This window comes from Maniola hyperantus, chromosome 23 (assembly GCF_902806685.2).
Source record: "Maniola hyperantus chromosome 23, iAphHyp1.2, whole genome shotgun sequence".
Classification (NCBI taxonomy): Eukaryota; Metazoa; Arthropoda; class Insecta; order Lepidoptera; family Nymphalidae; genus Maniola; species Maniola hyperantus.
Genome location: NC_048558.1, coordinates 352,610 through 491,593, shown reverse-complemented (window position 1 = coordinate 491,593; position 138,984 = coordinate 352,610). Strand labels below are relative to the sequence as shown.

At 39.1% G+C, this 138,984-nt stretch overlaps 3 protein-coding genes across 8 annotated transcripts; 2 read left to right on the top strand and 1 right to left on the bottom strand.

The window, feature by feature from the left end:
* Positions 1-17,782: 17,782 nt before the first annotated feature.
* LOC117993086 (protein boule-like) lies at positions 17,783-115,059 on the bottom strand. Its single transcript, XM_034980812.2, has 5 exons — positions 115,053-115,059; positions 49,388-49,762; positions 34,212-34,274; positions 32,759-32,912; positions 17,783-31,587 (listed from the first exon to the last, which is right to left on the bottom strand). The coding sequence occupies exons 2-5, from the start codon at positions 49,754-49,756 to the stop codon at positions 31,439-31,441; spliced, it is 735 nt and encodes a 244-aa protein (XP_034836703.1). The 5' UTR covers positions 49,757-49,762; positions 115,053-115,059; the 3' UTR covers positions 17,783-31,438.
* LOC117993085 (dual serine/threonine and tyrosine protein kinase-like) lies at positions 51,719-100,079 on the top strand. Of its 6 annotated transcripts, none has more exons than XR_011238113.1 (23): positions 51,719-51,935; positions 65,580-65,705; positions 66,874-67,034; positions 67,638-67,754; positions 68,571-68,978; positions 71,038-71,231; positions 71,821-71,921; positions 73,073-73,299; positions 74,323-74,439; positions 75,196-75,310; positions 78,711-78,985; positions 80,783-80,954; positions 81,200-81,287; positions 82,182-82,349; positions 86,817-86,946; positions 88,063-88,181; positions 88,564-88,655; positions 89,613-89,745; positions 90,846-91,027; positions 96,075-96,300; positions 96,532-96,617; positions 96,755-98,265; positions 98,558-100,079. XR_011238113.1 is itself a non-coding variant. In XM_069506697.1 (23 exons), the coding sequence occupies exons 2-23, from the start codon at positions 65,597-65,599 to the stop codon at positions 97,003-97,005; spliced, it is 3,471 nt and encodes a 1,156-aa protein (XP_069362798.1). In that variant the 5' UTR covers positions 51,719-51,935; positions 65,580-65,596; the 3' UTR covers positions 97,006-100,079. The 6 variants fall into 6 exon arrangements, 5 of the variants coding, with proteins under 5 accessions (XP_069362798.1, XP_034836702.1, XP_069362799.1 ...); XM_069506697.1 differs by adding an exon at positions 84,042-84,116 and having other exon boundaries at positions 86,892-86,946; positions 96,755-100,079; XM_034980811.2 differs by having other exon boundaries at positions 96,755-100,079.
* Positions 115,060-120,350: 5,291 nt separating the features above from the next.
* On the top strand, positions 120,351-128,383 carry LOC117993184 (trypsin-7-like). Its single transcript, XM_034980933.2, has 6 exons — positions 120,351-120,437; positions 122,075-122,226; positions 123,820-123,947; positions 125,631-125,886; positions 126,641-126,790; positions 127,716-128,383. Exons 1-6 carry the CDS (start codon positions 120,377-120,379, stop codon positions 127,866-127,868), a joined length of 900 nt encoding a protein of 299 aa, XP_034836824.1. The 5' UTR covers positions 120,351-120,376; the 3' UTR covers positions 127,869-128,383.
* Positions 128,384-138,984: the final 10,601 nt, after the last annotated feature.

Genomic DNA, 138,984 nt, shown 5'->3' with positions numbered 1-138,984 from the left:
GCTAGCTGTAACCTAACTTTAACTACCTGTCTTGCAACTGGACCTAAGTGCTAGTTGCTAAGCAGTTAAAGTAACAATAAACTAAGCTAATTCAGCTCGCATGGTCTGGTACCATAATATTTTTTATAGTCGTATTCCTCATTGCTGAGGGTTGTGATCCCATTCCGTTAACCCTTTAATGGTAGGAATTCTCTTGGGACAATAGTGCGGTGGGTGCTCAGACCCTTTCGTATACAATTCGAATAAGAGAACGAGTTTTGACCGCCCTGGTGCAGTGGTCTTATTAGTGGGAGGTACCGGGTTTGATTCCTGGCAGGGGTTTATAATTTCTAAATTTCTGGTCTAGTCTGGTGGGAGTCAAAGCCGTGCCATCAAGCGATTTAGTGTTCCGATACGATGCCTTGTAGAAATCAATGGGGCATGGGTTTAATAAAAACTGTCATACCCCTTCCAGGTTAGCCCGCTCCCATCTTACACTGCATCATCACTTACTACCAGGTAAGATTGCAGTCAAGGGCTAACTTGTATCTGAATAAATAAATAAATATTTTGACTCTTATGTTAATTTATACAGTTATTATCAGATGTTAGTGATAATAACCGGGACCGACGGTTTGACCTGCTCTCCGAGGCACGGAGGAAGCAAAAAGGCTAAATTTGGACCTTCAAAGTCGGTCACCCTTCCAGTTACCGACTTGGGTCAACATTGCTTAACAATCGCAATCGATTGATATGCGTTGTCACAACTAGATCACACGTATCTGTAATGTAGATAAAAGAAATTAATTATTATAGGTTAAAATAATATGTATTCTTTCCTTTACGACGTAGAGATAGAATGTAGAGTCTACGTTCTATTACTACGAGCTCGTAGTGCGTCTACGTTGTAGCAATTTGCTACATCTTCACTACAGCTGTAGGCACAGTAGTCAGTATAACATATTTCTTTATATATCAGGAATGTGATAGAATAACAATAATTAGAATGTTAAAACACTTTAGTGTTACAGTAAAATGAACCTTAAACGCGTTGTATTAAACTCAAGTTCGTCCAGACATCTTCAGCCAGCGCTCCGAGCGGAAACCTTGGGAAGTTAAAATAAATAATATGCGATACATAATTTTCAACTTTATATCAAGAAAAATTAGGTCCATTTTACACTGCAGTTATTGAGTTTCAACGCTCGAATTCTATGAACGTTGTTTAGGTATAACATTTCATACTAGACTACACTGGAGGATGATTTGGTTAATTTTTGCGTAAAGAATCAGCCAGGCTGTTCAACACGGAGATATTTTTTGCTACTGTGTTTCATACTATTTAGAGAATATAAAATGGCCTCTAAATAGCTTTATAATTTGCCTTTTACTTTCTCTACGTTGCATTGCTACGTGCTCGTAGCACGTCTACGATGTAGCCTTTTGCTACGTCTTTAGTATACTGCTTGAGCTTTATTGCTTGACAAAAAGTTTCTATGCAATACTATAAAGGAGAAAAGCTTAGGAGAATAGCCTATTAGTTAAGATGTCAACCTCCTATTTGTGGGGTCCAGGTTCGTTCCCGACCGCTAACTTTTCAGAGTAAAATGTGTTTAAAGCAATTACATATTACTTGCTTTAACGGTGAAGGTAAATATAGTGAGGAAACCTGCATCCCTGAAATTTCTCCATAATATTATTCTCAGAAGGTGTGTGAAATGGCCTGAATCTTTTCCATTCTGAGAAGAGATCCGTGCTCATTAGTGGATCGGCGATGGGTCAGATAGGCCACTTAGTTAGCTTTAAATAAAAATAAATTGACCAATTTATCTCAAAATTATATCCAAAACTGTAGAGTATAGAAATAACTGGAAACGCCCAAATATTACGATTGTTCATATTATTAATAAAAAAAATATTGCAGTACACAAATATTAATTTCTTCTGCATTTCTGGTACAAATATTTTATCAGATTTAATCTTACATTCATAGATTCAAAAAAAAAATAGATGGAATCCTTGCAAAAAATATGAAGCCAGAATCTTAACGTTTCAACAGAACCTTTAAAATAATAGAACTTCTTGAAATTTACCTTATTATACCGTTCAGATTTTTATGTATGTTCTCGTGCGGTTTCAATGTTATTATTTTTTTCATATATAGTCTAGCGCTTGGCTGCAATCAGACCTGGTGGCAAGTGATGATGGTGATGGTCTACGATGGAGCGTGCTTACCTAGAAGATGGCTATACACTCTTTACTTGAAGGTACCCATATTATAATTGGAGGGAAAAACTGATGCTGGAAGGGTGTTTCAAATCTTAGCGGTTCGATGTTTCTAGTGATGCGATGAATGGTCAGTTTTTTTTTTTTTTTTAAATAGATATAGCGAGCAAACGAGCAGGCGGGTCACCTGATGTTAAGTGATTACCGCCGCCCATGAACATTTGCAGCACCAGAGGAGCCGCCGATGCGTTGCCGGCCTTTTAGGAATTTGTTGGTCCGCCCCTTGAATAACCCCATGTTATAATCTAGTGGGAACACCGCCGATGGGAGTTGGTTCCACAGTTTGCACGTGCGTGGAAAGAAGGATCTGGCGCAGCGGACGGTCGAAGTGCACCAGACACCCAGATGGTGAGGGTGAAATTCCTTACGGTGGCGCGCGGTGCGGTTATAGAAAAAATAGGGTGGAATGAGGTCAATAAGCTCTTCAGAGCACTCCCCATTATACAGGCGATAGAACACGCATAGAGAGCTAACGTCTCTGCGGTGCTCCAGGCTTTCCAACGAGCCGGTTAGTTTGGGATCGTCCACAAGTCGAACAGCCCGCCTTTGGATCCGATCAAATGGAAGGAGTTGGTACTGGGGTGCTCCAGCCCAAAGGTGGGAGCAGTACTCCATGTGAGGGCGGACTTGCGCCTTATAGAGTAGGAGCCTATGCTCGGGCGCGAAGTACCGCTTTGCTCTGTTGAGCACCCCAAGCTTTTTGGAGGCTAATTTGGCCTTGCTTTCCAAATGATCGCGGAATTGAACCTCGCTCGAAATGTGGAGAATGTGTGTTTTCTGACCAGCTTCTTTTGATCTGCTCCATTTTTTGTTGGCTGTCTATCTTTTTTCTTTAGTCTCTATCTCGGTTCAATCGGGTTGAACGCGAAATTGAACTTTATTCAATTGTGATAGAGTTCTAACTACATAGAAACGTTGGTATAAAATAATAACTCATTCGAAGGGAGAGTCGTTACGTTATAGTATTTTGTGCATCCACTGTATTGGTGACCCGACACGTACAGTCGTGTACAAAAATGTTGCGTTTTTAATATAAAACTAGCTTCTGCCTGGTCGTCTTCTTCGTCGCGTGGTCTACACAAATTTCAAACCCGTTTTTACCCCCTTAGGAGTTGACTTTTCAAAAATCCTATCTTTAGGATCTCTTTTTCCTATTGGATTTAGGTGACGCAGTGCTATAAAATTTATAATCTATAAATAATTTAAGCTTCCTTGCTTGTACTGCATGTAAAGTAGGGGGAGTGTGGGCTATGCATAGCGCATGCAACACGTCGTACCATACATATTTCTTTGGTTAATAAGTTATAGCAATTGGAAGAATAGCACTCTCGACTAAAAAATAAAATATCAATGATAAGATTTAAAAAAATATCAGCTCTACCAGACTTTCACTCATTAACATCCAAAGTAAGGTAATAAAAAGGCTGCCTTTCCACTGAAGTAGAGCTAAGTCGAGTGGAGTGTGTACTTGTGTTTTTGACCAATCAGATTATTGAGAGACTAGCTTATGCTCGCGACTTCGTCCGCGTGGACTACACTTTCAAACTCCTATTTCACCCCCTTCGGGTTTGAATTTTCAAAAATCCTTTCTTAGCGGATGCCACGTCATAATAGCTATCTGCATGCCAAATTTCAGCCCGATCCGTCCAGTAGTTTGAGCTTGCGTTGATAGATCAGTCAGTCAGTCAGTCAGTCAGTCAGTCAGTTAGTCAGCCACCTTTTCCTTTTATATATTTAGGAGGAAGGTGATGTGATAAGATTATCACGTCCTAAGAATAACTTCATTGGCCCATTGAACATTATATTTTCTGGACGCAAGCTGAGAGTTTTGCCGTTGATTGTACTATAGTTGTAGCGTTATCCAAGCAGAGTTCCGGAGACATGCGCTTTAAGAGCGGCAAATATCTTGTTCTACATAACGTCAGTATGTCAGTCTGTGTGTTTGCCCCAATTGTAGTACAAAGCTTTTTTTCTAAATGTTTACGGAGGGTTTGTTTATTACATTAAACACGCCACCCTCATGGATGCATACTTAATAAAATTATAATCTAAGATTTGAATATGCATACTAATATTAAAAATTCGAAAGTGTGTCTGTCTGTCTGTCTGCTAGCCTTTTACGGCCCATACGTTCAATCGATTTTTGACACGAAATTTGGTACACATATAGCTTGCATCCTGGGGAAGGATATAAGGCTACTCTTTATTATCCTGGAAATCAAAGAGTCACGGGACTTTTAAAAACCTAAATCCACGGCTGAATCATCGTCTACTGTGTGCGATAACAGGCAAATGCTTGCTTACCGATTTAGTTTATTACCAAGAAAGAGTTTTAATAAAGTTCTAACTGAATCTTAATAATTCTATCGCATTTATAACACGATAATGTGGTGGGTACTTGGGTAGTGATTTTATGAGAATGAAACTAATAAAATGAAGCTATCTGGAACACGTGCGACTCACATTTTCTTATTGTTCGAAGGTCAGATTGCAATCTGTCTGTCTGCATAAAACTGGAAACCTGTCAAACTATTCCAGGAAATAAAATTAGTGTTGCCAGAAAAAATATGACCAAGTGAAATGAATCAGATTTTTTTAGAAAAATATGTGAGAAACTAGCTCATTCTCGCGGTTTCGTCCGCGTGGACCACACACATTTCAAACCCCTGTTTTATCTTTAGAATTTGAATTTTCAAAAATCCTTTCTTAGCGGATGTCAACGTCATGATAGCTATCTGCATGCCAAATTTCAGCCCCATCCGTCCAGTAGTTTGAGATGTGCGTTGGTAGATCAGTCAGTCAGTCAGTCAGTCACCTTTTCCTTTTATATATTTAGATTATGATTAGGATCATGGGATCATGTTATAACTATACGAATGCGTCGACTGCAATCATAATAAAAAGTTTTAAAAAAGTAACCTTTAAAGCAAACCTCGTAATAAATTGCGTAACAGTCATCTATAACTCGGTAATACTTTACTGTTCAAGTTAACTGTGCCATGGCAATAAAAATGGCGGATTAGAGTTAACTAGCTATGTTTATTGAAGCGCCATTTACAAAAAATGCATTTACTTCTTGGAAGCGAGTCAAATTACGTTATAAGAAGTATAATAAGAAGAATATAAGGACTTGAATAAATAGAACTTGAACAAATACACGCAAGCGTTCAGGAAGCTTCGAGACGTCTTCTTGTCCAAAACTCCTCAGTGCTTGAAGACCAAAGTCTTCGAACAGTGCGTGTTGCCAGTGATGACATATGGATCCGAGACATGGTCGCTAACTATGGGCCTCATAAGAAAGCTCAGAGTCACTCAGCGGGTATAGGAGAGGGCTATGTGCGGAGTTTCTCTACGTGACCAAATCAGAAATGAGATCCGTAGGAGAACTAGAGTAACCGACATAGCTCAACGGGTTGCGAAGCTGCAGTGGCAATGGGCAGGGCACATAGTTCGTAAAACCGATAGACGTTGGGGTCCCAAGGTGCTGGAATGGCGACCTCGTACCGGAAGACGCAGCGTTGGAAGACCCCCCACTTGGATGTTGGACGGACGGCATCAGACGAGTCGCAGGGAGCCGCTGGATTCAGGTGGCGCAAGATTGTGGCGTGTGGAATCCCTACAAGAGACCTATTTCCAGCAGTGGACGTCTATCGGTTAATGATGATGATTCTAAAACTGATTTATTTTTGTTTTTACGCCTAAAAGTTTTTGATTTGCAAAATGTAAAAATAATACCATTCCCCCTTACCTCCGAAGTTTACCAATCGAAAAATCTGAAATAATTTATAATCATCATCATCATGATCAACACATCGCCGCCGGCTCTCTACAGAGTACAGCATAGATTTTTGATATTAACAATAAACCTCTACAAACAAAGTTAGCCTTGCGGTTTGTTAACTTAAGTGATTCCTACCGTTTTAATTCTTCTGTAGTAGGTACGGAACCCTCGGTGCACGAGTCTGACTCGCACTTGGCTGGTTTTTTAATAACATAGTGACCGAATTGCTTACTATTCGCACGAATATTACTAAGCGTGTGATTTAATTTCAATAAAGTTATGGCTCACGCCAACTTTGCGTCAAACCTTTGACCAAGAAATTTTAAATCATCAGTACTCTTATTATAAATGCGAAAGTGTGTTTGTTTGTTGGTTTGTCCTTCAATCACGTCGCAACGGTGCAACGGATTGACGTGATTTTTTGCATGGGTATAGATGCACACCTGGAGTGAGACATAGGCTACTTTTTATCCCGGAAAATCAAAGAGTTCCCAGAGGATTTTTAAAATCTAACTACTCGCGGACGAAGTCGCGGGCATCAGCTAGTCTGTGTATAAATCCCACTTTTTATTATTCAAAACAGGGCTGTCAAAACGTCATCTGGCCGCGAGTTGACCTTGAATCAGCCAAGAAACCGGGTGAATTATATCGTAGCCTCAAATTAAGTGAGATTCCTTCAACTACCCGCGCCGTCGGGTCTCGGAAAACTCTATTCTATAACGTCCTATCTTCAAATCAGGGTTAGGAAAGTTTAGGCTTTGTTGGTTTGGTTTTGAGGTTGGTTTTGCAATGACGGGGTGGTCGTCTGAGGGGTGTGTGGCGGACTCGGTCGGAACGTCCTCTAAGAAAATGGAGACAATACGATTATAGTAGGGTAGTGTGGGGGAAAATTCTAGATTTGGTTTTTTGGATTTAAAAAGTTCAGTTAGCCTACTGATGTATTTAATACCTATGTCTACAAATCTCCTGCTTGTAAACACGACAGATTAATTATTTTAATTTTAAGTTTATTTTAAAATTTTCTAATTTATTTATTTTATTTAAAGTAACTATTTATTCGAATACAAGTTAGCCCTTGACTACAATCTCACCTGTTGGTAAGTGACGATGCAGTCTAAGATGGAAGGCTTTTATGTTAAGTTAAGACTCCATTGATTCGGAAAGCAGCTTCTATCGAGGCGAACCGGCAAGAAACGTACACTAACTTCGCAAATAAAAACAAAACGTTTTTAATAATCATCATCATCATCAACCGATAGACGTCCACTGCTGGACATAGATCTCTTGTACGGCCTTCCACACGTCACGATCTTGCGCCGCCAAGATCCAGCGGCTCCCTGCGACTCGTTTGATGTCGTCTGTCCAACGAGTGTGAGGGTCTTCCAACGCTGCGCTTCCGGTGCGAGGTCGCCATAATATTTAAAGTAATACTTTTAAAGATTAATTAATAACTACCTACCTCTAATTTTTTTTAATGTTTTTTTTATATTTTATTTTGTCCTTTTTTTTAATTTTTCCATTATCAATAACATTATCATTTTTTTAAAGTAATTATTCATCTCAATTTTTATTTTTTTTTGCATTTATATATAAGGATTTTTTTTTTTTTTTTTTTTTTTTTTCAGATACAAGATAGCCCTTGACTGCAATCTCACCTGGTGGTAAATGATGATGCAGTCTAAGATAATAGCGGGCTAACCTGGAAGGGATATGGCAGTTTTTAATTAAACCCATACCCCTTTGGTTTCTACACGGTACTTATTAGGTATATCTAACTAATTTATTGTTCAGAGGTCATCCCAAACGCGGCCATTTTATTTAGTAATACACTCTATTAATATTAAATTCTGAATAGCTATATCTAGCAATTATAGTCTACATAATTTCACTAACTAAAAAATTTAAATAAAAACTCGATTTTCAATTTTAAAAATCCATGATGATTTTTAATGTTAAAGCAAATTTATCGAAACATTTTGCATATACCAAAAGCCTTCCCGAATATTATAATGTATAATACAATAATTTAGACGATCATCGTATTACTCACTTACTCCTTTGCTTTTTTAATTTTGCATCCCTCTCTGACCAGTCTGCGCCGCTATCGCGAGCTTTTTAGAGTTCCGTAGAGTACTTGGAAAACGATTATTTAATAGTATTATAAAATAATATTGGTTATCATCTGAAAACAAGTACAAAGTTTTAATCACCAAATACAAAAAACACCCAACTATAAAAAAATATATATTACTACTATATAAAAAGAAATCGTTGAAACATTTTTTAATATTTTGAAAATTGCGTGCTCATTGATGTTTTTTTTTCTGTGGATAATTTCAGATAGGTTTATGTGCAACATTTTAGACTATTTTTATAAAAATATTAAGTTAAATTTTAAAACTTTTAGACATTAGCATTAACATAATATATAAACAAACAACACATACAACACACACATACCACTAAAACATAGGTGCCTAGTTAAATAAAAATAACTTTTAAATTCATAAGAAGGATGTGGACTAAAATCACAGCATAAAATTTTTCTCAAGTTTTTTCGGCATATCAGCTTCCTAAGTCAATGATAAATTCACTGTCAATGAACTGATCGTTACAAATTGAAAAAGCTAAAAAAAAATTGTTCGCTTGTTTCAGCCCATACATTAAAGCGCATAAAATCCACCATATTGATTTTTAAAGCATTTTATGCACCCAGTAACACTCGCGCCATGAAGACGAATCTAATGACGTAGGTACCATTTATCAAAATTTGTTGAGCCGTTGAGTAGTTACGAGCAGACGAGGAACGGACATAATACATACTCCTTTCAAACTCCTTTCGAGCTTCATCGCATTCGGCTAAAAATAAGTTTTACTTTGGGTTAGAATGTACGGAACACAAGTATCACAATTTCAACTCAGATTTTTTCATGATTTTTTTTATTTTTCACATTTGCGCTACACTACTGATTGATAGAGGGGCAGTGGAGGGGGGGGAGTAGTACAGTGGATTCCGCTAGATGTCGCTAGTGGTTATTTAAAAGAAAAGCCGGACTTAGGGCGAAACACACTTAACTTTTTAGGGCGGTTCCACAGAGAGTGGTTAAACAGGAATTTTATAGGTTTGTAAAATGAAATGACCGTTTTAAATGAAATATGTGTGACGTGGAGATAATATATTTTGTGAAGTATAATTAGGGTTGTCGACTGTCCCGGGGTTTCTTGGAGACCATTGACCGAAACTACTACTACTATAGAGTATGGGCTATAGGCACAGAACATATTATTATAATAGTTCATATAGGTACAACTATATTTATATACTTTTTATGATTGTGTTTTACCCTCACTTCAAAGAAATTTTTAAATAACGAACCGTGGCTCAACGGTCACAGTATCGGGCGCAATCCCAGGAGACGCAGGTTCAAATCCTGCCGGTCGGTTAAATTTTCGATATATAGGTAAAACCTTGTTATATACTAGTATAGGCTGTGGTAACCTTGTATCGGAGATTCTAGTTGTTTAAGCACCTAATATTTTGGAGGGAGTAAGAAAGGGGGGGGGGGGGAGGAAGGTCCAGGATTCGAACCCAGGCAACTAACTTCTCAGAGTTATGTGCGTTTTACGCAATTAAATATCACTTATTGTATTGTACAAAACGGGGACATACCACGATTAATTGAGCGATTTTTATTGCCGATATTTCGACTCAGTTGCATTCATGCAACCATCACCATTCATGGTTCACCTATCAGATTACTTTCAAACACCAGAATTTCAGTCGTGACGATAGCTTTGAGGCACCATGCTGCTTGAGGTCTTGACTTTACTGCTCAAGTATTAGAGGCGCCGGAATAACCTAACTAGGTCTAACTGGTAATGTGTGGCACAGCTTTAAATAATAAACGTTTTTCTTTCTTTTCTCTCTTTATTTCTATACACATTTCGGATGTTTAAAGAATCAATCATTTTGGCCTCAAAAACTACAAATTTGTTTTTCTATTTTTTAATATTATGAAAATTAAAGATAGTCTTTACGAGAGCCAAAACACGATTGGTACAATTGGCTCGATACAAAAAAATCGCGAATTTTCCCCAAAATACGCATTTTTTACACGACCATTAGGAGAAAAACCAGTTTTATTCGATTGTTATAAAACCAATTTCAATAAAATTTCAACATAGAATTTTAAAACACCCTTAGGCATGCAGGTTTTCTCATGTTGGGTGATTGGTTGGTGTCTCAAAATGGTTAACGGAACGCTCACTGAGTTTTTGATTTTGTCATATTTTGTTGTCAGACGCTGCACTTCAGCTCTGCCCGTGTGTCTTGTGCCTAACTAATAAGCTGACATTAATTGAAAATAATAATGTTGACAGTTTACATTGCTGCTTGCTTCATAGTCTAAGAGACGACTGTAATGTTATGTGAAGAGAAGGTACTATTAATATCTTTTGGATTTGAAAACAATTATGCAAGAAACTCCTTTCTCTCATTATTACAAAATATCATTAGCGCGTGACCAGTTAATTAAACCTGATGCTGCCCGCATGAAGCATGGCGACATTATTAAGCTATGGAAATATGGATTGTTGGTTAATGATGAAGCAGTGATAATGATGAACTAATTAAAAATTCTGTGACAAATCAACATTATTGTCTCTTGGTGATCTTTAATCAAATTACTACAAATGATATACTGAATTCGTCGATATAATGTTACATCGGTACAACGTAAGTTTTAGTTAGTATACGTAAAAGCCAAAAAACGTGTCGAATATTTTTACATAAAGAATAAATATACAAAATTTCAAAACTATTTTATGAACACTTATGAAGTTATATTTATTGTATTGAGTTTTTGTCCCGCAAAAACATGGTCACCTCATTCCATCGTGCGTGCTCCCACTCGTGCGGCTTGAATCAGCTGGTGCATGCGGTCATTCAACTAGGTGTTCAAACTTGCAGCATTTTAAAGTATGTTTTGGTCAAAATATAACTCGTAGTAAAAATGATTGCAATCCATTCTGTTACTGATTCTGAACAAACTGCTTTCAGTTTTTGCGTATACTAAAACTATCGTTGTATAGGTAGGCCTCTGTATGTGAAATAGACTTCAGCTCTGTGTTATAATAGGGTCTTGGACTATTATAGTGATAAAATTAATAGATTTTTTGTATAGTGGTATTTTATGGGGCTAGAATTCATTATTACAGAGAATAATTTTATTAAAGTCGTTTTTATTTATTTTTAACATGAACATCACGCTGTACGGAAGGTCAATAATGATGTCACTATCCGTAAACATTTTTTTATTCATTTTTTTAACATAAAAAGCGTAATTTCTACGGGAAAATATTTTTGTTTAAAAAAAATGTCGTTTACGCCATGTGACGTCATTTATTGCTTTCCGTACAGCGAGACGTTAATAATTAATTATTTTAAAAATGAATAAAAAACAATGATTTTTTAAAATTATTCTCTTTAATAATGAATACTAGCCTCATAAACTATCTCTACAAAAAAAATCACGTCATCATATTACTTCAGTCCAAATACCATATTCAGCCCGCTACAACTTAGAAATTTTACCTAGGAAATGTATCTGTTGTCTCTTGGAGTATGATGCATCGCCTGCACATGACGCATTAGCGAGCGGCCAGTTAATTAACCCCGATGCTGCCCGCATCGCATAAAGCATGGCGACATTATTACTACAATAAACTAGTGCTTGTGCACTTTATTATTTTTGCCCAGTTATTGTGACATTTATACGGATATTCTTTTTTTTTTAATGTTAGCCTTATGCTATGTTAATAGCAGTGATAGTTAAGACGTCGGCTACCTATTCGGGTGTCTGCGATTTTATCAGTCGTACTCAGAGTCACTAATCGTTACTTAAGATTGAGATAAAACGAGACAGATTTATGTGAGAGATATAGCTCTGCCTCGTTTTAACTAAACTTAAGTAACGATCAAGCGACTCTGAGTACGGCTGTATTTATGGCAGGCAGATCTAAATTTTAGGAGTTATGTGCGTTTTAAGCAATATGGTCTTTGACTGTAGTAATAAAATGACGTTATTTTTTGCATAGCGATAGTTTATGGGGCTAGAATTAATCATTAAAAATACATTTTTTTTAAATAATTAATTATTAACATCACGCTGTACGACGTCACATGGCGACAAATACTTTTAAATTTTTTAACATTAAATAATTATTTATCTCAGAATTGCCTTCAAGTGTAAGTAAAACACTAATAAAATGAAATAAAATTACAAAAAAATAGAAACCGACTTGGCATAGCATATTATAATTTTTAATACATGGGGTATTAAAAATTTAAATATGCTATCCCTGTTAAAAATCTGCTGTTTATTGTTGTGTGGTTTCATCACACTGATTGCGAGCAACTTCCTCTTATCCGTTGAGGAGTTCCTTTATCTATCTTCGAAGATGCTCATCAGATCAAATTTATATGGGACCACTCCGGAAGTACACCTTTCAAACAAAAAAAGAATTTTCCAAATCGGTACAGACATCTTCGAGTAATCGGCGAACATACATTAAAAAAAACAAAGATTCCGACGAATTGAGAACCTCCTCCTTTTTTGAAATCGGTTAATTATAAAATAGGTAAATGTATTCAATTATGAAATACCATGTATTTTACGTAATCACCATAACATGCAAACATGCATGCACTGCATAATTTGATGCCACTTTAACATAGGTGTGAACAAAAGTTTAAACACGCACACTTTACTGTTTAGTTTAAAATTGCAATTAAATTGGTGTAGTGCGTCATGCGTCAACATTCGTCTGCAGATTCTAATCTAATTGTTAAAAAACCCGGCCAAGTGCGAGTCGGAGTCGTGGTTCCATACCATCCGTATTGATTAATCTTTCTAAATATATAAAAGGAAAAGGTGACTGACTGACTGACTGACTGATCTATCAACGTACAGCTCAAACTACTGGACGGATCGGGCTGAAATTTGGCATGCAGATAGCTATTATGACGTAGGCATCCGCTAAGAAAGGATGTTTGAAAATATGGGAACTCTGTAGCTTGCCCGAGCGACTGCCAATGTAGGCAGGCCATACCCGTTACTATGGTCTAGTTTTCCTTAGCTGAGATAAAGGGAGATAAATTAATGAGCAGCAGCGGGGTCTTCTCCGTTTGACCTAGGCTAAGACGGGGCTACGGGCCTCGAGGCATGGCCTCCTTGCCCGGGTGAGGCGCGGGGAAGAACGCCTGGCATGGCCTCCTTGCCCGGGTGAGGCGCGGGGAAGAACGCCTGGCATGGCCTCCTTGCCCGGGTGAGGCGCGGGGAAGAACGCCAGGCATGGCCTCCTTGCCCGGGTGAGGCGCGGGGAAGAACGCCTGGCATGGCCTCCTTGCCCGGGTGAGGCGCGGGGAAGAACGCCAGGCATGGCCTCTTTGCCCGGGTGAGGCGCGGGGAAGAACGCCAGGCATGGCCTCCTTGCCCGGGTGAGGCGCGGGGAAGAACGCCTGGCATGGCCTCCTTGCCCGGGTGAGGCGCGGGGAAGAACGCCAGGCATGGCCTCCTTGCCCGGGTGAGGCGCGGGGAAGAACGCCTGGCATGGCCTCCTTGCCCGGGTGAGGCGCGGGGAAGAACGCCTGGCATGGCCTCCTTGCCCGGGTGAGGCGCGGGGAAGAACGCCAGGCATGGCCTCCTTGCCCGGGTGAGGCGCGGGGAAGAACGCCTGGCATGGCCTCCTTGCCCGGGTGAGGCGCGGGGAAGAACGCCAGGCATGGCCTCCTTGCCCGGGTGAGGCGCGGGGAAGTACGCCTGGCATGGTCTCCTTGCCCGGGTGAGGCGCGGGGAAGAACGCCAGGCATGGCCTCCTTGCCCGGGTGAGGCGCGGGGAAGAACGCCAGGCATGGCCTCCTTGCCCGGGTGAGGCGCGGGGAAGAACGCCAGGCATGGCCTCCTTGCCCGGGTGAGGCGCGGGGACGAACGCCTGGCATGGCCTCCTTGCCCGGGTGAGGCGCGGGGAAGAACGCCAGGCATGGCCTCCTTGCCCGGGTGAGGCGCGGGGAAGAACGCCAGGCATGGCCTCCTTGCCCGGGTGAGGCGCGGGGAAGAACGCCTGGCATGGCCTCCTTGCACGGGTGAGGCGCGGGGAAGAACGCCAGGCATGGCCTCCTTGCCCGGGTGAGGCGCGGGGAAGAACGCCAGGCATGGCCTCCTTGCCCGGGTGAGGCGCGGGGAAGAACGCCAGGCATGGCCTCCTTGCCCGGGTGAGGCGCGGGGAAGAACGCCTGGCATGGCCTCCTTGCACGGGTGAGGCGCGGGGAAGAACGCCAGGCATGGCCTCCTTGCCCGGATGAGGCGCGGGGAAGAACGCCAGGCATGGCCTCCTTGCCCGGGTGAGGCGCGGGGAAGAACGCCAGGCATGGCCTCCTTGCCCGGGTGAGGCGCGGGGAAGAACGCCAGGCATGGCCTCCTTGCCCGGGTGAGGCGCGGGGAAGAACGCCTGGCATGGCCTCCTTGCCCGGGTGAGGCGCGGGGAAGAACGCCTGGCATGGCCTCCTTGCCCGGGTGAGGCGCGGGGAAGAACGCCTGGCATGGCCTCCTTGCCCGGGTGAGGCGCGGGGAAGAACGCCAGGCATGGCCTCCTTGCCCGGGTGAGGCGCGGGGAAGAACGCCTGGCATGGCCTCCTTGCCCGGGTGAGGCGCGGGGAAGAACGCCAGGCATGGCCTCCTTGCCCGAGTGAGGCGCGGGGAAGAACGCCAGGCATGGCCTCCTTGCCCGGGTGAGGCGCGGGGAAGAACGCCAGGCATGGCCTCCTTGCCCGGGTGAGGCGCGGGGAAGAACGCCAGGCATGGCCTCCTTGCCCGGGTGAGGCGCGGGAAAGAACGCTTCCCCGGTAACGTCCTGTAAGCCGTTGTCGGCTAAGCCTGCCTTCTTGGCTTAAGGCCTCGATGTCTCGGTTGTGTGTTGGGTCCAGTACCCGTAGTACAAGATTTTACGTCTCACCAAACGAAACCAAATTCGAGAGTCGAAATACTTCCGCGTTACAGTAAACTAGATCTTAAATGCCTTGTTTTAAAGCTCAAGTTTGTCTATGTTCTATCTAAACATTGCGAAATTAAAATCAGTGGCATTGAATATTTGACTTCAATTCAAGGCTGTTTAGGTCCATTTTACTGTAACGCGGAAGTATTTCGACTCTCGAATTTGGTTTCGTTTGGTGAGACGTAAAATCTTGTACTACGGGTACAGGCCGCCCGTACTGTAGGCTGTGGGCTCGTTGTGCACATGGGTATTGTCAAAGCCGGTAAAGCTTGCGTCGTCCTCGTCGTCGTCATCTTCGTCAGCACGTTGCGCTGGTGTGGGTGACCGCAGAAGCTCGCGAGGTAGAGGACGCCCGTTTGGTGGTCTGGGTTGAAGCGGTGCTATTAATTATCAATGAGGAGGTTTCCAAGGAACGTTCGAGAAAATTTTCATAGATGGCGCTGAATACTACAACCACTAAAGATGAAAAATAATACCTATATCTATATGATCTATGCTTTAATGTTTAGGTCGTGTCAATCAATGACGTAGATGAAGAGTAAGAACTAGCGTGCACTGCAATTTTCCTTACGTTTCTTCCCCACAAAATCTGTGAACTATAATAGAAGTAACTAATTAATTTTTCATCCGATTTAAATTTAAAAATCATAGATCATATAGATATAACTAAGTATTATTTTTCATCTTTAACGGTGATAGTTTTCAGCGCCATATTATATAAAAAAAAATTCGAACGTTACCTGGAAACGTCCTCATTGCGTTTTTTTAAGTACCGTACGGTCTACTTTGCTTAAAAAATTATTTTCAGGACCAAGTCCAGTTTGGGTGGAATTTTATTTTATCAGCGTCCCATCTTAAACTCATTTTTGACTTTGGGCCAGAAATGTTCATATTTTATTGTTTTGAGATTAGGTAAGACTCTACTTAATACTCTATCCTTGGAAAGAAGTTTGTATAGTGCCCTCTATATTACGTATCCCATACAAATGATACTTCCAATCCAACCCATCTGCCTTTTTGCGTTCACTGCTGGACACAGGCTTTTCCAAGAGCGCGCCACCAAACAGGGTCCTCCGCCTTCCTCATACATCCGCTCCCCACCACCTTCTTCAGGTCGTCGGTCCAGCGAGCTGGAGGTCGTCCCACACTACGCTTACCGGTACGCGGTCTCCACTCCAGAACACGTCTGCCCCATCGGCCGTCGGTTCTGCGACAGACATGACCTGCCCATTGCCACTTCAGCTTGCTAATCCTTTGAGCTATGTCGGTCGCTTTTGTTCTTCTGCGAATTTCCTATATATATATATATATATATATATATATATATATATATATTTTTTTTTTTTAAAGAATATTAGCCATGTTAAATGACTAATATTCCCCTTTCCTCTCCAACTAAGCGTCAGGCTTGTGCTAGGAGTAGGTACGACAATAGTGCAACGGGCGGGGTTTGAACCGTCGACCTTTCGGTTTTCAGTCCACTCCTTTACCAGTTGAGCTATTGAGGCTTCTTTATATAGTAAATATAATATTGCTTTTTTTTTTTTTTTTTTTTTTTTTTTTAATACAATAAAACTTAAAGCTAGCCTTATCTAATTACTATATAAATCATGACCGCGTGGAATGGTGCCAAGAATACTGGCTGCATTTCCGCGCTGGACAGCCAGGCTGATCCGCTGCGCAAAAAATGAGCCAGCCCTTCTGTCACCAGTTGAGGCTATTAATCGCGGTGAAATGTCTCGTAAAAAGTTTTTAGCACTAAGACTCCATGGCCCCAGGGTCTCCACGGCAAACGGCACAAAAATGTAACTCTCTATAAGAGAGGCATACTTGCGCCGCTTGCCGTTTTCAGCTGTTTCTGCTGCGGCTCCCGGTCTTGATGCTGTCTTCCTGATATGACACGGGGCCAATGTGTCAACGCAAGTTGCGTAAATATTGCTTTATTTTTTTTATTTTTTTTTATATAGATATAGCGAGCAAGCGAGCAGGCGGGTCACCTGATGTTAAGTGATTACCGCCGCCCATGAACATTTGCAGCACCAGAGGAGCCGCCGATGCGTTGCCGGCCTTTTAGGAATTTGTTGGTCCGCCCCTTGAATAACCCCAAATTATTAAATTTACTTATCTGTACCCTTATTGTAAATGCGAAAGTGTGTTTGTTTGTTGTTGTTGGTTAATTGGTTTTTTGGTTTGTTGGTTTGTCCTTCAACCACGTCGCAACGGAGCAACGGATTGACGTGATTTTTTTGCATGAGTATAGTCAAAGACCTGGAGAGTGACATAGGCTACTTTTTATCCCGGAGAACTAGAGGATTCCTACGGGATTGTTAAAAACCTAAATCCACGCGGCCGAAGTCACGGACGTCAGCTAGTTTACTAATAATAACTGGTAAAACCACCCCCAACTCCCCGACCTCCCCCTACCAGGATTAACATTACAAGGGATACGTAACAGACATACTAATTTGTTTTCGCGGATAGGGTAATAACATCGGTATTTCAGTGCCTCAATAAAGGCACCTAAATTCGACACTTTTCAGGATTTTTCACTAAAGAGATAATATTCAAATTTGTTACCTGTCCTAAAAGTGTAAAATTTGAATTGTTCCCTATTTACTGGAGCCATTGATTTGTAAGGTAGGTAGGTGTTGAGACCAAATTATGGGATTTAAATAAAAAACAATATACAATTACATTTTAATTAATGTATTATATACTAGACGTCTTATTTATTAAATTTATTCGTTATTGCTTCAATAATTATTGTACTTATTTCTATCATTAGGTGAGAGTTGAAATGTTTGTAAGACTGTATACTTACCGGAATTAGTATAGGTAATATAGACAAAAATATCTCTAGGAAAAATAAAAAATGTAACTCTCTCTATAATCTTTTCAAAAAGGATAAATATTTCAAACACTTATTTCGAAAAACACTATTTTTTTGATATTTTTCTTAGTTGTTTCAAAAAGCATTTAAGATTTTTGAAAACACAAGACATTTGCAAAAGCTTTAAAAATAGTAATGACGAAAAACTGATACAAGTAGGTATATTTTGTTATTTCTATCCATGACAAAAATTGTACAAAATTCATAGAAAAAAAATAAAAAAAAAGTACAATAGTCATAATTTACGTTGTTTAACAATTTAATGAAATAAATTGTTAAATAACGATTAAAACATCACATAAAGTTGCGAGAAATTTTGTTGCGTTTTACCTACTTTAATATTTCGTTCGTTATATTTATGATTTTTAAATAATTAATCATTTTAAGACGTAGTTTGGATTCAATCTTTGAACGTAGACTAATGAATATGTCTTAGTTGAAATTAATCAATGCGTTATCCGCTTTTACATTTGTAAATAGTTTTAATCGTTGATAGCCATTTGTAATACAATTTGTTGTTCAAAAGTGAATTTATGTACGATACCGAATCTTACATACGTTATACGTGTATATATACTAGATACCTAGTTTGATAAATATTTCTTATACGCTTAAGATTGGGATATTGATACAAGACTTCAAACCTATCAGAACCATCTCCTTTTTGCATCGAAGTTCGTGAAATTCTTTATACAATTTTATTTTATTTTACTAATTTCTTCTACTTTGGTAATTTTGATTAACTGAGACCGAATTACCGGTTTTTTTTAGTGTTACTAAAGTACCGTTATGTTAACGTTAAAAAGTGACGATAAAATGATAACCATACATCCTTTAACGATATCTAGAGACCATTATTAATACGGTAAAAGTAACAATACTCATACCGGTAATAATTATATACCTATCTCTATCTAATAATACCATGTACAAAATAGCATCTTCGCTCGGTACACTACCATTAAATAACGATAAAAATAAATTTAATAATGTTTAATGTTACCGGTATACCGTTATTATTAACGTTACCTTTTTTACACTACCTTTTGTACGTTACATACAGACAGTTTTGATAGTGTTAACGTTAAAATTTCGTTACGTTAACCATTCCTGTTAGAAAGTATCCCTATCCCTTCCAAGTGCAATTCAATGCTAAAATAGAAAGCCGTTGATTGATTGATAACTATCTCATTTAATGTCAATTAAAAATTTTGCTTAGTCTAAAAGGTTTGTAGTCTTTATCAAACATCCTGTATATATTCATACCAACTACCCTATAATATCGTGCAACATGTCACCCCTTAACACCTTTAAAATCTCCCTTTCCTACTTACACTTAAAGAGAAAGTAGTTTATTACACAAAAGTCAACAAGTTGAATATCATAGAAGTTATTATAGCCTTGTCCATATAGGAAGTCCTTTTTGACACATTTGTCAAGCTAAATATAGGTACCTGAGGTACCCAAAGAATTTGCAAGTACTACTAGAGGTACCTAACAGTTCTAGTCATTTTACACGATTGCCCAAAAAGGAATGGAATGTTTTCAGGATTTATGTAGATATGTATGTGAGTTATTAAATCTCAAATCAGATTCAGATGTTTGGGGTATCGTTAGAATCCTTATATCATCTCAAGAGATACGGGCTATACATTTTTTGAAAAAATGCAATATGGCGACTGCGTGGCGCCATTTTCAATTGTGATAAAATTTACTTTTTACTTCGTTTTTTACAGGGAAAACGTGTTTTTTTTAAATTTTATTACTTGGTAGCAGCTGTGAAGTAATCTGAAGGCGCTGGTGCTATTCAGAAGGACAGATACGGAAAATATTATATTTTTGGCCCTAAATATGTAATTGCGACGCAACTTCTCAGAAACCTTAGTAAAAAAGGATTTTTCCTACCTGGAAAAGGCTATACCTATATTAGCATTTAATATAACTATTACTCCGATAACAATATCACATATATATAACTAGACAATAATTATTATTTTAAATAGTACAATAACAATCAACAATCACCTACGTACATTCGATGATACGACAGCTTATTAATAATTATTAAGTTATTGTATTTATATTAATAATGTGCGCAATGAATATGTTTAAGGTAATACTGGAGAATACGTAAAGTCATTTCACGGCTACAAGGCCCTATTATTAGGCCCACGATCTTAGGAATTTTAGAGCTACCCATTATTTCCAAACGAAGTCTTAGTACTTACTTAAAAACCTAATCTTTCGACCAAGAAGATGGATATTTTATAGATAGATTAGCTTATAAAAGGACCCCTTCAGCATAAAAAGGACCCTGACCTCTACCATTGTAACATTCATCATTATCATTCATTCTCATGCCTGCCAAGGGCAGACGCTACTCTTCTCCAAATTAAACACAAAACATTTGCCGTATCCCGGATAGTGTGGCCAGTTAATTTACCAAAATATGTTGAAGTATAGAGAATGAGAGCGATAGAGGAGCCATTCATATACCATTGCTGTTAGCTTTATATAGGTTTACTTGCTGGTGTGGGCGTTTAAATTAAATGTTTTGTAATACTGCTACCAATTTTAGAGGTGCAATGAATGAAGTAAGTTACTTTTTCCTTAAAAGGATTTGGTATAATATATATCATACATATCTATCATAGCCACCCTTCTCTTACCTTTTCAATATAGGTTTCTAGATTTAGATAGAGTTTACTTTGTAGCTTTGAAATAAATTTTCATATCTATAATTCTATACCTACTGTATCATAACGAAGCACAATCATTATAATATTGTAAACTATGTCTCTTTTGGTCTCTATTATAGCTATTTCATTTCTACAGGATATGAGGGACAGATATATAAATATATTTAATGATAGAGCGAGAAAGATTAATAATAAATTATGTTCACACAAGGTATGCTTTGTTGTGGTATCTTTCTTTTAAAAAGCTTAGCCTTGGTCTGTATCTTCGTATCTTCGACGTGGTCTGGTAATTGTATGATTTTTTAAATTAAAATGATCTGTGTTATTCGATTTTTGAATTATGTTTCTCAATTACACGGGAAGTTTCAACACTAACGCAACTACTTAACTGCTTGCCCAAACATTTCTGGTTACATCACTATTATAGTAAGTTAACGGTGGTCTCTCCGTCACTCGCTCCAAACGCGCGTAGGTTGGCATCCATTTTAATATAACCAATAAATCAAACTCGAAGTAAATAGTCTTGGATTGTAGTAATAAAATGATGTGTTTTTTTTGTATAGCGGTAGTTTATGGGGCTAGAATTCATTATTAATGAGAATAATTTTAAGAAAATCATGATTTTTATTTATTTTTAAAATAATTCATTTTTAACGTCACATTGTACCAATAGCGATTAATGACGTCACAGGGCGTAAATGACAAATATTAAAAAAAATTAAAGTAAAAAATAATTTCTCGTAGAAATCACTCTATTTTTATGTTGAAAAATTGAGAATATTTTATCGTTTATGGATCGTGACGTCATTATTCACCTTCAGTACAGCGCGTGCAGCGTGACGTTCATGTTTAAAATAAAGAAAAATCATGTTTTTTTTAAATATTCTCTTTCATAATGAATTATTCAAATAAGATAACTCCTCTCAATGTGTTAAACCGTACTTCATTTTTGATAAAATGCACCGTGTATATAGTACGATTAAGTACCAGCAAAAGTTGAGTTGCATCCGAGTCAAAATAGAATTTTTCAAGCATAAAAATGACTAATATTTCAGAACTTGTGCTTAGTTGTGGTCAATAGGTTTAGTTGCCTGTTTGTAAAAATGGGCTAACATACAGTTAGGCCACTTTTACGCTAATCTGCTAATTGGTAAACTACAATAAGACAATTATTATTATTATTATTATTATGTTATCTATATAATTTCACACACAGACAAAATATATTCTTGGAATATATTTTCTTATTAGTTCTGTTGCTTTGATAGAATCTAAAACACATAGTTTGGACTAATAGGAGATAGTTTTTACGTATATGATAATATAACTTCAAAGTTAGTGAAGTTGATATTCGTACACATTTAAATGATTAAGATTTTTTTTGGATTTTTGATAGCGAGAAAAGTGAAATTGCTGACGTCAGCAAAATTATTTTATATTTATTTAATTTGTTTATTTTTTGTCAATATGAACCTTTTATTTGAGATTAGGAGGTGGCATTAGTTAGTTTTTAACCAGAATGTTAAATAATTCTTTATCATATATATTTAGATAACAACAGTATGTCGTATCTTAAATATTCGTACACCTATCATCACATTTTGATTTTGATTTAAGTAATCACCCAAATCAGTTTACTTTTTAATAACCACCTTTTGATGGTATTGATTAACATCGATAATCATTGCACTAAACTGAAAAGTATTAGCTGACTAAAACGTCATATTATTTCAAAGTTTCTGTTCAAATATGAAATACAAGCTTAATTTTCATAGGTATGTATTCAATTCTAGCAATATTTATTTTAACACATGATTTTAAAAAATAAAACTAAAAAATTATCTGTGAAGTGATTTATTTTATTAATTCCTGATAACTTATCTAAAAATAAAAGACCTTAATGAAAACAAAATAGATGGTGGTGCTAATTTGCTTACATACCATAAATAAACTATAGGTCCAAAATGAGTTTTATCCTTTTCCACAGCAAATATTGTGTAAGAGATAACACTACTTACAAACCTATCGATTTAGTCTAGAAATCAAAATGTTGCAAATTTTCCTAATCACTAAGCTTGTACACCATATTTTGAAAGATTTAAAGCAGCTAGATTCTGATCCACAATAAGCATTAACACTTGATCTGGCCTTCCAACCAGAAGTATAAGAGCATTAAGAGTTTCTTAAAAGTAGTCAACATTTAGGAGTAAAAGGGGATAAACATCTACAACAACAGAATAACTCGCGATACAAATACAATCTCTAAAAGGATAAAGACAATGGTTTCGGAATATAAATTTGTAAAGTTATCAAAAACGTCACTAACTTACTGGAAAAAAGATCAACTAACAAGCCCTTAAAAGTTTAGACGTCTTTTTTGAGAATGCACACACACATTCAGAATTAGTTAATAGTTATGGTGATTTTAAAACTACAGTTAATATTACATGGTACTCGTATAATCGGGTTATGGCAGTTTTTGATAATAATTAAGAAGTTAGTGATATTATTTAACTATGACACTTGAAAATTCGTAGCAAGAGAAAGAAAGTTAAAATGCAATTTTGTGTTTCAAAAATGAAAAACTTAGAAATTAACTCCCAAATACAAAAAAAAAGTATTAAAAGACAGCTCAGATATTTAATTGTTTGGTCGTCAAATACCTACTGAGGTTAAAAGTTTAGACTTTAACCAAGACCTCTCGATACAGCTAAAGATTGACTAGTTAAACCTAGGAGCGTCAAAGCCTTGACTGTTGAATATTTTAAGTGTTGAGTAACATTTTAATCTGCTGAAAGCAAATTAATTCAAGAATTAAAGTGCTCATTGCCCCACAATCTAAGGATTTTCACTAACTTGACGATATTGTCTTAGTCCCTGTACATTATGTTTTTAGATTTCGACGGATTTTCTGACGTCGTATCTAAGAACCTTTAGAAGAATCAATGTTCTTTGAAGAAAAGGACGGCTACTATCCAATCTAATTCTTTTAGTTCTCTTAACATGTCTATTTAATGTTACTTTCTACATTATCATACCTTTTGTCTTTTACTTTTAAGATTTTGTTTCTCTTTTTATGTGCAATGACTGTTTTTCTACTTTAAGTAAAAAATTTAACTGTTGCAATTATTATGGCTGAACGTATAATTTTATCATTATTTGTATAAAAAATCAAACAGAAGTTTTAAATTGTACTGAATGATTTAAAAAATCCTTATATTGTTGAAATTAAATCAATTTTTCAGATTTTAAATGATTTTACTTGCATAGTAACCAGTATCGTTAGAATAATATTTTATATCTTTACATAGTAACTAAAGTATAGCGTTGTAAAGGCATCAATTAACATTACTGTAAAAGTTAAGTGCATACTGTTTGAAATCAAAATTATATTATTCGCTAAGCACATTACATTTTCAAAATATATCATTTATATTTATTCCTTAATTTTATTTTCTAAGTTCGTTAAACGTAATATTGTCTAAATTACGTCGCTTAATACTCACAAAATATCTCTAGCCTGATACAAGTTACGAAAAATACGAGTAGCTATAGCGTAGTGATTTTTATTTTGTCCGATATGTCAGGCAGTAAAGTCTCTAGGCCACCGAATATTGATAAAGTAAATTTTGCCATAAATGCTTTTTACAGTATATTTTATAAAATCTTTAGATTCAATTATTAATCTATTGAAATAAAAGATAAAAAGTTCAAAAGGAAGAATATACATAGTTTCTTCAAGGGATAGAAGATACAGGGAACCCAAACCCCAGCCGCACAATAATTTTCCTCACTTCAAAATCTTGGGCAATCAAGCCAGTTGTGGCATTAAAAATAAAAAAATAAAAATGTTTTTGCTATCAAAGCAGTTAAACTTACATTGCTTTCAGAAAAGATATTAGAATTACTTTTAGATACTTTAGTTAATTCATGTAAACCTAATTTATTACGAGATGATGCCCACGGCTTTATCAGCGTGGACTTAAGTTTTTTTGTTTGGTTTTCAGACAGCTATCCTTTCGCATTTATAATATTATATGGATATTTCCATATGGATATGGATTTCAGATTTGAAAATTTTCTTAGTTTCTATAATTTAATATTTATAATATTTATGGCAATCAAATCAAATCACAAATTAAGCAGTGAGGCAGTACTTAAAAAAATCTTAGGATAATTCTAAACCTAGAGCCTAAATAAGTGTTACTTGCGCTACTAAAAGCAACTTAAATTATTTCCTCATTTTAGTGGCTTAAAAGACGTATACCCCTGAGGTATTTTATAGTTTCCATAATATATTAAAGTATCTCGTATAACTTAACTAAGTTTTTATCCGACGCAAGAGGAACATAAATTTAGCTTAATTTTAAAGTAATTAGGAATTTCGAAAAAATCGTTTGAGCAAATAAGCATAATACGCATACTTATCTTAGATTACTGTCTATACGCTAATTTAAGTCCAAGTTAAAAAATTGACAGCGTTTTCAGTTACATTACAAGTTATTTTACTTATAGCAATCGTTTGATGTCAAAAATGATTTATCATATTTCTTTTATAAAGGATGCAGTTAAGATGGTATTAATTTTCATATCACTATTTTGTGTTTCCACAAAATATTTAACAATCTTGCAGTTTTATGATATAAAATATCAATAAAATAACATTAATAAATGTAGAAAGTGAATCTAATCAGCATAAATATGTAAATATTTTGACAAAATGGAAATAAAAACGATTGCTACTAATACAATAACTTCAAGCTTACACATTGAGAATAGTATTTGAAAATGTACACATCGATTATTGTTTCGAATCACACTAAAGTTCTATACTTTGCGACACCAATACAGATACATCGGAGGATAATAATATAATACGTATATTTAAAATTGGTTTTAGAATAAAAAGTTATTCTATAATAATTCTTAAAAAGACATTCATAATAATATAATTTATATATTTAGTATTTTCTAATGTATTGATTTTATTATCCATTTATAATCTCTCGAAGATGAAGTAGGTATACTGAGAATTTGATAAAATTTTTATTATTTTAATACTACTTTGTTACGATTTTTTATTTATTTAACTACTTTTATTTATTAATGAAATAAGGAAATATATTTTTAGTCTTTTATAGTTTAGAGCTTTATATAGATACACATTTAGCAGGCTTAGACTTTGATAGCACACGGAAGAGTTACATTAATATTTATTATAATAATTATACTATATTAAGGATAATAATATTATTATAATATCTTATGCAAAAACTGATATAAAATATACTGCTATAATTATGCCCTAAGTTAATGATTTCTAAATAAGTTACGAATTTGAAATTAGTGCCTTTGCATACGATAACATGTTTGCACTTACTAGTATCAACGGTGGGCTCTGAATGAGATTTTATAATTCACCCAACGTTCATATAAAGATCGAAACACCACTTATATGTCAGAGTAAAATGACCCTAATTGTCCTTTATTTAAAGTGAAAAATTCAGTAACACCAATTTTAATTTCACAATGTTATCATTTGGAGCGCTGGCTGTAGACATATGAATTAACTTGAACTTTGAAATTAGGTAATTAAGTCCTATTTTATTTAACACTGAAGTGTTTTGACGCTCAGTCTTTCAACGTATGTGTGATGTAACGTCTTATATTATGCACACAGTGCTGCTTAGTAATTTAACTAGTAAGATTATTATGCGCAAAATTAAAGATGCAACAGTGCCCGCGTCTACTACAATTTGAACGTGTGCAAAGGCTCTAAACAAAAATATTTTGAGAATCTCGAACGGAGCAACCTATGTAATCGCGTTGCTTATTGGTCCTATTTTATTGTTATGATGACATTTTCAATTGTGCAGTACTTTTAATAAATTTAATTTTTAATAAGTTTAAAATAAATCTATTATTATACTCTCTAATCTAGAAGAGAAATGAGTTAACAATCACGCCATATCACATTCTTGACAACAAGTATTTAAATATTTTCATTGCATTAAAATTTTCTCTACGTTAAATTCTTCTACAAAATCAAAAAGGTGTTCTGTCAAATCATTGGGTTTATACAACTATGCTAGATATATACGCCTTATTTACACAGCGCGAGACTATGTGGTTATGTTATGGGAATTACAATAAAGCTTCAAAGTCAAAATTACAATCATCACATTTGATGGGAAGTGATGATTTGCTCTAAGATGGGGCGACTTGGTTTATAATTGATAGGATCTCAGAAGAGCATTCGAAAGCCTAGCAATGCATAATATATAAGGAATGATGACGCAAAGAATTTCAGGTGTGTAAAAGGAATGTCGACGATACAAGGATTGAAACTCACCCTGTATTTGCGATACGGTGGTAAAAAGATAAAGGGGGCAAGATTGAAAAGCTCCTGAGCACACTCTCTAAAACACATCCTTTAAAACACCGATAAGTCAGCAACAGTGATCAAGACTCTGATCACTGTCATGGCGAATCATGACGTTTCGCCAAAAATGGTGAATCTTCATGATTCTATGAGTCTCTTAGCTCGACGTGTTCTAATTGTGACCTGTCAGGTCATTTTTACAAACTGTGTAAACAAGGCAATAGATATATTTGGTGCAGTTAATGGCATTTGCGTCTTATAAATTATGTTTTCCCGAGGTGATGATTCTATTTACTAAAACTCTCTTCCAAGACAACAGTTTATAACGATTACGAATACTTTAATTTTGAAACAATTTTCTCACATTCTCCACTACCTGCAAATAACTGAAATTCAATCCGTGAATTAAATTTTGAGATCAATAATTAATGTAAACGCAACCATTCCGAATGGCTGACTCTCCTCTAGGTACTATTAGCTAAAAGATTTTTAATAAAAGAGACAGCAAATTTCAGTTCTGCCTGTAAATAAGGTCTGTGAATGTGTGAGAAATTTTCAAATTCCAAGTATTTTATCACATCTTGGACCCCAGATAACATTAAATTGTCAATAGCAATCGTAACTAAATGGTTAAAAAATAGTTTTATCTCCTCTGGTTCTAGATCTTAGGGCAACAAAGCAACCTTACACTATGGGTGAACAAAAATCCTTTTCAAGGATAACAAGCGATATTAACAAATGTCTTTTATTGAGGTAATATTCAATAATATTATCGTCTAAATAACTAGCAACTTATCCATCTTGTGCTACAATTCGTTGGGCGTTTATAGCACACTCACTTTTAACTTTACCATTAATTTTATACATGACTAATTTATGAATATCATGACGTGTTAAATTTACTTCTTAAAATACAATCTTTGCGAATAAATTATTATTTTTTATTAGAATTAGTTAATATATACCAATAAGATTTTATTTAAGAAACTAAGTTTTCTATTTGGATGAAAATGTGCGAATTGGCAGACTTCACACACCTTTGAGAACATAATGAAGAACTCTCAGTTTTCACACGATGTTTTTTTCACCGTTGTAGCAAGAGATATTGCTGAAAACGCACGTAATTCCGAAAAATTAGAGGTGCGTACTGGGGACTTCCGAGTAGGAGGCCATTTTCTTTTCAAATGGTGAAACAGTGAATTCAATAAAATTATTGAAAAATATAACACGTTCTGATAAATCAGATAAAATAATAATAGCACGTAAACCCACATTTATATTTTTTCTTACAAGCAGAGTTCTTGAAGCTAATTATTGTATAATATTAAATTTATTATAATTATCTAAGATATAGGTACAACCAGATATAGACAAAATTGTCAAAAACACACCCAAATAGACGAGAGTCTAATATCTTGAACACTTCTTTGCATCACTTTTTTAACTTCCACTCGCTTCTTCAATCGCTGGCATTCCCAAAGACATGAAATCTAAAGGCTCATTTACATTTAGAGAGTTACTCGCCTGTGACGTGAACTCGTGTATTTCAACCGGTTCATATTATTACAGTAGAACTCAAGTCAAGCTTGACATGAGTTCTACTTCAGATACCTGGTTCAATGCGTATTGCTGCTAGAACAATGTAAAGAGTAGGTATGATGTAGTGGATCTAGTCCGGTAATAAAAGTTTTAATACAACTAAACTGAAATTATCTAACGGCTTAAGTTAAAAATCAATCTATCTGTAATCGATCTATAAGTTACTTAGCGATGTTGTTAATTATCAAGGAGACAAAACCCTACAGTTTTGACAAATAAATTACCTATTGACAGATTAATTGTTATATATAATATGTAATAACTATAGATAGGATTGATTATTAACTTTGGCCGTTAATAACAAAACTAATACCATTTTACTGACAGTTTACTTTCCATTATGATTGCAATTTAACTCTCTATGTTTTTTATAATTTTTAAAGTGTTTTACCTACACTTCAAGGAAATTTCTAAATAATTTTAAATACATATCAAAATTTGCAATTTTTGATATGTGTTTAAATTATTTAGAAGTTTAGCACTGGAAAGAACTTACTGGATCCAGCAACTAAAATAATGTGAACTGTCTACTCATTCGATTGTAAAAACGAAGCGAGAAACTGTCCTAATGTAAGTGAAGCATTGCGATAATAGTTTTTTTTTACAGAAACTTGATTGAGCACAATAAAAATTGGAAGACACGAGCAAAAGGAATGGTTTCGCAGAAAAATCTAAAAAATATATCTAAAAAGCAGCTTAAAGTTGCAATTATACAAATCTTATCAAATATCAAAGAAAAAATCTGACAGGTGTTTTACAAATTAATTTAAGTAAATAATTTTAAATACACATCAAAAATTGCGAACCGGCAGGAATCGAACCCGCGTCTCCTGGGATCGCGCCCGACGCTCTAACCATTAAGCTACAGCCCGCTTACTGCCAGTGACGAAATTTGTAATGTGTATGCTCACTCAGTACTGAAGCGACTGTTTCTGCCATCTAGTAGTTAATTTAAGTACTTCTTACTTTATGTAATTACAACTTATTTTTGATGAAACAACTTATATTTGATTTTGATGAAAGTGAAACCAAATTGTTCACTGAATTTTATTATTAATAACATTTAATAGTAACAATAATTTTATATCGTTGCTTAAGGAAATCTTAAATTAATATACACTTAAGATTAACAACTTAAATTAGAAATCACGTACGATAGTGACTAAACTAAAGATCTTAATCTAACTAAAGTAGAACTATAATGTTTTGAGGAGCTGGCAGGTAAAACGGTGTAATTATACTTCTCATACAGTTCAAGTTAGTTAAGGTAACTGGCAGGCGTCAAATGTTCCTACGTTTGACGGTAGGTAGCCTATGAAACGCCTATTTTTCTTTGATTGCACGTCACCCATAGCCTAATATTTGACATATCGTCGATTCAAATTCCCTCACTCAAGTTCTCTGCTTCTGATCAAAATACTTTTTCTTTAATCTTGGCGTTTTGGCCCACTGAATACAAATCGGCGGGCTGACTACGTAAAACGTTGCAGTAGCGACAGCAACGCGACAGCAGTAGCAATGCGACAGTTCATAGATTGTCCGATAGACGGTGAACTAGAGCTCGTTTGCTGTCTCTCTTCTTCTTATTTTACTTTGTGGCTATTGCTGTCTCTAGCCGCTGTAACGTGTGACGTTTGACAGCAATGATCGCGAGATTTACGCTTGTCGCAATCCTGTCGCGAGATTCGTAATCACCCCGCCGAACTCAGTTCCAAGCAAAACGGCCGAAAACTACTAAAATGGAGTCCCAATTCATGCTTTCGATCACTGAATGAAACTTGAACTCATTTTTAAACAGAACAACTTAAATTTGTGTTAAAATTGAGTCCACAGTTTGCGATTTCGATCAAAACAGTAGGTAGGTATAATTACATTAAAGTTTCAACAGCATTCAGTTTTTTGCTTCTCCTGTATAATTTTAATTCGTGTAGTTACACCGTTTTCTTAGTCAACTCCTCTTTTTATTTAAGGCTAGATTTACATGGAGCCAGTTATTCTGATTTTTCCGTACGCTGTACGCCCCGCAGAATATGCCCAACTAAGTGTTACCTCATCTTGCTACCTTGTCTCATCCCCACGGCAATATCTTAATCATCAGCATGAGGTTTGAAATATTGTCAACTTGATAGCCTTTGATTTAAATTCATGCATTCACACATTCAGACTTTCATTTCATAAAGTATCCGCTCAGAACACTAGCTGAGGCTTCTTGGATGAACTTGAGATTAAAAACAAGGTAGTTAAGGTCCATTTTATTGTGACGATAAAGTGTTTTGACAATCAAATTATATATCACGTTATGAAGTGAGTCCAGCCTGTGTGTGTAGTATGAGATTTTTTCAATTTCGAATTCAACGTTGATAGAATTAATTGAGATCAAAACACAATAACGTCAGAGTAAAATATACCTCAACTTCCTAGATTTATAGGTAGTGGAAAACTCTGTACCATCGGTTTTAGTTTCGTAACGATTCCGCTTGTAGCAATGGCTGCTATATGGACAAACTTGAGCTTTAATATACAAGGTGGTTAAATTCCATTTCACATGAAAGCTGACGTGTTTTACGCTAGAATTCTATCAACGTTAGCGAGATATAAAATCTTATATACTAAACGTACTGATAGAACACGATTTTTGTTTGAAATAACCGTTAAATTTATAAAACCGTTACTGTTCTGAGCGGCCGTGGGACCGTGGGAACAAGCCTTCACGCTTGACAACGGGCACTTACAGCTTACTGTCTCCATGTAAATCTGCCTGAAAGTAAGAGCTAATAAATGAAGGCAGGGTGTAGCGGCGGAGCTGGCACTCGGGGCTGCTTGTCGAGCGGCGCGCAGCATGCCGGCTCGCAGCATGCCGTGCTGTAGGGGGCTGGCAGCAGCGCGTACTGGGTGGGGGGAGCGTAGATAGCTGGAGTCGCTGGAAGGAGAATGGATCACAATAAATAAATAAAGATTTATTTAGCTCACAAAGGTTAGAAACAATAAAATCTAAATCCCCTCTTACGGGTGGTAAAATAGGGGATGAAAGTTTGTAAGTGAAAATTTCAATTATTGCTAACTTGATATTTGGAAGGTAGGCTCTTTTTTTAAGGGGTGCTAAAAAAAGATTTTGCGAAAATACACTCCTAAGGGGATGAAATGGGGGTTGAAAGGTTATATGAAAATCCTATGTTTTTGAAGTTAGAGATATGAAAATTGGCATTTAAATATTCTGGGTTCCGTGCCTTAAAGTGAGAACGAGTTGGTAGGTTAGTGAGGCCTTTTGCAGCGGGAAAATTTCTGATCTCATGAGAAACTAGAAATTTTACGCGGACGAAGTCGCGGGCAACTGCTAGTATGCATATAAAAGGAAAAGGTGACTGACTGATCTATCAACGCACAGCTCAAACTGCTGGACGGATCGGGCTGAAACATGCGGATGTGCGGGACGTCCTCCCGCCTCATACCCCGAACGCCATCTCGACCTGTCGCGTACTATAGTTATTCATTAGCACATAGCAAACGGTAAAAAAATGTACCACAATAGTGGCAATACAATGAAATGTACTGCTCTGTCTTAACTCTTAACAAACACAATGTTCCAAACTCGAGGACGATGTGGCCCAGTTGCGGACAGTTGCGGACAGTTGCGGATAGTTGCGGACAGTTGCGGACAGTTGCGGACAGTTGTAGACAAGTAAGTGGTACGAGCCAATGAAACTTTGAAACCCGCCGATGACAATGCGAACTAAGTACACCATTATTAACAAAAATAATGTAGTCTGCAAAAAAGAAACAACCTGGGAACAGAACACCCTACAGGCAAAGCCGAGCCGCCAAGCGATTTAGCGTTCCGGTACGATGCCGATGATGTACGAACCAAAAGGGGCATGGGTTCAGTCAAAACTGCCATACCCCTTCCAGGTTAGCCCGCTTCCATCGTAGACTGCATCATCACTTACCGGTGTAAGTGTGAGATTGCAGTCAAGGGCTAACATGGATCTGAATTAAAAAAACAGCGGTGTGTGGAAGTCTCTACAAGAGTCCCAATGTCCAGCAGTGGACGTCTATCAGTTGATAATGATAATAATGATACTCATGGTGCTCACTGTCAAACGGTAGAGGGTAGACAGCGTAAGGTGGTGGTGGTATCTCGCAGGGCGCACACGTCATCGGCGGCGCGAGGGGCGGGCAGATGAGCTGATAGCACAGCGGAGCCTGCAGAGGAGCTGCCTCCGAAGATAGCACTGGGATTTGGCTTATCTGGAAAAATATTAAAAACGATTAAAATAAAAGTTTAAAATCATATGTCCATGAGCTATAATTGGAAAAAAAAGGAGGGCTATCAAAGCTCGAGTGAGACTCGCGCACTGAGCGTTCCGTACTACAATCGTATTTATCGACATTTTGCACGATAAAACTATTGTGCCTAAAAATAAATAAAAATCTGTTTTACAATGTACAAGTTAAGTTCTTTCATACGACGCTACTTGGTATAGTAATGTTATTATTATAATATATAGCAATATTTTGTTCAGGAACACATTTTAATTTTTTCTTGTTATGTAACCACAAATTCACGGTTTTTAGATTTTTCCCCTCATGTCGGCTATGAGACCTACCTTCCTGCCAAATTTCACGACTCTAGGTCAACGAGAAGTAGGTACCCTGTAGGTTTCTTGACAGACAGACAGACAACGAAGTGATCCTAAAAGGGTTCCATTTTTCCTTTTGAGGTACGGAACCCTAAAAACGAACTAAACGTAACACGACCTGTGTTTTTAATTAAGTATTTTTTTAATTTCAATTTTGAACACTGCATTCTATATCTTACAAAGCTTATTATCAAACTAGTTTATGCTCGCAACTTCGACCGCGTGGACTACAAAAATTTCAAATACATAGGTACCTATTTCACCCCCTTAGGGGTTGAATTTTCTAAAATCCTTTCTTAGCGGATGTCTACGTCATAATAGCTATCTGCATGCCAAATTTCAGCCCAATCCATCTAGTAGGTTGAGCTGTGCGTTGATAGATCAGTCAGTCAGTCAATCAGCCAGTCACCTTTTCCTTTTATATACTTAGACTAAGTAGATTATTATTATTATTATTTATTTATTTATTATTTAATTAGAACGGCCATAAAGCCAATTACACTAATTAAACTACGAGTACAAACTAACATAAACATACATACAAAAATTGTTAAAATTATAAATTTTAAAAAGCAAAATTATAAATTTTCACAAAAGTGCAAAATCTGACCCATGAGGTCAGTCCATTTGTCAGCAAATATGTCACAGCGAGGGGACTCCTTCAGCAGCGCGTTGAGCGCAGCCAAAGTGCGCGGTATGGGTGACCACTGACTGGAGCGCGCTACCGTGCGACTAAACGAGCTTACGAAAAATTTGGTTCGGTGGCGGAGATAGCTGTAATTAGAGGGTGCATAAACGCAGCAGAGCTTGTTGTGTAGTTCAGAGCAGTCGATCACACCCCTAAGAATCTTGCAAATTGTACCAATTTGGTCGCAGTCTCTTCTGGACCATAGTATACTTAGCTTACCTGCTTCCTCACTGCTTGTGCCACGCGAAGACGACCCAGAGGTGAAAACATTACTCCTCCACTCTGTAACAAAAAAAACTATCATTAATTTTTGCCCATCTTTAGACATCATCATCATCATGATCAACCCATCGCCGGCGCACTACAGAGCACGGGTCTCACCGATTCGACCTGTTTCAGCGGATTTTAGCGAATTAAGCCTTTGGTTCATTGTATATCATGGACCTCCGCAAAGTAACGCCTGCTTCTATACAACAGCAGAAAGATAGGTTACAAGCATCTTAAGTCGTGTGTACGCTGAGCATGTGTACAGTTCGCTCCACTCCACTCCACTCCACACAACAAAGCCCGAAAGCCGAGAGAGTGGCTCTCGGCCTCCTTTGTGCCTTTTCACGCCTTTGAGGACGGCCATTGTTTCACTAATCTTTACTATTCTTACACTTTCTCGCTATTTGGTACGGCGCGTTTTGAACAACGATCTCTGTTTTGGGATTCCGTATCCAAAGAACGGGACCCTATTACTAAGGGTGAGATCTATATAGAGCGTAATCTAACCTAACTTAGACTTAAGACAGAGTTAAAACGAGACGGAGCTATATCTCTCACATAAATCTGTCTCGTTTTAACTGAATCTTAAGTCTGAGCAAAGCCAAAGTGCGCTCTATAGATCTCAGCCTAAGCCTCTGTCCATCCGTCTGTCTGTCAGCGGGCTGTATCTCATGAACATTAATAATTGATAGGTAGAGAGTCCTTCACAGAGTGTGTATTTCTATTGTAGCTATAACAACAAATTATAATAAAAATCCAAGGTTGGTACAGAGGTAGCTTGCAACCCGGGGAAGGACATAGGCTACTTTTTATCCCGGAAAATTTAAGAGTTCCCACAGGAATTTTAAAACCTAAATCCACGCGTACGAAGTCGCGGGCATCAGCTAGTTTGTAATATTATGCACTAGATGGTGCCCGCGACTTCGTCCGCGTGGATTTAGGTCTTTAGAAATCCCGTGGGAACTCTTTGATTTTTCGGGATAAAAAGTAGCCTATGTCGTTCCCCGGGATGCAAGCTATATCTGTACCAAATTTCGTCAAAATCGGTTGAAAGGCTAGCAGATAGACAGACAGACAGCTAGACATACTTTCGCATATTTTATAATATTAGATAGACTAGCTTATGCCCGCGACTTCGTCCGCGTGGACTACACCAATTTCAAACCCCTATTTCACCCCCTTAGGGTTGAATTTTAAAAAAACCTTTCTTAGTGGATGCCTACGTCATAATAGTTATCTGCATGCCAAACAGCCCGATCCGTCAATTAGTTTGAGCTGTGCATTGATAGATCAGTCAGTCAGTCAGGCAGTCAGACCTTTTCCTTTTATATGATTATCTAATTTACAAAATAGCGCTGATAACTTCGCACATAAGATAACTCCGAAAAGTTAGATGTGTCCAGAATCGAACCCATAGGAGGCAGACGTCTTAACCACTAGGCTATCACGGCTTTCACACTAAAACTACCAAATATCACTACAAAAGAGCACATCAAAGCAATAACACTAAAAGACCGGACACAAAGAAGTTTAATCGAATCAATTTATTTAGTTGTATGTATACCATCACCAAAATCAGTGCGTTAAGGGTGATTTTGGCGTGCTGGGAAAACCACTTAATGTTATTGTATTGTACACACGAAAGCTTTCAAGTGGAAGCGATTGTGAGTCTTATTATTACGGCTCGTTACAATATAACGAACGCACTTCTAGAGGAGGGAGGTATCATACTTAAATATTATAAAGGCAAAAGTGTGTGTATATGTGTGTATGTTTTATATTCTTTCACGCAAAAACTGCTGAGCTGATTTGAATGAAATTCGAAATGGAGATAGATTATACCTTGGATTAATATATAGGCTACTTTTTATCCCGGAAAATCAAAGAGTTCCTACGGGATTTTGAAAAACCTAAATCCACGCGGACGAAGTCGCGGACGTCAGCTAGTATTTTTATTCAATTCAATTCAATTATCTTTATTGCGAATTTGGGTTAGTTTACTGATCTATAAAGGTATTAATAGTGTACGTCCAAATTCTACGGCATGCAATGATATATTATAAAACCACTATAATATTTTTTTTTTCATGTAGGATCATGTAGGATTACTAAATAATATATGAAAGTCAAGCGATAGAAAGAGCTTACTAAATTTTAGGCCACAGAGGCATGCGAGCTGAATTGCATATTGTTGTGTTGTTATAAGAGTCGCTATTTATATAACAGTCTTTACGGAATCATCATCATTAAACCATCTCACTTCTGAGAACGGGTCTCCTCTCAGAATGAGAAGGGCTTAGGTCACAATCCGCCACGCTGGCCAAGTGCGGATTGGCAGCCTTTACATACCTTTGTACTCTCAGGCATGTAAGTTTTCTCACGATGTTTTCCTTCACCGTTAAAGCAAGTGATAGGTAATCAATTGCTTAAATTCATACCTAATATTCAAAAAATTAGAGGTGGGTACCCGGGATTGAACCCCCGACCGAATAAAATGCGGTAAACGCACATAACTCCGAAAAGTTAGAAGTGCATGCCCGGGATCGAACACCCGACCTCCCGGAAGCGGACGTCTTAACCACTATGCTACCTTTGCACCGATAGGTATAGGCAGTGGCGTGCAGCTGATAGAGGCATAAACGCACTGCTTACCCTTTATTGTAATAAATCAATGCTTATTTGTAATTAAAACCTGCCGGAAAATAAGTTCATGCCTAAATGCATACCCTGGCTTGAAATCCTGTGCACGCCACTGGGTATAGGTACCTAAATAAAATATTATGCTTCCTACCTATACTTTTTCAACTTATTCAACATTTTATATTTCATATCGAACAAAATAATAAACTTTTTAAGCACTTGATAAAAGTTTAAAGAGCCTTGGGTAACGATGTCCCCTCGCTACAAATAAGGGGAAGGGATCAGGGATCAGGGCCCTTGGAAACGGAAAAATTCAGGGGATCACTTTTATGTGGAGGGGGTACATTTAGGGATCACTTTTGTGTAAAGCACTCTTATTTGTACGTTGCTGATAATGCTCTGAATTGTTTACTTGATAACCAAAGCTTTTAGGTATTATTTAGAGCCTCAACAGCTCAACCGGTAAAGGAGTGGACTGAAAACCGAAAGGTCGACGGTTCAAACCCCGCCCGTTGCACTTATGTCGTACCTACTCCTAGCACAAGCTTGACGCTTAGTTGGAGAGGAAAGGGGAATATTAGTCATTTAACGAAAAAAAAAGAACTGTCTATGGAGGGTTTTCGCATGTTTACCTACTGTAAGTTACATTGCCTGTGCTCAGTATTTTATGTAAAAAAAAGATAATCGCTTTGGAATATTCAAATTATGTGAAGAAAAAGAAGAAATATTTTTTTATTTTTTTCGCGTTTTTTTTTTGTTATATCATATCAGTAATCATCAGTACTATCACCTGTCTTCGTTTTTGCTACCGTTCTGGTTACAACCTGTATAACCAGGCCGAAATCATGGGAAAAGGCTACTCAATGAATGCATTCCCGGTATTCCAAACCCCCAAATAGCCTTAACCTATCTATCCTAACCTGGCTATCATTATTTTGCTATAACCTAGATATAATATTTTCTAGTCTCTCAGTGCAGCAATCTCGAGTTCTCTGAAACATAATCTCAACTTGTCAAACAACTCGTCTCTTGTGACACTTAAGGAATGTAGGAAACTTTGTCGAGATCTTAATGGAAAATCTGTATGTATTTCTGCGGGTAAATCGCGCTAGTAGGCTACAAATTATATCACACGGCTGATGTCGTGGGAAAAAGCTAGTCTATTGATGCAAGAGGGCATGATCGGAGTCGCCAGACCCTACATAAATAAATAAACAACTAACCAGATTCTTGCATGGTTATAGTCAAAGACCTGAAGGGTTAGATAGGTTACTCTTTATCCCGGAAAATCAAATAGCAGCTCCCATGACGTTTTGAAAAAACTAAATCCACGTGCAAGTTGCAAGTATTAGATAGCATGGTATAAATTATATAAAACGGCCGAAATCGTGGTAAAAAGCTAGTCAATGCGTACCTAAGATCCCAGACCTTCCGAATAGAAGTCTTAGTCTTAACACTAGGATATCATTATTATTTATGTTACTTTAACCTAGATACAATATTTTTCTTGTCTCTCAGTGCAGCAGTCTCGGGTTCTTTGAAACATAATCTCAACTTGTCAAACAACTCGTCTCTTGTGACACTTAAGGAATATAGGAAACTTTGCCGAGATCTTAATGGAAAATCTGTATGTATTTTCTATAACGTAACGTAACGTAACCTAATTTCCACTTCTAAAAAAGTGGTTATAGCCTAATGGTTAAGACGTCCGCCTCCTTTTCAGGAGGTCAGAGGTTCGATTCCGGGCCTTAACATTTCGGGTTATGTGCGTTTTAATCTAAACGTGTAAAAGGAAAAGGGGGCTGACTCAGTCAGTCAGTCAGTCAGTTAGTCAGTCAGTCAGTCAGTCAGTCAGTTAGTCACCTTTTCGTTTTATATATTTAGAAGAAAGATTAAGCTTGTAGTTCTTTTTATGAAATTTAAAAAAGTTTCATTTTGTCCCCAAAGGTTTTACGCAAGTAATATTAAAATCAGCACAAAATAATACCTACACTCGGCATTCGCGAAAGGTCGAAGGTCAAAGGTGACTCTTAATCAAAGTCTTTGAGCTCTCTAGCGCGGATTTCTTTGGGACTAATTCCCATTGTTATTAAATACAATAAAAAGTTTTTTGCAGCTTAATTTAATCAGCGATATGAGAATCTCAAAAAACTGCTATAGGTATTTATATAAATTTTTAGGGTAAGTTTTTTTTCTATGTTTTATTTTTATCGCTAGTCGTATGGGCGCTAACTATGGGCCTCATAAGAAAGCTCAGAGTCACTCAGCGGGCGATGGAGAGAGCTATGTGCGGAGTTTCTCGTAGCTTTAGTTTTAAGTTCGCGTAAAAATTATCCCACTATTATCATTTTACAAATGCAACAACCGACTATCAAAGACTGTAATTTGTTACCTATTTTGAATAAACCATTTCATTTGATTTGATAAATAAGAATAATTAAATCAAGCGGCGCAAGACCATGGCATGTGGAGGTCTCTACAGGAGACCTATGTCCAGCTGTGGACGTCTAAATTAATGACGACGAAACTATCAAAATAATAAATCAGAGACAACACTTCGGTCGAGATTCCCGCAAACACGACAACATTGTAATTAGATTTCGGCCGGAATTAATACTTGTGGTTGTACAGGAATGATAAACTACAACAACAACAACTATAAACTATTTTCTATATGAGAATATAGAAAACTAGCTGATGCCCGCGACGTTGCCCGCGTGGAATTATATTTTTTGAAAATCCCGTGGGAACTCTTTGATATTCCGGGATAAAAAGTAGCCTATCTCACTCTCCAGGTTTCTATCTATACCCATTCCAAAAGTTACGTCAATCCGTAGCACCGGTGCGACGTGATTGAGGGACTACACAACAAACCAACAAACAAACACACTTTCGCATTTATATTAAGGGTACTTTACTGATATATTATGAGAATAATAGTTTACTAGATGAAGTTAGAATATAACTTTGTTATGGACTAAGAGCCAGCGCGTGCCAGATCTTCGTTTTTTTTATAAAAGCTCCCTGCGTATTGTTATCTGCGATCAGTGACAGGTGACTATGAAGTTTGGATCATGGTTTCTTTGGAAGATAACAAGTAATAAAAGTGTAAATAAAGTCTAATCTTCTTTAAATATATAAAAGGATTGACTGATTGTCTGATCTATCAACGCACAGCTGAAACTACTGGATCGGGCTGAAATTTGGCATGCAGATAGCTATTATGACGTAGGCATTCGCTAAGAAAGGATTTTTGAAAATTAAACCCCTAAGAGGGTGAAATAGGGGTTTGAGATGTGTGTAGTCCACGTGGACGAAGTCGCGAGCATAAGCTAGTTTTTATATAGATTAGAAGATTAAAATGTGGAAATGATTAAAAGGGCTATAATGGTACTTCGTATTTAGTGCAGCGCTCTCGTGTCGTAACGCCTACGCCATTTTACTGAAGCCTGAATAACGACGACAACTGGCCGGCTTTTAAACGGTATTTTATATTGTAAAGGTCAATTATTTAACAACTAGATGATGTCCGCTACTTCATCTGTGTGGAGTTAGGTTTTTAAAAATCCCATTTTGATTTTCCGGGATAAAAAGTAGCATATAAACGGAATGCAAGCGTCATCCGCGACAGGTAGTCGAGATAGCATTCGTGGTATGAGGCGCGCGACGCCTTGCGCCCGCACGGCACCCTCGCTCGCCCGCATCGGGTTAGCGCGGAGGGTGTGCGGGTGTGCGGGGCGTACCCTCCCCGATTGCCATCTCAACCTGTCGCGTACTATAACTCAGTACATACCAAATAGAGGATGTTTGCAACCTCATCCACATGAAATTAGGTTTTTCAAAAGTCCCGTGGAAACTTTTTGATTTCCTGGGATAAAAAGTATTCTATGTCCGTCACCGGTATGTAAGCTAAAAATATCTCTGTACTGTGTCAAAATCAGTTAAACAGATGGGCCGTGAAAAGCCACCAAACAAACAGACAGACACACTTGCGCATTTATAAATATTAGTATGGATTGTTATAAGAAAACGTTTAGGTAAATCTTCGTTTGTAAAAGCTTTACACATATTTTGTCTAAAATAAAAGATTATTTATTTATATTTTAACCCGGGACTTTATGCTAAGATCTCACAGGTCTCGCCACTGCGCCAGTGAGGTCACCCGGTAGTTGAAAGGTTTTTTTTTTTTTATTATTTTTTATTCAGATACAAGTTTGCCCTTGACTGCAATGTTAACAAGAGGTCGAAACTCAAATGCTAAAGCTCCAACAATGCAACATTCCTTTCCGTATAAAACATTATAGAGAGAGAGCCAGCGCGTGCCAACCCTTCGTTATTTTATAAAAGCTGAAAGTTTCTCTGCGTATTGTCCCCAACACAGGGAGAAACGTTTGTTTGGATGTTTGCTTGGATCATGGTGGCTTTGGGAGATAACAGGTAATAAAGGTGTAAAAAAACTTACGTCAAAGTATAAAATCAATTTTTTTTATATTTTCTTCGAAATAGTATTAGATATCACGACATGCATTCAGCATTGCCAAACACTTAGTGTCGTAACTCGTAGACGCCCTTAAAGTTAAGTTTAAGGCCGTCTGGCAGAAGGTTGCCAGAATACTAAGTGTCTGGCAATGCATGACGTGATTTTTAATACTATCCCGAGGATAATATAAACAAACACATAACCCTCCTTTGGGCTTCGCCGTAGTCGGGTAAAAATTAAATTATACTTTGACGTAAGGTTTTAGGACACCTTTATTACCTGCTATCTCCCAAAATCACCATGATCCAAACTTCACAGCCGCTGATCGTTCCTCCCAGTGTTGGGGACAATATGCAGATAAACTTTCAGCTTTTATAAAACAACGAAGGTCTGACACGCGCTAGCTCTTAGTCCATTACGTACATTTTCATCGCATGCAGAGACAAAGGAATTTCGTTATGGAAAAAATGCTTTTAAAATTAAATTTTTCGTATTGCTACAATGTAGAAATGATATTGTAGAGACATTGTTAATGCTCCTACATTGTTCAGAAGTTCACTGGTTTCAAAATTGGTCGCGCACTAAAGGTCTTTCAATACTTTTTCAATATCTTTCTTTTAATTACTAGCTAAGCCACCTCAGCGGAATTTTTGAAAATCGTTTCGTGGCGGTCTACTGAAAAAATATACCTACAGGGTGTAACCAGAACGCTAGCTTACTAACTTTTACAAAATCTAGGATTTTGTCTTAGTATTTTTTTGGCGCTTTTTTGTGGTATAATATCAGTAATCATCAGTACTATGACCTGTCTTCATTTTTGCCAGCGTTCAGGTTACACCCTGTATAAAAGAATGCTTAAATCATATCCCTAAAATGGACTTTTGCAAAACTTAATAAATCCAAGGCGATGAAGTCGCGGGTATTATCTACATAGTAGGTACTTACATAACATTAAAACATAGTACTTGCTAATGCCCGACTATTTCCGCGTAGATTTAGTTTTTTAAAAATTGATTTTCAGGATAAAAGTAGTCACACAAAGGACAAATCAACAAGCAAACACACTTTCGCATTTATAATTTAATATTAAACCAGATTGTTTTTATTAAAAATCCCGTGTTTTTATTAAAAATAATTGAAAAAATAAAGTGCTGCATTGTACAAATTAAAGTACCTTTTCATATAAAGGTACCCTTCCAAAGTTTAAGGCTTTGGAAGGGTAGGGTTTTCGAAAGTGAAATAAACGCTCATAATAATTTTCCAGCTGGAAGAACCCCTAAATGAAAACACCGCTATCGCGTAGGGAATGCCTTTGTACTCGGCATGCGCATGACTCCTTTGCGCGAAGCCATCATACGAAACGTTCATTATTCTCTTCCATATTGTATTGTAGCTAATTTCTTTCTTTGTTTGAGACAAATTCACCATTTAACTTTTCATCCCCATGATTAACTCATCACCGACTCTCTAACGAGCACGAGTCTCCTCTCAGAGTAACAAGGGTTTACGCTATAGTTCACCACGCTGGCCAAGTGCGGATTGGCGGATTTCACGCACCTTTGAGGACATTATTACATTACTAGTTGATGCCCGCAGCTTCACCCGCGTGAATTTTGGTTTTTAACAATCCTGTGGGAACTCTTTGGTTTTCCGAGATGAAAAGTCTATGTCAGTCTCCAGATCTTTGATTATACCCATGCAAAAAATCAGGTCAATCCGTTGCTCCATTGCGATGTGATTGAAGGACAAACCAACAAGCCAATAAACCAACAAACAAATACACTTTCGCATTTATAATAAGGGTACTGACTACCTTCTCTCAGGCATGCAAGTATCCTCACGATATTTCACATCGTCAAAACAAGTGATATTTAATTGCCTTCGAAAGTGAACAAAACGTTCATAGTAACTTTACTGCTAGTCGGCTCGCAAATGAAAACTCCGCTATCCCGTAAATAATGTCTTTGTGTCGCGGCATGCATATGACTTCTTTGTATCAAATCATCATGGAAACCTTAATTACTCTCTTTTGTATCGTGTGGATCTAAATTATTTCTTTATTTGAGGTACCTACTTAGATGCATATACCGAACTTTCAAACGGATTTTTCAAAGCTTTACGTGCTCAGTAGTGAGCCGGCGATGGGTTGATCATGGTAATGAAAAGCTTAGAAAAAGCAGCTTAAAAATCCTAAAAGGTAAAAATATGATAGAGGATTCTTAAAATATAAAGTAAGAAAAATAGTAAGATCCCCACAATACACAAAAGAAAATAATCGAGGTTCCCAATTCTCATGATGGTTTGGCGCAAAGGAGTCATACGCATGCCAGCACAAAGGCATTACCTACGCGATAGCGGCGTTTCATTTGCGGGCTCTTCCAGCTGGAAAATTGTAATGAGCGTTTATTTCACTTTCGAATTAAGGCTTTGAAAGGATACCTTTATATGAGTACTTTTATTGTAATTTTGTGAATAAAAATATAATTTGCTTTAACGGTGAAAACATCGCGAGGAATCCTGCATGCCTGAGAGTTTTCAACCCCTAAACGGGTAAAATAGGGGTTTGAAATTTGTGTAGTCCATGCGGACGAAGTCACGGACACAAGCTAGTCTAATATAAGAAAGACATGTAAAGTTATATTTGGCAGGTCTCGCCATTCGTATTTGAGTTCTGCCCGTGATCCCAAATGTGCTCGAGTATCAAACTTCCCGCGCAACTTTGGCACTCCCTGTTAAGTGTTAGCTAAGTTAGGGGACACTTCAGTGATCATTTATTTTTAGGGTTTTGTTAATACCTCGGTGCAATAGACTGAAGAGGTCGATAAATCTGCTAAATATATAAAAGGGAAAGGTAACTGATCCATATCAACACATCAGCTGAAAACGGCAAGCGGCGCAAGTATGTGCCTCTCTTATCGAGAGTTACATTTTTGTTCCGTTTGCCGTGGAAACCCTGGGACCATGGTGCAAAAAAAAATTTACCAGACATTTCACCGCGATTAATAGCCTCATCTGGTGACAGAAGGGCTGGCTCATTTTTTGCGCAACGGATCAGCCTGGCTGTCCAGCGCGGAAATGCAGCCACTATTCTTGGCACCATTCCACGCGGGCATGATTTGTATAGTAATTAGATTAGGCTAGCTTTATGTGTTATTTTATTACTAGATGATGCCCGCGGCTTCGTTCGCGTGGATTTAGCTTTTTAAAAATTCTGTGGGAACTCTTCAATTTTCCGGGATAAAAAATCTATGTTCCTCCCCGGGATGTAAGCTATCTCTGTACCAAATTTCGTCAAAATCGGTTGAACGGTTGAGCCGTGAAAAGCTAGCAGACAGACAGACAGACACACTTTCGCATTTATAATATTAGTATGGATTGAACGCAAACGAAATCGCAAGAATAAACAGCTAAGTATTTAGTCCAAATAATATAGGTAAATAGTCTCAGGCGGGGGGGTGGACAGGAGGGGCACCTAAATATAGGATGACTTGCACTCGCAGGAAAGTAAGGCACAATCAATAAAGTCTGCTTTGACAGCCAGCCAACACCAATTTCGGCAAATCGGTCAACTGTTCTTCAAATAAAAGTAAGTACCTATTGCTTATTTTGTACCCAACTACGAGGCGGTAGGTAAGGTATAATATTTTTTTATAAATAAGATAACGTTCTAAAAATACGTTTAATAAATGCTTATCTCATATTATTATTGTGTTAATTTTTTCGCAAATGGTACGAAAAGTAGAGTATTTACCTCGGTGATAAAGCTGTCTTAGTCTTGGGTGAACTTAAATCCCTCGCTACGCTCGGGAGTAAACCTCGAGTCCTTCGTTACGCTCGCGATTTAAATCGTCACCCGCGACAGAAGACACTGCTTTATCCCCTTGGTTAATAATCTACTATATCAACACGCTTGCTCATAAAGTGGATCTAATTGCACCGCAATTAGGCACATAATGACACCTATAATCAAACTGTGACTTTTCATTCCTATTATTCACAAGTGAGCTATAGGATAGGTAAGAGTTTTTTATTTTATTTTATTGTTTGAGTTCTTCTTTCTTCTTTGGGGCTATACAGGTCCTTACTATCCCTGAATCACTGCGACCGTCTCCGATCTATTGTGTTTTATTGTTTGAGTTGCTTTATTCTTAAAAAAGTTTATCTGTAATAAAAAAACTTGAAATTCCCCATTTTGTGCGTGGCTAAAACGCTATCCGCGAAAAGCCAAAGAAACAAACCTTATTCTTTTAGTCTATGGCCCGCCATTATAAGATGCGCGCGCGTAGGAGAACTGACTGACTATGTATTATACCACTATACTTTTTTATAGGTATAGATGTATAATACATAGTGCAAGCGTATTGTTTAAGTTCCTGATCCAAAAAGGAATAGTACGAAAATAAATTCGTGAATTCCGTTTAAAATGAGTGTAACAAACATTTTTTATGCACTTTTGTATACATTTTTGGTTGAACGATACCGGCAGGGAAGCCTTGCAATCCGTATATGGGACAAAAAGTTGATTTTCACGTGAAATACGTTTTCACAGATGAAAAGCGACTGATATTGCAGTGACGTTTTATTTTACCGGGGTTTTTTTATCAACTTCACAAAAAGGAGATTATTTATAATTTCGAAACCCATGTTTTTTTGGCTAATTTTCTTTCACAATATACTTAGAAAACTGGCCAAGTGACAGTTCGACTCACGCACGAAAGGTTCCGTACAATTGTACAAGATCATACTTTTTATTTTATTTTTAATTTTTTATGGCTGCCATTTTGAAACTTTTATTATTTGTTGTTATAGCGGCAATAGAAACACTCTGCCTTTTACAATTCAAGGCATATAGTCCACTAACAGACAGACGTACGGACGCATCAGCCAAGAGCGAGTCAGACTCGCACACCGAGGGTTCCGTACTCGGATATTTTTTCGACATTGTGCACTACAAATCAAAAACTATATACCTTGGTTATAATGTACCTATAGGTACGTGTATTTCTGCCACGTACCTCCTGTAAGTGCTTAGGTAATAAAGTGACTGAAAATATTATTCAAGAAACGAAATTTCAGTCTCTTTTCTTTAAAAAACTTGAATGACGCTAGTTACGAGCATTGAAGGAAATTCAAAACGCTGAAACGTCTGTGAAAAAGACGTTTTCTGGGACGTGAAGTGCACCTACCTCCGCCCGCCCGCCCGCCCGAAGAGAGACACTCCAGTTATTTTGAACGTTTTTCATTTAAACGCTAAAATATATAAAACCCACTCAGCAGGGTCTTTTTAAATATTTTAAGGGTGATTCGAAATATACCTAGGTGCTTGTTATTTTATTCTATGACCACTAAGCTATCACAGCTTCTACTATAGGTATTTATTTTTATTTTATTTATTTATTTTATATCTAATTAGAACGGCAGTGCCACTTACACTAACTAGATGATTAATAATAAATTTAAATACAAATAAAGGTACAAGAAAAAAGACATAAAATACAAAACGATAAAAGATCAAATCAAGGTATAAATGGGTAGGTTAGGTTAATGCTTATCGAACGCGTATATCACACTGACTACTGATACACTAGGTAGGTATATTAACATTAGCATGTCGGTGATGCGGCCTTGAAGTTTTTAGCCATCCCGAAATCGCCCAATCTAAATATATAAAAGGAAAAGGTGACTGACTGACTGAATGACTGACTGACTGACTGACTGACTGACTGACTGATCTATCAACGCACAGCTCAAACTACTGGACGGATCGGGCTGAAATTTGGCATGCAGATAGCTTTTATGACGTAGGCATCCGCTAAGAAAGGATTTTTGAAAATTCGACCCCTATGGGGGTGAAATAGGGGTTTGAAATTTGTGTAGTCCACGCGGACGAAGTCGCGAGCATAAGCTAGTTCGCAATAAAGAAGATTCCACTTCAAAAATAAAATATACCTTTATACATTTCAGTGGGTAAGAGTGTGTTGGTGACACGTGATCCCCGTATCAGGTACTGACAAGTGACATAGATTGGAACCTGAAAGGGGTATGGCAGTTTTTATTAATTGCTTGGCGGCACGGCTTTGCCGGCAAGGTGGTAACTAGCCATCGCCGACGCCTACCTCCAGACCTGACCAACCCACCACCTCCCATGGCCCCACCAACCTCGCGGTTATATGGGCCGAAACGCGGGAGGGCGCCCGTTCGGTACTTGCTCGGTGGCTCTTTCCCGGGGCGCCTTCTTGACTCCCTACAAATTCTTTCTTTCCTGTCCTTGTCCCTAATTGGTCTTTCTCCCCTTTCTGGGGCAGACGTACACAACACGCAGATCCCCGCGTGCCCCGCGGTCCGGATCCTTCCTCAAACACCCCCCAGACCAGACCAGTGGAAATTTAGAAATCGTAAAATTTTAAATTTTCCCTGGCAGGAATCGAACCTGGGACCTCCCACTGATAAGACCACAGCGCTCACCGCTGCGCCAGGGAGGTCGTCAACAGTTCCATGACTATGAAATACAAACAACCTGTCTCAAAATAGAAGTTATCACTGATAACAAAAATAGATTAGATAGATAGTTACAACAAGATATAAAACAAATTATTGAGACCAAGCAAAAACATCTCTCGGAATTTAGAGTTCAATGTCATTTTTAAAGTATCGGAGTCAAAATTAACTTTTTTCATTAAAAAACTTCTGGCTCCACGGAACACCAGCGCTGTGTCTGTGTTCCCTCCACAGGCGCAGCAAAATATTATGCTGAGTGGAGTCCATTTTGGTACCACACACCACGCATCTTATTTTGAGTGATTATTTTATTAATTTTATTTTTTACTAGCTGCCCGGGCGAACTTCGTACCGCCTAACAGTCGATTCTTTTTCAGGGTTTTTTAAAAAAAATCTCTCCTTAAGAACCATCCCCGTACTTGAAGTATTATTATGAAAAATAGGAATATTATGAAAAAAGAATTAGCTCAATCGGTTCAGCTGTTCTCGAGATTTGCGATCAGCAACACATTCAGCGATTCAGTTTTTGTATTTATACCTATTGAGAGATGTGTACTTTCTATGAAATCAAATATACACTTTTTCTTTCTTCCTTCTTTCTTTCTAAAAACTGGTAAAGTGCGAGTCCGACTCGCACACAAAGGTCACTTCTATACCATCGTAGGTACAAGAAAATAATAATTTTCAAACGAATCGCAACTGCTACTGCTGCTAGGCGGCGCAAGACCTTGGCGTATGGAACTATCTACATAAGATACCTAGGTCTAGCGGTAGACGTCTATGGTTGACGATGATGATGATACTTAACCAAACCAAGGGAAATGACGAGCCATATTGGATAATTTTATGCTAAACTAGCATAAAATTATCATTCTATTACTTAATTACGATTTCTAATACTATTCCTATATTACCTGTTATCTCCCAAAGCCACCATGATTCAAACAAACATCCAAACGTTCCTCCCGGTGTTGGGGACAATAGGTACGCAGAGAAACTTTTAGCGTTTATAAAATAAGGAAAGTCTGGCGCGCGCTGGCTCTTAGGCCATAATACCTGTACCCTATATTAGCCAAATCTAAGTATTAAATATTCGACTTAACTAATCGAATATTTAATACTTAGATTTGAACTGATTCAATATATCATCAGACCCCGACCATTTCTCATGAGCCCAACAAGTGCACATAATACCAGCTTAGCTTAGAAATTGATGATGATTGAGGATTGATTAATTTCTTCGATGCCACAAACAAAAATTTATTGCCTACCTACATTATTAACATAAATAATAATCCACGATTCTTGCGACAAAGGGTTAAAATACTCGCATGTATTATGTACCTAGGTATAATCAAGACAAAGGAACTATGATCTGATAATTTTGTCGGTACACTGGCATAGTACGCATAATAACTTATAGTATGGCGAACTGATTAAAAATATACGCACGGTTTAGTACCAGGTACCTACTACCGAACAGAATTTTTATAAGGAGAATGTTACTAACCTGTTTGACTATCAGCCTCGCGACACGAGGGCTGGCAAAAGTGACGAATCCATAGCATTTGGAGACCCCTGCTCTGTCGTAGATCACTCTGGCAGCTGTGACTGTTGCAAACCCTGAGAAAAACTTCCATAGGTCCTCATCCGTAGTGGTCAGAGAGAAACCTCCAACGAAAATCCTATTATGAATGACCGTTCCGAATTTCGGGGCATCTGATGGTGGGAGGGTGTCATCCGTGTCCTCTTCTGGGGAGTTGAGGAGCGCTTTCAGCTTTTCATGAGGATCGGCAGTTTTTCTATTGTTCGCCGTGTTTTCTTCAACCATGTGAGCGCAGCTGGCCGACTCGCTCCGTATGTAACGCTTCACCTCCATGTTTAACTTTAACCAACAGTTTAACAAACTTTAACTTATAACATGTTCCCTTGTTTACTACACTAAAAAAATAACTAGTGTCAACTAAACGGGCACTAATCCTTCGCGGAACACCAGCGTGCACTGTCTCAGAAACCGTATCGATTTGCCGTCGTAGTTGTAACTAGGTTTCCGTGCGTTGCGCGGTCCGTCGTGGGTCCGTCTCTTTTTGAATATGAGTGATATTTTTCAGTTCATTGTTCTAAAGACTCGCGATTTATTACTAGGTACAAAGAGATAAGGTTGTGGACGCTGATTTCTACTGATACGCACTAAAAATAGTGTTTGAGCTATTGTAGAACGCTATTTTTAATGGGCGAGGTAACTAGGTCATCTATCTCGCGCTCGGGTTCTTATCTCGGCGCGGTGATGTTTGTTTTGTTCATTGCAGATGGCGGTAGGCATCGAAAATAAAATTGATTAGGTTATAATCACTACCCATACCAATTTAAATATATTGTAAAAGGAATAGGTGACTGACTGACTGGCTGACTAACTGATCTATCAACGCACAGCTCATACTACTAGACGGATCGGACTGAAATTTAGCACGCAGATACCTAGCTATCATGACGTAGGCATCCGCTAAGAATGAAAATTCAACCCATAAGGGGGTGAAATATGGGTTTGAAATTTGTGTAGTCCATGCGGTTGAAGTCGCGAGCATAAACTAGTCTATTATAAATGCGAAAGTGTGTTTGTTTATTGGTTTATTGGTTTGTTGGTCTGTCCTTCAATCACGTCGCAACTCGCAACGAAGCTACGGATCAACGTGATTTTTGCATGGGTATAGATGAAGACCTGGAGAGTGATATAGGCTACTTTTTCCCGGAAAATCAAAGAGTTTCCACGGGATTTTTTAAAACCTAAATCCACGCGGACGAAGTCGCGGGCATCGGCTAGTGTTCTCCTTTCCCCTCCAACTAAGCGGAAAGCTTGTGCCAGGAGTTATAGGTACCAAAGTGACAACGAGTGGGGTTTGAAGCGCCGACCTTTCGGAATTCAGTCCGCTCCACAACCGTTGAGCTGTTGAGGCTCAATAAAATGATGATAATAATGATTTATTCGTGTAAACGTCACTATAAGTATAGTCCGCGACAGTTTGAGATGGCAATCGGAGTATGAGGCGGGGAGACGCGTCACCCGCACCGGGCTAGCGCGGTGGCTGTGCGGGTGTTCGGAGCGTTTCCTCCCGATTGCCATCTCGACCTGTCACGTGCTATAGGTATTATTACAGTAGGTTTTAGAATTTGATGGTCCCTTCTACCATTTAAATACTAAGTATACTTACTACAACTTAGCTTAAAAGTTGCTGTTCCTCTATAGGTGCAACGTTAGTTTTAGTTAACGCAAAAACCGTAACATGACATGATTCCTGGAAAACATTACACTCCTTTTTTTAGGCAGTCTTGTAAAAAGCTGAACCTTCAAAGTCAGTCATCCATCCAGTTACCTACTGAATTGAGTCAACGTTGCTAATTGACAATCGTAATCGATTGATATTATGAATCCTAATAATATTATATTAATGTGAAAGTGTGGATGTTTGGATGTTTGTTACTCAATCACGCAAAAACGGCTGAACGGATTTAGATGGAATTTGGAATGGAGATTAACATATTTTTCTCCCGGAAAATCAAAGGATTCCCGCGAGATTTTGAAAAATGTAACTAAATCCACGCAGACAAAGTCGCGGGCATCAGCTAGTAAATAAATAAATAATTATTTATTTGCAAGAACATTGGTCCAAAAAAAGACAAAGATCGCTCGATCGATCATTGGAACCAAGAATTCTATTTAAATCGGGAAACTTAAGACCATTGCTGGCAACTTTTTAGTAAACGTCAACGTGACTGTTTGCTTAACTTCAAACTTCAAAAGACAAAGACTTTGACAGATAGTACACAACACTAATGACACAAATTGCAAGGTGGTTCATTGTATTGGTCAATTTGTTTTGCATTTGTTAAAAATAAAATAATTTACCATATAAATATCATTTTAAAGTTTGTGAAGACCTAGGTATCATAATTCTGCGAAGGTTCAGTTTATAAGTGCAACATTCCGAATTACTAGATTGTTGAAAAAAGTGAAAAGATCTGTACTTAGGAGACGGATGCAATTTAAGACCTAAATTCAAGTGAGTACATAGTATTATTTGTATAGTTTTATAGTATTACAGCGTGGAGTTAGCTCGCTATGTAACTGTAATGGATTTCACTCGTGAAATCCCCGTTTTCGTGGCAAACAGAGCGTGTCCTTGTTTCATAATTTTTTTTTGTTTACCTACCTCCTACGTTACAGAAATGTGCACACTTTTATTTTAACAGATTTATTTTGCTTCATTTTCGTGTATTTGCTTCGATTCTTGTGATGGGTTTAACAATTAATGATACTAAACCAATTCTTATGGTTAGTTTAGGTAATTATGAGTTTATTTCCTTGTACCTGCCAAGTCAATCAACCATCCAGTTATTTGTTTGGGTCAACATTACTTACCCAGTGCAATTAACTGATATTGCTGTTGTATAGCTAAGCCACATATCAAATCAAATGGATTATTCAAAATAAGCGATAAATTACACTTTTTGACAGTCGGTTGTTGCATTTATAAGATGATGTAGGTAGTGGTGATAATTTTTACGCGAACTTAAAAACTAAAGCTACGAGAGTTCCAAACGCGCCCAGGTCTATGAAGAGCCCACAATAAACTCAGCAAATCATGGTATCACAATCAATTGTAAAGTAGCTATCAAAATATTCAATAATTTAACTATTATTAGCTGTTCAAATTATCTACATATTTGTGTAATTTTATTATTTAGTAAGTATACCTATTATAAATTTTATTGCATATTAAAGCACATTACTAGTCACCTAATTAAATTTTGCATTTACAAAATAGAAACTAATGTACTTCGACCTTTAGAAGGAGATAGCAGATTTATAGCGCATTGTCTCTGTTGTTGAGACAGACAAAACATCATATAGTTATGAGTGACAGAGACAACACTCTCCAAAATGTCATTTTAAAGGCTGATGTACCTTACTTTCTGTCACCTACTGTACATATCAAACCACAATACTAATCAACTAATTAAATTTTGCATTTACAAAGTAGTTTTAATTAGTTATCACCTTACATTTAACTTAATTAGAGGTGATTAACTTAATCTTGTTAGTAAAAGTGTCAAGTGACTAAGTGACAAAAAAAGCAGGCCAAGTGCGAGTCAGGCTTGCGCACCGAGGGTTCCGTAGTACAGTCATATTTTTTCAACATTTTGCACGATAAATCAAAACCTATGATTTGTACAAATAAATAAAAATCTGTTTTAGAATCCACAGGTGAAGCCCTTTCATATGATACCCCACTTGATATAGTTATCTTACTTTGATAATTGAAACTACTAATTATTAGTTCATGACCACAATTTTTTTTTGTGTGATGTAACCACAAATTCACGGTTTCAGATTTTTCCCCTAATGTCTGCTATAAGACCTACCTATCTGCCAAATTTCATGATTCTAGGTCAACAGGAAGTACCCTGTAGGTTTCTTGACAGACAGACGGACAGACAGACAGACAACAAAGTGATCCTATAAGGGTTCCGTTTTTGATTTTGAGGTACGGAATCGAAATCGAAATCACGTAGGTTGCTCCCTTGCGACGTAATTAAAGGACAAACTAATAAACTAACAAACAAACACTATTGCATTTATAATATGGGTACTGATTCTTATTCTTATTTGTCTATGAGCCTCTCAAAAGCAGGTGAGAAAGAGCGATCTAATTATAACTTACAAAATACCAAATAATTATTTATTATAATGTCCCAAATTATGAGAGCATGTATTCGAGAAGGAGCAATCCTAGATTTACGGGATATGATATGAAGCTACAATATCAATTGCCATCGTCAAATCCATTAAAACACTTTCTGACCAACAGAGTTGTTCACAAATGGAATAAATTGCCTAAGGATGTGGTTATGTCAAGTTCTGTTAACCAGTTCAAGAACAGATTGGACAAACATTTGGAAAACTCGAAGCACTTCTGATATAGACGCATCAGCGAAAGCGGCTTAGTCTATTAAAAATAATTATTATTACAATAACTATAGGTAGGCCCCTGTGCAAAGCCAGAGCGGGTCAATTAGTATAATTTATAGATATTTCTGTGAATAATAAGACCTTTTACTCACAGAATCGAGTAGGTATATTATATTGTCATTTCTTTTTCTTTATTAACATAACTTGATACAATGTTTTTCTAAATATAGCAATGAGTCTTATCACTATGTGGACACAAGAGTGCACAGGATATAAAATCTTTGTTAAGTAGGTACTATAGTTGATGCCCGCGACTTCGTACGCGTGAATTTAGGTTTTAAAAATCCCGTGGAAACTCGTTGATTTTCCGGGATAAAAAGTAGCCTATGTCACTCTCCAAGTCTTAAACTATACCCATGCAAAAATCACGTCGATCCGTTGCTCCGTTGCGACGTGATTGAAGGACAAATCAACCAACAAACACACTGACATAAATAATAGGGATAGTGATTCATATTAAATTGAATCACTTGGTATAATATATCCTACTTACTACTCTTTTTTGAGGTTCCGTACATTGAAAGGAAAAAAGGAACCCTTATAGGATCACTTTGTTGTCCGTCTGTCTGTCGTGTTTGTCAAGAAAACCTATTGGGTATTTCCTGTTGACCTAGAATCATGAAATTTGGCAGGTAGGTAGTTCTAGTAGTAGTAGTATTAAGGAATAAATCCAAAAACCGTGAATTTGTGGTTATATCACAAAAAAAAAATGTGTTCATGAACAAATAATTAGCAATTCCTACTTTCAAAGTAAGATAATTATACCAAGTGGGGTATCATATGAAAGGGCTTTACGTGTGCATCCTAAAACAGATTTTTATTTATTTTTATGCACATTAGTTTTTGATTTATCGTGCAAAATGTGAAAAAAATACCTGAGTACGGAACTCTCGGTGCGCGAGTCTGACTCGCACTGGCCGGTTTTATTCCAGGAACTCAAAGAGTTTCCACGGGATTTTGGAAAACCTGAATCCACGCGAAGCGGATTCTTTGTTTTATTCACTGCGAAACTAAAAATCTACCCAGACAAAGTCGCGGGATGAATCTAGTCTGAAAAAGTTGAAAACTAAAATATTATCTAAATACTAAAACATTTGCAGCACCAGAAGAACCGCCGATGCGTTGCCGGCCTTTTAGGAATTTGTTGGTGCTCCTTGAATAACCCCAAAATGTGGATACAAACATACATACATACACTAGACTGCTAAAATCATAGCCCTCCTTTTTGGCTTTGTAGTCGGCTAATTAAAAAGTATCTCCCCTTTACTTTCGCCTTAGAAAGTATTGATGCGGCGATAGAGCAAGGATAGTAAACAAGGCCATAAATATAAACAATATCTGCCTTTTACTGTCCTGGGGTTATCGGTTATCACTGGCAAACCTTGTCGTAGCTCGCTACTGGCCTTTAGGGTGCTCGCCCACTAGCCTCGAGGTCGTATTCTCATCAACTGAAGATGTCTTTATAGTTTCTCAAGCAACAACCTTTATGTGCTATGCATTAGACGTGTCAATATGAATAAAAATTTTGTGGGACTGGTGACTTGTTCTAGCCATTTCATGATTAAGGTTGCATTAATAGGCACAGAAATTGCTTGTAAACCCCAATTGAACGCCTTAAAAGATGACATATACTAGAATTGGACGAGAGATGAACATACTCGATAATAGGTATACAACACAAAAGGGAAGGATATTTACTTTAGTTCTAATAAGTTTAATTTATGATTTGGTAAAATGGTGATAATAAAAAGAATACCCGGCTGAGTTTGTTGTGGGCTCATCTCAGACTTGGGCGCGTTTGGAACCCTCGTAGCTTTAGTTTTAAGTTTGCGAAATAATTATTTATCACCACAATGGCACCGATTCTAAGCACAACCTAATTTTAGAGTATTCGCACCCTCTTCTTACTATTGTAATATGAAAAGGACAGAAGCAGTTTGACATTTCTAAATTTAATTTTTAGATAGTAAAACCCGTGATTTTAGCACGCACTCGCCAACCTACTGTTTAAATTTGTATTGTACACTAAAATTTAGAGTCTTTAAATGTGAAAGTCATGTTCCGTTCCTTTTTTAGCATTAGTAAAAAGAAAAGGATGCAGATACTCTAAATTTAGTTTAGAGAGAGACTAGAGAATCGGGGCCTATATCTTACAAATCCAACAACTGACAATCGAAAGGAGTATTTTGAATAAATCATTTGACTTTGACTTTACTGGAATGCCCTCTAAAGTCTAAACTTATAAACTTTAAGATTCTTGATATAGTAAACCAATTATTCCGATACAAAATTGTTCAATTTGCCAGCCAAGTGCGAGTCAGGCTCGCGCAACAAGGGTTCCGTACTACAGTCGTGTGATGTTGCCGTTGGAGGTTCCGTAGAGTGGATAGATGTGTAAATCAAACACGTGTGAGTTGTTCTATGTCCCGTTTATTACTGCTACTCAATACTAATACATAACCCCACTACATCACCGGGGTGGTTTTGAAAAAAAAATGTTTTAATACATTTTTTTTTTTTTTTTGATAATATAAAAATTATTTAATATAAACTTGTTTGATTTCCTTATTACCTAATACATAGAAATAAGCTGTTCGAAACATTCACAATCTTATAGGTAAGTTACAATTTAAAATATAATGTACTTAATAGGTACAATACGATGGTACATACATGTCATCGTAATGAAATATAAAACCATTAGGCACTTATGATACAATGTTAGGTAGTTACCTACCAGACTACAATAATAATATACTAATAATAACAAGCGTAGGTACCTCGCGTATTCATAAGTAAAGAAACATGAGCTAAACACTAATACTAGGTGACATATGGTTTTGTCCTATTTTTATGGACAGTCTCGACATTTTTACCGTTTTGCACTGTAACATTAGGTCCATCTTCACTTAACACTGTATAGGGTCCATCGTATAGCTTATCCAGTTTTTTACCTGTTTCATTTTTGATCAAGATTAAATCATCTTTCTGATACTGAATGGGATTACACTTTTTGTCCCATACATGTTTCCTTTTTAATTTGCTTAAAACTAAATTTTTATGCGCTTCCTTAGATGCTAACTGTAGCCTATACTTAAGCTCAAGTGCATAATTATCTTGGCTGTATAGTGGCTCTACTACATTACTTCTTAAATTACTAGGTAAACTACAACTATTGCCAAATACGAGTTCGTACGGTGTATACTTAGTCTGTGTATGGACAGTAGTATTGAATGAGAAACACCAGAACTGAAGCCACTGACTCCAAGTTTCTGGATGTCCGTCACATAATGTTCGCAAATATGCAGCGAGATGCTTATGGGTGTTTTCTAAGGAGCCTATCGACTCATGGTGATAAGCTGTAGAATTTATCTTTTCAATTTGAAGTAGCTTACATACCTCTTTCATCGTTTCTGACTGAAATTCGCCGCCTTTGTCACTCGCGACAATTTTGGGTAGCCCGTAACGTAACACGAAGTTATTAACAAAGGCTCTTGCCACACTTACTGTATCTTTACGCTGCAAAGGGTACGCCTCGACGTATTTACTTAGCTCGCATTGTAAACTTAAAATATAAACATTACCATCTATATCTTTATCTAAAGGACCTATGATATCTAAATATACTTTTTCGAAAGCTTTCGACGCTGTCGTCGTCACGACCATCGGCTCTACTATATTTCTAGAATACTTATTAGTTTGGCATTTGCCGCACTTACTTACGTATCTCCGTACATCGGATTCTAGCCCTGGCCAGAAGTACTTACCTTTGATGTTGCTGATCATGCGTTGTACACCCGCATGGCCACTCGTAGGTAGTAAGTGATAATCATGTAGTATGCATATCTTTTCTTCCTCATTATGGACTCGTTTTACTCCTTTTAATATATTTATCTGCGGTCCGGTCCATTTTTCTCTACTTTTTATCTCATTTATTAACTGTTTTATGAACTCTACATTTCTTTCATCTCTAATTATACATAAATTTTTAATATTCAATTCACTACAAAATATGCTCAATAAATTCGCAAATTCGACTCGCGTAAAATGCGACATATAATTGAGGTTTATGTAGATAGACTGAGTTGACTCCTCATATGCTAAACATTCTCTTTCATATGATAATTTCCTCTTACTCAATTTACTTCCTAACATAAATTTCAATTCTACGTAATCACTCGGTTTCCTTAGTATCTCTGCGACTCTTGGTTGGCCAGACCTTGATTCGACAGGTATACAAGGATCCCTCATGTCTACCTTCCTATTCAACTCCTCTTTATCTAATCTAGCTTTCTGAGCTCTTGTCATTACTAAGCTAACTTTACTATTCAATGATTTTAATTCTTCCGAACTTATGGTCACCCTACTCAGAGCGTCTGCGACGTTATCACTGCCTTTTACATACTCAATTTTAAAGTCGTACTCCTCTAACTGCAATCTGAATTTTAAAAGTCTTGTTGACGGATCTTTCATGCCAAATAAATAAATTAGAGGTTTATGGTCGGTTTTAATGATAAATTGCTTACCGTATAGGTATGGTCTAAAATGTTTTATACTCCAAACTATCGCCAAAAGCTCTTTTTGAATAATTGGATAGTTTAATTCCGCTTTATTTAGAGGTCTACTAGCGTAGGCTACGGGTTTTAAATCTTTATTACACAAAACTGAACCGATAGCTATGCCTGACGCGTCAGTTTGAAGAACGAAAGTGTTATTATCAGAAAAATCTGGGTATTGCAAAATGGGGGGTGTAATTAATTTATTTTTCAATATTTCGAAACTATTTTGACATTCTTGTGACCATGAAAATATTGCATTTTTCCGGCATAATTTATTTAATGGTAAGGTGATTTCAGAAAAATGTGGAATGAATTTTCTATAATAATAGGCTACTTGACAATTTTTTTTTGTTGGTCTTAAATGGTTAATATTTGTCCTATTATATCAAAAAAATTAACACTATATTTTTTTGCGCCCTAAAAACCGTAAAACTTTAATTTAAAAAAATAAATGTAACCCTGTGGTTATACTGTTGTTTACAAATGCATGACGTCAGAGCACAGATAATCTATCGGCCAAATATGGCCGACAGTGTTTTCACCTGTCTAAGAAAAATATTTTTTTAAATTAAAGTTTTACGGTTTTTAGGGCGCAAAAAAATATAGTGTTAATTTTTTTGATATAATAGGACAAATATTAACCATTTAAGACCAACTTAAAAAAATTGTCAAGTAGCCTATTGCAAAACGCTACAAATCGTCTAACCTCGTCTGAATTTGTAGGTATCGGGTAGTGTTGTAGCACTCTTACTTTTTCTGGATCGGGTAGAACACCCTCAGCTGACACCACGTGACCTAAATATAGTAACTGTGTTTTCATAAATTCGCACTTAAGTGGGTTAAGCTTAAGGTTCATTTTTCTGAGCCGTTCAAATATACTTATTAAATTTTTATTGTGAGTTTCCCTGTTTCTCCCAAATACTATTAGATCATCGCAGTAAATAAAACACTTTTCGAAGGTTAATCCTGACATTGCTATTGACATAACTCTAGAGAATGCATTAGGACTAATTTTTAAACCCATGGCTAGACGCTTCATTCTGTATTGCCCAGTACTCGTGGCAAAACTGGTAATATCCCTACTCTCGGGGTTTAAACTGACCTGATAAAATCCTTGATACAAATCCAAATGAGTGAAATAAATACACCCTGAAAGTGAATCTAAGATGTCCATTATATTTGGTAAAGGAAACTTATCGTCCTGAATTGACTCATTAACCTTCCTATAATCTATCACTAAACGCCATTTTTTCCCGTTTTCTGACTTTTTAGGCACCAGTAATATTGGGCTATTCCATTCGCTATTAGATGGTTCTATTATGTCGTCATCGAGCATACGTTGTACTTGTTTATTAATTTCTTGCTTCGATGCCTGTGGCAAGCGATAAGGTTTTGTATACACGGGTTTGGTGTCGGGTTTCACCATAATCGACTGTTCTACAACGTTCGATACACCTAGCTTGTCACCTTCTAAGAAAAATATGTCTGAGTATTTAGAGCATATTATTTGAAGCGATTTTTTCTCGGTGGGGTCTAAATGGTCCAATTTCAATTCTGCTAATAATTTTTTAACACGGCTAACATGTTTTTGAGATTCGCTAAATGAACATAGGTTATAGTTTTCTAAATAGTCAATGTTTCCCGATTGAATAATACTCGATTTAAGTATTTTTATAGGCTTTTCATCCGTATTCATTATTTTTACTGGTATTTTACCTCTATTCGGCTTTACGATACAACCTGCCAGAAATACGTTTTCATGTAATTGTTTCGGATGTATAACACAATCTTTATATAAGCTTTTACTAACACTCAAATAATGAATTGACTCGCTACGTGATGGAATAGTTAAGTATTCGTCCGACTCTACGGTTTTGCTAGTAGACTTACATATTCTTAAGGTACATGTTTCATAATAATTAAATTGTAACGTGAGTCTGTTCGTAGGCAAGTCTATGTTTGCATTATAAGTTCTGAGAAAGTCTAGCCCGATAATTCCATCCGCTCCGCATGGAACGTTATCGAATAGGTATAACTTGTGGCGAAATATGAAACCGTTTGCTGACTGTAGTGGAACATACGCTAAGCATGTCGACTGTATTTTTCCACCTATACCTTTTATAACTGTAGTACTTTGATACTTTTTTACTTGATTTTGAATAATCTGACTATTTATGATAGATAAAGATGCCCCTGTGTCCAATAAAAATTTGCATTTCCGATTACCGATAAACAAATATATGAAATCTAACCCTTCACATACTAAAGCATAATTAGGCTCGAAAAAACTCTGCTAAATTTATATCTTGCTCCTCCTTTTGCTCAGACGCTGTGACGTAAGCATTTCCCTGACGGTGATTATTATTTGAGTTGCCTCTATAAAACCTGGTGTTATTTCTTGGGTATCTGGACTGGTTGTAGTACCTCGTAGGTGTGGTCCTAGCACGATAATTATAGTTATAATAACCTCTCCTTACCTGTGGTGTGGGCTGATATGCGCCTCGGTGAGGGCCACTCGTACGGTGGAAGTTTCGACGTCCCCGACTGTACCTGGGGTAACGAAATGACTGATTCCGGCCTTGCGAATATGAGTAGACCCCGTTGTTGGACGATGTCCCGGCGGTGGCCAGCTCCTCATCCTCCGCTGCGCGTACTGCGTCTTTCAACTCGCTGTAATTCCTGGCTGATATTATGGTGCTCAGCCTTCGGTTACGAAGGCCGTCCGCAAACCTCTTTATTGCTAGTTTCTCGTTTATAGGTCTCAATATATCACGTGCCTTCTGATTTTCTTCGGCTTGTGATATGGTGAGGCCTATAAAGAGCTCCTCCAGCTTTTCACCATAAGCGCTAATAGACATATTGTTCTGTGTTAAATTGTTTATTTGGGACAGCAATGAATTGGCAGACTTTTTTGTAAGCAAATATTTTTTCATGTCTGATAGCAAATTGTCAATAGTGGAATATTCGGAATTAAGTTTTAATTACGCGGTTTTTGATAGTCTAGTTTTTAATATAAAAGAAATTAGCAACCCCTTGCTGTCCTGACCTTTTAGATAACTGCTATACATTTCGATGCTGTCTATTATCTGTTCTATATTCTCTTGTTTACCATCCATTACCGGGATTAAAGTACTTGCCGTTTTTAGGTCGAAGTTATCCATTTTTTCGAATGATGACTGTTCTATATTCTCTTGCTTACCAGTCATTTTTTCGACTGATGACTTATCATAGCTTAATATTTTAAGAAAAGTTTCCTCAATGTTTTCACACAGTTTTTGTATGACTAATGATGAATATTCTAAATCCTTTTCATTTAATTGCGTGATAAATGTTCTATAATTTTCGTATATTTCTAACGCTTTTCTTACCTTGCTTAATCCTATTTCCTCTAGCCTCCTATCTGGTCCTAATTTCCTAATGCTTACTCTTAAGTACTCTAATTCACTATTTATATTACTTAAATGTTTTTCCATTAAGTCTATACACTGTCCATTTTCTCAATAGTTTTTACAATAAATCTATACTGTTCATTTTCTCACCGCACTTTCCGCACTTTACGCACTTTCCGCACTTTACGCGCACATCACTTTAATTGTCACACATTATACTCGACTCTCCTCTCGATCTCCTCTCGTAGACATCCGCTCCTGCAGCCTCCTTATAAAGTCCGCTCTCACTCCTTCATTAATCCAGTTCCTGTGGCATTGTCTGTATTTAGTAACTCCTATATAAATAATTGCTGCGCTACATATCGCCAATATTGCTGCCATCATGATGTTGTTGGTGTACATGGGGTGGTCCATGGTGGAGTCTCCATTCTGTGATATCACCTCTTTGTTCTCGCACACGCACTTGGAGCACTTTGGTCCCATTTTTAATTATTTTAATGTTATTCCCGACACGTGTTGCTATCGCGGTGCGAGCGGCCGCTACTCCCCGTGCAATGTCCTGTCACGGTCGCCATGTGATGTTGCCGTTGGAGGTTCCGTAGAGTGGATAGATTTCAATTTGCCTTTCAATTTCCAAGAAGTTGCGGAGGACGATGTAAAAAAGTACATCCTTTCCATTTCAACAAAAGCTGTTGGTAGTGATGGCCTGAGCCGTGACATGTTATTACTCGTTTTAGATCTTATGGTGCCTATTATTACACACATATTAAACTTCTCCTTGGCTCATAAGATCTTCCCTACAGACTGGAAAATGGCCCATGTCATTCCCCTACCGAAAATTGCTAATCCTAATTCTTTCTCACAGTTTCGTCCCATTTCGATTTTACCTATTCTTTCAAAAATTATAGAAAATGCTGTTTTCAAACAATTATCCACGTTTCTTTTTAAGAACAATCTTATGAGTCCCTTTCAATCAGGTTTTCGGCCCTCTCACAGCACCATTACAGCGTTAATCAAAGTCACTGATGATATTCGTTACGCAATGGATAACAAAAAAGTAACTATTATCGCCTTGTTGGATTTTAGTAACGCCTTTAATTCAGTTGACTTTGATATCCTGCTTGGTATCCTTCGATCTCTTAACATATCCTCCCCTGCGATTGACTGGTTTCACTCTTATCTTCACGGTCGCCTACAGAGGGTGCGCACTGAAGAGGCTAACTCTGACTGGGCTTACCTCTCTGCTGGTGTACCTCAAGGCGGTGTACTATCCCCTCTTCTTTTTTCAATTTTCATCAATGAAATCACCAAAATTATTAGTTCTAACTACCACCTATATGCAGACGATCTGCAGCTCTATAGGCATGCAACACTGTCAGACTTGGATGCAGAGATAACAGCAATGAACACAGACCTAGTTGCTATTAAAAATTGGGCGGACTCTTTTGGTTTATTAGTTAACCCTAATAAATCACAGGTTATGGTCATTGGAAGCAGGCCGCTAAGAAATCGTATTGCCTTCAGTGATCTGCCTTTGGTTTCTTATGATGGCACACCCGTTGCTTACACATCCACAGCGAAAAACCTAGGATTGACTATGGATGGCAACCTCGCTTGGGCAGCACATATAAATCAGATCAGTAAATTTGATCATTCCTTGAGGAGACTGCAGAATTTCCTTCCGCTGCGTACCAAAATTATGCTATCACATTCTCTGTTGCTTCCGATTCTCGACTATGCGGACGTCTGCTACTTGGATGCTACCGAAGAGCTACTTGACAAACTCGATCGACTTCAAAATTTGTGCATACGGTTTATATACGGCCTGCGCAAATTCGACCATATTTCCGATTACCGTCGTCGGTTAAAGTGGCTCCCAATACGCTTTCGCCGCAATTTGCATATTCTGACTGTTCTCTACAATGTTCTTAATACCTCTTCCCCTGGTTATCTACGAGAGCGATTTCAACTATCCCGCCCTCCTACTAGACCTATGCGGTCGTGTGTCTCAAAAAATCCTCTCGTCACTCCCCGTTGTAACACAGTCTTCTATAACAAATCTTTCACCGTACTAGCTACCCAACTTTGGAACTCACTTCCTGAAAATGTCAGAGAGAACTGCCACTCAGTACACTCATTCAAATACAGAGTGAAGCAGTATTACCTATCATTAATATAGAGTATTTTATATATTATATGTATTTATATTTTTCATATATTATGTATATAATTATTTATGATAAGTATTATTATTGTATATAAGTTGATTTGGGTATTTATTATAAGATATTTATGTAGTTTATTAGATTCTAGTACCGTAGACCTATTCCACTTCTTGATACGCCTTACTCACAACCTTGAATGGGAAGCTGGAAGAAATCTCTGTTTAGAGATAAGCATTTCCGATGTAACTTAATTTATTATTACTTTGTAACTACAATTTTTGGTACATGAATAATAAAAATAAATAAAAATAAAATAGATGTGTAAATCAAACACGTGTGAGTTGTTCTATGTCCCGTTTATTACTGCTACTCAATACTAATACATAACCCCACTACAGTCGTATTTTTTCGACATATTGCACGATTACCTCTTTTACTATATTAAACAAAAAAAAATTAAGAATTAAGAAGAAGCATACAAGCATATAAGTCTATTATGCTGTATTATACTGATACAGCATTTTATGTACTGCTGCAACTATGTACCTAAGACCAACTGCTTATACCTGGTATCATTGAGTGAAGTAAGTGGATAGCTCAATAGGAACTATTAGGCATAACTAGTACCTACCTACCTACTTAGTTCAGTCAAGTGTGGCCAAGGACGCCTAGGTAGGCAGGTCACTTGAGCATAGAAGGAAGTTAAACAGAGGCATACTTAGATCACTATCCCTATTATAAATGCGAAAGTGTGTTTTTTTATATTTATTTTTTACTAGCTGATGCCCGCGAATTCGTTCGCGTGGGTTTTATAAAAATCCCGTGGGAACTCTGATTTTCCGGAATAAAAAGTAGCCTATGTCACTCTTCTTCAGGTCTCTATCTATACCCATGCAAAAAATCACGTCAACCCGTTGCACCGTTGCGACGTGATTGAAGGACAAACCACTAAACCAACAAACAAACACACTTTCGCATTTATAATAAGTGTACTGATTCTCATTTAAAGAGCTGAGTCACAAGTGTGACTATGTGGCTCTCGTAAGTTTACACAAAATTATTGAAACACGTCTCGCCCTCGTGTAATGCAAGAACTACATGTCGTGATGACATACAGTAGAAACTCTACTGTACATATTATCATAATATATCATGTTATCCGGCCCTCGGTTATACGGATTCGCGATTATCCGGACTACCAACCGAAAATTGTTCGGCCAAGTGCGAGTCAGACTCGCGCACCGAGAGTTCCATACTCGGGTATTTATTCCGCCATTTTTTGTACCTACGATAAATCAAAAACGATTATGCATAAAAATCTGTTTTAGAATGTACCTACAGGCAAAGCCCTTTCATATTATGATATCCCACTTGGTATACCTAGTTATCTTACTTTGAAAATTGAAAATACTACTATAGTGAACTAGTTAGATAATATTATGCACAAAACCCGCTTTTCTTCATACATTGGATTATCCGGATTTTCGATTATCCGAATCCGTAACGACAACAATTAGTCCGGTTAATCGAGTTTCCACTGTATTGTATTGCATGTGAACAGGAATCCCATGGGCGCGCATGGCGGGCGGCGCGTGGCGGCGCGGCGCGGCGCGCGCGCGCATTGTGCGGGCGCTGCTGCGTGACACGACGCGCGCGCTGCAGGACGCGCAGGACATACTGCCCTTTGGTGACTATTTTATTTATTTATTCTGATCTCATTTGAGGGGTGATTCGCTGACTCAGCGTCAGTGTCTAACACTGAATGATAGCCACCCAGTCCATCCGTACTTCCATACTAACATTATAAATGCGAAAGTGTGTCTGTCTGTCTGTCTGCTAGCTTTTCACGGCTCAACCGTTCAACCGATTTTGACGAAATTTGGTACAGAGATAGCTTGCATTCCGGGGAAGAACATAGGCTACTTTATATCACGGAAAATTGAAGAGCTCCCACAGGATTTGTAAAAACCTAAATCCACGCCGACAAAGTCGCGGGCATCATTTAGTAATATTATATAGTAGCGATTCGTACGAGAACCAGAGTAACTGACATAGCTCGACGGGCTGCGAAGCTGAAGTGACATTGGTCAATGGGTAGGGCACTAAGTTTGAAAAACCGATAGACGTTGGGATCCCAAGGTGCTAGAATGGAGACCTCGCATCGGAAAGCGCACCTCACTCCCCACAAAGGTAGACAGACGACATCAAACGAGTTTCAGGGAGCCGCTGGATGGCGGCGGCGCAAAATCGTGGCATGTGGAAGTCCCTACAAGATACCTATGTCCAGCTGTGGACGTGTATCAGCTGGTAATGGTAAACATGATGATGATTCCCAAATAGGTCAAATTGTGGTCAACATATTCATCATCAGCCTGTGGACGTCCACTATTGGACATAGGCCTTCCCTAAAGAGCGCCACCACACCCGGTTCTCAGCCTTCCTCATCCAGCCACTTCCCGCCAGCCTCTTTAAATATCGTTGGTCTATCGTGCTTAACATATCACTTAAGCAAAAATTTAGTTTATTAATGGCCCCGATTCTCTAGTCTCTCTCTAAACTAAATTTAGAGTATCTGCATCCTTTTCTTTTTACTAATGCTAAAAAAGGAACGGAACATGACTTTCACATTGAAAGACTCTAAATTTTAGTGCACAATACAAATTTAAACAGTATGTTCGCGACTGCGTGCTAAAATCACGGGTTATACCATCTAAAAATTAAATTTAGAAATGTCAAACTGCTTCTGTCCTTTTCATATTACAATAGTAAGAAGAGGGTGCGAATACTCTAAAATTAGGTTGTGCTTAGAATCGGTGCCAATATTAGATTCTTAAATGCTGGTCTTTAACTTGCAGATCCTGAAGTATTATCAGCAGTGCAAGAGATCAGCAACGAATCAGCGCGACCCACGGCGCTGGTCATCCTCGGAACCTCTCCGTCAGCCAGGGCGCGGCTGCTGAACTGTTTGTTGGGGAGGAAGCTTCTGCCGGAGTCTCTGCCCAGGGGCTGCAAATGGGTAAGTCCACTGATGTGATGAGCGATTCATTGTATCTCCCTCTTTCTGTCCATGTTTATAATTTACTAGCTTACGCCCGCGACTTCGTCCGCGTGCACTACACAAATTTCAAACCCCTATTTCACCCCCTTAGGGGTTGAATTTTTAAAAATCCTCTCTCAGCGGATGCCTACATCATAATAGCTATCTGCATGCCAAATTTTAGCCCGATCCGTCCAGTAGTTTGAGCTGTGCGTTGATAGATCAGTCAGTCAGTCAGTCTGACTGACCGATCTATCAACGTACAGCTCAAACTACTGGACGAATTGGGCTGAAATTTGGTATGTATATAGCTATTATAACTTAGACATTCCCTAAAAAAGAATTTTTGAAAATTCAACCCCCAAGGGGGTACAATAGGGGTTTGAAATTTGTGTAGTGCACGCGGACGAGGTTGCGAGCACAAGCTAGTTAATAATTATTATAAACAAAGTTAGTTATGCAGTTAACAAAACTGATTCTTACCGTTTTACTTTTGTAGTACGGAACCCTCGGTGCGCGAGTCCGTCTCGCACTTGGCCGGTTTTGTCTTGTATTGTGTGAAATGCTTGATATTTGTTACAGCTACGAATCCAATTCGGCGCGTGTACGCAAGTGCACTTGACGGTGGGTAACTCGGAGTTCGAGCTGGTCGAGGAGTTGGAGTGCAACGGGAAACCATGGGACACCTTGCCTTTACAGGTTAGAGAATAAACTGACCACAGACCATCACCTATAGACGTCTAATAGCCGGACACCCTTGAACGCCAAGCTTAGGCAGTTGCTTAGCATAAAGGTCGGCCCCTCTCTTCCCTCATTCCGCACATTGTCTTGATTACGCGACTTTTGAGTCCACCAATCACAACAAAGCATTCAAAAAAAAAATCGCTAAACGAAGTCCTGTCCCCCGCCAACATATTACGATTTTGTTTTCATGCAAAACCTTGTACAGCACGCGGCTGAAAGTAATGTACATCGGCCTTTAGAATTACATTTCGGCTTCGTAGCGCGTTGTCTCTGTCACTCGTACCTATATGACGTTTTGTCGGTCTCAACGAAGTGTTCAGTGAAGACAGTGCTCTACAAATCTTCTAAAGTTCGATGTACATTACTTTCTGCAGCGTACTGTATATGCGTACTCTTGAGGATGAATTCTCTGTGAAACTGACTTAATATATTTATAATCTGATCTCATCAACTTCAACCCATCGCTGGCTCACTACCAATCACGGGTCGGCTCTAAGAATGAGAAGGGTTGGCTATAGTCTACCACGCTGGCCAAATGCGGATTGGCAGACTACACACACCTTTGAAAAAATTACGGAAAACTCTGAGGCATGCAGGTTTCCTCACCTTCTTCATTCACATACAGTACCTACGCGGCAGAAAATAATGTCTGTCTGTCACTCGTACCTATGTGACGTTTTGTCGGTCTCAACGACGAATGAACCTTGTTCATTGATCATTATGGACTTCCACAAAATAACGCTTGCGTCTATCCAAAAAAATTTTTTTCAGGATCTGCTCAGACAATCCCATACAGACTTAGGCACAACTCTGGAAGTAGACCTCAACAACTCCCTTCTAAAGGACGGCCTTCGAATCATTGTACCTCCAGACATCAACACTGACCCTGGACCATTGAACTATACCACATTGAAGCAACTCCACAAGGACCTCTACCAGAAACGAACGGCCATTTTGAAAACTTACACCCCCATATACCTGTATGCTTTGGATAAATTTGGGAGAACGATTTTCAATGATAATGTATCCAAAATGAGCGCGTCTAGGAGTGAGGAGGATTTCTGGTCGAGCTTCAATTTGTATTATATGACGAAGGCCACTATTGGGGGTGGGGGTGGGACTCAGGATGCGTTGGAGGAAGTGTGGAAAGAGGGCAGCGATTCTGTGTTTAATGTTGAGGTAAGTTTGTTAAGAACAGTTTCAAAACGCTTCGACCCTATGTTCGTTTACTCGCTATTTAAAAAAATCTGTTCTACATGTATATGTATAGCGCATAACTGAGTAGGCTCCTGCGCTAGTGGGGCGATGCGGGGTGATGACGTCATGCGAGAGCTCGGTGATTCGTCTATAAACTTAAAAAATATGTCAGTAAACTTAAAAAAAAAAATTACAAAAAAAATTAAAACCGACTTCGATACACAAACACTAAAAATTGAAAAATAATTTAATTTATTACCGAATATATTATGTATACAAGAGTTAATATAGTTCCATAATAATACTTTTTGGTGCCGGTGCCAATTAGCTTTAGCTGCGCGAATCGTCTAGACTTCATATTTTTATGGGACTCCACAATGGCACCTCATTGGCACCGACCCCAAAAAATATTATTATGGAACTATATTAACTCTTGTATACATAATATATTCGGTAATAAATTAAATTATTTTTCAATTTTTAGTGTTTGTGTATCGAAGTCGGTTTTTATTTTTTTTGTAAAAATTTTTTATTTCACAATTTTTAGTGGTCCCATGTAATTATGCTATGACTGGTTTAAAATCTACTGTTTACTATGCTATTACACTGATCGCGAGCAATTTACTCTTATCCGTTGAGGAGTTCCAGTATCTATCTTCGAAGATGTTCATCAGATCTTCACCAAATTTAAATGGGACCAACTTTGAAGTATACCCTTTCAAACAAAAAAAGAATTTTCAAAATCGGTCCAGGCGTCTTCGAGTAATCGGGGAACATACATAAAAAATAAAAAAAATAAAAAAAAGATTCCGACGAATTGAGAACCTCCTCCTTTTTTTGAAGTCGGTTAAAAAGATCATGACGTCTTACTGAGGAATTTCGGGACTGCAGTTTTAGGGTAAGCCTACAATGCGAAATTTCACCGCGCGATTCTATTCGCAGAATTTTGTGACATATGGAAATTGTATGGAGTCGCACGCATTCGCGACAAATACGTGCGACTGTTTTCATACAATTTCCGTGTCATAGAACGCTGCGGAAAAAATTGCGTGGGAAAATTTCGCAGCGCGGGCTTATCCTTATAGTGCCTCTCGTACTTCTTACAATTTCATGTTGTCTTCACTCCGCGAAGACGTTTAAATAAATAGCGACTCTTGTTTAGGCGCAATAAAGTTCTATTAAGGTGACGCAGGACGCTCGACTGAAAGTGGCAGCGCACGTGGGTTACATGTTTGCTTTTCACCTGACATTGTATGAGAAAGTTGAGAGGCACGATGATTTTCACCGAAATCAAGCGCGCGAAAAGGGTTTAGGAAAAGTATTTTTGAGAGAAAACTGCTGAATTTATGTTTGTAAAGTAAAATTATTTCAACTAATGAATAAATAAACTACGTCTAATGATATATTGTTTTAGAATTTTCGTATCCCTAATCTTATTTATTTACGCCCAAAGTTGTCATTAATTTGGTGTTAAAATAGGAATCTTTTGAGCCTCGTAACTTTTAAATCAATATTTTTTCAATGTTTCATATATCAATAAACCTAGATAATGACGAGATAAATCGATATAATTCTTAGTTTTGTGCGTACAATGTGGCTAATTCCTTTGTACACAATCTCTAAACTAAACTAAAATATCACGTCTAAATCTATTGCTATCCCTTTCATAATGTTGCTTGCGGAAAAGGAAAGCACTAGATTTAGACCTGTTAATTTAGTTTAGTTTAGAGATTGTGTACTAGAGAATCGGCCCCAATATCGAATATTGTTGTAATTTCCCTCCTATTTTTGTATGAAGAAAGCACCGAACTGAGTCCCCTTAAGGTCTCGTATCACTGCGGCTAACCAACGCCATTCTATAACTCTTATATTCTCTCTTATACTCTTTCTTTCTTTAAAAACAATATTTGAGGCGTATTCCTTGTCTTTCTTTAAAGTCCAAAAATTCTTTTGCCTTTTTAATTATTGGAATTTAAAATTCAAAAATTATCTGTTGTACTCCTTACTTAGTTCCACTCCTTACTTAGTTCTTTATTTGCAGAATTTCCTAGATCTCCACCAAATCAAAGAGCTAGACTCCAACGCTCAGGTGTTCTTCTGTCTGTTCTCGAACAGCAGAGCAGAAGAGAAGAGAAGAAGTCCATTGAGCGATGCTACCGAGTCTACTGAATCTGCGACTTACAATACTGAGGAGTTGCCGGAGTCAGACCAGGGCATTTACAAAGAGGAATTCAGGTACTTTATCGTCATCGTGGACGTCCACTGCTGGACATAGCTTTCCTATAGGGATGACTTGTCATCAATGATGGACATCTAATGCTTAACATCTTTTATAGCGATTCCCACGGTCTTGTGTCCTGCGACTTGAGACTTATCGTCCTCGTATCGTATCTTAGGACCCCATTCCTGCACCTTAGGGCCCCATTCCTGCACCTTATGACCCCTTTCCTACACCTTAGGACTCCATTCCTGTACCTTAGGACCCCAATCCTGCACCTTAGGACCCCATTCCTACACCTTAGGACCCCTATTCCAGCACCTTAGAAAGCAAAGAAAGAAAGAAAAACGTTTATTTTTCGGGTTCCGTACCCCAAAAGAAAAAAGGAACCCATATAGGATCTATGTCTGTATGTCGCTCTGTCATACGATTTTAATCTGAACGGGAACCATGAGAACGCACACTTTTTTTGCTAAGCTGGTATCATTATTTTTAAGTTTGACATTTCTAGCTGTCATTTTGGTCTCTCGGATTAAAAATACGACTATAATTAAGTTGGTTTAGCTTAATACACACTAAGTAAAATATATAAATTTTTGTTTACAGACAAACGGGACAGTCTCCACAACAGAACAAAGCAAATAGAAGATTGCAGGAAGAACAAATTGCATTCATGAACGAACTGCTCGACCAGTGGGAGTTTATCTGTGAGTACCATAACTAGATCATTCAATGATGGTTTAGATTCTTTCAAATCCAGTATTTTATTTTTATTTTATTTTATTGTAAAGGCACACAAACCAGGTTGTTACAATACAATAGTCTAAATATCATCATCATCATCATCAACAACAACAAATATACGTCCACTGCTGGACATAGGTCTCTTCGGACTTCCACACGCCACGGTCTTGCGCCGCCGCCATCCAGCGGCTCCCTGCGACTCGTCTGATGTCATCCGTCCACCTAGTGGGGGGGGGTCTACCAACGCTGCGTCTTCCATCGAAATATACTATAAAATCTAAATATAAAAGGAAAAGGTGACTGACTGACTGATCTATCAACGCACAGCTCAAACTACTGAACGGATCGGGCTGAAATTTGGCATGCAGATGGCTATTATGACGTAGGCATCCGCTAAGAAAGGATTTTTGAAAATTAAACCCCTAAGGGGGTCAAATAGGGGTTTGAAATTTGTGTATTGCACGCGGAAGTTAACTTATTTAATGTATTAAATAAGTGAAAAGGCATCTTCTACGCAAGCGCGCTCCACCTAAGCTGCATCATCACTTACTATTTGGTGTAACGATATAGTTAAAACAAAGAAAGAAGTAAATCAGTACCCTTATTATAAATGCGAAAGTGTGTTTGTTTGTTGGTTTGTCCTTGAATCACGTCGCAACGGTGCAATGGATTGACGTGATTTTTTGCACGGGGATATATTATAAAGACCTGGAGAGTGACATAGGCTACTTTTTATCCCTTAAAAATCAAAGAGTTCCCTCAGGATTTTTAAAAAACCTAATTCCACGCAAAGTCGCGGGCCTCAGCTAAGTAGATAATAAGTATCAAGATTTACAGTATGACTAGCTTATGCTCGCGACTTCGTCCGCGTGAACTACAAAATTTCAAAACCCTATTTCACCCCCTTAGGAGTTGAATTTTCAAAAATCCTTTCTTAGCGGATGCCTACGTCATAATAGCTATCTGCATGCCAAATTTCAGCCCGATCCGTCCAGTAGTTTGAGCTGTGCGTTGATAGATCAGTCAGTCAGTCAGTCAGTCAGTCAGTCAGTCAGTCAGTCAGTCACCTTTCCCTTTTATATATATAGATAATAATTTCATTTTTATGTGCTAGCCAAACCACCACAAAAACACCACGTCAAAAGCCAATGGTCAATCCTAGACGACGTGGAGATCATGAAGAACGCAGAGAAGGCAGAAGTAGAGCACGGCAAGAGGAAGAAGGAGATAGAGATCGACAGGACGCAGAAGACTCGCGGGAGTTTGCTGAACAATGTGCTGAAGTTTGCTGTAGAATGCTCGCAGACTTACTTGCTGAATCAGTGCACGAGACTGAGTGAAGTAAGTAGTAATCATCATCATCATCATTGTCACCGATAGACGTCCTCTGATGGACATAGGTCTTTTGTAGGGACTTCCACACGTCATGGCCTTATGTGCTGCCGCCTGCGACTTGTTTGATGTCGTCTGTCCACCTAGTGGGGGTCAACCAACACATACAGTGCGACAAGGCTCTTTTGGCGCGTGGCTAAAATCGGAACTAACGCCGAAAGTCAATGGTCTAGACGACGTGGAGATATGAAGAACGCTGAGAAGGCAGAAGTAGAGCACGGAAAGAAGAAGAACGAGATAGAGATCGACAGGACGCAGAAGACTCGCGGAAGATTGCTGAAGTTTGCTGCGGAATGCTCGCAGACTTATTTGCTGGATCAGTGCACGAGACTGAGTGAAGTAAGTAGTAATCATCATTATCATTGTCACCGATTGACGTCCACTGATGGACATAGGTCTTTTGTAGGGACTTCCACATGGCCCTGCGCTGCCGCTTGCGACTCGTTTGATGTCGTCTGTCCAACTAGTGGGGCTTCAACCAACACATATGACAAACAGTTCCTTGTTCTCCATTCTACCATAGAACAGCGAGAAACCGTGGATGCTGGCATCCTTATATGGGTAACACCCAGTCATATATCAAATCTTTGAAAAGAGCAATCGCTGAGTTTCTTGCTGGTTCTTCTCGGTAGGAAAGGCATTCCTAACCAGTGGAAGATGCACTTGACGATTCAAAAGTACTTAATTTATTTGAATGAAAAATATTTTGATAACAAAAAATCTACTTGATCGAAGCGTTTTTGCTCAACGTTTTTGATACGAACCGCTAAGTTGTATGTCCAGCAGTGGACGTCTATCGGTTGATGATGATGATGATGACTCCAACCTAGACCTCATAATTCCTTTTTATGAAGCATGCTCTCGTCAAGTACAAGCCTATTTTGCATTAAAAACCCCTTCTCATTCTGAGAGGAGACCCGTGCTCAGTAGTGAGCCGATGATGGGTTGGTGATGATGTCATTGTGATTACAGATACACGTGAAACTCCTGCAGCAGATAATTCTGGCGTCGTTCGACATGGCGCGCGAGTTGCAAGTCGTGCCGACCAAGATACAGTATGTGGCGAGACAGGAGCAACAACTGTATGAGGTAAGTGTTGGAAGTACGAGGCGAAGACGAGTATAGTTCCCAGCAATTAAATACGAGACTGACCTACGGGCTTGCGATGTTATTGTTTCACGTGCTCGTGTACTGTGTACGGATGTAGCACTCACACTAATGCAGACGGCGAACATGCGGTGCAGCGAGTCGCGTGGGCTGGTGTACTCCGCTCCCTCGCATCGCGCGCCCCACTGACACATAAAAATGCTATTGCTACGCGTCTTGCGGTTACCTTCAAGACTGACTCGCACTTGATCGGTTTTTAGGGTTCCGTTCCTCTAAAGGAAAAACGGAACCCTTATAGGATCACTTCATTGTCTGTCTGTCTGTCTGTCTGTCTGTCAAGAAACCTACAGGGTACTTCCCGTTGACCTAGAGTCATGAAATTTGGCAGGTAGGTAGATCTTATAGCTGACATTTGGGGGAAAATCTGAAAACCGTGAATTTAGGGTTAGATCACACAAAAAAATTAAATTGTGGTCATGAACTAATAATTAGTATTTTCAACTTTCGAAGTGAGTGACTATATCAAGTGGGGTATCATATGAAAGGTCTTCACCTGTACATTCTAAAACAGATTTTTTTTAATTTTTTTATATGCATCATAGTTTTGAATTATCGTGCAAAATGTCGAAAAAATACGACTGTAGTACGGAACCCTAATTGCGCGAGCCTGACTCGCACTTGGCCGGTTTTTCACTAAAGTTTTAATTCTTCTAAAAGAAACCATATGTTTTTTCTCAGACCATAAACGAGAAATTTTCCGAAGGTGACAAGAAAGAAGAGCTGTTGCAAATAATGCAAGAAGTATTACAGGAAATGCGATCGGAAATCAACAATATGGACTGGAGTGTTGATGGTAAGTCATTATAATATACAAATAATGCAAGAAGTATTACAGGAAATGCGATCGGAAATCAACAATATGGACTGGATTGTTGATGGTAACTCATTATAATATACAAATAATGCAAGAAGTATTACAGGAAATGCGATCGGAAATCAACAATATGGACTGGAGTGTTGATGGTAAGTCATTATAATATACAAATAATGCAAGAAGTATTACAGGAAATGCGATCGGAAATCAACAATATGGACTGGAGTGTTGATGGTAAGTCATTATAATATACAAATAATGCAAGAAGTATTACAGGAAATGCGATCGGAAATCAACAATATGGACTGGAGTGTTGATGGTAAGTCATTATAATATACAAATAATGCAAGAAGTATTACAGGAAATGCGATCGGAAATCAACAATATGGACTGGAGTGTTGATGGTAAGTCATTATAATATACAAATAATGCAAGAAGTATTACAGGAAATGCGATCGGAAATCAACAATATGGACTGGAGTGTTGATGGTAAGTCATTATAATATACAAATAATGCAAGAAGTATTACAGGAAATGCGATCGGAAATCAACAATATGGACTGGAGTGTTGATGGTAAGTCATTATAATATACAAATAATGCAAGAAGTATTACAGGAAATGCGATCGGAAATCAACAATATGGACTGGAGTGTTGATGGTAAGTCATTATAATATACAAATAATGCAAGAAGTATTACAGGAAATGCGATCGGAAATCAACAATATGGACTGGAGTGTTGATGGTAAGTCATTATAATATACAAATAATGCAAGAAGTATTACAGGAAATGCGATCGGAAATCAACAATATGGACTGGAGTGTTGATGGTAAGTCATTATAATATACAAATAATGCAAGAAGTATTACAGGAAATGCGATCGGAAATCAACAATATGGACTGGAGTGTTGATGGTAAGTCATTATAATATACAAATAATGCAAGAAGTATTACAGGAAATGCGATCGGAAATCAACAATATGGACTGGAGTGTTGATGGTAAGTCATTATAATATACAAATAATGCAAGAAGTATTACAGGAAATGCGATCGGAAATCAACAATATGGACTGGAGTGTTGATGGTAAGTCATTATAATATACAAATAATGCAAGAAGTATTACAGGAAATGCGATCGGAAATCAACAATATGGACTGGAGTGTTGATGGTAAGTCATTATAATATACAAATAATGCAAGAAGTATTACAGGAAATGCGATCGGAAATCAACAATATGGACTGGAGTGTTGATGGTAAGTCATTATAATATACAAATAATGCAAGAAGTATTACAGGAAATGCGATCGGAAATCAACAATATGGACTGGAGTGTTGATGGTAAGTCATTATAATATACAAATAATGCAAGAAGTATTACAGGAAATGCGATCGGAAATCAACAATATGGACTGGAGTGTTGATGGTAAGTCATTATAATATACAAATAATGCAAGAAGTATTACAGGAAATGCGATCGGAAATCAACAATATGGACTGGAGTGTTGATGGTAAGTCATTATAATATACAAATAATGCAAGAAGTATTACAGGAAATGCGATCGGAAATCAACAATATGGACTGGAGTGTTGATGGTAAGTCATTATAATATACAAATAATGCAAGAAGTATTACAGGAAATGCGATCGGAAATCAACAATATGGACTGGAGTGTTGATGGTAAGTCATTATAATATACAAATAATGCAAGAAGTATTACAGGAAATGCGATCGGAAATCAACAATATGGACTGGAGTGTTGATGGTAACTCATTGTAATATACCTAAGTCATTTTTTCCTGAGTTGATTTATTACCTACATCAACCTGGAAAGAATATAAGTCAAAAAAGTCAAAGTCAAATAATTTATTCAAAATCCATACTTAATCTATATATATAAAAGGAAAAGGTGACTGACTGACTGACTGACTGACTGAATGACTGACTGACTGACTGACTGATCTATCAACGCACAGCTCAAACTACTGGACGGATCGGGCTGAAATTTGGCATGCAGATAGCTATTATGACGTAGGCATCCGCTAAGAAAGGATTTTTGAAAATTCAACTCCTAAGAGGGTGAAATAGGGTTTTGAAATTTTGTAGTCCACGCGGACGAAGTCGCGAGCATAAGCTAGTAATATTATAAATGCGAAAGTATGTCTGTCTGTCTGCTAGCTTTTCACGGCTCAACCGTTCAACCGAATTGGATGAAATTTGGCACAGAGTTAGCTTATATCCCGGGGAAGGACATAGGCTACTTTTTATCCCGGAAAATCGATGAGTTCCTATGGGATTTTAAAAACCTAAATCCACGCGGACGAAGTCGCGGGCATCATCTAGTAGGTAATAAATTACACTTTTTGATGGTCGGTTGTTGGTTGTTATATTGAATGAATCGGATCGAATTAGCTATGCGGGAGAACGCCCCGCGCACCCGCATGTCATCCGCGCTACCCCGCACCGGATTAGTACGAGTGTGCGGGGCTTCCCGACCCCGATTGCTATCTCGACCTGTCACGTTCTTTATTTTAATCCACTGAAATAAGCATCACGCAATTTTGGATCGTTGTTCATAATATTATATCAGTTTTGGTTTGAATATAGGTTGTAATGTTTTACACAAAATTTCTAGTTATTACAAGGAATATTTTTTATTACAAAGTTCACCGCTATTACCGCGTATTTGGGCTGCGAAAGTATGACCATGTCACCGAGTACCGCCGTAAGCTCAAGTGGCTCCCGATTCGTCTTCGCAGGAATACTCATATTCTTCATCTTCTTTACTGTATACTGTTCAATCCCTCCATTCCTCTTTATCTTAAAGAACGTTTTGAGTACCGATGTGATACACACTCTTTTTCTCTTCGTTCTCAAAATAATCTACGCCTGAAAATTTCTACACACTCCTCTTCTTATTATGCTAAATCATTTACTGTTACCGCTATACTGCTATGGAATTCTCTCCCCTTGGATATCAAACAGTCTCAATCACTATCTATTTTTAAAACAAAATTGAAGCTATTTTATTTATCCTCCATTTGATGTGTTTATTTATTTTTACTTTTAGTCCACTTATCTGTCGTCTATTCCTCTCTTATTTACTGTTGTATTTTCATTTATATATATATATATATACATATGTATATTATGTGTATTTACTTTATTTAATTAGTACACCCCTTCCGCTTTCTTTAATTTTTATAATATCCTCTACCCTAAGGTTGCCTGGAAGAGATCGCTATTTTAGCGATAAGGCCGCCTTTTGTAAATGCTGTATTTGTTATATGTCTATTGTTTTTGTTTTGGTGTACAATAAAGCATATTTTACTTTACTTTACCGCTACAAATAAAACTTCATTTTTTCCAAAACATTTCAGATCTCCCTTGTCATCAAGACAAACGCTACGCCATATCAAACTCAATATTCTACTCCACCCGGAGCGATCCGTCCATATCGCTGCAACTGACGAACCGGGAGCGGGCCGGGGCCGGGCCGGGGCGCGGCCGGCTGCACAGCCCGGAGCCGGACGACGAGCCGGACGGCAACTCGGACGTGGAGGAAGCCGTGTCGTATGAGAGCTTCAACTTTGACGACTTCGAGATCATTCACTCCAATGACGAGAGTCTGTGTATGAGTGACGTGTTTAGAAGGGTGAGTTTTTTTTAAATAAAAATTGTAAGGAGGGGGGAGGAGGTGATGAAACCCCCTTTATTAGCTGGGCATATTAGAATAGAATAGAATAGAATAGAATGTTTTTTTTATTCATGTAAACTTTTTAAAAGTGCTTATGAATAGTCAGATAGTTTTAATTTACCACTGGTTCGGAATGCCGTTCCTACCGAGAAGAACCAGCAAGAAACTCGGCGGTTGCTCTTTTTAATTTTTCAATTTACAATGTTATTATACCGTACTATACAAGCCATTGCAGCCCCGTGCATTGCTGGAGCGAGTCAAATCCAAGCTTTTTTATCGTTTACATAGTCTGCGACTGTATAATATGCTTTTTTTAGGAGCATACTTTTAACACATTTTTTAAACTTGTGTAAAGGCAAGTCTAAAATTGCTTGTGGAATTTTATTATAAAATATTACACTCATTCCTACAAATGACTTTCGCACCTTCCAGAGGCAGAGCGCAGGGGTAGCTAGCTTATTTTTGTTTCTAGTTTGCCTATCATGGAGATCACTGATTTTTTTGTAACTGTGAATGTTTGTTCACAGTCTGTGATGTATTGTTGTCGTGAATGAGACCAGAGACAATACGAGAGGTACAATTTTCTCGCTCTCTCTTTTGTCTATATAACATAACATAACATAACATAACATAACATATATCTTTATTTGCAAAAAAGGTTTGACACATAAGACTTTGACCACTGGCTCCCAAAGAAGTATAAACTGTGTCATGGGAGCCAGTGCCTTCCCTGTTACATAAGCTTTTTTTAATTTACAATACAATTATTGAGTATCTAACTATTACTTAATAATAAAATCTAAATTAAACAATAGAATAAGATAAATAAGTAAAATAAAATAGAATAAAATAAAAATTCACATGGCGTGTATGCATATGTGTGTGGATGTATGATTTTGTGGGTGTGTGGGTGTGTGAATAAGTAATATATGAATAAGTGAGATAAAGTACGAAAAAGCTACGGTTTTGTCTTGCATATGAGGGAACGATTCGGGATATAGAGTATAAGAGACGTATCATTTTTTCGCTCTCATTCACCTACCCATATGAGTGAGTGAGACAGAGTACGAGTAAGCTTCAATCCCGTCGTATCTTACTCAAAGTTATACTCCATCAGAATGATCCGTCTATATTTATTTAACTAATCCAGAACCAGCCCCCCGATTGTGTAAGAAAAACGTATTCATCGTTATCATAATCGTCAGAAAAAGGGTAGACCCTTTGATTGGTTGATTCGCTGTTTACATTTTCAATTTCAATTTCAATTTTCATTTATTGCATTTCCATCATATTAAGTATGTACAAAGTATTATGGATACCCAGTTTGCGTGTCGCAATTTGGTCCTTAGACCTTAGTTAGGGAGACCGATATTATTATTTATTTTTATGTTCGTCGTTTAGGAAATCATTTACGGCATAGTAGCCCTTTTCTAATAAAAAGTTTTTTAATATTTTGTTGAATTTATTTTCATTGTTTATGTTACGAATTTTGTCTGGTAAATTATTATATATCTGTATAGACATTACGTAGGGACTCGAGGTATGCAGTACTAATTTTGATTGCGGAAGGTTTAATTTATTTGCATGTCTTTCGGGAAATCGACGATTTTTTCACAGCCAATCAAAGGGCAGAATTTGTTGACGATTACGATAACGATGACTACGTTATTCTTACACAATCGGGGGGCTGGAAGGGGAAGGGGAAGAGGAGGGAAGGGATAATGGGTTGATCATGATGATACTTATTGTCCACAGTCTAAGTCAGATTCGCCAGCGTCTCTGGTCACCCCCATACCGATCGAGAATGAAACGGAGTTGTACAGCCTGTCCAACGCGTGGCGCAGTGTGTCGGTGACCACTCACAGCAGCGTGTGCACCAGCTCCAACATCTCCAGCAAGCAGGCCTCCCTTGACGTGCAACGAACTGGTGAGTGGTTATCACTTATGGCAAATCCCCTTTCCATTTCCTTTCGGTGGTGTTCCTACTACATTGCAACATGGGGCTATTCATGGGGCGGATCAACAAATTCCTGAAAGGCCGGCAATGCAATGGTGGTTACATTGGAGCTGAAAATGTTCATGGGCGGCGGTAATCACTCAACATCAGGTGACCCGTATGCTCATTTGCTCGCTATTGTTATTAAAAAAAAATAACATAACTATCTCTTTCAGTTTTATCGAAGCTGAGTCGAAAAATCAGTTTGAAGATGGTGAAATTCGTGGATTGTCTCAAAGACACATACTTCGGGACCTTACAAAGGTAATTAAGTTTATTGACTTCTACTTGAACTAGAGTAGATGTTGCCGCGTGGATTTAGGTTTTTTAAAAATCACGTGATCATCTAAAATTATGATTTTCCGGGATAAAAATGCGGGATGTAAGCTAACTCTGTACCAAATTACATCAAAATCGGTTAAACTGTTGGGCCGTGAAAAACTAGCAGACAGACACACTTTCGCATTTATAATATTAGTATGGATTTATTTCCATACAATACCAGCCAAGTGCGAGTCCAGCTCGCGCAACGAGGGTTCCGCATTTTTTCGACATTTTGCACGATAATTCAAAAACTATTATGCATAAAAATAAATATAAATCTGTTTTAGAATGTACAAGTAGAGCCCTTTCATATGATACCCCACTTGATATAGTTATCTTACTTCGAAAATTGAAAAATTATTAGTTCATGACCACAATTTTATTTTTTTGTACGATGTAACCATAAATTCATGGTTTTCAGATTCAGACCTACCCGCCAAATTTCATGATTCTAGGTCAACGGGAAGTACCCTGTAGGTTTCTTGACAGACAGACAGACAACAGAGTGACCTTATAAGGGTTCCGTTTTTCCTTTTGAGGTACGGAAACCTAAAAAGCAATAAATGTTTAAAAATAAAATAAAACAAGTGCTTTAATCAGTATTCAAGCTTACTTACAACGCAAAATGGAGGCAAACAAATTTTTATTTTTTTTGAACAAAAAAATAAAAAAAAAATTACTAGGAATAAAATGCATTTAGTAGAATTTTTTGCTTCACACTTTACACACTAACATCTTAAAATGTCAAAAAAAGCACTAGATCACACCTAAAGCACTAAATTGACAACATTTCTAGTACTTTGAAGTTTGAACTATTGATGTCCTCGTCTCCAGGTGCCTGGAATCCCTGGAATCCTCGTGCAGACAGGAGTTGGGTGGAAGACCAGCCAGCGAGGCGATGCGGCAACTGCTGTCGGTGGCCAGACAGGTGGACCTCACGCCTTGTGCCTCCTTCTCTTTGCTGCGAGGAGTGATCGACTCTCTGCGAAGACTGTTTTATAGGTATAGAACCGGTAGTATTTAGCTCAACGGGTAAAGGAGTGGACTGAAAACCGAAAGGTCGACGGTTCAAACCCCGCCTGTTGCACTATTGTCGTACCTACTCCTAGCACAAGCTTGACGCTTAGTTGGAGAGGAAAGGGGAATATTAGTCATTTAACATGGCTAATATTCTTTAAAAAAAAAAAAAAAAAGTACGCGACAGGTCGAGATGGCAGTCGGGGAGAGAACGCCCCGTACAGGCCCCGCGCTAACCCAGTGCGGGCGAGCGCGGGTGACGTGCGGGTGTGCGGGGCGTCCCCCTGCCTCTTACCATCTCAACCTGTCTATGTATACATTCAAATAATTGGGGTTAATTGGTATATGGGCTTTCGGTTAAAAATATAGGGATATAATATGTAATGTTACAGGATTTTTGGAAATACCACCCCCAATGAATTTTTATGAATTCCATCCTCAAAGGATTTTCAGAAATTCTACCCTTAAGGAATTTTCACCAATTCGGGCCTCAAGGGATTTGCAGAAATTCCACCTTCAAGGAATTTTCAGAAACTCCACACCCGAGATATTTTCAAAAATACCACCCTCAAGGGATTTTTATAAATTCCTCACCCAAGGAATTTCAGAAATTCCACCTTTAAGGAATTTTCAAAAAAACCACCCTCAGGGGATTTCCAGACATTCCTTACCCAAGGTATTTATAGAAATGCCATCCTCAAAGGATTTCAGAAATTCCAGACACGCAATGTATTGTCAGAAATTCCACTCCAAACGGATTTACAGAAATTCCACCTCAAAGGGATTTCCAGAAATTCCACTCTGAAGGTTTCAAAGATTCAAAGATTCAAAGATTCAAAGATTCTTTATTTGCGGAAACATTTTACAACGAGATGTTATTACATAAAATTGTCCAGTAGAAATGTTTCGCCTTAAATATTAGGCATGCAAAACAATTAGTAAACCTAGTAAAACAATAACTATAAGTAATTTGACGCACGTTGTCTTTGTCTATGTTAAAATTCAAGATTTAAAAATGTCTAAGTTGAAAAAAATTCGTTAATGTTATATAATGTCTTGTCTATTAAAAAATCATGCAATTTATTCTTAAATTTATTTATATTATTACATTTCCTTATCACACAAACACTTTTGTTAAGGAATGATATTTTGTGAGTGGGAAACCGAAATCTGTCTTTACAGCGTTCTCGGTTAATTCGAACAAACAAATTTTCGTTATTTCTTAAAAATAGAGCTAGTTCGAATATATATAGCGATGATACAGTGAGAACATTGTGTTTTTTAAAGTAAGGCTTGCAACTATCCCTTTTTTTTATCTTACATATCGCTCTTATGCACCTTTTTTGGGCAATAAATACGTGATTGATCTCACTTGTGTTTCCCCAGAAGATTATGCCATAGCGAAGAATTGAAGCTACCTGTGCATGGTATTCAGACATGAGATTGTGTGTGTGTATTGTCAGGTTGAGCATGGTCGGCGGGGAGGAGGAGGCTGCGTGCTGCGTGCTGAGCCCCGCGTGGCGCCGCTCGGCCGCGCTTCAGACATGAGATTGTGTGTGTGTGTTGTCAGGTTGAGCATGGTCGGCGGGGAGGAGGAGGCTGCGTGCTGCGTGCTGAGCCCCGCGTGGCGCCGCTCGGCCGCGCTTCAGACATGAGATTGTGTGTGTGTGTTGTCAGGTTGAGCATGGTCGGCGGGGAGGAGCAGTCTGCGTGCTGCGTGCTGAGCCCCGCGTGGCGCCGCTCGGCCGCGCTTCAGACATGAGATTGATTGTGTGTGTGTGTTGTCAGGTTGAGCATGGTCGGCGGGGAGGAGCAGTCTGCGTGCTGCGTGCTGAGCCCCGCGTGGCGCCGCTCGGCCGCGCTTCAGACATGAGATTGTGTGTGTGTGTTGTCAGGTTGAGCATGGTCGGCGGGGAGGAGCAGTCTGCGTGCTGCGTGCTGAGCCCCGCGTGGCGCCGCTCGGCCGCGCTTCAGACATGAGATTGTGTGTGTGTGTTGTCAGGTTGAGCATGGTCGGCGGGGAGGAGCAGTCTGCGTGCTGCGCGCTGAGCCCCGCGTGGCGCCGCTCGGCCGCGCTTCAGACATGAGATTGTGTGTGTGTGTTGTCAGGTTGAGCATGGTCGGCGGGGAGGAGCAGTCTGCGTGCTGCGTGCTGAGCCCCGCGTGGCGCCGCTCGGCCGCGCTTCAGACATGAGATTGTGTGTGTGTGTTGTCAGGTTGAGCATGGTCGGCGGGGAGGAGGAGGCTGCGTGCTGCGTGCTGAGCCCCGCGTGGCGCCGCTCGGCCGCGCTTCAGACATGAGATTGTGTGTGTGTGTTGTCAGGTTGAGCATGGTCGGCGGGGAGGAGGAGGCTGCGTGCTGCGTGCTGAGCCCCGCGTGGCGCCGCTCGGCCGCGCTTCAGACATGAGATTGTGTGTGTGTGTTGTCAGGTTGAGCATGGTCGGCGGGGAGGAGGAGGCTGCGTGCTGCGTGCTGAGCCCCGCGTGGCGCCGCTCGGCCGCGCTTCAGACATGAGATTGTGTGTGTGTGTTGTCAGGTTGAGCATGGTCGGCGGGGAGGAGCAGTCTGCGTGCTGCGTGCTGAGCCCCGCGTGGCGCCGCTCGGCCGCGCTTCAGACATGAGATTGTGTGTGTGTTGTCAGGTTGAGCATGGTCGGCGGGGAGGAGGAGGCTGCGTGCTGCGTGCTGAGCCCCGCGTGGCGCCGCTGGGGCCGCGCTTCAGACATGAGATTGTGTGTGTGTGTTGTCAGGTTGAGCATGGTCGGCGGGGAGGAGGAGGCTGCGTGCTGCGTGCTGAGCCCCGCGTGGCGCCGCTCGGCCGCGCTTCAGACATGAGATTGTGTGTGTGTGTTGTCAGGTTGAGCATGGTCGGCGGGGAGGAGCAGTCTGCGTGCTGCGTGCTGAGCCCCGCGTGGCGCCGCTCGGCCGCGCTTCAGACATGAGATTGTGTGTGTGTGTTGTCAGGTTGAGCATGGTCGGCGGGGAGGAGGAGGCTGCGTGCTGCGTGCTGAGCCCCGCGTGGCGCCGCTCGGCCGCGCTTCAGACATGAGATTGTGTGTGTGTGTTGTCAGGTTGAGCATGGTCGGCGGGGAGGAGCAGTCTGCGTGCTGCGTGCTGAGCCCCGCGTGGCGCCGCTCGGCCGCGCTTCAGACATGAGATTGTGTGTGTGTGTTGTCAGGTTGAGCATGGTCGGCGGGGAGGAGGAGGCTGCGTGCTGCGTGCTGAGCCCCGCGTGGCGCCGCTCGGCCGCGCTTCAGACATGAGATTGTGTGTGTGTGTTGTCAGGTTGAGCATGGTCGGCGGGGAGGAGCAGTCTGCGTGCTGCGTGCTGAGCCCCGCGTGGCGCCGCTCGGCCGCGCTTCAGACATGAGATTGTGTGTGTGTGTTGTCAGGTTGAGCATGGTCGGCGGGGAGGAGCAGTCTGCGTGCTGCGTGCTGAGCCCCGCGTGGCGCCGCTCGGCCGCGCTTCAGACATGAGATTGTGTGTGTGTTGTCAGGTTGAGCATGGTCGGCGGGGAGGAGCAGTCTGCGTGCTGCGTGCTGAGCCCCGCGTGGCGCCGCTCGGCCGCGCTTCAGACATGAGATTGTGTGTGTGTTGTCAGGTTGAGCATGGTCGGCGGGGAGGAGCAGTCTGCGTGCTGCGTGCTGAGCCCCGCGTGGCGCCGCTCGGCCGCGCTTCAGACATGAGATTGTGTGTGTGTGTTGTCAGGTTGAGCATGGTCGGCGGGGAGGAGCAGTCTGCGTGCTGCGTGCTGAGCCCCGCGTGGCGCCGCTCGGCCGCGCTTCCGACATGAGATTGTGTGTGTGTTGTCAGGTTGAGCATGGTCGGCGGGGAGGAGCAGGCTGCGTGCTGCGTGCTGAGCCCCGCGTGGCGCCGCTCGGCCGCGCTTCAGACATGAGATTGTGTGTGTGTGTTGTCAGGTTGAGCATGGTCGGCGGGGAGGAGCAGTCTGCGTGCTGCGTGCTGAGCCCCGCGTGGCGCCGCTCGGCCGCGCTTCAGACATGAGATTGTGTGTGTGTTGTCAGGTTGAGCATGGTCGGCGGGGAGGAGCAGTCTGCGTGCTGCGTGCTGAGCCCCGCGTGGCGCCGCTCGGCCGCGCTTCAGACATGAGATTGTGTGTGTGTGTTGTCAGGTTGAGCATGGTCGGCGGGGAGGAGCAGTCTGCGTGCTGCGTGCTGAGCCCCGCGTGGCGCCGCTCGGCCGCGCTTCAGACATGAGATTGTGTGTGTGTTGTCAGGTTGAGCATGGTCGGCGGGGAGGAGCAGTCTGCGTGCTGCGTGCTGAGCCCCGCGTGGCGCCGCTCGGCCGCGCTTCAGACATGAGATTGTGTGTGTGTGTTGTCAGGTTGAGCATGGTCGGCGGGGAGGAGCAGTCTGCGTGCTGCGTGCTGAGCCCCGCGTGGCGCCGCTCGGCCGCGCTTCAGACATGAGATTGTGTGTGTGTGTTGTCAGGTTGAGCATGGTCGGCGGAGAGGAGGAGGCTGCGTGCTGCGCGCTGAGCCCCGCGTGGCGCCGCTCGGCCGCGCTGCACACCACACAAGAGCTGACTCCGCAGAGACTGGCCAGACTTATCTCCTTGCAGGTAACTTATTCCGTTTTTCTATAGAATAGAATATAGAATAGAATAGAATGTTTTTTTTATTCATGTAAACTTTTTAAAAGTGCTTATGAATAGTCAGGTAGTTTTAATTTACCACTGGTTCGGAATGCCGTTCCTACCGAGAAGAACCAGCAAGAAACTCGGCGGTTGCTCTTTTTAATTTTTCAATTTACAATGTTATTATACCGTACTATACAAGCTATTGCAGCCCCGTGCATTGCTGGAGCGAGTCAAATCCAAGCTTTTTTATCGTTTACATAGTCTGCGACTGTATAATATGCTTTTTTAGGAGCATACTTATCAATATATTGTTACGTGCTAGGGGGGTTCGTATTAAAATGCCAGTTTCCGAACAAGAACGTTTATTTACACACTGCACACTAAAAGTCCACAAACACTAACACTAGCACTTATTAGCACTAAACACTTGTACTGAACACAAGAAACACTTAGGATCACTCTTACTTGTCACTCGCTTCGATCGCTCTTAGAACTCAATCGTACTCAACTGAACTTCGTCGGGCCGGTCTGAGGCACCGCTTTATATACAGTTTCCCCACCACCGATCGAACATTCTTTGCTATTCGACGAAACGTAAACAACCCCGCCCCGAAGCTTCCAGCGAGGCAAAAAAAGGTACCTACGCTAAAAGTGATGTAAACAATGAGGTAGGTATTTGTCTCAAAAACATAAACACGCAGGTAGGTACTCCAAGCTTCGAGACTTCCAGTTATTTGTAACAATATAAAAGGAAAAGTTGGCTCAGTGACTGACTGATCTATCAACGCACACCTCAAACTACTGGACGGATCGGGCTGAAATTCTTCTGCTTCTTTTGCTTGTTCTCAGGTGGAAGAAGCGCCGTAATAACCAGCTCTTAGTTTTAAGATGTGACGTGTGGCACAGTTTTGTAAATAAACGTCTTTTCTTTCTTTCAAAATTTGGCATGCAGATAGCTATTATGACGTAGATATCCGCTATAAAATAGGGGTTTGAAGGTCCAGGCGAACGAAGTCGCAAGCATAAACTAGTATTTCTTAATTTGAAAATGAGATCTAAATTTTTGTTCTTTGAATGTTAAATTGTTTTGTATTCCAGATCCTGGAGAGACTGAGTGTAGCGCACGAAAGATACCAATCTGCGCTCACGTCACTAGAGAGCGCTCTGGCGAGCCGCCTGCACCACACCGAAGACATCAAACTAGCTATAAGGAAGAAGTAAGCATCTTACAAGCATATTACCTCTCTGTCTCCCTCCTTCACGCCTGCTCTTCTCTCTCCTCTTAACCGCCCTCTCCCTCTATCTCCCTCTCCCGGCTCTATGTCTTTCTCTCTCTCTTTCCCTCTCTCTATCCTTCTCTCTCTCCCTATCTTTCACCCCCTCACTCTCACCCTTCCCCTTTCTCCCACCTCTTCCCCTCTCTCTTTTTCTCTTGCCCTCTCGCTGTCTTTTCCCTTTCTCTCTCGTACACATACAGACGGACCATACAATCTTGTCAAAGAACAAAATTGTATAGTCTTGTTTGCCAAATAACGTGCCTCAGTAATTTATCGATAAAGAACATAATATAGATTAATATTGTAATTGATATTGTTTCAGATACGCGCCATCGTTCGCCCAACTGTGTCTGGAGAGTACATCCATGTGCGATCTCCTTATGTACGGGACGCCGGAGTTGGGCCGGGAGATTGGTGAGTAGCATACAAAGTACATCCATGTGCGATCTCCTTATGTACGGGACGCCGGAGTTGGGCCGGGAGATTGGTGAGTAGCATACAAAGTACATCCATGTGCGATCTCCTTATGTACGGGACGCCGGAGTTGGGCCGGGAGATTGGTGAGTAGCATACAAAGTACATCCATGTGCGATCTCCTTATGTACGGGACGCCGGAGTTGGGCCGGGAGATTGGTGAGTAGCATACAAAGTACATCCATGTGCGATCTCCTTATGTACGGGACGCCGGAGTTGGGCCGGGAGATTGGTGAGTAGCATACAAAGTACATCCATGTGCGATCTCCTTATGTACGGGACGCCGGAGTTGGGCCGGGAGATTGGTGAGTAGCATACAAAGTACATCCATGTGCGATCTCCTTATGTACGGGACGCCGGAGTTGGGCCGGGAGATTGGTGAGTAGCATACAAAGTACATCCATGTGCGATCTCCTTATGTACGGGACGCCGGAGTTGGGCCGGGAGATTGGTGAGTAGCATACAAAGTACATCCATGTGCGATCTCCTTATGTACGGGACGCCGGAGTTGGGCCGGGAGATTGGTGAGTAGCATACAAAGTACATCCATGTGCGATCTCCTTATGTACGCGACGCCGGAGTTGGGCCGGGAGATTGGTGAGTAGCATACAAAGTACATCCATGTGCGATCTCCTTATGTACGGGACGCCGGAGTTGGGCCGGGAGATTGGTGAGTAGCATACAAAGTACATCCATGTGCGATCTCCTTATGTACGGGACGCCGGAGTTGGGCCGGGAGATTGGTGAGTAGCATACAAAGGCTGTATCTTGTAATTAGAGATACTATAACCGTGGTTGAACCCCCGACCTCCGATTAGAAGGCGGACGTCCTAACTACTAGGCTATCACAGCAAAGAAAATGTTTGGTAGACTGTAACTCGCTCGTGTGTTCGCCAGGTCGCGGCCAGTACGGCGTGGTGTACGCAGTGCACGGCGCATGGGCGGGCCGCAGCCCGGCGTGCGTCAAGTCTGTGTTCCCTGCCGACGACAGGCATTACAGGGAACTGGCCATGGAGTTCTTCTATACCAGGTGAGTTTCACAGGAGATAATCTAAAGTAAGATATACTTTTCACTCCTCATGCTTGTAAAGTTCTTATGCCGAGTGTAAGCGGACTAAAACTGCTTTTTATGCTCTTGGGTATAAAACTGTTGTATGGAAATTTCTATAGTGCCTGAGTTTCTATGCTCTCCTGGTACTTTATTCATGTAAGCTAAAGTTGGTGTCACTGGTGGGTGATATATTGGTCTACGAAGACGTCTTGTCTAAAGGCCTCTGACCTTATACCTGCGCAGTGGGCGATTTATCAATGTATGGCTAAAGCATACGTAATTACCAGAAGAGGTGAAGTATGAGAGTGAGCTCACTCATAGGCTGCGGTCGCGTATCACTGTTTCATTTCCTTGTGTGAGGTCTTCTTCTTCTTCCTTACCTTATCCCACGTTACGTGGGGTCGGCACAACATGTATTTTCTTTCTTCCACTCACTTCTATCATCCGTCAACGTATTATCCACCCCCTTTTTTTTTTTTTTTTTTAAAGTCAGTTTTTATTACATATTTTTTAAAACAATGAATAAACTAAGTAATAAACTTACATTGCATTTCCGAGATGATAATATTCCTAATATCTGTAGAAACAATATTAACGCAATAACTTTACTTTTAAAACTACACATTTTTTTTACACGCATATCCTCTTTCACGCAATCCATCTATCATTTCCTTGTGTGAAGTAATTTTTTTTTTTATTTTTTTTTATTCACATACAAGTTAGCCCTTGACTGCAATCGCACCTGGTGTTAAGTGATGATGCAGTCTAAGATGATAGCGGGCTAACCTGGAAGGGGTAGGTATGGCAGTTTTTAGTAAACCCATACCCCTTTGGTTTCTACACGGCATCGTACCGGAACGTTAAATCGCTTGGCGGCACGGCTTTGCCGGTAGAGTGGTAACTAGCCACGGCCGAAGCCTCCCACCAGACCAGACCAGAAATTTAGAAATTATAAAATTCCAAACCCCTGCCAGGAATCAAACCCGGGACCTCCCACTAATAAGACCACAGCGCTCACCACTGCGCCAGAGAGGTCGTCAAATAAACAAAATAATGCTGTAATTTGTATCTATTGTCAGGAGTATCCCCGCGCACCCGCGTATCGTCCGCCTGCTGGGCTCGTTGGTCCAGCGCGGCAACAACGGCTCGGCGCCCGGCGTGTTGCTGGTGTCGCAGCGCTACAGCCGCGACCTGCACGCCGCAGTGCGCGCGGGCCTTTCCTTCCCGATGCGGATGCGGATCGCGTGTGATATCGTTGAAGGTAACAGTTGCTCTTGTTTAAACTTTAAATTTACCATATTTTTCGAAAAACGTTTCAATCCAAAAGCCAAAATTGAGATACCATTCGAAAGTTTGAAAGATATCTGTAACGTTGTGTTAAATAAAATAATGTTTCTTTAAATTATCAGGGTTTATTTTAATATTTCCACTCGGATTAACTTAGTAATTAATATTAATACAATGAGCTAGTGTGCACGGCTCTGGCCAAGTCTTACAAGTGAAAGTCTATCAATTGACGTTGACACATGTCAGGTGACACCTACGTACGACATTGACAATTGGTCACTTGTCTATGAGTTGTCTCTGCTACATCATCCCCTTTTATTTTTTTAAAAAAAATATCTACATAATCATCCAGTTACAATTTTGAAAAATTACTTACATATATCATCCCCTTTTAATTTTACATAACTATATCATCCCCTTTTAATTTTACAATTTACATAATTATTACTTCATTAATTTTATAATATTATTGTGCCACACTTCTTAAATTTACTACAATTATTGACTCTTAAACTACCCATTCAACCAGCGATGGACAGCCTGTCTGATTGAAACACAAAGTCTACGCCGCCGGTCGAATATGAAACGAGGTTCTACTATATTGTACATTATTTTTGTCTATTATTACATATGCTCTATATCCATTATATCTAACAATTTCGCCTTCTGACCAAATATTCTTACTTGGCTCTTTTTTGAACCAAACTTTTTGCCCTACAGTAAACTTACTTTTAAATCGACTTGTCTTATTATAATTTTTTATATTTCTAGTTTGTACATCATTAAACTGTTGAGTTACATTCTGATTTAACTTAGGTGTTAGGTATTGTGAGCTAACAATCAACTTAGTTTTTAAATTTCTATTCATTAGTAGCTGACTGGGGGAAAAATTTGTACCAGAAACGGGAGAAGCCCGATATTGTAATAATGCTAGCCTTACATCAGTTCTATCTTCGTGGCATTTTGTTAGCATTTTCTTCGCAATTTGTACCCCTCTTTCAGCCATACCATTCGCTTGGGCATATCTTGGACTAGTATAAGTAAATTTAAATCCCCAATTATGTGCAAACTCTTTACATTCCCTCGAATCAAATGGAACATGGTCAGATATTATTTCTGCAGGTATTCCATGAGTACTAAAAATATCTTTTAATGTATTAATTACACTTGTAGCAGTTTTACTGGATATGTATTTTATCTCTAACCATTTAGAATAATAGTCATATACTACTAAATAACTTTTCCTTCTAAAGTCCATGATATCTATACCTAATTTTAAAAATGGAAGGTTGGGAACTTGATGTGATAATAACGGCTCTTTAACATTACTATTATGATGCGTTTGACAAGGAAAGCATTTCTTAACATACTCTTCAATGTGAGAGTCCATATAAGGCCAGTAATACAACCTTCTAGCTGTCTGCTTCATTTTTGACATACCTACATGCCCTTCATGTAAAGTTTTAATGACATTCAATCTTAAACTCTTCGGTACTATTAACCTATCATTATAGAAGACTAAATTATCGTCCACACTAAGTTCAGCTCTTAATTTATGATAACTTCTTATTACATCTGGAATATGAGAAATTTTGTCCGGCCAACCATTCTGTATAAATTCAATTATTTTTAATAACTCTTCATCTTTAGAACTTTCTGAGATTAATACTAATTTTTGTTCTTCTGTGCATTCTAATTTCTGTGCTAACCCTATACAGTGTATGACTTCATACATATAAGAATCATCTGTATCATTACACTCCTGATACGACCTTGATAACAAATCTGCTATGTACATTTGTTTACCTTGTAAATATTTAAATTCAAAATTATATTTTAATAACTTTAACTTTAATCTCTGTAGTCTAGGAGACGGTACCTCATGTAAATGCTTTTTTAATAAACTTTCTAATGGTTTATGATCATTAACTACGGTAATCTTATGACCATAGATATAATAATGAAATTTCTTAGTTGCCCATACTATACTTAACAATTCTTTTTCAATTTGGGAAAAATTACATTCTGCAGGTGTTAAACTTCTTGAAGCAAAGCAAACTGGTTTACCATTTTGAAGTAAACAGCATCCGAGACCACTCTTTGATGCGTCACACTGAATCGTTATAGGCAATTTACTGTTAAAATTCTGTAAAATGGGCGCTTGGCTTAATTTAATTTTAATATTATTATAAACATTTTCATGAACTTCCGTCCATAACCACTCAACATCTTTCTTTAATAATAACTGAAGCGTTGATGCAATATCAGCCAAGTTAGGTATAAATTTTCTTAAATAATTGACCATGCCAAGGAAAATCTGTAACTCTTTTTTATTATTGGGACTTTTCATATTAATAATTGCACTTACCCGCTCTGGGTCTATTTGCATACCTTTCTCAGAAAAAATATGGCCAAAATACTTCACTTCTTTTAATTTATATTGAAATTTATTCTTATTAAAGCGAACATTATGTTCTCTAGCCCGTTCAAAAACCTTTTTTAATATTGCATCATGCTCTTGTTCAGTTTCACCACATATTAACAAATCGTCACAGTACACTATCACGCCTGGAATATCTCCAAAGGCTGTTTCACTATATTTTTGGAAAATTTCCGGTGCTACTGATAAACCAAATGGCATTCTTAGGAACTTATAACAACCAAATGGACTATTAAATGTACATAAATCATTCGAATCTTCTGAAAGTTTAATATTATAAAAACCATCGGATAAATCTAGCACTGAAAAATACTTTTTATTACAAAGTTTAGTTATAATTTCATCAATGGTGGGAATCAAATGATGTTCTCTTATTAATACTTTATTAAGATCTTTAGGATCTAAACAAATTCTAAGCGAACCATCTTTCTTTTCTATAATAACCAAGTTGCTTACAAAACTTTTAGGGTGATCGACCTTCGCGATGACTTTGTGCTTCACCAGAGCTTCCAACTTGTCCGCAAGGCGATCCTTCAGTGCGTTAGGCACTCGCCGTGGGGGTCGCACCACAGGCTCCACGCCAGGTTGAATGCGTAGCTGCAGTGAGCTCTTAAACTCCCCGACTCCCTGAAACAGTTCGTTATTCATATTAACAATTGAGTCTTTACTCATTTTCATATTAGTATTAGTGCAACTTGTAAGTGTATTAATATTATTATTAATATTATTATTAGTATTTAAGAGCCTAAGCTTTACCAAAGAGCCTAGCCCTAGGATCGGTCTAACCGGTTCATTAATAATTAAAAACTCAGTGTTGAACCACTCATTGTTATTAATATTATTATTAGAATATACTTTTAATGTGACCTTTCCTATAGGAAATAATTTTCCTCCACCAAAGACTTCTATTATGGTTTTTGTCTCAGACATTTTTATTTTTGTCTCATCATCGACAATTTTTTTAAGGTCCCGCAAACTCAAAACATTTATTTGGGCCCCCGTGTCACACTTAAAACAGACCCTCTTATTTTCAACTTGCAACAACGTATTCCATTCATTTTTAGTAAAATCTATTGAGTATACTAGTCATAAATCATGAATGTTATTAATATTATCAAGCTTTTGATTCTTAGACATACATCCTATACTAAAATGATTTAATTTTCCACATTTTAAACAAGTTTTTCCAAAGGCTGGACACTGCCTAGGACCATGTACCTTATTACACTTTTTACACTGATAATTGTTTTTATTCAAGTTATTTTTATAATTATTTTGACAATTTTTCTTAGTATTACTATTATTATGGGGCCTACTATACTTAGCTTTGCTATTGTTGCTCGCCGGGGTAGTCAGCTGCCGGGTTGTGCTTGCTGCTGCCACCGCTTTCACCTCCGAGCTGTGTAGCACCATAAGTTGCTGACTGGACAGCTCCGCTGATCGACATATGTCCAGTGCCTTGTCCAGTGTGAGGTCCTTAATTTCTAATAATTTTTGTTGCACTCGTGTCTGTTTCACGCCGATGACGAGTCTGTCCCGTAACATCCTGTCCTTTTGTTGACCAAAGTTACAGCTGTCTGCCAGTTTTCTTAAGTCTGAGTAAAATGTGTCAAAATTTTCTCCGTCTTGTTGTACTCTTCTATTAAAATTGTAACTTGCCATTACTTCATTACTTTTCGGCTTGAAATATTCGTCGAATAACTTGATAACTTCCTCTAATTTCGGTTTATCTTCTTTTTTTAATACGTTGAGGTATAGTTCCAGGGCTGAAGATCCAATGCAATTTAATAATAATGCTGCTTTTCTTGGTTCAGACAACTTCTCAAAACCCGCCGCCAGCATAAATATCTTAAACGAATCCTTGAATTTTTGCCACTGCTGCCAGCACGTATCCAAATCTTCCAGATCTATTCCTCGCGGCATCTTAAATTCGACACCACACATGTCACCTTGCATCGTAGTCGTTGCCCCGTCAGCCATTGTCTTTGTTCAGTCCAAACTTGTAATCCGTTTTAATCTGATGTTTTGTTCGAAAACGGCTGCGCCATGTAACGTTGTGTTAAATAAAATAATGTTTCTTTAAATTATCAGGGTTTATTTTAATATTTCCACTCGGATTAACTTAGTAATTAATATTAATACAATGAGCTAGTGTGCACGGCTCTGGCCAAGTCTTACAAGTGAAAGTCTATCAATTGACGTTGACACATGTCAGGTGACACCTACGTACGACATTGACAATTGGTCACTTGTCTATGAGTTGTCTCTGCTACAATATCTATCATCAATGAGTGAATAGGCATCTTCTAGGTAAACGCGTCCCATCTTAGGCCACATAGGTGTGATTGTGGTCAAGCGTTTGCCTATAATAAATAAAAAACAGTTTTGCACTGATTCATTTCGAAACGGGGCATACCATTAGATATATTTTACGATAGTGGTCACAACTTTGTTGATGCAGTTTTTTATGTGCCATGATGCATAAGTTATATTTTCATGATTACAATGGTCCTATCGTTCTAGATTATAATAAAAATAGTGAATCTTGAGTAGTTTGAACAAAACTATCTGTCATTTGCAGGTATCAGGTACCTCCATTCGCTGGGGCTAGTACATCGAGACGTAAAACTCAAAAACGTACTTCTAGACGAACAATCTCGAGCGGCACTATCGGACTTAGGTTTCTGCGCGGCTGAAGCTCTCATGTCTGGTTCGGTTGTGGGAACACCAGTGCATATGGCGCCGGAACTATTGGCTGGGAACTATCACGCTGCAGTCGATGTGTATGCCTTTGGGATTTTGTTCTGGTAAGTCTGGGTTTTCCTTACCCGGCGCGATTAAAAATCTCATCTGATGACAGAAGGGCTGGCTCATTTCTTACGCAACGGATCAGCCTGGCTGTTCAGCGCGGAAACGCAGCCAGTATTCTTGGCACCATTACACGTGGGCAGGATTTGTATAGTAATTAGATAAGGCTAGCTTTAAGTTTTATTGTAATATTTTCATTAAAAAAATGTAACACATGGTTTTTATTATAGGTACTTGTGCGCCGGTAACATCAGACTGCCATCCGCCTTCGAAACATTCCAAAATAAGGAACAGCTTTGGAGTAAAGTTAAGAGAGGTAACTCATTTTTAAACCATACGGTATTTGACTAAGGGGGTTAAATAGGGGTTTGAAATTTGTGTAGTCCACGCGGACGAAGTCGCGAGCATAAGCTAGTCCCTTATATATTTTTTTTAATTTTCTTCCCTTTTCAGGTCTACGCCCCGAACGGTTACCTAATTTCAGCGACGAATGTTGGGAAGTAATGGAGTCATGTTGGGCCTCTGAACCCTCCCAGAGGGCTCTGTTGGGGGACATCCAGCCAAAACTGGAGGCCATTCTGCAGAAAGCTTTGAAAGAAGACCAGGGGCCCGTCAACTATATCAATAACCTTGAGGAGTATAATTCTGATGATAGTTTAGATATGACGGGACTGCATAAAGATACAAGGGATAATTTGTGTTAAGTGTGTGAGATCCATAAATAGATTATTTTAAAATCGGTGATGGAGAAGGAACAATATTAAAGCATCTACATATTAAGGATATACTACAAAAGTCCTGAAGCAAGATAAAATACCTGGTAACAATAACCTTGAGGATTATAATTTAGATATGATAAGACTAATTAAAAAAAATACAAGGCATAATTATTTGTGATAAGCGTGATGACAGTCCATTAAAAGACGATTTTAAATCAATTAATGGGGGAACATTCCAACATCTAATTTAATTTACAACATAATTCCTAAAAAAACGAGGGACCTCATAACTATAACAATGACCTTGGATTATAATTCTCATGACAGTCTGGATAATATTATGGAAGCAATATAAGGTGTGGAGAAAGATGAGAAAATTCCAACATCTAAATATTTAATTTTCAACAATAGTCCTAAAAAAATAGCAATCTCCTTGGATTATAATTCTGATAATAATCTGGATAATATTATGACCGGACTTTATATTAATACATTTATTTGTGATATAAAATAGGGATAATTTGTGATAATTTTTTAAACAGTTTTAAATCGGGTAATTGGGAGCTACAAAAAAAACTACAAAAGTCCTGAAGGAAAACCTGGCAGATGGAGAGTAAAATTCTGATGATAGTTTTGATATGACGGACTATATGATAGGGATGCAATGGATAATGTGTGCTAAGCGTGTAGAAATAAGACTCAATATCGCCTGGAGAACTGTGGAGGATTGATTCTCAATAATTTGGGGTATGCCTGCTTTCCTCCAATTTAGTAAAAATATCCAAAATAGTTTTTGAAAAACAACCCCAACAATTTGGATATGACTGGAATAATTATATTTGTGTTAATGTGTGTTGAAATAAGACTGAAAATAGAGTAAGTTAAGTAAGTATAGTTAAAAAAAAAAGTGGCGAATATTTTTGATTTTGTTCTATAATAGCATATTCTGAACGCGGATGATTAAAATGTATTGAAACACTCGAATCTTAATACTTAAGAGTACCCAAAAGCTAGTAACTGTTTTTGTCGATTGTTGTACGGACAAAACTACGGTTGCCAAAAATCTTGTCATGGTACTTGAGATCTTAAGCATTGAGAGACATGAGAACACCTGTCTATTGCACGTCAGTGTTATTGAACTTGCGCAGTGGGTGAGTTATCGATCTATTTGTGGTACGAAGTTAGGTGCGCGGCGGCGCGTATTGGTTTGTCAATCAATATTTTACTTCGTGCTCTGTACCCGTAGTACAAGATTTTACGTCTCACCAAATCAAACCAAATTCGAGAGTCGAAATACTTCCGCGTTACAGTAAACTGGATCTTAAATGCCTTGTTTTAAAGCTCAAGTTTGTTTACACTTCTACAGCCAGCGCTCCAAGCGGAAACATTGCGAAATTAAAATCAGTGGCATTGAATATTTGACTTCAATTCAAGGCTGTTTAGGTCCATTTTACTGTAACGCGGAAGTATTTCAACTCTCGAATTTGGTTTGGTTTGGTGAGACGTAAAATCTTGTACTACGGGTACTGTAGAATAGATCAGTACAACCATGTTATAGTACGCGACAGGTCAAGATCGCAATCGGGGTGGAGACACCCCGCGTTAACCCGGTGCGGGATAGCACGGGTGCCCTGCGGTGAGGGGGGCGTCCCCCTCCTCATACTCCGATTGCTATCTCAACCTGTCGCGGACTATACCTATGTGCAGAAGTTTTTTTACGTGACGTCAGATGTACTGAAAAATCAATATTACCAAAATGTGCCTTAATAAATTACTAATTCTGTTGTAATCATAAGTAATTACTAAATTGATTTGACAAATTATAGTCCGTTGCCGCAAAATCGTTTTTTCACGTCATCTGATTGGTTGAAAATAGACGTCTCCGCTCCGCTTCGCTTCAGTGGAAACGTACCTTAGCGTTAAACTGAAAAGTTACACTGTAGACTGGAGAAGTTATTTTAAAAATCTGTGATTAATTATTAATTATTGAATTATGAACTAATTAAGACTTTCCTTAGTTGTTAAGTGCATTTATTGTACCTATGTAAAGTCCGTACAAAATGACTTTTCACGCGCCATTTTAACTCTATGTGTCAACTGTCACGTCAAAAGTACCGTTCACTTTTAAAATAGGACTACTTTTAATATCGTACTTTTGACATGACAATCTATATATATAAAAGGAAAAGGTGACTGACTGACTGATCTATTAACGCACAGCTCAAACTACTGGACGGATCACGCTGAAATTCAGCATGCAGATAGCTATTATAACGTAGGCGTCCGCTAAGAAGGGATTTTTCAAAATTCAACCCCTAAAGGGGTAAAATAGGGGTTTGAAGTTTGTATGAAACTCTGTCAGTTTTGTCTATAAAGTGTCTATAAAGAAGTTTTGTAGTTAATATTTTTGCAATTAGCAGTATGACATATTTTATTAAGCTCATGTTAAAATCTCATAGTTAAAGATCAAACCTAAGGGTGTAAAATAGGGGAAATTTTGTGTAGTCCACATAGCTAGTTGACACACTAAGTTAAAATGGCGCGTGAAAGTTATTTTGTACACATAATGGGGCTGATTCTCTTGTACACAATCTCTAAACTAAACTAAATTAACAGGTCTAAATCTAGAGCTATCCTTTTCCGCAAGCAACATTATGGAAGGGATAGCAATAGATTTAGACGTGCCATTTTAGTTTATAGTTTAGAGATTGTGTACATCGGAATAAGCCACTGCATAAATATATAATACTGCATAATAAGCAGGGCTGATTTTCTTGAACACAATCTCTAAACTAAAATGACACGTCTAAATCTATTGCTATCCCTGTCGTAATGTTGCTTGCGGAAAAGGATAGCACTAGATTTAGACCTGTTCATTAAGTTTAGTTTAAAGATTGTATACAAGAGAATCGGCCCCAATATTTGTCGAAAGTTTCTAATTTGTTGTGTCTGTTATATTTTGTCCGTATTTATCTTCGCTGTTTTCTACCGAAGTCGTTATTGTCTACGGACTTGGAATGGCTGGATGCTACGTGTTCATTAAATAGTATTAAAACCTACCATGCCTATTTTTTTTCTATCTACGATGACGTCACGCGGGTCATTTACAGCCGAAAGGAGACCGACCCGTTTTGGGCCCAGTCTTGTCACAGAAAAAAAAACCGGTCAAGTGCGAGTAAGACTCGCGAGGGTTCCGTACTACAGTCTTATTTTTTCGACATTTTGCACGATAAATCAAAAACGATTATGCATAAAAATAAATAAAAACCTGTTTTACAATGTACACCATATTGTGTGAACATTTCATATGATACCCCACTTGATATAGGTAGTTATCTTACTTCGAAAATTGAAAATACTAATTATTAGTTGATGACCACAATTTAATTTTTTTTTGTGTGATGTAACCACAAATTCGTGGTTTTCAGATTTTTCCCCGAATGTCTGCCATAAGACCTACCTACCCGCCGAATTTCATGATTCTAGGTCAACGGGAAGTACCCTGTAGGTTTCTTGACAGACAGACAGACAACAAAGTGATTCTATAAGGGTTCCGTTTTTCCTTTTGAAGTATGGAACCCTAAAAATATTGGAGGACAACGGGTTTCCTCATTGTGTTGTCCTTCACCATTAAAGCAGATGATATTTAATTGATTAAAACTTACATAACACAAGTGCGTGCCCGCGGGATCGAACCCCCGACCGCGCGACGTGTTAACCACTAGGCTGCCACCGCTTCATAATCACATTAAACTAAATAATGCGTCATCAAAATACATTTATTGAAATGAGTGACAAAACGAGAAAGGGCCATCGTCAAAGTCCCTTGGAGCCTTAAGACCCGTTTATTTAATTCCATGTACTTCTAACTTGAACTCTATATACATGGTCTTAGAGTGTGTTTTGGATTGCGGGTGGTTTGTCAGGATATTAGCATAATATTCGTTTATGGGTAGGCCGGTCGCGGAATATTTTGGATGCTCATATTAAATGTAACGGCATGAGAGTAATAATTATGGAAATGTGACACTGTGACGTCATATTTCTGCAGTATGTAAGTAGGTACGTAATAAATTTACCCCAGCATTAGGTAGTGGACCAGACCTTCGTTATTTTATAAAAGCTGAAAGTTTGAAATCTTTGACGCCGAAAAATGAGATACGATGTTTTTCCTTGCAGGTCGATTCCTACTTCGCCCACCGCGACGATACGACCAGTCGCACTTATGACCTTTTTCTATAGGTAAACACGCTATACAAACACTTATGTGCGCACAACCGTGCCGTGCAAACGAATTTGATCATTAAGGTGCTAAACGAGTTTTGACCTTTGACTGTACCTATCCATTACTAAGCCTTCGCTTTCTGTTCGTCTGTACCACCTGAACCTACTGTCTTGACCGGTTTTTTTACGGTTCCGTATACCTCAAAACTGTCTGTCTGTCAAAAAACCTACAGCGTACTTCCCGTTGACCTAGAATCATGAAATTTAGCAGGTAGGTACTTAGGTCTTATAGCAGACATAAGGGAAAAAATCTGAAAACCGTGAATTTGTGATTACATCACACAAAAAAATTAAAATGTTTTCATGAACAAAATAAGTAATTAGTATTTTCAGTTTACAAAGTAAGACACTATAATATCAAGGGTATCATGTCAAAGGACTTTACCTGTGCATTCTAAAACAGATTTTTATTCATTTTTATGCATAACCATTTTTGATTTTTCGTGCAAAATATCGAAAAAAATACCTGTTCCGGCGCAGAGCGCCTCGGGGTTGTGCACTAATCTATTAAAAGCGTCAAGCTTGTGCTAGGAGTAGGTACGACAATAGTGCAACGGGCGGGGTTTGAACCGTCGACCTTTCGGTTTTCAGTCCACTCCTTTACCCGTCGAGCTATTGAGGCGCTTTTCTTTATTTTATACCAGGCGCTTTTCTTATTGTGATACAATACCCGAGTACGGAACTCTCGGTGCGCGAGTCTGACTCGCACTTGGCCGGTTTTTATCTGGGAAAATCAGAGAGTTTCCACATGGGAATTTTTCAAAACAGTGGTATTTTTAAAAACCTAAATCCACGCGGTGAAGTTACAGGCATTACACTGGGTACCTAGTTATTATTGTATTTTGCTAAGCTGTGACAGTAGGTGTGATCCTAAAGGAGTGAAATTTCCATAATATTCGCGTTTGAATCGAGTCACATGACTCCGCGTGCGTAAATATCACATAATATCTACCTACCTACACGTAAAGCGCTCGCTATCTGATGGGAATCCTTGTTTTCATTCTATTTTGTCGTTTCCACATACCTACCTAAATACCCAGTAATCGTTGAGAGCTCTGCACTCGAAATTGCAGACGAGTATATATACCTAGGGCACACAATCCAGTTGGGTAGGTCCAATCTCGAGAAAGAGGTCAACCGCCGAATCCAACTCGGTTGGGCAGCGTTCAGGAAGCTTCGAGATGTCTTCTTGTCCAAAATTCCTCAGTGCTTGAAGACTAAAGCCTACGAACAGTGCGTGTTGCCAGTGATGACATATGGATCCGAGACATGGTCGCTAACTATGAGTCTCATAAGAAAGCTCAGAGTTACTCAGTGATCAAATCAGAAATGAGGAGATCCGTAGGAGAACTAGAGTAAACGACATAGCTCAACGGGTTGCGAAGCTGAAGTGGCATTGGGCAGGGCACATAGTTCGAAAAACCGATAGATGTTGGGGTCCCAAGGTGCTGGAATGGCAACCTCGCACCGGAAGATGCAGCGTTGGAAGATCCCCCACTAGGTGGACAGATCACATCAGACGAGTCGCAGGGAGCCGCTGGATCCATCTCCATCTCCATCGCCCGCTGAGTGACTCTGAGCTATACTTAGTATGAATTAATGTTTTAATAAGATTTGAAAAACCCTGAGCAATCGACATTAGAGACAGACGAGCTCAAAATTAAATCAATTCACATCCGCAATACAATTAGGAATTAATTAAGAATTAACGCCTTATCCCCGCATTCATCCCGGCATGAAGGCAAACACGTTAGCAAGTTGGCATCAGCGGAATGTGAAACGTATGAGCAAACACAATTACCCTCGTTTGATCAATTAAGTAAGGCGCAAATCAAATATCGCATTTGCGTAGTGCGTGCTGCGTGCGTGTGTGGGGATCAGCGAATATTCGAGCAAATATCCTTTGGAGGCACCATATTGATTGGGACTCGTGGACTGTCCCAGTCTGCCAATTTTCTCAACTTAAGTTAACTTAACTAACTCTAGTAACGGTTCAGAAAGCTAACGAGATGGACAAAATTTGCCCCAGGCTGAACAAACATAATGCCATGACTGCAAAACAACATGCGACTTTTTTTTCTTAAAATAGAAGATTTTTACTATTAAATGGCACATAAATTATCATCTGTGTACATTCTGGGGTAGGCGTCCATACAATTTTTGTCCATCTCCTTTTACCGAGAAGAGCCGGCAAGAAACACGGAAGTTGCTTTAAAAAAAGAGTTGCTGAATAAACAGCCGATCGTTTCCATGCAACTCTGTCATTACGAAATTGGCCAATTGTATAATAATATGGCGGATTTAAGAACTATTCCAGAATCATGTTAGGTATAATAGCGTATACTGGACCCAGTGGCGTGCATAGGGCTTAAATAATAATAATAATAATAATAATGATCTTTATTTCAGGCAAAATGTACCCATATTATTACAGAAGTTAATAAAAATTATAAATAAAATAAAATAAAAATATTAAAATCTAAAATAAAATAATAACAAAAATAAGTACAATAATGTATATTGTATAGTATTTCTATCATTATTTACGATTCGCACTGCGATGCTGCGTCAACCAATACCGGTAGATGGCGACATCCAAGTGCTCAGACATCGTCCGGAGAATCTCATTATTAGAGTGACGTAGTCGCTCCTAAAAGGAAGCTATTCTGGAGCGTATAATTGCGAAGAAGTCGGGCATTCTTGCCGATGCAAACATGGTCGACGCACTACAAAATCGCGGTAGTTTCATCAGGATGCGGTAGGCATCATTGTACTGCACCCTGATGGCACCATACGAGCGTCTTTTGTAGTTAAACCAAAGTTGACAAGTGTAAAGGTTTTGACAGAACGCTCTGAAAAGAGTGTCTTAAAGCCAGGGTAAGCAGTAATTAGGTAAGCCAGTCAAAGAATAATGAGCATTGAGCAATTTCAACTGAGTTAACTATTTCTTGGGTAAGCAGCGCTTTTATGCCTCTATGAGTTGCACGCCACTGACTGGACCCCATGAAGGATTTCTGCACTTTGCCTAATGTTATCGCACTTACAATACATTATCTCTGACGGAAGTCACGTGATCTGTTGCATCAACGTCTTGAGTCGATTGTATAAATACGGGTGCTTGATGGTATTTCCAAGACTCTTTCCAAATCCCTTCCAAGACCTCACGAAAAGGAAGCGAACGTCTTAACTACTAGACTATTACGGCTAAGTAGTCTTTGATAAAGCCTATGGACATTGTTGTATTTCTTGCAGATTATATATTTTGTTTTTCCTTATCGGTAGTCATCATCATGATCCCATAACCGGCTCACTACAGAGCACGGGTCTCCTCTCAGAGTGAGACTAGGGTTTTGGCCATAGTCTACCACGCTGGCCATGTGCGGATTGGTAGACTTCACACACCTTTGAGAACATTATGGAGAACTCTCAGGCATGCAGGTTTCCACTTTCCTCACGATGTTTTCCTTCACCGTTGAAGCAAGTGATATTTAATTAATTAAAACGCACATAAATCCGAAAAGTTAGAGGTGTGTGCCCGGGATCGAACCCCCGACCTCCGATTAGAAGGTGGACGTGCTAACCACTAGGCTATCACAGCTTTTATTGGTAGTATCCCACAATACTCCTGATGGAGCGTGGTGTCAACATTCATAACGTGAAAACGGAATGGAGTCGTCGCTTTGATTGGAGACAGCGAGTAGCGATAACACACTTTGTTTGTGTTGTTGTGTTGTTGTGTTGTTGTGTTGTTGTGTTGTTGTGTTGTTGTGTTGTTCGTGCCACGTAAACGTTTGTCTAACCTACATTATAGTATTATGGCGGGAAAACGGATTACGAATACGTAGGATCTAGTACATATAATGAGCTTTCTTATTCTATTTTAGCGTTTAAACTATCGTGAGTAATTTCCATTATACATAATATTATTGTCTCACGAAATCAAAGCCGGGTGGCTTTACTCACGTGTTTAGTCGACGTTAGCCCGACTAGTTTCAAACCCTCCCGGGGTCTTTTTTCAAAGGGACTTAGTAATTCTTCTTCTATTTAGCATGGATTTTAATTCCAAAAAGTTAGAGGTGCGTGCGCGAGATAGGACCCCAGACCTCATTAGTAGAAAACGTACGTCTTAACTACTAAACTATCACGGCTTAGTAGTCTTTGATAATGAAGCTTATAGACATTGTTGTATTTCTTGCAGATTATCATATTTTAGCGTTTAAATTACCGTGAGTGATTCCCATTCTAACTAATATCTGTCCCGGCTTTACTCACGTGTGTAGTCGACGTTAGCCTGACTAGTTTCGAACCCGTACGGGTTCCTTTTTCAAGGGAGTCCGAGACGTGGGTTCGAAACTAGTCGGGCTAACGTCGACTACACACGTGAGTAAAGCCGGGACAGATATTAGTTAGGATTATCATATTTTTTATTTTATTTTATTGGTAGGTACCTAATGTCTAACTTTTCGGAGTTATGTGCGATTTTATGTAATTAAAATATCACTTGCTTTAACGGTGAAGAAAAACATCGTGAGGAAACCTGCATGCCTGAGAGTTCTACATAATTTTCTCAAAGGTGTGTGAAGACTACTAATCCGCACATGGTCAGCGTGGTAGACTTTGGCCAAAACACTTCTCACTGTGAGAGGAGACCCGTGCTCTGTAGTGAGCCGGCAATGGGTTGATCATGATCATGATGATGTGATTATAATATTGCGATTGTGTCTGATAACTTTTTAAGGGGGTTGAAGAGATCGCAGTCCAGAGCTCACTCGCTATTAAATGAAAAACTTTTTGGACAGTCAGTTAAAAAAGGGCAAGTTGAAAAGGCAACAGGGCAAAATTAACCCTCTAGAGAGGGAAGGTACCTCCGGAGGGCTATTCGCAATTATTTCACGGAGGACTTAGCTCTCAGCACTGGGGAGGGTTTCATAATTAAAATGAAACGGCTTGTAATTCCAGCTTTTACAGACGGCGGGGATATGTGGAAATCATTTTTGGAAAAATACCGAGTGGATACCCACTGCAATTAACTAATTACCGTTACTTTAGATTATAGAGATAAACCTAGCACGAAATTTTATTATTTACTAGCTGAGGCCCGCAACTTCATCCGCGTGGAATAAGGTTTTTTAAAAATCCCGTAGGAACTCTTTGATTTTCCGGGATAAAAAGTAGCCTATGGCACTCTCCAGGTCTTTATCTATACAATCGTTCAATACGTTGCACCGTTCTGACGTGATTCAAGGACAAACTAACAAACCAACAAACAAACACACTTTCGCATTTATAATATTAGGGATACTGATTATTATCTACTATCCATATCATATTGAAGACCAAAGTCTTCGAACAGTGCGTGTTGCCAGTGATGACATATGGATCCGAGACATGGTCGCTAACTATGGGCCTCATAAGAAAGCTCAGAGTCACTCAGCGGGCGATGGAGAGAGGAAATCCGTAGGAGAACTAATAAGCGACATAGCTCAACAGGTTGCGATGCTGAATTGGCAATGGGCAGGGCACATAGTTCGTACAACCGATAGACGTTGGGGTCCCAAGGTGCTAGAATGACGCCCTCGCACCGGAAGACGCAACGTTAGAAGATGGTCATTAGGGTGAACTAGGCATTAATGTCCTTTATGCAAAATATTACTTGACACGTATGGACGCATGGAAATTTTAACCGACTTCAAAAAAAGGAGGAGGTTCTCAATTCGTCGGAATCTTTTTTTTATTTTTTTATTTTTTATGTATGTTCCCCGATTACTCGAAGACGCCTAGACCGATTTTGAAAATTCTTTTTTTGTTTGAAAGGGTATACTTCAAAGTTGGTCCCATTTAAATTTGGTGAAGATCTGATGAACATCTTCGAAGATAGATACTGGAACTCCTCAACGGATAAGAGTAAATTGCTCGCGATCAGTGTAATAGCTTAGTAAACAGTAGATTTTTAACCAGTCATAGCATAATTCCATGGGGCCACTAAAAATTGTGAAATAAATTTTTTTTACAAAAAAAATAAAAACCGACTGCGATACACAAACACTAAAAATTGAAAAATAATTTAATTTATTACCGAATATATTATGTATACAAGAGTTAATATAGTTCCATAATAATATTTTTTGGGGTCGGTGCCTATATTAACTCTTGTATACATAATATATTCGGTAATAAATTAAATTATTTTTATTCCCAACCATGTTTATCAATTCGGCAACGGATCCCAAATAGCCATTTTTTAATTAAACAACCCCACCCTTTCATATAGTAAGCTAGCAAAATCCACTTGCGACTTTATTGAATGGCACGTACTGAATATCCACCCTTTTATGTAAAGGCACCCGTCCTTTGTACCCCAAGCCCTAACCCATGGACATAATACTACTTACTATGATGAAGGTCGACTATGACTGGATAATATAGCGTATGAACTCAAAAGACCCTATGAAAATTATCTAAACATCTCCAAATACGACAAAACATCTGTAGATGTAAAATTAAAAGTCCTTACTCACTGACTGACTTATATTATATCAACGCACAGTCTAAACCGCTGGTCCTAGAGATATGAAATTTGATTCTGGTTTATCTATACATAACTGCGAAAAGTTAGAGGTGCGTGCCCAGAATCGAACCCCCGACCTCCCGATTAGGAGCCGAACGTCTTAACCACTAGGCTATCACAGCTTAAAACCTAAAAAGGTTTCATACTATAATTAGGTATTTAAGTCATTAGCCTTGTACAGTTCTTGTATTTCACGAAGGCGAGTGACTCATGCTTGTGTTTAACACGTTCAATGCGGCGTAATATTTCCCTGTCTTACTCGCAGTGCGTTACAAGGAAAATCTGACTGGTACATTGACTGAAATCTAGTGCGCTACCAGACATAAACGATTTGAACATATACCTCCATTATCAAGGCTTTATTTCCTCAATAAACCAAAGTAAAACCATTTTAATATTATTAGAGGATAGTATATGAGTCAAACTATCATGATGTGACTTAGCTTTAGCGTATAGCATGTATTTTGGAAAATATAAGGCTTTTAAAATCCCAGACAGTTTTACCTGGTGTAGCGCCTGCAGAACTAGCAACATAAGAAGTATCGACTGACGATTAGTGATGGGACTGTTTAATAAAAATAAAAATATCGATGTCATACTTTTATTTTACTACATAGTATATTAGTAAATTGTATAACAAGTGCATAAAACGGGCAATTTTATGCCCGAGTTATTTACTCTGGTTTTCATTTAGATTGCAAGGAAATGAAAGTGATATTCTAACTAAAATATGACTAATAAAAATTTTAAGTGAAATTTGAGCAATTTTATATTTTTAATCATGAATTCACGGTAAATTATATTTATATTTATAAAAATATCGGAAAATTATAAAATTATAATTATAAAAAACTCCGATTTTTTTATTTGATGGAGATATTGTTAATGGTCTATTGTTTTGAATTTTTTGCTGCCCAGCAATAACGAAATTACGATCATCATTGTTTTCATCAGTAACAAGTTGCAGCATCCGACGTGACCGTTTTATGGTTAGTACACACACACACAATTATAATTTAATACCTATTTTTTTTCGCGAAAATTATAATACCATAATAATCGATATACGTACTGCTTCTTGAATGCACTATCGCTCACTGAAGGTGTTTCGCCTGTTCCCGTGGTGCTATACCAGACACGTACGTACAAGTCGCATATGACTGGTACCGCACACAGCAAGAAAAATTTCCTTCTGGTGCTAACCAGACAAATGTGACTTGTACAGATTAAATAGTTTAAAATAGTAGGGTTTGAGGAGGAAATTCGAAATATATATTTATCTCTTATCTACTCACAAGGTTTCATAGTAAAAGTGCCCCCGCACCACAGGAAAAAACACAACAACTAGTCGCCGCACCAGTTGAAAGTCACATACGAGTCGAAACTGACCGGTACCGCACGCAACGTGTTAAGTCGTATCGGTATACTTATTGGTACACTACATGTGTGCGTTTGACAGCGCTTGCTCGCGACTGATTGGTCCGACATGCACGCACACCTACGCAATGCCCGTGTAAACGACGCGACGTTACCACAAGTAAAGTTCACTCGCTTTCGTCAATTGCAAGAACTATAGCCTTGCACGTAAATTTGACGTAAGTGACGTTAAATTTACGTAAAACTATCGTTGAGTGACGATATTATGACGATAATCTCTACATAGTATAAAATAAAGTCGCTTCCCGCTGTCTGTATGTATGTATGTATGAACGCGTAGATCTTTTTAACTATGCAACGGATTTTAATGCGGGTTTCACCAATAGATACAGTAATTCAAGAGGAAGGTTTATAGGTACAGTTTAATTTTCAAAAAATTAGAGATCCCTAGGGAAATTGAAATATTGTGAATTAGGTCGGAAAACATCCTCTCATTTGAGAGTTTCCGAGGCCTCGCAATACATTGCACCCATGCGAAGCCGGGGCAGGTCGCTAGTAATAACTATATTATTGTAGGTAGCCTATATAATTAAATTTCCCAGCGTGTCCAATCACGGACGTGGAGTAATCTCGTGCCAGAAACAATTGATCAACAGTTTTATGGCACGCTACCTACTTACTATGATTAGGTCTAGGAGTAGATATGGGCTCACAGTCTAGCCCATATCTACTCCTAGACCTAATCCATATCTACTCCTAAACCTATATATATATATATATATATATATATATATATATAGGTTTAGGAGTATATATATATATATATATATATATATATATATATATATATATATATATATATATATATATAGTACGCGACAGGTCAAGATGACAATAGGGGTGGGAACGCCCCGCACACTCACACATCCCCCGCGTTAAACCGGTGCGGGATACCGCGGTTGACGTGCAGCTGTGCGGGGCGTCCCGCATTTAGGCAAGCGATTTGCCTCCTCATTTCTGATTCGAATCGCTAAGATTTGGAACACCCTTCCAGCATCAGTTTTCCCCTCCAATTATAATATGGTTGCCTTCAAGTCAAGCGCGCTCCATCATAGGCTGCATCATCACTTGCCACCAGGTCTGCTTGCAGCCAAGCGCTAGTCTATAAATAAATAAAAAAATATTAATTGTTCTTTAGGCGCGTCACCGATATGTTAATGTTGATGACGCACGTTGATGAAGATAAAAAAAAAAGTGTTATTTCTTAGTCGATGGTACGGAACCCTTCGTGTGCGAGTCCGACTCGCACTTGACTGGTTTTTAAATAATAAACCAATTTCCGAACAAGTGGGAGAAAAATTTGTTGCGTAGCTAACAAAAGTCAAAAACCCCTCAATGCTCTAGGGAGGTGTGATATTACAAGATTTATCAAAGTCAGCGCGCCCTCCTCGCCCCGCCTACCCTCGGCCGCATCATTACAACCCTCAGGGACTCTGGAGACTGAGACCTTAATAGATATTATTATTTAATACGACCCTAAAATATTCAAAATAAGAGTAACGTATTTTTTTATGTTCCGTACACAGTACAAATTTCCCGTTCCAGCACCAAAGAGTGGTCATCATCATGATCAACCCATCGCCGGCTCACTACAGAGCACGGGTCTCCTCTCAGAGTGAGAAGGGTTTTGGCGATAGTCTACCACTCTGGCCATGTGCGGGTTGGTAGACTTCACACACCTTTGAGAACATTATGGAGAACTCTCATCCATGCAGATTTCCTCACGATTTTCTTCACCGTTAAAGCAAGTGATATTTGATTACTCAAAACGCACACAACTCCGAAAAGTTAGACGTGCGTGCCCGGAATCGAACCCCCGGCCTCCGATTAGAAGGCGGACGTCCTAACCACTAAGCTATGACAGCAGACAGTATAGCAACACTAGGTAAATATTATGATGAACTTATGACCAAAGTTTTCCCTCAAATTAAATGTTAAAATATTCCTCAAGAAGGTCCTGAAAGGGCCTCGTTACGGGGAAAAATGGCCTTAATTCCATTAAAAGGTGGCAAAAAATACTAAAGTGAGGAATTGAATTAGGTGACAGAACTTAAGGGGGACTTAACGAAAGTAAATGGGTATTTTAAGCATCCTCTTTGTTATGACGGACGAAATTAAACATAGGCTGTGTAGCCATTTTAAATTGTTGAATCTGTCTGTTGGTAATTAATATCTATCTACCTTCAAGTCAAAAGTGAATAGGCATCTTCTACGCAAGCGCACTCCATCTTAGGCTGCATCACTTGCCATCAGGTCTGATCGCAGCCAAGCGCTAGTATAAACTAGCGCTTGACTAAATTAAAAAAAACCGGCCAAGTGCGAGTCAGGCTCGCGCAATGAGGTTCCGTACTACAGTCATATTTTTTCGACATTTTGCGAGATAATTCAAAAACTATGATGCATAAAAATAAATAAAAATCTGTTTTAGAATGTACAGGTGAAGACCTTTCATATGATACCCCACTTGATATAGTCACTCACTTCGAAAGTTGAAAATACTAATTATTAGTTCATGACCACAATTAAATTTTTTTTGTGTGATCTAACCCTAAATTCACGGTTTTCAGATTTTTCCCCAAATGTCAGCTATAAGATCTACCTACCTGCCAAATTTCATGATTCTAGGTCAACGGGAAGTACCCTGTAGGTTTCTTGACAGACAGACAGACAGACAGACAACAAAGTGATCCTATAAGGTTTCCGTTTGTCCTTTTGTGGTACGGACCCCTAAAAAACTACGTAAGTACCTATATCCGGCAGGAAATATTGCACATCGAACTTTAGGAAGAGATTTCTGCTTCGTAGAGCGTCGCCTCCGTCACTCATACCTATGACGTGAATAGTTTATTACACTTTAAAGGTGTTGAGCAGGGGTTTGCCACCATACTAAGTGTCTGCTAATCGGCATCATCATCAACAACCGATAGACGTCCACTGCTGGGCATAGCAGTGGCGTGCAGGTCATAGAGGCATAAATGCACTGCTTACCCCAGTTGTAATGGCTCAATGCATATTTTTCATTATGACCTGCCAGTAAATAGGTTCCTACCTAACTAAAGCTTACCCTGGCTTCAAACACTGTGCACGCCACTTTGCGTCGCCTGAATCCAGCGGCTCCCTGCAACTCGTCTGATGTCGTCCGTCCACCTAGTGGGGGGTCTTCCAAAGCTGCGTCTTCCGGTGCGAGGTCGCTATTCCAGCACCTTGGGACCCCAACGTCTATCGGTTGTAGGAACTATGTGCCCTGCCCATTGCCACTTCAGCTTCGCAACCCGTTGAGCTATGTCGGTTACTCTAGTTCTTCTACGGATCTCCTCATTTCTGATTTGATCACGTAGACAAATTACTCCAAGGATAGCTCTGGCAATGTATGACGTGATTTCTAATACTCCGAAGAAAATATAAAAAAATCAGACTTTAACGTAAGATTTTTTACATCTTTAATTATTATCTGATACCTCTCTAAGCCACCATTATCCGAACAAACATGCAAACAAACGTTCCTCCCAGTGTTGGGTACAATACGCAGATAAACTTTCAGCTTTTATAAAATAAGGAAGGTCTGGCACGCGCTGGCTCTTAGGCCGTTATAAATCTAATTTCTATTAATATAATATGTACAGAATAGAAGCTCAGGTTACGCAAAGCTGATTAATTATTCACAGGGTAGGTATATACAGGGTGTAACCAGAACGGCTAGCAAAAACTTAGCGTTATTGTTATACTACCTAAACACAATCCAATACCAATAACCATTTACCTTATTTTGTAGTTTTAGAGATTTAGTATTTTTCAAACCCGCAATGCAAAACTAGGGTCAATGCCCCACTTACGACGCGAAATTGACTCCGAGTGGCCTACTTACGCAATGTTTCTTGACCTCTAGCGTCAGTCAGCAATATATCGTAAACTTTTACAAAATTGTAGGATTTTTATATAAATTATAAAAAAAATGTATACTTAATATTATTAATCTCACCTGTCTTCGTTTTTGCCAGCGTTCTGGTTACACCCTGTACATCTGTTGTGAGTTAAGTAAGTAGGTATACATGCAGGTATATAATGTAGATAATGTGGCTAATTCCTTTGTACACAATCTCTAAACTAAACTAAAATATCACGTCTAAATCTATTGCTATCCCTTTCATAATGTTGCTTGCGGAAAAGGAAAGCACTAGATTTAGACCTGTTAATTTAGTTTAGTTTAGAGATTGTGTACTAGAGAATCGGCCCCAATTGTAGGCATTAATGTATTATCTGTAACATTCTGCCGCTTACATGCTTCTATCATCAGGCGAAGATAATCTTGATCTCAATCCCCCTACTATGTTTTCTCGACTTTTACATAATCTAAATCAGTACCCTTATTATAAATGCGAAAGTGTTTGTTTGTTGGTTTGTCCTTCAATCACGTCGCAACGGTGCAACGGATTGACGTGATTTTTTGCATGGTTATAGATAAAGACCTGGAGAGTGACATAGGCTACTTTTTATCCCGGAAAATCAAAGAGTTCCCACGGGGTTTTCAAAAACCTAATTCCACGCGAACGAAGTCGCGGGCATCAGCTAGTAATATATAAAAGGAACAGCTGACTGACTGACTGACTGTTTGACTGACTGACTGATCGATCAACGCACAGCTCAAACCACTAGACGGATCGGGCTGAAATTTGGCATGCAGATAGCTATTATGACGTAGACATCCGCTAAAAAAGTACTTTTACCTAATCTATATATATAAAAGGAAAAGGTGACTGACTGACTGACTGACTGACTGACTGACTGACTGACTGACTGACTGACTGACTGACTGACTGACTGATCTATCAACGCACAGCTCAAACTACTGGACGGATCGGGCTGAAATTTGGCATGCAGATAGCTATTATGACGTAGGCATCCGCTAAGAAAGGATTTTTGAAAATTCAACTCCTAAGGGGGTGAAATAGGGGTTTGAAATTTTGTAGTCCATGCGGACGAAGTCGCGAGTATAAGCTAGTAAATAATAATAGAAATATTTAAAAGTGGAAATGGTAGGAGGATAGTAGATAGTAGTGGTTCGCAAGCTCTCAAATCGCGAGGCCTTAGATTTTCGCGACATTAAAACGAGTTTTTGTAAATAAACGAAGGGATTTGCGAAACGCAAAAGATGTCTCATTTTTTTCTCCATCCGCCATGACAGTTTGGATTTGGGCTCCTTTTGTTTGAGCGAAAGGCACTGAGTTTCCCTTTTTAATTGACTTTTGGGGCTTAGCTTTATGGAGGCTGTTTTAGGGTTCCGTACCTCAAAAGAAAAAAAGAACTCTCGTAGGATCCTTTCGTTGTCTGTCTGTCGCGTCTGTTTAGATAAGAGAATCAAAACCTACAGCGTACTTTCAGTTGACCTAGAGTCATGAGATTTGGCAGATAGGTATAGTTCGCGACAGGTTGAGATGGCGATCGGGGTATGAGGCAGGAGGACGCCCCGCACACCCGCACGTCACCCGCGCTCGCTTGCACCGGGTTAGCGGAGGGGGTGTGCGGGTGTGTGGGACATTCCCATCTCGATTGCCATCTCGACCTGTCGCGTACTATAGGTAAATCTCATAGCACAATAAGTAAAGGAAAAAATCTAAAAAGCATGAATAAAATTTATGGTTACCTACATCACAAAAAAAATTAAAATGTGTTCACGAACAAATAATCCATATCCAAACTAATATTATAAATGCGAAAGTGTGTCTGTCTGCTAGCTTTTCACGACCCAACAGTTTAACCGATTTTGATTGAATTTTGAACAAAGTTAGCTTATATCCCGGGGAAGGACATAGATTATTTTTATTCCGGAAAATTGAAGAGATCTTGATTTTTGAAAAACCTAAATCTACGCGGGCGGGTGTTGCACATAAAAGTGTTATATTATCTTGTACGATGGTACAGAACCCTTCGTGTTCGAGTTCGACTCGCACTTCACCGGTTTTCTTTATCTTCAAAGATTCTTTTTGCTACTAAAAGTTAATAGGGAAAAGTTTTATTTGGTATCTGATTAACTGACGAATCACAAGTAGCTCTGGAGGGTTTTAATCGCAAGTTTGTCTATGTTTAAGGCATACCGGTGAAGGAAAACATCGTGAGAAAACCTGCATGCCTGAGAGTTCTCCATAATGTTCTCAAAGGTGTGTAAAGTCTACCAATCCGGACATGGCCAGCGTGGTAGACTATGGCCAAAACCCTTCTCAGTCTGAGAGGAGACCCGTGCTCTGTAGTGAGCCGGCGATGGGTTGATCATGATGATGATGATGAAGGCATCTGAGGAATTCTCTTTTTTTTTAAATCAGGCTAGATTTACGTTTTAGAGTAAATAAGTTACCGAACCAGTGGTAGATGTATCCGACTATTCGTAAGTGCTTGTAAAAGTTTATACGAATAAAAAAGATTTTTATTTATTTATTTAAAAAAAAATAGTATGCCTAGGTACGCTTTTGGAATTTGGTTCTTTACTATACAGGAAGTAACTAGAAAAACGAAAACGTGATAGTACCTACCTACTGATGATGACTGATATGATACCACAAAAAAGAACGGCTCTTCCAACATCAATGGACCATAGCAGACTATATACACACTTATATACACTTTCGTATTTATAATAGGTAAGTAATAGGTAGTTAGTGCCTAGTGGATGATAAACTTAACTTTTTAACGTTAGAAAAACCTTTCAAATTTAATCAATTTTAAATGATAAAATTATGGGTTGCGCTGTTTCGTTATCTATTAACAATAATTCACTGATCAGTAAAGTTACAGGACACGATTTGAATTTGGTCAGTTATTGGGATGAATGATATACTAGGTCGGTACGGTACAGTTTGTTTCCAATTCTATTAAGTATTTTACACTAGCTGATGCCCGCAACTTCGTCCGCGTGGAATTAGGTTTTGTAAAATCCCGTGGGAACTCTTTGATTTTCCGGGATAAAAAGTAGCCTATGTCACTCTCCAGGTCTTTATCTATACCCATGCAAAAAATCACGTCAATCCGTTGCACCGTTGCGACGTGATTGATGGACAAACCAACAAACCGACAAACTAACACACTTTCACATTAATAAGGGTACTGAAAGGTACTAATGAATAGAACTTAGTATTACGATCATAATCCAATTTAGAATCTTTTTCAGGGTTCCGTACCCGAAGGGTTAAAATAATATTCACTAAATACAAGGTTTTCAATAGGGTCTTAGACTGTAGTACCTAATACAATCTTCAAGGTTGCCTGGTAGAGATCGCTAATTAGCGATAAGGCCGCCTTTTGTATCTTCCTTCTGTCTGTGTTTTTTATTCTTTAATGTAATCCTTCTTGTGGTTGTGCAAATAAATTGTATTTATTATTTATTACTATACAATGATGTTAATTTTTGTATAACGTTAGTTTGTAGCTAGAATTCATAATTAAAAAGAATAATTTTCAATTTTTCACTTATGTAATCAGCTGTGGCCTAAACCAAAGCGATTTGCATCGCATACTAACTTTCACAATATTCTCCTAATAATTTCCCGAAACCATCTGGTATTTGCTAATTACCAGCTCCCAAGCTTCGATTAATTCCATAACTAATATCTAAATTTATAAAAGGAAAAGGTGACTAACTGAATGACTGACTGACTGACTGACTGATCTATCAACGCACAGCTCAAACTACTGGACGGATCGGGCTGAATATTGACTTGCAGATAGCTATTATGACGTAGGCATCCGCTAAGAAAGGATTTTTGAAAATTCAACCCCTAAGGGGGTGAAATAGGGGTTTGAAATTTGTGTAGTCCACGCGGACGAAGTCGCGAGCATAAGCTAGTACTTAATATAATTTTTACAATAAGGTAGTTTATGGGGCTAGAATATAGGTACTAATATTATAAATCCGAAAGTGTGTTTGTTTGTTTGTTCTTCCTTCACGTCCTAACTAAGCAACCATGTTCATTATTCATACAATATGCTCTCTATGAGCTGTGGTAGTCTAGTAGTTAAGACGTTGGCCTTCTTTTCGGGAGGTCGGGGGTTCGATCCCGGGCACACACCTCTAACTTTTCGGAGCTATGTGCGCTAAGCAATGAATTAATATCACTTGATTTTAGGGTAAATTTAAACATCCTGAGGAAACCTGCATGCCCGAGAGTTCTCCATGATGTTTTCAAAGGTGTGTGTAGTCTGCCAATTTGCATTGGGCCAGCGTAGCAGAGTTAAACCCATCCCATTCTGAGAGATGACCCGTGCTCAGTAGTGGACCGGCGATGGGTTGATGATGATGATGATGATTTTCTCAATCTGTGACGTATCGTTTTACACAATGGAAACGGGATCGGTATTAGCATATTATGATAGTTTTTCATCGTTTATTGAAAACCTTTTCAGTTTACGAGGGGCTCGAGCAAAACGCTCCTTATCAGTACGTAACTGATAGTGTCTACTTGACCCCGTTTACACCAACCACGATGCGTTGATAAAAGACTACAAAAGTCTTAATCTAAATATATAAAAGGAAAAGCTGACTGATTAACTGACTGATCTATCAACGCACAGCTCAAACTACTGGACGGAGCGGGTTGCAATTTGACATGCAGATAGCTATTATGACGTAGACGTCCGCTAAGAAAGGATTTCCGAAAATCCAACCCCTAAGGGAAGGGAAGAGAAATTGGAGTTTGAAATTTGTGTACTCCACGCGGAAGATGTCGCGGGGATAAGCTAGTAAATAAATAAATTGTTTCCTGACAAATCAAATCATTTAGTCAAATTGGGTACCATTGCACAGTTTGATTGTTAATTATTGTGGAATATGTATGTTTGTGTTACGATGTGATAATTAGTAATTAATTATTAAAGTCAAAACTATAGTTACGAGGGTTCCAAAGGCGCAAGGTCTGAGAAGCCTACAAAAAACTCAGCCGGGTATTCTTTTTATTATCACAATATTATCAGTTAAACTTTTTAAAAAAATACTTACTAGTTAATTCCTAAATTTTCTTATCATTTAAATAACTCTTAACATTGTAATAGGATTTTTCAATAAGCATATACCTACGTTTTATGAAAACTTTTAACTTAGGTATTGAGAGATATCAAATATCTCCAATATGTCTTCTGGGAGCTTATTATAAAAACCTACACATGAATTATTTCAAAAACATACAACGTGTGTGTGGAGCTGATTAGCTAGAGGGAGACAGTTGCAACTGTCTCTCTGAACTCAAGGCACTCTATAATGTAGTTGGGATAGAATATAAACGTGGTGTGATAAGAAATAGATTTTGGCAGTTTGAACAAGTCCGGGGCGGGTCGGAGGGCGGGCGGGCGGCCGCTTATGGCGGTGCGCGGGTTTACGACTCTCGCCGAGAGGCTGCGATGCTGTTATAATGTCGAATAGTTCTGGACAGAGGGTGAGGGAAAACAAAAGAGGTTTGTCAGTCAGTAGCCTTTATTTTTAATATAAATATCTAAATAAGGGAGGAGAGTGGTGGGAAATGGCTCCGGACCATCTCCCGAACGGTTGACCTCCCTGTAGTCTTATTAGTAGGAGGTCCAGGGTTCGATTCCTGGCAGGGGTTTGGAATTTTATAATTTCTTAATTTCTGGTCTGGTCTGGTGGGAGGCTTCGGCCTTGGCTAGTTACCACGCTACCGGCAAAGCCTTAGCGTTCCGGTACGGTGCCGTGTAGGTACGAAAGGGGTATGGGTTTAATAAAAACTGCCATTCTCCTTCCAGGTTAACCCGCTTCCGTCTTAGACTGCATCATCACTTACCACCAGGTGAGATTGCAGTCATGGGCTAATTTGTATCTGAATTAAAAAAAAGTCTTGCTGGTAACTGGTTTACGCATTGTGACGTCATTATTCGCCTTCTGTACAGCGTGACGGTAATAATTAATTATGCTAAAAATAAATAAAAATCAAGATATACTACAGGCCAAGACCCTATTGCAGAAAGCCGCTGGATTCAGGCAGCGCAAGACCGTGCCATGTGGAAGTCCATTATGAAGTGTAAGTAACCTTAAAGTTTCATAAAGAAAATATAATAACATAAAATGGCGATAACAACCTAATTAGAGAGTTCTAATAAATGGTACTAATGAACTTTACGCTTAGTTAGGGTAACTGTAGTGGTAACCGGCACAGTAGGTACAATTATTAGCCCTAAAGTTTTGATTCTATAAACCTAATTCAGATTTTAGCAATTAGATAAAAAATGGGATCAAAAGTAGCCTATTTACTTCCTCGAAATCACTGTAACAAATTTTGTCAAAATCGGTAAAACGGATGGGCCGTTAAAAGTTAGCAGACAGACAGACACACTTTCGAATTTATAATATTAGTAAGTATGGATTTCCAGCTAAGTAGGTGAAATTTTAAGAAAGAGATTGGCCGCCGAATTCCACTAGGTAGCGTTTGAAAAACTTCGAGATGTCTTCTCGTCCAAATTCCTCAGTGCTTGAAGACCCAAGTCTTCGAACAGTGCGTGTTGCCGGTGATGACTTATGGATCCAAGACATGGTCGCTAACTATGGGCCTCATAAGCAGGCTCAAAGTCACTCAGCCAGCAATGGTGAGAGCTATGCTTGGAGTCTCTCTACGTGTTCAAATTAGAAATGAGAAGATCCGTAGGAGAACAAAAGTAACCTGCTTGGTAAGCTATGTGTAGGGCACATTGTTTGAAAAACCGATAGACATTGGGGTCCCAAGGTGCTAAAATGGCAACCTCACACCGGAAAGCGCAGCGTTGGTGGGCACTAGGTGGACAAACGAATCGTAGAAAGCCGCTGGATTCAGGCGGCGCAAGACCGTGGATGTGTGGAAATCATCTATCGGTTGACAATGGTGATGGTGATGGATTTAGATGGAGTTTTGAAGTGAAAAAAATAGTTTCAAAATATGATACAACTACCCTATTAAAAGTTAGAAGGCTGTTCATAGTTGCAATTAGGCACCCATATCAGTACCCGTGAAGAGAATTCGATCAGTTCTGCTCCATTAGTTATAGTTTTAGTTTAGTTAGATTTTAAAATAGTCCTTATCGGTTGCTTGGTAGAAAGAGATGTTTAGATTCGTGCTTTGTGTGTTTCTGAGCGTGTTTTGCTTTGTATCAAATTATGATAGTAAGTAATTTACGACTGAAATATTAATAATCACTCTAGGTATTTGTAATCAGTACCCTATTGGTTTGTTGGTTTGTCCTTCAATCACGTCGCAACGGTGCAACGGATTGACGTGATTTTTTTGCATGGGTCTTCGGTTTTTGCCGACATATTTTTATTTCGGCTGAGTTCACGCCGATGTTAACGAGACATGGTTCCAGCGTAATAGCAATTTGCGGGACTTAGTATATTATCTGATAATACTACACGTGTATGCAATAAACAATAAAACGTGTAAGTGTTTATTGAGACTAATTCGAGGTCAGCTGCCTATATTTTCTAACACTAATTGACCCATCCTGACTTCGCTCGAGTTGCATTTTTGAACATTAGCGATGGGGTGGAATTCCCAAAAACCTTAAACAAGTTTTTCAAGAATAGAATCACTACCCCTATTATATAAATGCGAAAGTGTGTTTGTTTGTTGGTTCATTGGTTTGTGGGTTTTGTTGGTTTGTCCTTCTCCTTTCTAAAAACCTTAGTCTTTAAAAACCTAAATCCACGCGTACGAAGTCGCGGGCATCAGCTAGTAGAATTTAATTGACCGAGCGAAACGAGGTCTCTGAGTCTACTTCAGTGAAATTGCATTTGTCCGTCTGTCCATCTGTCACAGGCGACATCCTGATAACTTCTGAATTACTGAACGTGATTACTTCAAATTCAAACATATCAATTATATTACTTATGTAAACTCATAGTCTGCAGCCGAATATAACATGTAAATATATAAAATTCTTTATTTTACGGTGGCACTCATATGAATTGAGGGGCTTTAAAGTGGAGATTAAAATCTACGACATGAGGGGAAACAATCTGAAAACCGTGAATTTGTAGTTACATCACAAGAAAAAAAATTAAATGTGTTCATGAACAAATATTGCTATTTTCACCTTTCAAAGTAAGATTACTATACCAAGTAGGGTTACCTATCATATGAAAGGGTTTTTCCTTGTACATTCTAAAACAGATTTTTATTTATTTTTAGGCACAATAGTTTTTGATTTATCGTGCAAAATGTCGATAAAATACGATTGTAGTAGGGAACCCTTAGTGCGCGAGTCTGACTCGCACTTGGCCGGTATTTCAAATTAGGAACCATTGTACACTTTATGATGGCCAATTGGTGAATTTGTAAAGATGTTAATTAATTACGTAAACTTAAAAGTTAAAATACAGATAGAGCCTCAATAGCTCAACCGGTAAAGGAGTGGACTGAAAACCGAAAGGTCGACGGTTCAAACCCCGCCCGTTGCACTATTGTCGTACCTACTCCTGGCACAAGCCTGACGCTTAGTCTGAGAGGAAAGGGGAATTAGTCAATATTCTTTTTAAAAGAAAAGAAAGCCGTACGTATTAGTTAAGTATTTGTGATCTTTTTGTCTTCATGCTTTGTTTTTTGTTGTGTTTTTTGGTTTGTTTATGTACGTTTGTCTGGTGTTGTTCTGTTTTGTACTGTGCGCTATGGTCCCAAATAAAAGATTATTTATTTTATTTTATTTATTTAATTATTTAAAAAAAACAAACTAAAGCTACAAAAGTTCCAAACACGCGCAGATCTGAGAAGAGCCCACAACAAACTTAAATAACTCTCTTTCTAGTCAGCAAGATGCCAAAAGGACTCCTCACTCCGACGTGCGTGGCGAACTATTACCAGATATTCATCAGGCGAGCGATGCCTCCACGGTACTACCAATATTTCCATGAGATACTGGAAGGAGGGGACCTGCCCTCTTATAATATGAAAACTAGTGTAAGTTTTTTTTAATTTATAGACTAGCGTTTGGCTGCAATCAGACCAGTACCCGTAGTACAAGATTTTACGTCTCACCAAACCAAACCAAATTCGAGAGTCGAAATACTTCCGCGTTACTGTAAACTGGATCTTAAATGCCTTGTTTTAAACTCAAGTTTGTCTACATTTCTACAGCCAGCGCTCCAAGCGGAAACATTGCGAAATTAAAATCAGTGGCATTGGCCCCGATTCTCTAGTCTCTGTCTAAACTAAATTTAGAGTATCTGCATCGCTTTCTTTTTACTAATGCTAAAAATCGAACGGAACATGACTTTCACATTTTAAGACTCTAAATTTTAGTGCACAATACAAATTTAAACAGTAGGTTCGCGAGTGCGTGCTAAAATCACGGGTTATAACATCTAAAAATTTAATTTAGAAATGTCAAACTGCTTCTGTCCTTTTCATATTACAATAGTAAGAAGAGGGTGCGAATACTCTAAAATTAGGTTGTGCTTAGAATCGGTGAATATTTGACTTCAATTCAAGGCTGTTTAGGTCCATTTTACTGTAACGCGGAAGTATTTCGACTCTCGAATTTGGTTTCGTTGAGTGAGACGTAAAATCTTGTACTACGGGTACTGGTGGCTAGTGACGATGCAGCCTAAGATCGAGCGCGCTTGCCTAGACGATGAATATTCACTCTTGACTTGAAGATACTTAGTAAAAAAAGCTGTGGTAGCATTGTGGCTACCACAGCTTTTTGTAAGCGTTTAGGAGGCGGAAAAGGTTAAGGTGACCTCCTAAACGGGAGGTTGAGGGTTCGATCCTGGGTGGCGCATCTATAACTTTCCGGAGTTATGTGCGAGTGACACTAGCTATAATTTTTTTGAAAAAAAAAATCAATATGTATTCAAATTTTACATTTTAGTTCGTATTTGGTAGGGCAGTACTGTTTTTTTTTATTATGTCTTGTTTACCTAACTTATATTCGTCTTCATCATTAACAACCGATAGATGTCCACTGCTGGACATAGGTCTCTTGTACGGACTTCCTGCGAATCGTTTGATGTCGTCTGTCCACCAAGTGGGGAATCTTCCAACGCTGCGCTTTCCGATGCAAGGTCTTATGTTGCTTATTCAACAATAGTTTTACCAAATAGCTTAATATGGTTCGATAAATATAAAACCAGTCGAGCGGACCTAGCTATAGCTTTTAGACTTCGTTCCGGACACATTCCAACGAACAAATTTGCTTTCCTTATTAAAAAAACAGAATCTCCCAATTGCTCCACATGTGGAGTAATTGAAGATATATACCATGTGTTGCTGGAATGTGTTCGGAATGAATCATTCAGGTTAAGTTTGTGTAATATTTTGGATTCTAATTTAAATATTTTTAATTGTGTTACCTTTCTTTCTTTCCCTGTGAGTGATCAGGCCAAGTTATTATATAAGCTAGTTAAAAATTATTTTAAGATTAGAGGGTAAGATTTTGGTGATTTTTTGTTTATTGTTTACCTTACGAAGCTACATAGTCACTAAGTGACTAAGCTTCCAAATAAAGAGAAAAAAAAAAAAATAGCTTAATATCCTTTATTCTTTGTTTAGTATCGTTGGAGAATCGTGGGGGGTCGAAGAATCTCCATCGAAGACGCGCCGTACCAGGTCATGTACGGGAAGTACTGTGGAGGGGCCCTCCTCGCACCCCACTGGGTGATCACGGCAGCTCATTGTAAGTAAGTAATTCTGTGTTTAGTATCGTTGGAGAATCGTGGGGGGTCGAAGAATCTCCATCGAAGACGCGCCGTACCAGGTCATGTACGGGAAGTACTGTGGAGGGGCCCTCCTCGCACCCCACTGGGTGATCACGGCAGCTCATTGTAAGTAAGTAATTCTGTGTTTAGTATCGTTGGAGAATCGTGGGGGGTCGAAGAATCTCCATCGAAGACGCGCCGTACCAGGTCATGTACGGGAAGTACTGTGGAGGGGCCCTCCTCGCACCCCACTGGGTGATCACGGCAGCTCATTGTAAGTAAGTAATTCTGTGTTTAGTATCGTTGGAGAATCGTGGGGGGTCGAAGAATCTCCATCGAAGACGCGCCGTACCAGGTCATGTACGGGAAGTACTGTGGAGGGGCCCTCCTCGCACCCCACTGGGTGATCACGGCAGCTCATTGTAAGTAAGTAATTCTGTGTTTAGTATCGTTGGAGAATCGTGGGGGGTCGAAGAATCTCCATCGAAGACGCGCCGTACCAGGTCATGTACGGGAAGTACTGTGGAGGGGCCCTCCTCGCACCCCACTGGGTGATCACGGCAGCTCATTGTAAGTAAGTAATTCTGTGTTTAGTATCGTTGGAGAATCGTGGGGGGTCGAAGAATCTCCATCGAAGACGCGCCGTACCAGGTCATGTACGGGAAGTACTGTGGAGGGGCCCTCCTCGCACCCCACTGGGTGATCACGGCAGCTCATTGTAAGTAAGTAATTCTGTGTTTAGTATCGTTGGAGAATCGTGGGGGGTCGAAGAATCTCCATCGAAGACGCGCCGTACCAGGTCATGTACGGGAAGTACTGTGGAGGGGCCCTCCTCGCACCCCACTGGGTGATCACGGCAGCTCATTGTAAGTAAGTAATTCTGTGTTTAGTATCGTTGGAGAATCGTGGGGGGTCGAAGAATCTCCATCGAAGACGCGCCGTACCAGGTCATGTACGGGAAGTACTGTGGAGGGGCCCTCCTCGCACCCCACTGGGTGATCACGGCAGCTCATTGTAAGTAAGTAATTCTGTGTTTAGTATCGTTGGAGAATCGTGGGGGGTCGAAGAATCTCCATCGAAGACGCGCCGTACCAGGTCATGTACGGGAAGTACTGTGGAGGGGCCCTCCTCGCACCCCACTGGGTGATCACGGCAGCTCATTGTAAGTAAGTAATTCTGTGTTTAGTATCGTTGGAGAATCGTGGGGGGTCGAAGAATCTCCATCGAAGACGCGCCGTACCAGGTCATGTACGGGAAGTACTGTGGAGGGGCCCTCCTCGCACCCCACTGGGTGATCACGGCAGCTCATTGTAAGTAAGTAATTCTGTGTTTAGTATCGTTGGAGAATCGTGGGGGGTCGAAGAATCTCCATCGAAGACGCGCCGTACCAGGTCATGTACGGGAAGTACTGTGGAGGGGCCCTCCTCGCACCCCACTGGGTGATCACGGCAGCTCATTGTAAGTAAGTAATTCTGTGTTTAGTATCGTTGGAGAATCGCGGGGCGTCGAAGGATCTTAGACAGACAGACAGACAATCACTTGATCTTATAAGGGTTCCTTTTATCCTTTCGAAGTATGGAACCCTAAAAATATTACTCAAAAATGCTACACGATTTTATGGGTGTAATTTTTTGTTTTATGGGCTTTTTGTGTATTCTTTTCCAGAGACCAACAAACATACGTGTATGCTGGGTCAACCCTTCGCAGCCAAACAGTACCCTACACCATATGCGCCCACTTCGTGCATCCTCTCTGGAACACCAGCAACCTTCACTCCCACGACTACGACTACCAGCTCCTGCTGCTGGAGCTCCCTATCCCAGTCAGCAGTGTTGCCAGACCCATAGCTATTGGAACTGAGAGTGACGACGAGCCGGGGAACATGGTGTCTGTGAGTGGTTGGGGACACTTGCACTATAAAGTAAGTCTGATGGTTTTTCTTGAGAGCCATGGCAGTTTTCATGTTTCCATCTTTCATCATCATCATCAACCGATAGACGTCCACTGCTGGACATAGGTCTCTTGTAGGGACTTCCACACGCCACGGTCGTGCGCCACCCGAATCTAGCGGCTCCCTTCTGATGTCATCCGTTCAACTAGTGGGGGTCTTCCAACACTGCGTCTTCAGGTGCGAGGTCGCTATTCCAGCACCTTAGGACCCCAACGTCTCTCGGTTTTACGAAATATGTGCCCTGCAAATTGCCACTTCGACTCGCAACCCGTTGAGCTATGTCGGTATTTGCGAGTGCTTAATGCGCCCCTCTCTTTTAGTGCCATCTACTATTGGGGGTTGGCAATCATTAAGGCTAATGCCATAGGCATGCTGCATGCTGCCCCATACAGATTTGTCAGTTTCAGCGGATTATAGCAAATTAAGCTTTTGGTTCCTTGTATAACTGGAATTTGTTCACCGCTGCCCTAAACAGTGACATTGTATTCATTGTTGAACCACAGGGTTCTTAAGCCAGGATAGTCCTCTACCAGATCTCCGTTTACCTTTTGTCTTGCCTTGTATAATGAGCATATGGCATCATAATATTTTGAATTGCGCATTATATAGCCCAGATATTCAAGCTTTTTCGATGCCCACATTTCGGTAACTCAGTAAACTCTCCCAAGTTTTGCAACATTTTGGTAATTTGCGAACATGATATCTCCATGATCTTCTTTTTCAGAAAAGTAAAATGCAAGAATATCTGTACCGCGTGTCTGTGCCGATAATGTCACATAGCGAATGCAAGGAGATGCCGGATGGGAAGTACAGCAACATCACTCCCAGGATGTTCTGCGCTGGATACCTCAACGGCACCAAGGATTCTTGCCAGGTAAGAGATGGGTGATGGCTTGAACAGACATAAACGCGTTGGCATCCAACGAATCATACCTGTGATGATGTGGGGAGGAAACATGGACTCTGACAGTTGGCCTTCTCCACTTTATCTATTTATTTATGTTGTACCAAGAACTTAAAAACTAAAACATTGAAAGGACATTCTTTTTTAAATTTTATAGACTAGCGCTTGGCTGCAATCAGACTGAGGGCAAGTGATGATGCAGCCTCAGATGGAGCGCGCTTGCCTAGAAGATGCCTATTCACTCTTGACTTGAAGGCACCCATGTTATAATTGGAGGGGAAAACTGGTGCTGGAAGGGTGTTCAAAATCTTAGAGGTTTGAATTAGAAGTGAGGGGGCAAATCGCTTCGTACGTATCCGTGAAATTTCGACTACGTACGGGTGCAGACCTTGGCAATGCCTTGCGGTACGAGAATAGAAAGGTGAAGGAGGAACCAGGTCGAAAAGTTTTTCGGCACACTCTTCGAAATATATTCACAAACATGAGCCTCGTTCGTAGACCAGCAGGGAATCCCTAGGGCAGGTGAGGTTGAGTATTGGAGCGCTCATCATCATTATGATCAACCCATCGCCGGCTCTCTACAGAGCTCGGGTTTCCTCCCAGAGTGAGAAGGGTTTTGGCCATAGTCTACCACGCAAAAGGCAGACTTCACACACCTTTAAGATCATTATGGAGAACTCTCAGGCATGCTGGTTTCCTCATGATGTTTTCCTGTACCGTTAAAGCGAGTGATATCCAAAAATTTTGAGGTGCGAGCCCGGAATGAATCCCCGACCTCCACTTAGGATGCGGACGTCCTAACTCCGAACCACTAGACTATCACAGCTGTGCTACTAAGTTTAGAGGTTATGTGTGGTTATAATTTGTTTTTGCTTAAGTATACCTAATATTTTAGGGTGATTCCGGTGGACCAGTGGTTTACAACGCCAAGCTGATAGGACTGGTGTCTTACGGCGTGGGTTGCGCCGCGCCCATGCAGCCTGGCGTGTACTCCAACGTGCCCATGGGTAGAGACTGGATCAGATCCGTCACTGGTCTCCCTTTGTAAAAGGATCCAGCAACAGGGACGATGACTACTAGCCATATCAGCTACTTTTTATCAAACGTCAAAACGCTCGCTTAGCTTGTATGAAATACAGTACCTACGCAGCAGAAAGTAATGTACATCGACCTTTAGAAGGAGATAGCAGATTTGTAGAGCATTGCCCCTGTCGTTGAGACCGACAAAACGTCATATAGGTATGAGTGACAGAGACAACGCTCTACAAAGCCGAAATGTCATTCTAAAGGCCGATGTACATTACTTTCGGCCGCGTACTGTACATGGATGTGACGTTATAAACGTTTGACGTAATGTGGTGTAGCTACTTTTTAGTTAGTTAAATCGATAATTTAAAACGGTTAGCAAACATAAAACTAACAGTGTAGATTTTACGAATTTCGGAAGACCCTCTATTTAGTACTAGATGATGCCCGCGACTTCGTCCGCGTGGATTTAGGTTTTTAAAAGTTCCGTGGGAACTCTTTGATTTTCCGGGATAAAAAGTAGCCTATGTCCTTCCCCGGGATGCAAGCTATCGCTGTATCAAATTTCGTCAAAATTGGTTAAACGGATGGGCCGTGAAAGGCTAGCAGACAGATAGACAGACAGACGGACGGACATACAGACAGACACACTTTCGTATTTATAATATTAGTATGGATATGGATAGGTACAGGGTTTAATTAGAAAGCTAGCTAAAGCTTAGCGCTATTATTATACTTCCTAAACACAATTTAACACCAATAAACATTTGCCTTATCTTGTAGTTTTAGTGGTTTAGTATTTTTCAATCCCGCAATGTATAGCGTGCAAAACTTGGAGTCAATGCCCTTACGACGTGGCATTGACCCCCACAGTAACTATGATCTACGTTGACCTCTAGCGTCAGTCAGATGTTTTCTTTGCAATACATTGCGATTTTTTTAAATATACGTATTATGCGTATTTTTCGTGGTGTCTTATCAGTAATCATCAGTAAGTACCTGTCCTTGTTTTTGCTTGCTTTATAATAACACCCTGTATTTACTTTCCAGTTATTAAAATTTTAAAATTTATAATTTTAACAATTTTTGTATGTTTATGTTAGTTTGTACTCGTAGTTTAATTAGTGTAATTGGCTTTATGGCCGTTCTAATTACATAATAAATAAATAATAATAATAATCTAAGTGTTTCCAAATGATTTCTAATGTACATTAAGTTTTAAGTTGAATAAATAAATTTAAATGTACAAGTTAATTAATCGTACAATAGCGATGAGATTATTTTGTCAGTGGTGTAGTAAAGGAAAATTAGTAGTTGTATGAACAAATCTCGTCGTACCTATGTGTAATAAATCTTCTAGGTTTTTAATAAATAAAAATTAGTTTTTCATTAGTTTTACGAGCAGAAAAGATAACCTACTTTTTCAATTTCCTTCCTCAATCCATCGTAAGCTTACTACTGAGCAGGCTCATCTCTCAGAATGAGAAAGGTTTAGGCCGTAGTCCATCACGCTGCAAATACGCCAGGCATTTGCATACCTCACATCCTTTGATAACATTATGGCGAACTTTCAGGAATACAGGTTTCCTCACTATGTTTTCCTTTACCGTTGAAGCAAGTGATATTTAATTGCTTAAAAAACGCACATAACTCCAAAAAGTTAGAGGTGCGTGCCTGAACTAATAATTAGTATATTCAATTTTCGAAGTAAGATAATTATATCAAGTGGGGTATCATATTATGAAAGGTCTTCACCTGTACATGCAGTTGCAACAGATTTTTTTTTAATTTTTTTTATATGCATCATAGTTTTTGAATTATCGTGCAAAAAGTCCGCCCTCACATGGAGTACTGCTCCCACCTTTGGGCTGGAGCACCCCAGTACCAACTCCTTCCATTTGATCGGATCCAAAGGCGGGCTGTTCGACTTGTGGACGATCCCAAACTAACCGGCTCGTTGGAAAGCCTGGAGCACCGCAGAGACGTTAGCTCTCTATGCGTGTTCTATCGCCTGTATAATGGGGAGTGCTCTGAAGAGCTTTTTGACCTCATTCCACCCTCTTTTTTCTACAACCGCACCGCGCGCCACCGTAAGGAATTTGACCCTCACCATCTGGGTGTCTGGTGCACTTCGACCGTCCGCTGCGCCAGATCCTTCTTTCCACGCACTTGCTAACTGTGGAACCAACTCCCATCGGCGGTGTTCCCACTAGATTATAACATGGGGTTATTCAAGGGGCAGACCAACAAATTCCTAAAAGGCCGGCAACGCATCGGCGGCTCCTCTGGTGCTGCAAATGTTCATGGGCGGCGGTAATCACTTAACATCAGGTGACCCGCCTGCTCGTTTGCTCGCTGTATCTATTAAAAAAAAAAGTCGAAAAAATACGACTGTATTACAGAACCCTCGTTGCGTGAGCCTGTTTCGCACTTGGCCGGTTTTTTTCAGGTTGTGCCACACATGACATAGTTTACATTTCTTTCTTTCCATACCTATTTACGTATTCGCATATTTATTTCAATAAAACCATCCAAATTGGGATTGAAAAACAAACAAATAAGTTATACATTTCCATGATCGGCGTTTGTATTGTCATATCATATAAGTAACACGGTTTCAGGCGCGAGCTGACTTCGAGGGTGAAGATAAAAACGTTGATTTTTCGTATTACGTTCCTCATTCACATATTCAGGCCCTGCCGTGTCCTTCGACACTCTATACTGGAAACATACGCTTGAATATTACCCACGCGTCAGTCGAGTGGGCGACTGTAATGTATCGACTGTATAGTAAATACATAAATAATGTTAGAGCCAAAATTAGGTTGAACTTCTGATGCCTTAAATAAGTCGATGGCTAATAAGAGTTGAAAAACAAGTTCCTAAAACCGTTTTTTTTTTTAAATTATGAATATAAAATAATAAATTATCACTTTATTCACTGTCAATAAAAACTATAAAAAAATAATTAAACTAACCACTTGACGACTTACAAATGCATAGTTCTATGATTAATGAGCAATCTTCACTTTTATTTTGGTGTGATTGATTCATGACAAAACCCTTGCAATGATCGCCGTTGTTATTCTCTTAAGTAACACGGTTTCGGGCGCGAGCTGACTTTGAGGGTGAAGATAAAAAATTGATTTTTCGTATTACGTTCCTCATTCACATATTCAGGCCCTGTCGTGTCCTTCGACACTCTATACTGGAAACATACGCTTGAATATTACCCACGCGTCAGTCGAGTGGACGACTGTAATGTATCGACTGTATAGTAAACTAGATGATGCCCGCGACTTCGTCCGCGCGGAATTCGTTCATTGTAAATTCCGTGGGAACTCTTTTATTTTCCGGAATAAAAAGTTGCCTATGACAATTTTTGGGATGCAAGCTACCTCTGTATCAAATGTCGTATAAATTGGTTTAATAGAAATGATTTTCCGGAAGTAGTCTATATCCGTCCCCAGGAGGTAAGATAACCTCAACAAAATTTCATCAAAATCAGTTAAACTGTTGGGCCGTGACAAGCTAGCAGACAGACAGATAGACAGTCAGATAGACAAACAGAAAGACAGGCAGATACACTTTCGCATTTATAATTTTAGTATGGTTGGGTAGTGACTCTTGATACTACAAAAGCCCCTCGCTGAATGAACGACTTGGTTAAGCGATACACAATAATTTAGTGAGCCTTACAAAAATAATAAATGTTGCACATTTTTGTGGCTTTAGTAACATCTGTAAAACACTTTGTAAAACATTAAAAAACGCCGCGTTTCGCCGCACAATTTTTGTCTGTATCTTCCCACCATTCAATCTGCATTCAAGTCATGACGCGCGAGTTTTCCGCGCGTTTTCGCTGCGAACGCTACTTCGTATGCGGCGTATGAACATGATTTATTTACAGAGAGCGCGGAGAGTGGGCCGACGTCTCTCTCTCTCCACTTTTGTTTATCTCCGCGATTGTGATTCGACTGTGCGAATGAAATATTGCCTGTCGAAAAACGATTTTTGCTGAGTGTTAGGTCATGTTCGGGATGTTATTTTTTTCTATATTTTTATAATAGTGTAACAATTTTTAAGATACTCTAATATTGTTAGTCGCTTTGTTTGTACGTAGGTATATTGAATACTCAAAAATCACTGGATCGATTGAGACAAAACTTTCACGGCTTGACAAGGAATGAAATAGGTAGGTATATCTAATTATTTATTTGCATGAAAATATAAGTTACTTAAGTGAGCCAGTTAGGTCTATGACTAGGCTAGAGCCATAGGTACACATTGGCCTAGTTAGCCTCATCATCAGGAATAACAAGGAAATTGTGGTCCAAGTGTGGATTGACAGACTCCACACAGCTTTTTGAAAACATTGTGGAGAACAGTGTAAGAGAAACGTATTCATCGTTATCGTAATCGACAACAAATTTTGCCGTTTGATTGGCTGTGAAAAATGTAAACAGCGAATTAACCAATCAAACGGCAGAATTTGTTGTCGATTACGATAACGATGAATACGTTTTTCTTACACAATCGGGGGGTTGGTATCCTTGCAATATTTCATTCACAAACCTTTCCATTTAGAGGTGCGTGCCCGGGGACTTTTGAACCCTGATCTTCCCGAATAGGAGGCCAACTTTTTAACCACTAGGCTATCACTGCTCGAAAAATATAGGGCATCATCATCAACCGATAGACGTCCACTGCTGGACATAGGTCTCTTGTAGGGACTTCCACACGCCACGGTCTTGCGCCGCCGCCATCCAGCGGCTCCCTGCGACTCGTCTGATGTCGTCCGTCCACCTAGTGGGGGGTTTCCAACACTGCGTCTTCCGGTGCGAGGTCGCCATTCCAGCACCTTGGGACCCCAACGTCTATCGGTTGTACGAACTATGTGCCCTGCCCATTGCCACTTCAGCATCGCAACCCGTTGAGCTATGTCGGTTACTCTAGTTCTCCTACGGATCTTCTCATTTCTGTACGGATCTCCTCATCACGTAGAGAAAATATACAAGCATAATAAATGTAGATAGTACCTTGTAACACGATATTCGGTATTTAAAGCAATAACGCTCGCGGTGAGGGTCATTATGATGGAAGTTTTTAATTTAGCCGCAAGTCTGTCCGCGGCTTTGGGCCCCGGGGATTTATGCCCGGGAATTTATGTATTGCGTTACGGCGAAAATACAAATTTAGGCACATTGTAAAATAACAAAATTTTAAATTACCAACCACAACAGGCTTGTTTAAATCATCATAGTTATCGTCAACCTATCGTCGGTTCACTACTGAGCACGGATCTCCTCACAGAATGAGAAGGGTTCGGTGCTAGATTACTACACCGCGCTCGCCATACAGATTCAATAGTTTGAAGAAGGTATTTAAACATAAGTGACAGATAAACACAACGAAAAAAAAATTGGCAGTCAGTGGAGACTGCCGACAGAACTAAAAAATATGAAATAACATTTTTTTTGCATTTCCAACTAATTTGCGGTATCAAAAATCAAAATATCATAATTTGTAAAATAAAACTATTAGGTAACATTAGATTTTATATTGAAGTTTTCACCCATCTCAAAATCGCTCAACATACCTAAAGAAATTTCACTTCATAAAATATTGTATGTGAAGTCACTGTGTGGGCTCTTCTTAGACCTGGGCGAGTTTGGAACCCTCGTAGTTTTAGTTTTAAGTTCGCGTAAAAATTATCACCACTATAATCATCGTCATACAAATGCAACAACCGACTATCAAAAAGTGTAATTTATTACCTATTTTAAATAAACCATTTGACTTTGACTTTGACATCAGTCAGTACCCTTATTATAAATGCGAAAGTGTGTTTGTTTGTTGGTTTGTTGGTTTGTTGGTTTGTCCTTCAATCACGTTGCAACGGATTGACGTGATTTTTTGCATGGGCATAGATAAAGACCTGGAGATTGACATAGGCTACTTGTCATCCCGGAAAATTAAAAAGTTCCCACGGGATTTTTAAAAAACCTAATTCCACTCGGACGAAGTTGCGGGCATCAGCTAGTAATTTTATAAGTAACTATTAGATTAAACCATTATTCATTTAGGTACTTGTGTAGGTATATGTTACAGAGGTATAGGTAGGTATTTTTAATAGTTCTAAAATACCTTCAGGAATTTAAAAGAAAACACATTTGAAATTTCACAATGACTGCAGCATTTCTCGAAAGCAAAAAGCAATATTTTAAGATTGATGATCGTATTCTCTTTCAGTTCGAACGAGGGTAGATGTCGATGTTCTATACACTTTACTATAGTTTACGTTGTAGATTTAGTCTTTAGAGACGAGACGTTTCGGTTTGATGAGGTGTAAGTTGCGAGATCATCTCTCGAGGTAGAGGTACAAGTTAAGTACATATAGAACTAAAGAATAAATCTATAATATAAAAATGAATCACTAAATGTGTTGCTCATCGCAAATCTCGAGAACCGCTGAACCGATTTCGCTAATTCTTTTATTATAATATTCCTTGAAGTACGAGGATGGTTCTTACGGAGAGAAAAATTTAAAAACTGCTAGGCGGTACGAAGTTCGCCGGGGCACTGGGCAGCTAGTATGAAAATAAAATGACAGATTTGCTCTTAGTTCATTATTATTATTTTGTCATCTCTATTACAGTGAACACCCCAATAGGAAATATTGTACCTACATCGACCTTTAGAAAGAGATAGCGGTTTCGAAGGACGTTGTCTCGGTAGTCGGGACCGACAAAACGTCACATAGGTATGAGTGACAGAGACATCGCCTTACGAAGCCGAAACCTCTTTCTAAAAGGTCGGATAGCTAATAACTTTTTTTTTTTACCTAAGTACCTACTTTTATTGTGCAAAATTTTATTTCACTTTTTTTTTTTAGTAAGCCTTATCTAATTACTATATAAATCATGACCGCTAATAACTGTAGTTTATATGTGCCGCTATCTAGATGTATCGGTACTTCGAGCACTATTAAAATTAGCATGTCGGTGACGCGACATTGAAGTTTTACTCATTCCGAAATCGCCTAACGCACTTAAAAAAGTTTTCACTGCAAAAATTGTATATGAAAAGGTAATTATTTTGTGAAGATTTCAAGCCTAGTGTTTAAGATTTTTCATTTTTTGTTTTGTTTCAGATTTCAGTTCAAACGAGGGTAGATGTCGATGTTCTATACACTTTAGTATAGTTTACGTTGTAGATTTAGTCTTTAGAGACGAGACGTTTCCGTTTGACGAGGTGTATATTGCAAGATCATTCTGGGGGTAGAGGTCAAGTGAAGTAGGTAGGTACCTAAGGAATAAAGTTATAAAAATACCAATAGGGTCATAGACTGTAGTAATAAAATGATGGAATTTTTGTATAGCGGTAGATTATGGGGCTAGAATTCATTATTAAAGAGAATAATTTTAAAAAATCATGATTTTTATTTATTTTTAACATTTTTAATTATTAACGTCACGCTGCACGTCACGCGTTAAAGAATTTTTTGAATACAAGGAATAAAATATTATACAAATATTGGTTAATTTATTATAGGTAGATAATTATTATGTGACATGTGACTGTTGAACATTATAATTCTAAAAAAAAAGTTATAAAATAGCTTATTAATAATAGATAATAAGAAAATAAATTTTGCATGCCCACTGTATGGCGGATTGTAGCTGTAAATAACCCACTGTAACACCATCATTGTACCTGCAATCGTGCAAATAAATGATTTGATTTGATTTGATTTGCATCGGAAAGCAATTATTGACGGCACAATGCGTAAACGACAAATATTATTACAAATATTTTTCACTTTTTAACATCAAAATATTTGGTTTCAAAACCCTCAGCAATAAAGAATACTGAAAGAGGATTCAATAAAGTTAAGTTTACGAGTGAAGTTCATAAAGTTAGTTTGTCTGGCAGTGGAGTGTCACCCTTACCCCGGGTACCTGCAGCCCGGGCGCCCGGGGCGCGTTTAGCTGCGGGGGAAATAAAGCCATTATTTCTCGTGTAATATATTAAAAACTTTCCTAAAGCCACTGTTTAAAGCGGCACGCACGTTGATATACCGAAACCAAAGATACTCATCATCTGATGATGATGAGTATCTTTGGTTTGGTATCATTATTAACCGACTAGCGACTAGACGAATTGGGTTTTTTTAAAAATCCCGTGGGAACTCTTTGATTTTCCGGGATAAAAAGTAGCCTATATCACTCTCCAGGTCTTTATCAATACCGATGCAAAAAATCACGTCAATCCGTTGCACCGTTGCGACGTGATTGAAGGACAAACCAACAAATCCACAAATCAACAAACCAACAAACAAACACACTTTCGCATTTATAATAAGTGTACCTACTGATAGACGTGCACTGCTGGATATAAATCTCTTGAAGGGACTTCTTTACGCTACGGTCCTGCGGTTCCTGAATTCAGCGGCTCCGTGCGACTCGTTTGATGTCGTCTGTCCACCTAGTGGGAGGTCTCCCAATGCTGCGCTTTTCGGTGCGAGGTTGCAATCCTAGCACCTTGAGATCCCAACGTCTAACTTTTTTTCGAGCTATGCGCTCTACCTATTGCCACTATGCAACCCGTTGAACTATGTCAGTTACTCTGATTCCTACGGAATGTCCTCATTTCAGATTTGATCACGTAGAGAAATTCCAATAAAGCGTAAAAAAGAGTTATCACGCGCCATTTTAAGTTTATGTGTCAATTGTCATGTCAAAAGTACGATTTTAGTCCTTATTTTAAAGGCGAACCGTACTTATGACATGAAAGGTTGCCACATAGAGTTAAAATGGCGCGTGAGAACTCATTTCGTACGCCCTATATGTACAGTATGTTATTAAGTATTGATAAAATGAATTTGAATGATTGTAAATGACGTATAATGTGTAAATGACTATGACTATGTACGTATAATGAATAAATGACTATGACTATATACCTATCTAATCTACACTAATAAGTTCGCACTGCAAAATTTCTTCAAGTGGTTTTTCCCGCAGAATGCTGGAATTTTGTGACATATTGGAAAGCGCGCTGATTTTAGCGAGAGATTTGATGTCTAGGTTTAGTATATCGACGGCAGCGCTTTATAAATCAAGTAAATAGCGCACATTGAAGGCTTTAACACCAACACTGGGAATGTACCCCTTTTCAATTTCAGGTTATAAATATTATTTAAAACACCGCTAAGTAATAATAAAATACCCATTTACGAATTTCGTTCGGTTTTTTCGACTTGGACCTATCTGCTTGTATACTCACTTACTAATATTGTAAATGCGAAAGTGTGTCTGTCTGTCTGTCTGCTAGTTTTACACGGCCCATCCGTTCAACCGATTTTGACGAAATTTGGTACAGATATAGCTTGCATCCCGGGTAAGGACATCTAGGCTACTTTTATCCCTGAAAATTGAGTTCCCAAAGAGTTCCCACGGGATTTTTAAAAGTCGCGGGCATCATCTAGTGAAGTATATTTAGTGAAATACTAGCTTATGCTCGCGACTTCGTCCGCATGGACTACACAAATTTCAAACCCCTATTTCACCCCCTTAGGGGTCGAATTTTCAAAAATCCTTTCTTAGCGGATGCCTACGTCATAAAATCTAAATATATAAAAGGAAAAGGTGACTGACTGACTGAATGACTGACTGACTGACTGACTGATCTATCAACGCACAGCTCAAACTACTGAACGGATCGGGCTGAAATTTGGCATGCAGATAGCTTTTATGACGCTTTTTTATGCTATTTCACCCCCTTAGGGGTCGAATTTTCAAAAATCCTTTCTTAGCGGATGCGTACGTCATAAAAGCTATCTGCATGCCAAATTTCAGCCCGATCCGTCCAGTAGTTTGAGCTGTGCGTTGATAGATCAGTCAGTCAGTCAGTCACCTTTTCCTTTTATATATTTAGATTTGGAGTCACAGTGCTGAAGCGATAATGATGATATTACGGAGCACTCTCGTCATCACTTTGGAAATTGCGCTCGTTCATTTAACGATACCCCTCCATCTTGTTTCTAATAACAAACTACACGTCGGAATTATTATCGGGTTCCGTACATTTTTAAAAGCTATTTTTAGAGTTCCACACCACAAAAGGAAAAAAGGAATCCTTATAGGATCACTTCGTTGTCTGTCTGTCTGTCTGTCGTGTCGGAACACTTCGTGTGTGACTCCGTCTCGTACTTGAATGGTTAATATTCTGAAAATGCATTTTTAGAGAGATCACGCACTCATCCAATCCAATCTGTAGTCCACTGTCCACGCCTACGAAGCAGTGGGCATAAGCTAGTTAGTACTATAATCGTACTTTAGACATGACACATAAAATTAAAATGGCGGGTGAGATCTCAATGTGTACGCATTATAAGTTAGTATAATTGTTATTTTTTTATTTTTTTAAAGATTATTAGCCATGTTAAATGACTAATATTCCCCTTTCCTCTCCAATTAAGCGTCAGGCTTGTGCTAGGAGTAGGTACGACAATAGTGCAACGGGCGGGGTTTGAACCGTCGACCTTTAGGTTTTCAGTCCACTCCTTTACCAGTTGAGCTATTGAGGCTCTAATATATATAATAAAATATAATAACATAATTATACTTATGCTGTCCTATTTTTCGTATAAAAACAAAAAGAAGTAAACTCACTAACTCACACAAACTCTGGTCCCAAAATTTTATCGCAATTTCAATTCACAGCGCCACAGTTTCGCAGAAAAATAATATTTCCGGTTATTGAGGCAAAAGTGTAACTCCAATTTCCATATTTCCCCACGGAATCCTAAAATAAGCGGCTCTTTCCCCCCCGGGGGAGTAGGGAGGCTGTGCATTAAGATCATTGCATGTTCGTTTTGTTTTTGCTGATTGGAACGGGCCCGGATATCCGTTTCATCCGGGAAAATAACACGGCCGTATTTGCATGCATCGTTTTTAAATTATTCGATTATAATTGATTTTTTGTGTATCGACACACTTCGTTAACAACAATTGTTTATATTTGAAACGCCAGATGGAAATAGTTTGCTTGATTCATTTGTGATAGCGGGCTCTTTTTCGCTGTACTTACGACTTTTTTTAAAAAAAGAATACTAGCTTATGCTCGCGACTTCG

What these genes read in the sequence shown, in the direction of transcription:
- LOC117993086 (XM_034980812.2), bottom strand. Translation starts at nt 49,756, where the DNA reads ATGGAGGTGAAGCGTTACATACGGAGCGAGTCGGCCAGCTGCGCTCAC. An exon ending in CGAGGCTGATAGTCAAACAG is followed by an intron (nt 34,275 to 49,387) that starts GTTAGTAACATT and finishes TTTTTGTTACAG; the next exon opens with AGTGGAGGAGTAATGTTTTC. An exon ending in CTACCCTCTACCGTTTGACA is followed by an intron (nt 31,588 to 32,758) that starts GTGAGCACCATG and finishes TTCTCCTTCCAG; the next exon opens with CGACTCCAGCTATCTACGCT.
- LOC117993085 (XM_034980811.2), top strand. Translation starts at nt 65,597, where the DNA reads ATGGCGGGCGGCGCGTGGCGGCGCGGCGCGGCGCGCGCGCGCATTGTG. An exon ending in CCAGACTTATCTCCTTGCAG is followed by an intron (nt 86,947 to 88,062) that starts GTAACTTATTCC and finishes TTTGTATTCCAG; the next exon opens with ATCCTGGAGAGACTGAGTGT. An exon ending in ATGGAGTTCTTCTATACCAG is followed by an intron (nt 89,746 to 90,845) that starts GTGAGTTTCACA and finishes ATCTATTGTCAG; the next exon opens with GAGTATCCCCGCGCACCCGC.
- LOC117993184 (XM_034980933.2), top strand. Translation starts at nt 120,377, where the DNA reads ATGTTTAGATTCGTGCTTTGTGTGTTTCTGAGCGTGTTTTGCTTTGTA. An exon ending in CTTTGTATCAAATTATGATA is followed by an intron (nt 120,438 to 122,074) that starts GTAAGTAATTTA and finishes CTCTCTTTCTAG; the next exon opens with TCAGCAAGATGCCAAAAGGA. An exon ending in ATCACGGCAGCTCATTGTAA is followed by an intron (nt 123,948 to 125,630) that starts GTAAGTAATTCT and finishes ATTCTTTTCCAG; the next exon opens with AGACCAACAAACATACGTGT.